The following is a 144,179-nucleotide window of genomic DNA, read 5'->3' on the forward strand; positions in this document are numbered from 1 at the left end:
ATCATTCAAACTTCAAAGATAAAAGTTCATCATTTATGTAATGCTCCCTGTTGTTAGTGTGTTTTAGGTCAGTGTGTTATGAGTGACAATGTATGCTTTCTGAGTGAGAATTGTTGCCAGTGTTATGGTCGAACGTGCTTATTTTGAGACATGTATGAAGTGTTTTGGTGGTTTGAGTGAGTTTTGGAGGTGAGATTAACTGTTTGGCCAAGATGCATGTTGGTAATGCAGACTGTATGAAGAGTTTTGAAAAAGTGGCTTCAGTATTGACCAATGCTTGTTAGCAATTGAAAAAAACTGTAGTATGCTTTTCCACGCCAATTTTGAATAATGCCAGTGTGCCTTTTGCTGCTAAATTGACATATCAATGTTAGCCTTGCTTTTTGGCATGAACCTGTTTGCTGATCCTGATATGTGAACTTGCCATCATAAATATTTATACTTTTTATATTTTTATAATTAGCATTTTAGCTTTTGAAGTCAATTTCCCGTTATTACCAGTTGGGTAACATTGAGTGGGCGCGTTTTGAATGAAGCACAGACTAGCACTTGAATTTTGACTGCATTATTATTTTTGGATACAGTACTGAGGCTCAGTATTACCAGTGAATGATAGCTCACCATCTGACTTTGTTGACGGTAGACATCTGTTGATTGGGAGTGAAATCTTTATGAGGATCAGTTTAGCAGGACCTTACTGAACAAGTACAACTTCGAAATTCAACTCTGTTAGGAGTTTGGATGTTGAAAAGATATCTTACTTTGGCAAAGTTTTACTTTTACGTCGTTCCTAAGGCCCCTGAGTATTCAAACAGAAGTGGAGTGAGAGGGAGGTGGACGAAAGAATAGATAAGACAGTCTGACAGAAGCAGGGGGGTAAAACAGGTACAGGAAAACAGCGAGATGGAGACAGAGAAGGGGAAAGAGAGAACGATGAGTCCATCCATTGGGTCTGTGTGTGGGCTTGCTAACCCGGACTGTGCCATTGTTGCTGAGGTCTGGTAAACACTGACCTGCTGGGAGGTAATCCAGACAGCCTACCCTCCTGTCTGCAATTTCATTCCCTCTCAGCTGGACTGAGGCCTTTCCACACACACACACACACACACACTTTAAACACAGATCCATTGATTCAATTATATTTACACATAATTCAAATATTGACCTTCAACATGTTTTAAGGACATTTAAGGTTAAAAAAAAACATTGTCTCTGCCACACAGCCTTGGTACATGCAACACAGTCACAACTCACATACTGTATGTATAAGTGTCCAAAACACACAGATAAGACATCCGACTGTCAAACTCTGAATCCCACTTTGCAGTGATCAGCCTTGAACCTTTGCAGATGTATTGACTGTATAGATAAAGCATTATGGAAGTGATTGATGACACAGCAGGCGTTGGACACCACTGCCAATGCATTGAACCTCAATGTAATGGTAGGTTCAGGCTCACTAGGTGGAGTCGAACTAGAAACACAATTTCTCATGCTGTAGGTGGTTTTGTCCATGTCGGTCTGTGTGTGCAAGTGTGCGTATGCATGTGTGCTTAAGTGTGTGTGTGTGTGTGTGTGTGTTTTGTGTAAAGATGTGTTTTTCTCATCCCACCCAGGGTGTGTGAGTCTCGGAGTGTCCAAACGCAGTCCCCACGAGGTCAGTGGCTGCTGCGATAATGCTAAACTGATGCCAGCTGTCAATAGCCATTCACCAGGAGAAAAGTGCCTCGCCTGTTCAGTAAATTACACAGTGCGACGTGAGCTGTGAGGTTCAAAACAACCTGACCCCAGTGTTGTTGGGAGAAACAATAGAACAATGACTGCAATCAGCTTTTCCAACAGCCATCTGTGTCATGCCGTCGACTACAAAACACCTTTCCATTACTCCAGGGCTGCAAATATTAGCTCACCATGCCATTGACTCCAAAGTGAGATGGAGAGGTTATTGTAATGGCACATTAGATTCCCACTGACCCTTTGTTGTCTGGCTTTTTGTTTTGCTGACCTTGACGTAGGTGGCTTTTTTGAATGCTATAAAGATCCCACTTTTTTTTTTTAGCAAATGAGCATAATTTGTGTCATTCTGTTGCTGATCCCAGTATTTTTACCTCCACCAAGGAGGTTATGTTTTCGGTGCCGTTTGTTTGTTTGTCTGTTTGTTTGTCTGTTAGCAGGATTACAGAAAATCTACTGGCCCGATTTTCATGGAACTTTTTGGAAGGGTGTAACATGGGCCAAGGAAGAACCCATTAAATTTTGGAGCGGATCCGGATCCGACTCACGAACAAGCAATAATAGCGCAAACCTTGGCGGAGGTCTGCGCTCTCCGAGTGCCCTTCTAGTTTAATTGTGTTTTTGTGTATGTTTGAGACAAAGGTATTGTTTTATGTTTTTTGTTTTACATTTTTTCCTTGACTCTGGTCCCCATCACGGCTTCTGCAAGCATTCGCGGGAGCAGTATGAAAAACTATCCATCATGCATAAGAACATGCAAAAGCTCTACGAGAACCTGGGCAGCTTCTACGCCTTTGACCCCCACTCAGTCAGCGTGGAGGACTTCTTCGGAGACCTGGCCAGCTTCCGCACCCTCTTCATGGTGAGTACATACATATATAATATCCATGCATAAGAATACTACGGAGCCCCGGAGGTGAAATGGCACTGTTTAATTTAGTAATGATAATAGTAAACTTTGTTTCTGATAGAAAATATTGAAAGACCATTTTACAAATCCTATTCTTGAGTGCTGCAAAAGCTCTAACAAGTTCATCTTCTTATCCTTTTTTCAATTCCCGCAACATAAGGATCTGCTAGATCTCATTCTCACAGGAACAAAATTTGTGGTCACGAGATAGATCTCGTTCCTACAAGATACAAGATAACCATTTCACCTCGGGGGCTCCATAATACTCATGTTCACCCCCTCCCCCCCAAAATGTACACACACACACAGCAGTCACCACCCACACAGACGTACACTTACACACACACATGCTTGTGCACAAACACACACTCTTTCATGAATGTATAAAAGCATTGTTTTTAAGACGGATCAGGTAAATGCAGCAGCAAATAAGTGTGTTATGGTGGTATGATGTAGCGTGTACAGACAGAGGCTCACATCTCATCTCCCCTACCTCCATGTGTGTCCATATGGAAAATGAAGATAGCACTGTGGCATTTATCGGAGTATACACTGAGATCAGACGCTTAAACCTATGTAACTTTGCCTTTTTAAGAGTAGACACTCATATGAACTTTTTTTCAACCCATCAGCGCTGATAAAGAAACTTCCTAGACAGACTTGGGAGCTGAAGGAATAAGACGAGGTTCTAAAACAGATTAGAATACATAATTTGAAAGCTGATGCTGAATGCTGAGAATAGGAATGTATAATGTAAGTGTCTCACTGATAAAAGAGACTTGGGGAAGCCTCTTAACCTGTTAAACAGAGTTTCATTAGCTTGCAGCTGCTTGTGGTTGTGTGTGTGGGGTGTGTGTGTGTGTGTGTGTGTGTGTGTGTCTGTGTGTGTGCGTGCGTGCGTGCGTGCGTGCTGTCACCACAGGGCATTGCAGATTTTGCTGGGGTTTAGGTAGGTGGAGGGTGGGGTAAGTCTGGAGAGGATGAAATTGCATTCTGCTTTCCACAAGTGAGTTTGAAAATTATGCTGTGTATGACTTGCAAATGTTTTCTGTAGAGTTAGTAGTGTTTTCAATCATTTCTGTAAAAGCATAATCATAGCAAATGTTTTGTTTGTAAGAATATAAGAATATATGCACACTATATATATGAACACTTTCTATGAAGTACATGTATATAGAACATTATAACTGAAGCTATAACACATTATAAACATGTTTATAGTGTGTGTATGACACTATATAAGCACCTATACTGACAGATTTTACTGGAGGGACGCTACACTGAGATCCCAGGCATTATCACCCAGAAAATCAATGCATATGAGCAATGTAATGCATGCACCAGTGATATATAGCCTACAAGATTAGTCAACTGCTACTTTTCCCTCACTCCAATTCTGCCAGAGTGAAACAAGTAAAAGTGATTTCTGCTTGTAGAATATTATGTTTAGAACACTGGGCCTGTTTTCACAGAGAATCTCAAAGTAGGATATCTGATCTATTCTTACATGAGACTCCTTGGTTATCTTTCTTATTCTATATCAAAAAGAAAGCTGTTCACAGATCTACCCTACTTTTTTAAGAGGCTTTATGAATATTGCCTTTTTCTTTTTACTTTTTATACCACATCACTATGAATTTTACAAGTAAACAGATAAACTCATCCTACTGACCTCTGTTTCTGGAAATTCACTATTTCTCTGAATACTTTGTGTTGAAGTGAATCTACCAGTTCAATGCTACTTTTCCCCATGAATTCACTAGCACCAATTGGGCCATGCACTGATGTTTATGGAAACACACACACACACACACACACACACACCCCTCTGTTACTTTCTATCTGCTCAATGCAAGGCTATCCAGTTATTGACTTATGCAAGTATATATGAGAGAGAGAGAAAGAGAGAGGGGATATATGATATTGCATTGCAGAGGGACAGGATCAACTTGCATTTCCTTACATTTCCAAATTGTTTGTGGTGGTCGGTGCGTCCCTTTCATATCGTCAGGCTGAGGGAAGGCACTGCCTGGCAGCTGGCTATAATTATTTGAGTTGCATAAAAAGCCTCCACGCTATGTTTGGGACTGTTCTCATTGCTCAATTTTTTACATTAAATGAAAGTTCAATTTTTGGGAGCATTCTCTCACTATCATAGTAAATTACCTAGGTTTGGAAATGCTTTGAGTAGATCACTTTACTTAAAACAGACAAAAAATGGTTTATAATGCTTTATAATACACTAAAAGCACGCATCTCGCTTTGCATAAAGCAAACAAAAAAAAAAACATGAATTGCTGGTCATAAAGCTCTAAAATGCACTACAAACATGAGTCAAAATGCCCTATAAGTCCAAGGTGTGTTGTACGAGTTCTCTAACAGGGGGATATATAAAACATCATAAACATATTCTATAAGGGATTGTAAGCAAATCATTTGTAAAACATTAGAAATTAGCTTTACGACGGCTTCTAAATCACTATATGTGCTTATAGTGTCATAATAATTAACATGTTTATGGTGTGATATAGCTACACTTATAACGTCCTATAAATGTGTACGTCATAGAAAGTGTTATCAAATGTATTTTTAGAATGCAATCTAGATCTTGGCTGGATTCAAATTAATTGTCCAAAGCACAATTTCCATAGAAATAAATATACACAGGTGAGAAGGCTTTATGGTAAGCATAGAATATGAATATGAAGTCACTTCAGAAAAAAAGTAGAATTTAAAAAAGTCTGCCTATTTTTTTATCCTCACAGGAAATACAGTTGCCATAGACGGCAAATAAAACACTTAGGGCACAGCAGTTTAGTTTTTAAATGGGCGGGTTTTATGGTGAGGCAAACACCGATTCAGCCCAGAACAAAGCAAGAGTTCCCACCTCCTGGGTACAGAAGTCTGTTAAACATTTATTCAAGTGTCTCTCCTTCTCTACCTTCTACAGTCTATCCATCCCTCCCGGCACCGCCCAGAAATTCAGTGTGTCAGGATGATGACATGGTGTCCAGAAGGCATGCTCTCAGTCTTCACAACCCATTAATGTGAATGGCAAGGTCCCCTTGTCTGAATCCTCCTCCTCTCTCTAGTCAGATCCCCATCCGATCCCAACTTTTCATTCCCGCTGATCAAAGTGCAGCAGCACACGACACTGCGCTCCCTCAAGGATTCCAGAGTTGCATATCTCTAAAAGAGGCATCCACCCTAGAAAATAAATTATTCTCTCAAGCAAATAGCTGCATATGAATATTTTATTACTGATTTAAACTTTCCTGCCATGGATAAGGGGAGGGTAGTGTGTGGGATAAAGGGTTGGGATATGGTTGAAGTAGGGAGGGTTTATAAGTTAATGCATTAATATAAAAACAATCCTTCAATCACCATATTCTTCAGATATTGTTTCTATTTTTTTTGGGTACCTCACAGCTCTGCTGACAGAAGGGCTAATGCAATCTGCTGGCAGAGCACTAGGGAATCAATGCTTGTTTCTTCTTGCATGTTGTTTTTATTTTCTTACCCCAATAAAACAACTGAGCTAGCTCCATTGCAGCATAACAAGAGCATCCTCCTTAGCTTGCCTTGTCAGCGGTGGATTTTTGGGGGAGATGTGTGCTAGCTACTTATCCTTGCCAGAGTAAACCTGCATTAACCATCACTGTTTTTACATGATATTCCAGCCACTAAATGGCAAACCAAATGAATACTATGACTCCTAGTCAATTGATAATTAAGAAAAAAGAGGCTGAATTTAACTTCTCAATTTGGCTGTGCGCCTCAGACATTTGTTTCAACGTCGAGGCTTTGAGTTGTTTGACTTAGGCAAAACATCTATCCACTGACTCTACCCTGTGTTGCATTGCCCTATGTAATGCATTCACAGCACAAAGCATCTGCAATATTAAAGAATTCCATTGCAATACATTCGCCCTAAATTGCTTTTACTAAAAAGCTAAGGCTTAATGCACCCGACCGACATGAGGCATTTGAGTAAACGCATTGACAGACAGTCCTCACAGAATGGAATGTAACTGATAAGAGAATCCATTAACTCTATTTTCCTTCTCTTTCGGTCTCTCTCTCTTTCTCTCTCTCTTTCTGCCCCATTCTCTTTTTCTATGGCCAGTGAAATATTATTTGATTTCAGCACATGGAGTCAGTATGCGAAGAGTCCAACAATTTGTTAATTTAATGCTGCTACCATATTCAGAAATATGAGTGTGAGTGAAATGCAATCGCAGGGTCTGTATGTGTAATCCTGACCAGGAGCATGGGGGATGAGGATCTTTCCATTAATGAGTTATCAAAGCGCAGCAGATGGGCTGGGATGAGCTAACAGTCTTCCTTGTTAATTGAGTGACTTTCTAATAAGACCAAAAGACCCAGGCCGGGTTCGCAAAGTAGCAAGATAGAGCATCTAAGAGATCAGTATGATGATGAGTTTGTGTGTATGTGTGTGTGTGTGTGTGTGTGTGTGTGTGTGCGTGTGCGCGTGCATCCACTTTTGAGCCCATTTGATTTTTCCAAAGCTTGCTAATTCCTTCACAATATGACAACGTATTATAATATTGCTGATCATGGGGAAGATGATGCTTTGACTGTGCCATTTTCCACCACTTTCTCGGTGAATCATTTTCCTGTTTCCTCAGTATTTTTACTTACACTAGCATGATCCAGTCATTAAAATCATTGGACCAGATTTTGGAGGTCACCTCTCAATATGGGAATCACTCTGTACCACAGACCAGAAGTCCCACAATCTGTAACCTATAACTTCTTGAAGCCATTTCCCCCACATGCTGGCACACAGTGTAACAGATGGCTAATAAACACATTTGCTGCTTAAAGCCCAGGCGCTGTAGTGTTTGTAAAATTCAAATGAGATATAGCAGTGACTGTCTCTGTGTGAGATCACTGGTGCAACTGAGCAGTTGGAAATACTCATTGCTCCCTCATCGGACTGGCAAACATGTATGCATGGGAGGGGAGCCATGCTCTGGGAGATGTATTGTGTTGTGCAGGGTCAGGGAAGAACAGCAAACACAATTCATGAATTATTGAAAGAACAGACCTGGAAAAGTAAAAAGCAGCCTGGCCCTTGTTGGTAGATGGGACCCGTGGGTTGCACAACATTCAGTTTTCCAGCCAGGTAAGGATAGAGGAGTGCTCATAAGCCCCCATCTCAAACACACTGGAGGCCATGAGTATGAGATACGCTCAGTTTGTCTCATGGCTCCTGTGAGCCTGGAAGAGACAACTTGCTGATCCTGTAGTGTTGTTGACATATTGCATTAGGTGCTAGAGTGTAATGCAAAAACATACATTTTGCTATCTCACACATTATCGTCACACTTTTCTTTTTTTTTTAAGAATTTAGCCAAACCGTCATCTTACACACAGTGCAATTATGAATTAATTGTAAATTTGCATATACCCTTGAGAGACATACGTATATATACCTGTATTGTGCAGGGATCCAGTGTTACATTGTTGACCTTTTGGTGTCAAGATGGTAGTTTTGCTGCTAAAAGACTTTTTATTTTTATTAATTGTCTATAGTGTTGGTTTGAAGTGCTGTGCTACTCGTCTGACTTAAATCTTTTAAATATATATTTTGCTTATTACCATTATCTTTTACTTTTATTCTCCTTGTTATAAACCGGTGTGTAAATGTCTTCATCTATCTGGCTTTGAACACCCCTCCCAGAGTCCTTCTAATTAACAAAAAGACTTTTATGTCTTTACTTAAAGGCTTTTTTCCTCCTATAATCTGCCTTCTTAATGACTTTGGATTATTTAGTTTGCAAACACAATTATCTTCCCCAATTTGCCTTAGCGTATCGATTGGCGGCCATCACTAAAAACCAAACAAATTGGTTCTCAATCTTTTCCTGTGAATGGCCTTTTTCCTTCCTTCCTCCCCAATTTTCCTCCACTTTAAAGGAAAAAAAATCAGCCTTCATATATCAGACTTTAAAACTGTGTGACCAAAAAGCATATTTAACAGAATTTATTTGTTTCAAATATAATATTTTTAACGTGTCTTCCGGTGCCAAATGATGTCACATGATGTCTCAAGGCCTTTCGATCACAGGATTCAATTCCCCCCACTTATGCTGGAACCAAGATGGGTTACATGGTGTTCTATTGCATCTGTAGGTGGGGTCAAACATGTATCATAGTTTTTTTTTTGTTTTTTTTTTACTTAAAAATAAAATCCAATCTGTATGATAATTGCTACATTTTCTAACATATTACAAAAAGCTCAATTAAAAATTTGAATTTATTTTAGGTTGTTTTCACACAGAAATTATAGATCTCAACATCTGGAACTGTAATTATAGTGATCATCTACACCCAGGGACAGATGATGTTTGATTTTGAAGGCAAAAATCAACCTGGTTTCAAGGCCGCCATAAATCATAGTGTGAATATTTGCACTTGCATAACGCATGCAGTATGAGATGAGATGCAGGATTTCTTTTTTTTTTTCAAACCATTCTCAGAGAACCTTGTTGGTGTTCTTGTCCTTGAGGGGAACAAGTTTTATTGTCTTGCTCGTCTGCTTTGGACGAGGTTGAAATCTGGTTCTCTTCTGAAGATTATTTTGGAAAAATTGTTTATCTCTTGTATTCCCTCCTACGACATAAAGTGGCACCACGAAACGAGACCTGATACAGTCAGATGTTGCCAAAGGCAAAATAGGGAGTGTCAAAGAGAATGGTAGAAAAAAAGAGAACACTGAAAACATATTTGTTGCTATGGTAATTAGTGGTGCCGTATGTTTGATCAGGGCAAGATAATTATGTTGCGTAATCATGTTTACAGTCAGAATTGCTTGTTTGTTTAAAGTAAGTTTTGCCGGCAGGATTTTATTTGTAATGTGCATAATTTATCTTCCAATTTAAGCTCTAGATATCCAGCAATACTGTGATATTATTTCCAAAATGAATTGAATCCTGTCAGTGGATGATGGCAAAAATCAGTTTGATTTGTACTGCCAATGCTGCTTAGCACTTAAACAATAAGTGAAAATGCATAAGTTAACGGCTTCATTGTCGAATATAGGGCACAGCTCTCATCCACTCTAATTCAAACAGCCCGTCATTATGGAAAGCAGCAAAGTGCACACAGTCAATAGCTTGTATAGAGCTTTACAATGAGCTGTATCATGAGCACAACCTTGATATGGCAATAAAAGATGGGTTGATGTGTGTGTGTTCACTGGCTGGTTGTGGCCTACAGAAAGAAAATATCTCTTCATACTTTCACATGGGCACACACACAAATACCCACACTTTCTGTCTCACTCTCCCCTTTCTCTTTTTCTTCTCTTGTTGTCTCTCTCTATCACCCTCTTGATCTCTGCCTCACGACCCACCTCTGCCTTTTGCCATTTCTCTCTCTCTCTCTCTCTCTCTCTCTCTCTCTCTCTCTCTCTCTCTCTCGCTCTGTCTCCCTCCCCCTCTGTCATTGCCCTTGTCATCCAAGAAGGAGACAGTGGCAATGAGGGCTTGTGTCCTTGGATGTGAAGCATGGCTCCACTATTGACTGGCATGATGAGCTGCTCTTTCCTTGCTCCTTCCCCACAATCCCTGTAATCCCTTTGTCTTAGCAGCCAACACGACACACACGTCAGGACCACAGGGGCATTCGATGGGGGGCCTACTGTCGCCACTTATTATATCAGAGCACAGGCAGGGCCATGCCTTCACTTACTGACACACACACACATACAAACACACGCACATACACATATACATAAGCAGAAGCACATACAACACCGATTAGAAAAAACACACAGATGTCCATGCATGCCAGCATAGGCACAAACTTATGTGCATTGATACACGTATAAAGATGCACACAAACACACTTGCAGATACACACCTACACACTTATGCACAAACACCTAAGATGGGTGCTGTTAAAGGCTGCACCGCAGGCCTGGGGTGAGAGAACCTTTTGTTGGCTCCGAAACTCACGTGGCTGCATCTTACTCTCTCCTGGCGCAAGAACAAACTGACACATTTTGTGAGAGCTGAATCCGTACCGTTGATTATCTCTCTTTCTCTGACACCTTCCTGACATTTCAGCCAGTGAGGAGGGCAGAGGATGATGTCTATCTCTCCCTCCTCAGAGACTGGCACACTGCTGCCGCATCCGCCTTTTCTCATGCTATATGGCTTGCTGCAGCGGATTGTGTGACAGTCGTCTAGTCGTTTTATTTATGTATAATGTGCCATATTGATGTATTATTGACAGTGAATGAACAAAATGTGCAAGGCAGCACAGCAGCATTACAGAAAAATTAGCATGTAAGAAGGTATTTAATAAAAAAGCCTTTACACAAGGCATGATATATTGTTTATTCCACTAGCTTAGCTCTAGCTATCAAACCATGCTCTGAATAAAAATTTGCTGATGGCTTGCTTCTCCTGAACGCTATGCAGTTGTGAAGACACTGAAAGAGTGGTGACAGCAGGAGCTAGATTCTGATTTTCTGTGTGTGTGTCTCTATGTGTGTGTGTGCGTGCGTGTGTGTGTGTGTGTGTGCGTGCGTGTGTGTGTGTGTGTGTGTGTGTGTGCCTCATCAGGAAGCGGTGAAGGAGAACCACAAGAAGAGGGAGATGGAGGAGAAGATCAAGAGAGCCAAGCTGGCGAAGGAGAAAGCAGAGCGCGAGAAGCAGGAGCGCCAGCAGAAGAAGAAGCAGCTGATTGACATGAACAAAGGTATGCCACTTCTCCCTCTGCCACCACAGAGATAGAGAAGGGGAGGCAGGTGGGGAGTTAGGAGGAGGAGAACAGGAGGGTGGAAAGGGGGCTTCATGGAATTGTGCTTCACACAGATTTGAACTCTGAAGGAGGATGATAATGTGTGTGTGTGTGGAGGAAGAAGAGGAGGGGGGGAGGTGTCATCTTTTCAGCTGTGAAAGAATCTCACACTTACTCCCATGGCCGATATAATGCTTCCAAACAACAGGCAGATTATACTACTTTTAGCATGTATTTCAGTCTTTTTTTTGTGTTACATCCACTCACATAGAGACAGAAACATTCCCCTAGCAACAATATTCACATGCATTAGTAAAAGTTCAATGGATTTTAAAGATGTTGAAGTGGTAGGAAGGCTATTACTCAGTAGTAGTATCAGTGCTAGGAAGGTAACTGTAAAGAAACGCAAGGACTTTGTTTGAGCCCCTCATAATAGAACTGGCATATAGCTGGCAGGGGCACAGAAGATCAGAAGAAGAAGTAGGTCACATGTAAAGATAGGAATCTTTAAAAACAGGCTGATAATGGATTGGTAGATCACTCTACTCTCCTAACAGGATAATGCTGCTCTTATTAATTTTTCATTGGTCATGTGCAAGTAAAGCAACAGTGAATTTATAGGTTTTCAACTTCTGAGACTGCTGTTCTGTTTTTTTAATTTTTTTTATTGTTTTTAATTGTTTGAGTAACTGTATTCTCCTCCAGCGATGCCAGTAAAACAGTATTGATCATTTTAAGCTGCAGTTATTCAAACATGAAAAATTAGAGCTATAGAGCTAGACTGCTGGCTGTGTCTAGTTAGGCCAATGACATTGAGAAGGAATTTCAAGCCTGAAGGGGCTTTGGAAGCAGTCAGTGTGGTCTTTTTGTCCATTTTTTGACAAACAGTCTGGGATTTCCACAGTTCACCAGCTTCTAAATGTCAGCACTAGCCAAGGACCTCTCTGTAGCTCCGCCACATTGGGAAATGTGACAAGACACTCTTCAGTACGCCACAAACTCTCCAAGATAATTGATGCATTCTAGTTTTTTTTCCCTTCTTTTTTTTTTTTTTTTTTTTTTTTTCCTGAGCAGTGACCTCTTTGAAAGCTTCACTTTTAATAATCCAGCATGGCTGAGCTGAAGAAGGCTGTCTCCCCTTCCTTCTCATTGTGACTAACCAGATGGAGAGGGGTAGAGAAGTAGGTATGATATTAAATATTTCTGCCAGAGCAGATTTTGATCTCGGTTTCTGAATGCCATAATATGCTTTGCATGAATAAAACATGAGGATGACATGGGCAAGGTTGCCTGCAGCCTAGGAGATAGTAGGGATTGTCCTCCACACCATCACCTCGCTTGCTGGACTGTTCCGACCACAGTGACCAGTAGTGAAATATGCACAATTTTAAGTTCAATATGAGTTGAACCTATTTTTTTTTTCACCTGCATTGACTGCTTATTTTCATCAAACCTTGAATAGTTCCTTTTTTGTGCTCTAACTTGTCTCTTGGTGAAATGTAATCAGAGAAAAAACAAACGGATGTAAAGCTGTTGAAATGGGTCCTGTGGATGGAAAGCTGAACTTCAGCCAGAAGCAGGTTGGAGGTTAGAGAAGCTTGGCATTATCTCTCTTGTGTTCACTCTCGGCTTTCCTCTAAGCTCATTGGTTGGAACACACCAACCAGGATATCCAGTGTTTTCTTGTTGCACATGTTTCTTTTCTCTGTGCTTCTACTCCTCTCCAATTGACAGCCTTGGGTGAGAGTCTTGGCTTTCCTTTCTCATAACCAACAGGGATCATTGACAGCGCTGTTGAAAAATTCTATATGTACTTCAGATATTTGAGGAGTTAGTTATTTGAGGAGACTTCTCACATCAATATTTCATGGTTAGTCTCAGCCGTGTTTTCTGTGAAGGTTGATGAAAATAAGACAGTGTACGGCACGAAGAGCCTTGTTTCATTCTTCTTACAATTAATTAATGATATCCAACCATTTTCCACATGAATTTTGCAGTTGAAAAGCTGAAAGGAATTGAAATGCTGAAATAGATTTCCAGGTTTTATATACCTATTTTTTTGTCTTTATTGTTTTAATTGTAAGCTAGGCCTCACACCTAATCTGAGGAGAATTAGACTGATGACCTCAATAGAGCAGTTTTTGTGTTGACAAATCCATTATCATTGACAGATGGAGTAAACATATGGACATTATATTGTGAGAAGCATGTACATGTCAATATCTTTTATGTATATCTGTTTTATGGATTTACTGCCTAAAAGACAGCTTGATGGATCATACTATTGTATTTAATGCAATTTCAAGAGGCTATTTTTGTGAAGGGATAGATTTTATGTCATTTCACAAATTGCGACCTAATCCTCTTCGCTTGCAAATGATTAACAATGAAATGCATATTTAATGAGAGTTTAATTCATTTAGCTTTTACCAGGATGGCGTTAGGGTGGGGGAGGGGGGAACAGACAAATGTGTTCAGGAAACTGCTAAAAAAATGTCATATTTCCCATTTCCCAGTTGATCAAACTTGAGAATATGCCCTCTGCAAGTTCAGTGACGTGCGCTTCCTCAATGAGCATGATTGATGTATGAGACAAGCGCAGAGCTAAATCTGTTTTCTTTGTGAAGTATTAGAAATACTAATGTGGGAAATTGCTTATGAAATCATTACCCGGTTCCCCCCATTTGTTTTAATTTGCTCTAAGTGGATTTCCATATTCACTTGAACTGACCAGATGTTCAACATTCTCTAAATTGCTTTACTTCGCTGAAAGTAACTGTTGAACACTGTAGAACAAACCCTACACCCAAACTAATGTTTCTGTCTCTAATAGGGGAAGATGTTTCATCACACCAGGGTATTTTTCATTGCAACATATGAAACAATGTCACATGCAGCATGCCCAATGTGTCAAGAGGTTGAGCATGGTAGAGCATCTGGACTTTCTCTCAGGCATTTGTGAGGAGTAGCGCGCCCCTGTAGCCGCCCACTCGGCTGGCATCACCAGGGTCAGTGCCCCCGTCTGGGGCAAGTGTCCGCACCCACACGTCAACTGCGTACCCCAGTCAAATCCACTAAGCTTTGAACAGAGCCGGAAAACGCACATGCCGCTTTGAGCGCGATGCAACATGGCATAAGGCACATAGGAGTAAATAAACAACCAGGAAAAAAGTCATTTGAACATGTTTTTTAGACCAGGCATTTCTCCCAGGTAGCATAGAGAGATGCTGTAAAACTTTGTGTTTTACTTGTTCACTGTCAACTTTTCTTTGAGTTTTATATACAGTAGGTTTTCAGTATGTGAATAATTGTTGTAGTAGTTTGCATTGTGAAACAATACCCTATACCAGGTGAATTTCTGAATAACACACCATTTTCTCTGACCAACCCTAGGAATTATCTAGGTTTAGAGGTCTGTTGGTTGCTGCTTTCACAGCTACTGTTTTTGGGTTTGTCCTATTGTCTGTTGTCTGACGTGACTACCCACATTAAATTTAATCCAACTGGATCAATGTGGTGTCAGACATTTGCGTTTATTTTAACTAAGGCCACAAAAGAGAATTACTTGATTTGAAAACAAACACAAACTTTTTTCAAAATCAATAACTCAAATTTTCTCAGACGGTTCTATTAAAACGTTCACAAACACACGCGGAGGCTCCACAGATGCTGTTTCTATGATTCACTTTTACCTGCAAGTGATCATTCTTCACCGAATGAATTAGAACCCATTCAGCCGTTTCAATCCATTTTTGCAACAGCTTGCAGACACTAGCAGAATGCAGGCCTATACATCGCCTTGCTCTGTGGGAATATTACAGATAGTGAAAAAGAGATTTTTCTTTAGGTGTGCTTATATAAATGGTGGAACGTGCATCATAATCTCCTTAAATATAGTTGTTTTTGTTGAAGTCAAAAGTAAGATGAGCCACCACTTTTTACACCACATGCTTTCTTACCATGCTTAAACATGATTGAGCCCATTAGTACAAAGCGTGGTTGTGATCATCCTTATCTTTTCAAAGTGACACAGCCATAGGTCTTCAACTAAATGGATTTACAATAATTCAAGGAAGTCTTTTGAAGGAGAGTAAAAAATGTTTCTGTGCAGGTTATCCTTGAAACTGATTCTGTAATTTATTTTTCATTTCCTATACACTTTAAGATTACAGCGTGTCTTCCTTTCCAAATGCATCTTCTTCTTTTTTTGCTGCTGATAGCCATCTAGCATTTCCCCACTCAGCAAGGCCTAGTAGAATGAGGTCTCCATGCCTCTATGATTTTCTACAAAGAGCAGTCAGCATGTTGACAATGATGGGCCTCCAACTTATATTTTTGCATCCTCCTTGTCAGCCTTTCACACTTAAGGTTGAACTAGTGTATATTTACATGTATACAAGTAAATGGACCCCTCTCAGAAAAGCATACAATCCATTAAATAGTAAAATAAGAGGCTTTAGCTGTATTTCACTTCTTGTAATACTGTGTTCTTATTTCTTACATGTTAGCACTCTTCATATATATCAACTTCACTCCACATGCTAATTGAGAATGACTGCTGTTCTTAAATGCAGATTGTGCAAATTCAAGTGCATATTAGCATGGCACGCTAAAAGAAAGAGATGTTTCTGTGCAGCTGGCCGACTGGCCGTGGCTCGCGGAGCCCTGTCAGGAATGACAGCGGAGGAGATGTGGATTGATGGCTTTGTGAGACAGTGACAGCTGCCGTTAGGCCGGTGCATACCTGCGCCGCGGCCATGCCAGCTAGGTGATCATAGAGAAGCGTTGACAGGCGGCTGTGCGGTGGAAAGGTCGGCTCTCTAAGTTTGCACAGTGTCCCCACAGCACAGCAGACACGGCAAACAATATCAGCAAGGGAGATAGCTTGTAGAGACGTCGAGGTCGGAAACCCAGATAGATAAAAGAAAATGGTTCTGACAGAGATTCTGCCTACTCCCGAGCTTAGCTTGGGAAATGAAGCCAGCATTAGGAAGCTAAAGCTGACCTTTATGTTTGATATAGAATGTGACGAGCAAGGACGGACCTTTCCAGAATGTAATTATGATATATGGTACGGTGCTCCTCAATTCGCTGCCTGTTTATTCCTTGAAGTGTCATTTCTTTGTCACTAAGGCACTGATGGCTTCCATGTCTGTTCATAGATTTGTAGCTTTTGATGAGGATCTTTCAGCACATCTGCATACGTATGTTCCATGTCACTTAAGCAGCATTTATTTTATTTTTTTTTGTCATGCCATGCTGTAAGGAAATTGCTTTTTTTTTCCTTTGTTGCACTACAGCTGGGTGGATCCTGGGTGCAGGAAGTGCAAGGCATGCTCTGAAATTCCATGGTGAATTCTATCATTACCTTGAAAGACAGAAACAAGGGCACCAGGCTTATCTGCTGTAGTACATCAACTCTAATAAATAACAGCATATTAGATTGCGCTATATCTCCTCTCAAAATCTGAATCTGCCTCAAGGCGATGATGGCACACAGAATATGACTGACTACATCTCAGCTCAGGCCTCTGAGAGCGAGCAGTGTGTAGAGACAAAGAGAGAGAGAGAGAGAGAGAGAGAGAGCATCCATACACAATTCACATGCAAGGATTAAATCTATCAGATTCACTGTGAAATGACTTTTTTGTCAGGGAAGGTGATACAATACAATATTCTGTCATCCTCCCAGATTATACCATTTCCAATACATTTTCATAAATAATTGTCAGCACAATGTGGAAAAAGAGGAAGCCTTTTATTATTCTATGATAAATATTTCATTGGCAATTAAAGACAACCCCAGGGAATAGTCGCTCCCACATTTTTTTTGTCTTTGTCTGCATTATGCATCAAATTGTCAAGCTGAATATGTTTTCTTATTTTGTGGCGACCTGTTTAGTATCGAGATAGAGACAAAGACACTAATTAGAATACAACTAAAAGTTCTAATCACTTTGAGTCTGTTTAACTTAATTTGGTTGCCTTACGCTAAGGTCAGAGCCAAGGGAGGGAGACATGCATCCGATCTCTCTCTCTCACTCTCTTGTTCTCTCTCTCCCTCTCCCTCCCTCTCTCTCTCTCTCTCTTTCTCTATCTCTCTCTCTCTCTCGCTCTCGCTCTCGCTCTCTCACACACACACAGACTCACTAGGACGCACTCTACTCCACACCCCTCCCTGTACCTTCTCTCCCTTTCATAAATTTTCTGCCTCTCGGTGAACTCAGCTCAGGCTCAGTTGAATCTGATTAATTTGTGGGTGGTCCAAGTGTCTGATCACTTCCCCTCCCAGATCTGGACCTCACCAGTCACTTTACAGTCAATCAAACATAATTACCCTCACTACAAAGACCATCAAATCCCATTGTCAAATCCATTTAGCTTCCCTAGACAGCACAGCCGTTGACTCCCACAAACAGCCCATATGGGGTTTGGTTGAGATGTTATCTTGATCTGGATTTTGGAACTCAGCATCCGCTATCTAAACGTGCCACTCTTCAGAGAAATAGGACAGGAGGATCAGGCTGTCCTGGATGCATGAGGCACATAATATATATGGGGTCATCTCAATATATTCCAGCATGGCAAAGCCTCTTTGACATCTCTCCTATCTCATCAACCTGCTTCAGCTGAGTGGCCCTGGTATGAACAGTCAAATGGCTGTCTACTCTGCTTCAAAGATAGGCTCCCCTGCCCCCATTGGCTCCCTGACATGTTGACCCCATGTGGTCCCCAGAAAGTGTGTCAGCTCAACATCTGTTAGTGCTGGGCAGGAGATCTCCCCGGTGTGTCGATGGTGTTACTGGGCAAACTAGCCAAATGTAGTGGCTAGATGGTGATAGCAATATGGGTGCCTGCAGGCAGTAGAAGTAAATGATAGAAGAGGAAGTAAAGTCTGGTGACTGCCGTGTTATAAGCTTCTCTCTTCCCCCTTCCCATCTCCCAACCTCCCCTCCCCACTGCTTCTCACTCGGGGCCTGGCAGCATCCATCCAGATGGAGGGTTTATTTTTGTTTTTGTTTGTTTACTTATTCATGCATCCAGCTATTCGGGGCATCGCTGGGGCTTTCGTCTCCAACACAGAATGCAAATCGCCACGGCGGCTAATCCACTTTCATCTCTCCCTCGTCGACGTCCGACTTCTCTCTACGCTCCCCTTAGTCTCTCGCACTCACGCCATCTCTCTCTGTCTTTCAAGATATGGGATCAGGTCTACAGTGGCCGTGCCAGCCTTGTCCCAAAACTTGTCCCTACTTCATGCATGCCAAAGACAATCCACCTTCTCTGCCTTCATGACACACTCTCCTCTCTGTCCACTGTCTCCCTCCCCTTACTCCCCTGACCCCCTGGCGCCACACTGGGGCTCGTAGAAAGAGGAGAGGAGTGGCTGCACTGCCATTCCCCTTGGAATGGGGGGATGTGGGAGCATCCCTAATTGAATAAAGGAGGACATGAGTGGGTTTGCCCATCAAGTTGTTACAGTAAAACAGTCCGGAATAATCAACAGGCGGATCCGTCTTCTTTATTGGGCATCTTCTCCTTCCATTTCCTTTTTTTTTATTCTCTCTATTCCACTCAAGAGGACTACTTTGCCAAATGTGGAATTGTACTTTCATGTGCATCCCAAACAGTCACAAGTAAACATAAACACACACACACAGACACACAAACACACACACACATAAATTAGAGACTTGGGCCTGTCTGGAAAGTTTCTCAGGTCATTGTGTCAGAGCTTTTGTCAGGGTTGGCTGGCTGGACTGCAGGGCGATGGGGAAAGAGGAGAGAGAGGGGAAGAGGGGAGAGGGGGAAACAAAGGAGAGGCATCTAACAGGTGCATGGCTGCTGTCCTTCGGGCACTTGTGTTCTCTGTGCTCTCTGTGGCAGTAATGCTCTCTGTCTGCCCGGGCCTCAGGAGCTGCTGGGACTGCGGGGGGTGGAGGGGGGGGAGCCTAGCCAGGACTAGTCTCAGTGCCAGACAGTTAAAGCGTAAACAGCAGAGCAACAAGAGGAGGGGGGCGTTGAGTAATGCAGGTGCTTGTGTATATGTCTAGGTGGCTGTGCCTGAATTCAGGTGTGAAAGCAACAGAAAGCCAGGTGTATGCAAGTGAGGGAGTATGAGAGAGAGGGAGAGAAGAGATTAAAAGAGAGACTGGTTGTTGCCTCTCCACCTGGCCATAAAGCAGCCCCCCCTCCCTCCACAGAGGCCTTTGTTTCACGGCTAATGCACCAGGTTAATTGCACAGGTGACTTTCTGTGGGGGAACAGATGGACTCAAATGTGTTCAAAAACAATCCGCAGCGGCAAAAAAAGCTTGGAACTTGTTTTTCTTCTGCTCTCTTCATTCTTCCTTTTCTCTCCCTTCCTCTCTACTGGAGTCATGGAGGGTGACAGGGGTGAGGTTAAAGTCTTGCAGTACTCCTCTCTCACAGTGGTTTCAATTCATCAAGCACAGGGCCTGGAAGCTCTCATTAGATCTCATTACAGTGCAAATTAGAGTCGGGGATCGGCTACTGGAAGGCTAGTGGATAATAGACATCTCTCCAATGCCTGATTTCTCTCTTGTCAAACACTTTAATTTGGTAAGGGAGGAGAATGCTATGCTTACGTGACATTATAGAGAATATGTAGCAGTGATGGATTAAAACCTGTGTATGACTATGATAAATTGCATCATGTTTTTGTGGTTATTGATGCTGTTATATATTTTGCATGCTATTTCAGATTTTGCAGTTAACTAGCTCTGTTGCTATCAGTTTTATTCTTGGCACATATGATGCCATAATTTACCACTATATTACAGACACACACACACACACACACACACACACACACACACACACACACACACGCCAGACGGAACCTTTTTAGAATTCTATGAATTCTTTGTCTCTCTTTCCCCCCAAGAATTGTTCAGGCTGCATGTGAGCCATCAGAAATTGAGTTCTCAATCGATCCACTGTGTTTTTTCTCCCCAGCACAACATGGAGGAGATGACAGATAGCAAATTGAATTTATGAACAGGCTTTGTTGACACTGCTGCATAATTATAGGAATGCCATGCCTTTGGTGTTTAAAGAGGGAGCACGGTGTTGCATTCAAATAGATACAAGGCTTTCTGCATGGATGACTGAATGAAAAGCTATGTCACTTTTTTATGTGACAGCTATTCTTTTACTTTACAACCACTTACATATTTTGAATGTTGTAGATGACTGAATTGAAAAGGCAGAAACATACAAATGAGATGTCATCTTTTACATGATATAAGGTTAATTCTTTGATTCCTAATTGGTCTTTGACTGAGGAATGAGAGATTGTATGGAGGCTATTGTGATGCATTGGTTGTCCGAAAGGCTTGGCTAGATTCCTATGTCTCCTCTAACTGATCTTGCCCTGAGCACCAATGAGCATAGGTCACACTGCTGACACTAGTTGGAGTGTACACACACACTCTCTCTCTGTTTTTGTTGAGTTTAAATTCACTTCACTTGTCATTCCAGACTTGTGTCCTGTTAATTTGGATTAGGCATAGTGAGCCAATACACTCGCAAACATATAACACACATTTGTATCAATAAAAAGGCGTAGGCAGGTTTTTAGTGTGGGTGCGTGCGTGTGCTTGCATACTGCACTGTATGTTGTAGAAATAATTAAATGTCACAGGGCTCAGGCCGTCAAGTATCTGGGAGGGAGCTTTACGACCTCGTGCCTCGCTTCACTAGTCCCTCTCAATGACCCACTCCTCCAGATGCACCACTGCACGCTCAGAATCCCTCTTCACTTTCTTCCCTCCTTCCTTCCCTGTTCTCTCCTTCACTCCTCTCCCTCTCACTCCATCTCACCGCAGTCCGCCTCCTCCCTCACTCTATCCTTTCCTGCTTCCTTCCCCAGGAGTGACACTTATCTTTGCCCATTCTTTTCTTTTCCATCCCTGCCCCTTCCTCTCCTCTCTTTGCTCCCTCGCTACCGGTGACTCTTGACTTTGTGGTCTGCTCCTGGGGTTTGCGGATGATACGCCGCAGCCCCTACACTCCACTGTTAGGTACTGTTTTTTAGGAGAAGCTAATCTGATGTGTGAAGTTTTTTTGCCAATCCTGCTGAGAGCACATCGGCCTTGTTATCCCTCCTAATTAGAAAATGTGATAGTGCTGCTTGTAAATATATTACAGACTGAGCCAACCCCCAGGGCTCACTGTTACATTTGGCAGAGCCTCAGGGTCCAGGTACCACCTGATATTCAGGAAAAGGAGTGGGGAATGGGGGATGAGATGGATGAAGGGATCAAAGTGAAGATATGGAACAGGTACACCACCTCTCTCTTGGAGGTAGAGTTTCACAGAGCCTTATTTCTCTTCTTAAAGGTTTAACTGTTTAAGAAAGTACCTAAAAGTGCAAAAGCCCCAACCATGTTCCACTCTTCCACAAGCTTTAATAAGATCATTAAAGGACCCCAGGGCTGTCTGTTGAGGTGCCCGCCAAGGTGTTTCATCACTGGAAGGGTTTGTCAATGTCTCGGGTCTTAGCCCATCTTAACCCATTTAGAAAGCAATTTCCTGTGAGCAGGGGGGATCTTTCCTCTCGAGAAAGATCTTTGGGCATAAAAGGTTAGCTTTTCTGTAATTCCCCAGCACGCAATCTACCACTGCTGCTAATGAGAAGCGGATGAATATTTGCCCTAGGTTTAACAGCTCAAAATAAGACAAGAGTGAACTGCGGGAACAAGGCAGAAAACCTTTCTCTAAAGTGGGCAATGTTAAGGTAATGAGGAAAGTTTGCTGTAAGGATTACAGAAATAATATATACTGAATTTGAGTCTACTCAAATAATGTTTTCTATTTTCTCGCTAAACATTCATTTAGCCATGTCTGTGCAGATGTGTTGAATATGTTGCACAGTTGTTAGACACTAAAAGGTCTAACTACTGAAGCCTCATCTCCGAGGCCGTGTTGTGAGCAGAGGTGTGGCCTGTTTGAGTTTAAGCTGGGCCCAATAGGACATAGTTAATGGAGCACTGGTAGGTGACTGGGGAGTATGTTTCCCATTTTAGTCATTTTGCTTCTTTGTGTCTGCAGTCCTCCCCCTGAACCCCAGTCTAGGAAGGCTCCCAAGTCCTGGTCATTACAAATGATGAATTGTGCTACAGTTAAGCTAGAAGTAGGACAAATTGATCAAAGTGTCAGGTGCCCCCTGTGATGTCTAGGTCTCCATGAAGAAGGCAGTGAAGAAGGAGCTGTCAAAAAGTTTCTTGTGCCAAGGTGGCGGTAGATAAATGTTTACCTGCCACTTAACACTTTGTGCCTTCTGTCAGGCTCACAATATGTCCTTGGTAGCCTACATATGAAGAAGTGGCTAATGATCTTGGGAGTTGATACTGTTATAGTAGCTGCTAGCTGTTCACCATCCTGTTCTTCAGGTCCAAAGCAGGCGAAACCCATGCCCCCCTTTAAACCAATGAGCTTGCTATCAGAGGTGTAGTGCTGCAATTTGAGATAAGCACTACTTGGCTCAGCTTTGGTTTTGTTCTGATAAAGCTGGTCTAATTAAGCTTGATTTAATCGGGATTGCTTTTAAGCACAGCACACAGCCGGAACAGATACTTTGATTTCAAAGTAGCCCTTGGGAAGGACTTGAGGAAGAAAGAGAAGGAATGAGATACAGTTTCAAGTGCAAAATTAGTGTGAGTACGAGTGAAGAGTTGCTTTTTTAATTTGCATAAGACGTGTTTCTATTCTTAGTTGTACCGTCTTTCTTTGCATAAACTATCGCAGGTTGGGTGGCTTGTTGCTTGAGGAGAGGGGAAAAACACAAGCAGCGCTGACTTTCCGTGGTAATGGCAAAATATGTGGCATTTCTTCAAATTAATTGTGCAGTAGTGTCAACGTGTTGCGTTCATAAATTCAATTTGCCTGACTGTCATGTCTCTTTGAGCACATGCAAGAAACAAAAGATTGATCACCCCGCTCTCTGGGAAAGTGCTGTGTGGTGAAAGCAGCAGTTGTCTCCAGTAATTTCCAGACGTTTCCCTCAGCCATAGCTGTAAGCAGAATGGGGGAAAAAGATGCCTGGACTATGATGGTAAACATGGGGGAAGAGCTAGTTCACTCATGTATGCGAAAGGATTGATGGCCAAATCTGCAGCTCCACAATAAGTCACCCTAATGATCCTAGTTTAAAATAATGTCTGTTCTGGACCACAATGATAAAAAGGGTGCCCCTCTGACTCATTAGTATTGAGGTGTAAAGATAGATGACCTAGATATAAGACCTAAGCTTATTTTTGAACCCCTTTTCCATCGAGCGATATGCTGCATGCGCACAGTGTGGGCCCAACTTGTAGTGCTATTGGCCTCAGTACTTTTAGTGCCTCCTCCCTGTCTCCTCGACCATGCGGACTGCCTCCAGTTCTCTGGTTTCATGGATCCACACGACAGCTGGAATGGTGGGCTGGGGGAATGTTTTTCGAAGGCCGGTCCCGGTGTCATTGACGGAACAATGATAGAGCGCCCGGGTATTGAGCGGCTCCACACTAAATCTTTGTAAAGAGCACTTAGCTCCCCTGCGTTAGCCACAGAAAGAATATCTGTCAATGGCCATCAGTGGATGCTTTCATCCTGGGGCTCCTCTGCCTGTATTAGTTGCTAAGCTCTCAGTGTATTTTTCCTCCTTCCCAGCTGTTCACTGAAGAAAAGGGAGGGCCTGAATGACAGGTCTCTGCCTTAATGCTGATGCACTCTTTAATAGGCTTGTCTATATTGTGAGTCTCATTCAGAATCTGGGCTCCGTCTTTGCGGTGATGTAAGGTCATTGTTAAAATGCATGTGCAGACAGAGGGCATCCATTGCCTCCAGACAAATACCCTAAAGTTAGACCTTGAAGCAGTCATGTACAAGTGCATGTGTGTTTGTGTATTTGTGTTTATGTCTATGTGTATATCTGTACATATATTATGTTGTATAGCTCAATATGTTATGTTTGCATTGATTTACACAGTGTCCTGTAAACCTATCCCTCCTTGTTTCCTTTTCTCCTACAGAGGGAGATGAAACTGGTGTGATGGACAGCCTGATGGAGGCTCTACAGTCAGGAGCAGCCTTCCGCGATCGGCGAAAACGGACCCCACGCAACGGTAAGAGAGTGAGAACCCCATCCCTCTGTCCTGATGTTTCATTTCCACCTTCTGTCACTCTCACCTGGCCGCAGAAAACCTGCCTCCTTCATGTTGTCCCCCTTGATGTGTTTATGTACATTGCTTCACATGTAACATGATGTAATCACACACAGTCATGACTGCTCTCCATCATATGAAAGGAGCATTGCTCTCTTGCTTGCACTTAATTGCTTGTTGTGACGATTCATGACCGATACACACACAAACAAAAACACACACATGAACACATGCACACACACAAGCACACACGTACACACACTGTCATATCGAACAGGCACACACATGTGGCCTAGTGCAGTTCATTAGCAATTCATTGTCCCTTTGCCATTCATAAAGCACTGATTACAATATGGCCATGCTGGCTGCGGTAGGACTGAGGCTGATTTAGCGTAATCCCAATGTTAACATATTCCATTCTGCCATGATGAATGCCCCGTACCCAGGGGAGTACCACCTGGTAGGGGTGCCAGGGTCAATTGATATGCAAGTCAGAGTATTGCAGAAGAGCCACAGGTGCTGCCATCTAGAAAAAAGAGTGAAAAAATCAGACCAGTGGCTGGAGTGCATGATTCTGCTATAGATAACGCACCAAGAAGCAAGGCTAAGCAGTGGGAAAAAAGCATGCATGTTCAAGCCAGAGCAAGGAGATTCCTATCCAAACCATGTATTTTTAGATTGTTGGTGAACCATGTGTATATCTATAGATTTTATGGTTATATTACCCTGTGGAAAGAGGCTCTTCACTCTTTGCCTAACTAATGCAGCTTGGTTTGATTTGCTGTATTTACACTGTTAAAGTGCTGTGAGTTGTGGCAGGAATCCAGGAACTGTAGAGTGTTGAAATATGGACTTATGTAGGCATTCGTTGTTTGCCCTAGCAACACATATGGTAAAATTGGATCGATACAGAGAAGAGTAGCATGAGAGGTCCTCTCCTGTCTGGCTGTTGGGTTTGGATTTGGCAGTGGAGAGGTAACTGCTTGGCCAGGTGGGGAGACACGGCCAGGACATATCAGTCAGGCCCTTTCCCACCCTGCCTGGGTCACTGAGGGCTTCCTCTCCTGCCAGGCTTTGCCCAATGCTCATTTTTATGTTCATGATATCATTTGTCAAGCAACCTCATGCGGGATGGGCAACTTATGTGGCATGACACAAAAATAAAAGTTAATTCATTCGCAAAGTATTTACCAATGCTAGTGTGAAACTACCTACATAGTACCTGTGTTACTGTGACTTACTGATCTCTCATCCAGGGTCTACCACCAGTCATCTTTAATGACAAAGTAAGTGTGTGTGTGTGTGTGTGGTGTGTGTGTGTGTGTGTGTATGTGTGTGTGTGTGTGTGTGTGTGTGTGTGTGTGTGTGTGTGTGTGAGAGAGAGAGAGAGTGAGAGAGAGAGAGAGAGAGATCCTGGCTTGGATAAAGATCCAGAGATTTTATTCTTATATTTACATAAAAAAAATGCACCTATTCTCCTTCGCTATTATTATTGGTAATATTGTTCAAGTTATTATACAGTATTATATATTGAAGTTTGAAGAACAAAAGACCTTTCCAAGTAATTTAAGATTTTAAATAATTTTTAAAATAATGTAATTTTTGAATTTACTTACAAAGCAGATGTATAGTGTTTTAGAATGCAACACAACATACACACGCGCGCACGCACACACACACACACACTGTAGTATGCTTACACATAACACACATTTATACTCTTACTTGCTGTCTTGTTTTGCCTTGAATTTGTATATGTCTCAACAACTATAATGTGGCTCCCCAACACATTTGAAGAGACTCCCGCACACTGTCTATACTTGCAATTAAAACATTTATTTAAAAAATAGCAACATTTCGGTACTGAGACCTTCATCAGGCAAAAAATGGCACTGACATAAAAAAATAATGCAAATAGTGCCTTTTTACATTTAATATTTATTGATGTGTGTATGTGGCTGTGTGTGAATGTGTGTGGGTGCCCTAGGAAGCCTGATGGTGCCCAAGTTCACAGAGGTTTTGTGCCAACACTTTGGGAGTGGTTAATTCGTGCCAAATATCTGAAATGTCTCATCTATGATGCCTTTCTCTCTTTTTTTCCTTTTCCTCCATCCCTCCCTTCTTTTTTTTTTGTTTTGTCCACTCCATCATTGTTGCAGGTGATCAAAGCCCCTCCAGTCCAGCCTCTCGGTGGCCGGGTGCTAACCATGGTAACAGAACGCTAGGTGTGTGTATTTAACTCCCTTTCTAACCCAGCCCCAGCACCACCCTGCCTCCTCCTGCACCCCTCCTGGCTGCATAACTCACACGTCCTTCCACTCAGAACACTCAAGCTGAGCTGCTCTACCACACACAGAGTCCTGTGCTGAGTTGCTGCATTTGACTTTAGCAAGGGATAAAGATGCTTAAAGGTATATCTCAGTTTGTCCTAGATTTATGTAAAATAGCACCCCCTACAGGCATGAGATGGATGACGTATCTGAATCAAAACAAACAGACGAAACCTGCCTCCATCCCCTCCCGTTCCAAACCGCACTGCATGCACGCCCCCTCACTGAGGAAAACAAATGGAATCAATTGTCAAACGGTTCAACACTGATTGTGATAACTTCATGGCTGGGGATCAGTGTGTGTTACACTTTAAGGCTTGTGAGCTATGGATTATTATCATTAAGGTTAATGATTTTGCTATGGCACATCAAAATAGACTGTGTTGACCAATCATTGATTTGTGTTACCAAGGCTTTTGCCAAAAGACCAGATGCTCAAGGTAAATAGAGCTGAGGGGTTATCTCTCTCCTGTGCGCTGTGTTAGGTAGCTCTGCTCTCTGTACAGAACAGAATACAGACGACAACATAAAACTACACCAGATCTAAGTCCACTATTCATAACTAATGGCTAAACTTAGCCACGGTTGGCATAACAGATGAACAGCTTCTAACTTAGTAGCTTAGTAGCATCCTGCAACTAGCATTAGCCCAGTTATCTCTGTATATAATGGAAACACATTACAAACCAACTGGGCTTTGCCTTTATCAGGCTCAGCCCTGCATAGCTTGGCATGGCCTGGTTCTGAGTAATGCAAATTAGGTATTGGATCTAGTTAGTAGGGCTAGACTAGTTTCCCCAATAGAAATAGTCCAGATAACAAACATTAGATAAAGCAAATTGCACTTACCTGTCTAGGAGACAAACAGCCATCAGTCTTAATTCCTTTGGTCTGTCTCAGGTTCTTCTTTCCATTAATACCCAAGCAATACCAGTATTTATTCTGGTTTTTGACCATCAAATTTGACTGTCAAAGGCAATTTGGGTGAGTTTATGACTGGCTGGCTGACACTGGCTGCTTCTGCACAAGTGTTTGCACAACTTAACCTAACCCTTCCTTGGGAGAGGCAGAGCCTGCATGGTTATAAAGGGTGGTGAAGGGCTCTAGCTATAGGGGAGGAGCCTATTTATGGCCTGTAAAAAATCCCTCCATATATCTTATAGAAACAACTAGGCTAGGCTATGTTACAGTGAAAATCTTACATAGATTACCTTTAAATCTCAATATGCTGCAGTGCATTACTGTTGAAATTGGTCTAATAGGAAGTTTTCGATTCACTCAGCATCATCTCTGTGGCGTGGAGCAGCTCCAGGAATCATCTATCTGTCGACCTTACTGTAGGCCTTTGCTGATAGAGCATGACATCACTTCCTGTCTTCTGGCCATGTGTTGGAAGTGTTCTGCTAGAGAGGTCTGCAGACCTTTACCCTTCGGCCACGCACAATGTTTCTGTGTATTCCACGCTCGTTCTCCCTTTCCAGCCCTACAGTATATGTCTGGTAAATGTCAGACTGATGTGCAACAGCACCCCAGAAATACCCCCTTCTAATGGATTCTTGCTTTTTGTGCCCTGGCCTACTTTGAGGCAACTTTGGCTGAAATTGATTTATCTGGCCGCCTCAACAGATCGCATCTGTGTGTTGCAACAGTGTCTGTCCGCCCTCACTTTTTGTCTGTATTTATGTGTGTTGTATGTCTGGAAATGTGATAGTGTGTTTATAGGTGAGTTTGTGAGCATTTACTGTGTGATTGAATTGCAGTGTTTGACCTAGCAACATTGGTGGTATTTTGTTTTCATTATAAATATTTGAAAGCACTTAGTGTACTTACAAACGAGAGAGATCAAATTCCGAAGTTCACTTTACTCTTGAGAAGAATTTGTCAATAACAAGCCGTAAACAAACATATTTATCATATATATATATATATACCATCATTCCACTATGCATTCATTCTGTATGGTGTGATATGCTTGGAAACGATAGGTTTGAGACTGTGCATTGTGAGTTCATATACAGAATGTTTTTGATTGTATGAATGTGTTGTGCTTCATATCGAATGTGCTGTATGTGGTTGACCTATTATCCTATGCTTATGAGACAATGAAGAATGCTATGGATCTAATGGTGGCACCTCAACCGTCTCACACTCTTCCCTACATGGCATTGTTCATCAGAGTCTTCCTAGTGCGCATGGTGTTTTTCCAATGCACAGCTGCAGTCTGCACTGAGAAAACATTACTATACTACCAGAATGCATTATGCACTGAATGCTCTCTGTTTTTTGATGTGGAGCCCTGTACTGTGGTTTGATAAACAGCTGCATGGATTCTCTACTCTGAGGTGATGAGAGGGGAAAATCCTCTTGACATGCCGGCTCTATGGATTTTTTTCTAAATAGAATCTGGAAATGAGTTCAGCCGCTATGCAGCATTGGGGGAATTTGTCTCACCTCGTGAAAGGGCTCAAACGCAAATCTTTATGCACACTCTGAGGGAAAAATAAAAAATGTATAGTTTGTGAAAAGAAACAATTAAGTTTCCCAATGACAGATGATTTGGTGATAAAAGGCATCTCAGAATCACTGAAAGCTGTCTTTTGGATGTTAGTATTTTGTGAATGGTGGGGATTGCCAACTTTTGAGTGTCAATTTTTAGAGAATGATGGTGTAATTTCTAGGTCAGGGCAATGGCGCTAATGTTAATGCACTTTTCTCTCTGTGCTTTCTTTTGTTTTTGCTTATATTTGATTGCCTTCTGACTCAGGGACTGACAAAATTTCACCCCCTGAGTTTCCTGGTAGAGAAGGTTCTCTAAGCAGTTATATCACACAGTGTGCCGAATCTATTCACGCCTGCTTGTCATGTCTGTTGTAATCTCACGCTTTAAAGCTTGATTAACCTCCTGTCATCCTCAAACGAGTAGCGCGTACCAGAGAGAGTCTCTCAGAGTCACACAAGCATCTCTGCTTATGTCGGAGTGGTTCATTTAAACCCAGCACGCCGTTCTTTGTCGTCCTTTAGGTTAAACTATACTCCAACACACTTCCTCAAGCATCAGGCAGAGTACAATTCTAGGTGCCGCCAATCACAATTACATCCAATTCCAGAAGCATTTCCTATTTCCTTGTCTCCACTTTGTGTAAGATGGAAACCTAACCCAGGAGGCCATAGCCATGTGTTATGCAATTACACCAGCCAGTCCTAATTCAACAGACAGAAACTGGATGGATTGATAGGGACCAGTGGAGCCAGGCTTCTGTTGCGGGTTCACTCTCATTGCTGGAAGACAATATACAGTATTTTGTACTTTGAATCAAATTGGTTTGATGGGATACATTACAAGGACCGGTTTTCCAGAGGCAGTGTGTATTTCAAAATTGAGCCTCAGTTGAATGAGGGCTAAAACAGCATATGAGTTTACCTACCCCTCCCCCACCCCCTATTCCCTTTCTGGTGCGATAGTTACCTGGGTATCTGGCAGGAGATTGGTGGGTAGAGAGCAGGAGCCTCTCATACATCCTGGCTCATCGATTTTCGGTCAGGGATGAAAGCCACAGACTCAGTGGGTCTTTCATACTGGGGGGCATCCCAAAAGACACATCAATCAGATTTCAAAGAGAACCAAGCCAATCTTATTTATTTACTGCCTTTTTCAAAGTCATTAAGATCCCAAACCAGGGCCTCTCTCCTTTCCTCCCTCTGCCCCACTCTACTGCTTCACCTTCACAGGTCAGTCCATCAAAAGTTCCCCCCCTCTGTTCTATATTGCAAGTCTCTTAAGGACCTCTTTGACATTGACCAGAGAGGTATCATCTTACCACCATTAAAAAAATAAAGATGCAGTGATATAATGCTTGTCAGGATTACGGAATTCCAGCCCAACTGTCTAATCCCCCGAAGCCTAGCAGTTAATTCAGCCAGTCAGGCCAGAGAGTGGGCCCCCTGTATGTTTAATGAAGATTAAATTACCTATTTTCTCTCATGAAATTTTTAAGGCAGAAAGGGGATGAATCTGCAAAGAGGCAAATGAAACGGCCACTGTGAAGTGGCATAAAGAGGAGAGGCCAGCAAAGATAAAGCATTTTTCCCCTCATTCTCTTGTTATCTCCCCCGCCCTCAATCTTGACATAAATGATCTTTTAATACCTTAACTTATTATCTCTCTGTTTGTTATCCGTGTGACCCTGGCGAAGACAGCCATGTTATGTTCAGCCTGGGAGCTGTCTCCTTATCTCGCCTCTGATCTGGGAGGGGGGATCGCACATTTGTTTCTTAAATTATATCACAGGAAGTGATAGTGATCGTAATTCCCTTAGCAATTAATTTGCTCACACATATGTTGTATCCATCGCTTTATCTCCCTCTTGTTGTCTGTCTACCGCTCTGGCTATTGTTCTCATTGACTGTGTCACATGCACACTCGCATGCAGCCACTTACTCAGAGACATACACACACACATACGCCCAAGCTTGTCACACATCAGATAGGCACTGTTGCTATAGCATGTTTCTCACTTGAGGGCTGAAGCCCTTTGACTCTACAGGCTCCTGGCTTCTACTTCAGGGTGTTGATAGATGTTATTCATCGTGGCGGCCCCAGGGTGCTCCTACAGGAAGTGGAGCTAACGTGATTTGGGGCGAGGAGACCCAGAGGGTGTTGGTGCCTCTAGCTATGGCTCGCATGGCTTAGTAGATGTGAGATATCAATAGAGTGGATGGGAGCAAAGCTCTGTAGAGACGCGCTGCTTGAAACCTATCACCTGCTTCTCATAGATAAGGATATTTATCAACAGCCAAAGGAAAAGGCAGATGGGATGGAACTGAGGCATGGTCAGCCACTCCATTTAAGGTTTGATGTCCCAGGGCATAGTCAAAGCCATTGTCCCTCCCATTGACCCGAAAGACCTTTCTCCGGACCTGATCATTTTTCATCCCCAGTAGAAAACCCATCATGGAAATATAGATGAAGATTTTATGTACCGTTTGAGTACCCTTGGCGCATAACCGATCCGTCGCTTGACTCTGCCAAGAGAGGACAGTAAAGTAAGTGAAGTGTGACATGGAGCCATTTTGAGAGGATAAATCAAATCTCAATAAAAGGCAATCTCTCTCTGAGTGGACACCAGGGGTCTCTCGCCCCTGCCCCCGCTGTTAACCCCTTGCTGTTTAATTTATACGCCATCTACTTTGGGTGTAGGATATCAACAGGGTGCTCTTTCAATGCCCTCTTGGTGCCACTGCCTTGCTCTCATGCCCTTTTACAAGTCCCTCTATGAGTGGACTTGCCACGCTGAGCCCAACTCCCTATGGTACCACTGACTTTTTTCAGAGATGAAGTCAATGACCTAGTTGTATAATGGACTCAGAGCTCTCGACGCCTATGTCCAATATTGTCCCACTCTGTGGGTACAGTGCCTCATTGATGTGAACAGTACTCAGCCCCCCCGCCTAGTGGACCATCAACGAACAACTGCAGAGCAAAACTCACTACTAACTTCTTATCTTCAATAATATCCTAGAGCTTTTGCAGTGGTCCTATTTTTTTCTTATCCACTCTCCAAACACTATTGGCTTTCAAGTATGTGGGCAGTTATGAAAGGTCACCCTAAGTGTAAATTGTCAATACTGGATCAATTTTGGAGGGCAAATATTCTTCGGAGGCCCTGTAATGGAAGGTTTTATCTTATTTTTACCCAGGGCACATTCACCCAATAAGATTGATATCGTTCATTGTTTGATGAATTCCTAATAGACCTATAACTCGCAGAGCTTAAAGACAAAGGAATGCCTTTGAAAGCCAAATATGAGGGAGGCAGTCGAACCATCCCCCAGGCTGAAAAATTGCCCTCATAATATTCCAATGGAATTTCACCTCAGCTATCACGCTTAGCACTGAAGGATGGGTAACTTGCGTCGGTTGAATTAAACCTTATTTATCGCTCATTAGGCGTACAGCGGGGCCAACTGATGATCAGCCACAGAATAAATAACGCACGGTGGAATAGGATGGTGTTATGTGTTCCATTGACAATGAGAAGCAGTGCCAGAATCAAATGCTTCTTCCCCTCTATCATGCTCTTGTTTTTTCCCCTCATTAAATGAGATGAGGTGGCTATTACTACAGTATGAAGAAATTGTGTCCAGGCTGCTGTTTGCATTTGGAGTGTGGGCCACTATCTACAATCTGTCAGCCACGATGATGTGGAATTAATATTTTAGTTTCCCATTTGGCAAGGTTGATATGTGTAATAAGGAGGCATGGGGAAAGAGAGGCAGACCAGGCAATGAGTGATAAGGGTAATTCCCCAGAAATATAGATAAAGAGAGAGCGTGTGTATGGAGAGAAGGTTTCAATGATGCCATTTCAATTAAGAACTCAACCCTGTATTCAACATGTGTTAAATGTTCCATTCTCAGTATGTAAGGAATCAATAAATGTAATGTTTAGAACAATATTAGTTTACAGAAACGGCAGTATATTTGAGGCTCTCCGCATCCTGGAGAAGCTGGATCTTGCAACATTGCTTTCCTGATTTTTTTGTTTTTTTCCACACCTAGTAGTGTTGCAGACTAGGTGATTAAGACATGTTTTCACAAAGTGTTAATTAACTAATATCCCACATTTCTGAGGTGCAACAATATTGAGATAGGGTTGTTCGTTTTTTGAGTGTGCTAATTTTGAGATGACCTGCAAGGCAAACACAATACAGCATTTTTAGATCTAATTGTATTATACACCATTTTCCCCAGTCTAATCAATAATCTGAATCTGGCAGCAAGGCAGTCAAAGTAAGAATCACTTCTGGAAGTATTCACCACCTCTCTTTGCAGTGTTTGTTGTGCTTTAAAAAGGTTGAGCAAATGCACAAATATTTGTGCATTCTTTCACTTTGAGAAAATGGAACTTTGAGGAGTTGAAGTATTTTTCCCGCAGAAAATTAAGGCTGAATAGGATAGATTCATAAAATATGTCATATGCAGTAAATATGTATATTCATTGCCTTGGAGCCTGAAGTGAAAACATATTAAACCAGACTTCTTTCACTCTCGTTTTGAGATAGTAAGCAGCAAAATCAAGGTAAAAACAAAAGGCTGCTCATTTCCGATTTATTAAACAAGGAAAACTAAATCACCTTGGTTGCATTAGTGTGCACACCTTTCAATATGTTTTGCTATTTTGATAACAGCAGTAAGTCTCTTTGAACATTATATTTCATTGAAACATTTAAATTATAAAGGATGTGCATACTTTAGCAACCATGGTGTTTTAGTTTAGTTTGGTTTCCGTGACGCGATGTGGTAAACCATCCATATGTCATTCCAAATAAAAAGCAAATCCATTGCTGCTCTGATGAGTGATGGACATTACTGTATTTGTATGAACATCAGGCGAATCCCAAGTGTCAGGAGAACAATGACTTCATCCCAATCCACATTTAAGGATAAACGCAGATTTGGTCAGTTTGTTGGGTTTTTCTTTTGTTTTTTAGTGTTGTGACTGCACCCCTATCATTCATTTAACTTATAACAGAGATAATGAATAATATAAGAAGTTAGTCAAGGTCACAACGGGAGTTTGTGTGTGTGTGTGTGTGTGCGTGTGTTAATCTGGCAGAGCTGGGGGTGAAATGTAGGAGGTCCTGTCATGTTGTCCTGTAAAGGCCTTACAACATGGCCAAGCCAGACGCAGGGAGGAAAGGGAGCACAAAGTAGTTTATAGAGAGAGAGAACGAAGTTGGGAGAGACTATCCAAGTGCTTCACGTCATCAAGGACAAAAAGAAATGGAAGTTGCTCCCTTGTGTCCCATTGGGTAGAGAGAAAATTGGGTAAGTGACAGAGAGAGAAGGTAGAGGAGAGGTGCACGCAACCCAATGAAATTAAGTGAATGACAGACGGACGCAAAGATGAGAAAAAAAGAGTTAAAGAGGGCAAGGGGGACTGGGGAGGGCTAAATGAAGGTAAAAGGAGAAAACCACAGTGATGCCCTCCCCTCCCCTCCCATACACACACACACACACACACTCTCTCTCTCTAAGGGGAATTGGCCATGCAATCAGCAAGAATCTTCCCTACACTCAGGCACTCCCCCTCCAGTCAAGCGTGATTGTGCTTGACACGGTTCCATCACTAATGCTGACTGATGCCCATTTGCTAGGCTCTTCACATTTATTTATTTATCTGTTTATTTGCGTCAAGTTTATTTATTGATGGGACGGCAAATTCCCATTTGCTCATATGGGGTAAAAAGAAACGGAAGGCTATAAGGGTGTGCAACATTTACACGTGAATGAACAAGGGATGGAAGGACAGAGTTCACCTTTTTTATTTAGATTCCAGCAGCTGAAATAGCTATTCCTTTCTGGTAATGGAAAAGTGATATGGCCCATTTAGTTACTTAGCGCTAATCCCACTGGTTTAGCTGCTCCCCTATTTTTTTCATTTCCCTTTTTATCTCTTTTTCTTCTTATTCGTTCTTTTGACTTCTATTTGGTTAGTGTCTGATGGGAGAATTTGAGTGGATTCAGATTTCTCCCATGCCTGTATGAGTTTCCCTGCACTTAAGCATCACTCACGGCCACATTAACTGCGCACAGCAAGTAGCTGTTGTAGTCAACCACAAAATGCCCATGAGGATTTTAAATGCACGCTCTGTTTAATGCCCAGTGTTCACGTACCTCCTCTTTTTTTGGGGGGGTAAATCAAATGAATGTTAAAATATTTGGAATATGGTCTTCTGTCTGTTATGTTTTACGTACTTTCTGTTTGTAGCTTTAACTAAGATGTCCTCTTGCTTGTGATTGCTCCATAGAATGATGCAATTAGTGCGTAATGAGTGTAACTCTAATTGTTGTTTATTCTCACAATGACATATTTGCTGTTGTAAGCTACTGGGGGAACGGCCATGCTTAATTACCCACGAGTGTACAATTTGAGGTCATTAGCCTTCAAAGCCAATATCCCCGGCCAGAGGTCTGCCAGAGGACCTCTGCTGCACTCTTGTAATGGTACAATGAATGCCCAGCTGAAAACTGTTGATGGATTACTATTTCACCATCCTAAACTTCAGTTTGCTGTCCACATGATCCCGTCAAGGAGTTTCTAAAAATCTCATGTATAGTAGCTGTCTTTATCCTCTGATTTTGTAGCGGAGGTGAATCTCAGGTGGACTCAGGTTAAAATGTAAATGTAGATTCAGATCTAAGGGGGATAATGAGTAAATTATAAAGACAGGTTGAGGGAACACAAGGGGTGAGGAGCTTCTCTTGGGAGGAATTTGAGGGAGGGGACCAGTTATCTGATTTGAGGCTGAGAGAACATTTCTCAACAACACTTTGTATACACTTTATGAGAGGGAGTGAAAGAGAGAGAGCAACAGGAAGACAGACAGAGAGAATTATTGCCTGTGCACCTGTGCATCTAACAGCAATTGTGTGCTTCTATCGGGGGCTGAAGAGGAAGGAAATCAGCTACAACTCTACACAGATTTTACCAGAAGCCCAAAATGGTGTGAAGAGCAACCAAGCTCCCACTTCACCAGGAGCTGATTGGCATCTGGGCTCTTATCGAGACAGGGATCCTCCCCAACTGAGTCTGTGAGTTTATTTGAATTCATCCGAAACCGTTTCACTGTGCTGAGAAGGGGAAAAATAAACAAGAAGAAAACAGAACAGCTTGGTATTCATGAATTCCATAAATTACAATGTTACTCCCCTAAGAGATGACTAATATGTCAGGTTTAAAAATAGACAGTTTGCCACAGTACAGACCCTCTGCCTCCAGTGGATGAGGATTAAGCAGATGGAAGTTAAGGGGTAGGGATTTGTGATTAGGAGTGTGTATGTTTGCGTGTGTGTGTGTGTGTGTGTGTGTGTGTGTGTGTGTGTGCGTGCGTGTGGTACATGCGTGTATGTCCATGTTTCACTGCAATTATGTGTGACCTGTCTCTGCTTGTATACATGCACAGATAGATGTGCCTGTATCATGCATATCATTCTGCTCTATGGTTGATTGTTGATCAGTTAAAGTTAGTGAGGCTCATTCTCTGTAAAGTCCTTTGAGACATGCATGTGATAAAGGGCTATATATACAAACAAACTTGAACTTGCATGAAGGTGTGCATGTACGTATACACTACCAGTCAAAAGTTTGGACACGCACATTTTATTTTTATTTGTACTATTTTTCACATTTTAGAATAATAGTAAAAACATCAAAACTATGAAATAACACAAATGGAATTATGCAGCGACCAAAAATGTGTTAAACAAATCAAAACTATCTTATATTTTAGATTCTTTAAAGGAGCCACTCTTTGTCTTGATGTAGAGGCAAAGGCTTTGGACAGAAATTCATGCATATGCATCAACTTCCATATTTATATTTGTATGAAAAACTAATTTCAAGCATTTAAACATAAGCCTTTACATCAAAATGGCTGTAAGGTAATGAAAAACATAGTACATTCAATCAGGTGTGTCCAAACTTTTGACTGGTAGTGTGTTTGTGTGTGTGTGCGCGCATTTGTAAATTGACCAGGGGTCCCATGTAAAGTCCATAAACAATGCTGTGGGGTGTGGTGGCAGGACGAGGGCCTGAGCAGCAGCCTGGCCAGGACGGTATAGGGGTCATACATTAGTGGAAAGCCAGTGGAGTTTGCTGAGTAACATCTCCACCCCGAGGGCATTGCCAGCTAAGTAAAGGATGAGGCTGCACACTGCATTACCTCAACTATTATGTTTTTTCCTCCCACTCCAGATGAGTTCTTTCCAGTAGCTCAGGTCACTGTTGCCCAGGGGCGGATTATGGCAGATGGGAACTGTGATGTTCCCTAAGATTCCTGAAGAGTGACGGAGGGAATGTGTGTGTCTGTGTGTGCACATGTACGTTTATTCTTTGTCAAGTGTGTGTTTGTGCATGTATGTGTATGTTGTTTTTTTGTTTTTTTTTGTGAGTTGTGCAGTTATGGGTGCGTTTACTGAAGCTTAGCGTTCCTCGGTGGGCCTGTGGTTGACATGGTCTGTATGTCGCAGCATGATTCACACAGGGGAGCTTTATAAGGAGACCATGAGGTCAGCATGAAGCTAAAGCAACAGACATGCGGTCTAAATCATAGTCCACTCTGACTAACTATAGGACACATGAATGTCCGTGCGCACATGCACACATACGAATAAATATACTGCATTTACTATACATAGCATTCCATCATTGTAAATATTCAGCAACCATACATTATGATTAGTGAGAAAGCATGTAAAATCACTCATGGCCTGCATTATTAAAGTCTCTTACATGCTAGGGCTCTTTCCTCACTCTTGACACCATCATTAATATGTTTACAATGGTGGTAACGGTCTGTCTGAGAAATTGATTTTTCTTTTGCCAATTGTAAAAGTTTTATGACAGTCGATACGGCTGAAGAAGCAGCCCTTTCATTATTTTACTGGATCTGCTGCTAGCTGAATGGATGGTTCCTGCTTATAAACCTTGAATAATTGAATAGGGGAATCAGTCAATGAGAGAGAGAGGCACAAGGTCTTGATGGCTTGATGGCCAAGATGACAGGCATCTGAGACAAAAAGACAGCAGACTGATTAGCCAATGTGTCATATTGCTCCCTCACTGTCTGCACGTTATGCTCTCATCTCTCTCGCGCTCTATTCCTTGCTCTTCCTCTTCCTTACTCTCTATCACTTTCCTCCCTTGCTTTTTCTCTCCCTTTTCCTTCTCTCTTTCTCTCTCGCTCTCACCTTTGCTGCTTCACTCTCATACTACACCTATTTCTCCCTTATCAACCTCAGTTTGCCCCAGTCCTCACTTTTTCCCCTTTTCCACCTTTATGCCCTGTTTTCTTTACTTGCTTTATTTTTTCCTCACATCCTGTCTCCATCCATCCCAGTGACCCTGTGTCACTCCAGGCAGAATTATTACTCTTGGATGGAACATCGTCTCAGTGGCGCCGTACTCTACTCTCTCCGCCCGCATTATCCATTTATGGAGTATCCCCTTTTGTGGTGAGCCATCTTCCTATAGCCACTAATGATATGAGCCTTGGCGACCCTGTGCATTTGCACTGTAATATAAGACATTCTCATTAGTCCAAGGATTGTGCTCTCTCATGTCCATTACATTAATTGCTACACATCTCTGCCTGCCATACCCCACTGTATTCTGTTACATTGCTGGCATTCTCTGTCCTGCATCATCTAACTGTGCCACTCAATCACTTAGCCCAGGAAGGTGAGAAAGGTAATGGAAAATAGCTATATTGAGAATTGGCTAAGGTGTTTTTCTCATAAAAAAAATTTGAAGGAGATAATCTAACCAGTTTGTGTTTTGTTGTTTGAGTGGATGCCAATGAATGAAAAAATGTTTTCAGATCAAATAAATTGAAGCCAAGTGCCCTTCCACCCCGCACCATCTCTCTGTTGTCAGTCATCTCTCCTCATAATAGGGAAGCAGGCCGCTACTATAATTGCTTTGATGGTCCAGCCTGAACAAATCACTTCTGGGCATAAAGAGAGGCCTTGGAGATGGCAGCCAGAGAGAAAAGGTGGGAATGAATTAAAGCACTTTGCGTTCCTCTGGGGCATGTGGCCCAGATTTTTCTTCAAAGAAAAAATATAGGGAAAGGAGGAAGGAGTATGGGGATGGGGGGTGCCTCTTTGGTCCTGGAATAAATGTAGCAATAAAAGCAATAATACACATCCAGCCTCCATCATGCCAAAATGGAGAGCTTTTTCAGGGAAGAGACAATGGCACTGACATAGTTAACTGGCAGATGGAGAAAGGAGGATTTCACTGGAAGTAATCTGATTTTGAACGGGGCTCCAGTCTATGGGAGTACTTCTGGTCAGGCCTTTTGTGAGGGAACAAAAGTTTGGCCCTTTGGAAGGAAAGCTTTGAATGTTTCGGCTGAGCTGGGTGAATGGGCCATGTGGATGTCCCAAGGCCTCACTGCTAAGGACCGCCACAGGCCGGCCTTAGACAGGGTATAGCCAAGCTCCATTCAGCTTCCTTTGGACCTGACAGTGTCAAAGTCAGCTCCCCATTTTCCTCCCTGTCCTCTTTTATGTTCTTCAACCTTGAACCAATCAGATGGGTTTTACTTTTTTTACTTTTATTTGTCAGTTATATTATTGCCATGGTACACACTCTAACCGATTCTGAATAGTGTGCCAAGGCTGGTAATGAGAGTCATCTGGAGAAACCCAGTGAATGACCTGCTGTAAACCAGAGATATTACTCCACAACTATTCAGCTCTAGCATACACTCTACAAAGAAAGTGTAGTCATATGTACCCAGAGTTATGGTCTGTGTAGAACAGCAGCCGTGCAGATACAAGACAAACCAATGTGTGTGTGTGTGACCAATGACTGACTGAAGTGCACACAATACTCTTTCTTATTTTTTATTATTCTATTTTGAAGCCGGGGGGGGTGGAGTCGGATAGATGGCTGGTGTAGCTGGTGGGTGGGTGAGGAGAACCTGCTGTTTTCTATAAAAGTTCAATTACTACTACTTGGTGCACAGAGCAACTTGTCAACAGTACTGACTGTGGCACAAAGCAATGGGGCCATCTGACTCACCCTCCCCCAACTCCCCGAAACCTCCAGGGTCACAGGCCCCCAAAACAAGGCTCTATGGATGTCTAGAACTCCATTCTTTCCCAAAGGCCTGGACTTTTTTCCCAGGCAGGGGAAGGCACGCCCTTCGTTAGTTCCACCCCCATCCCACTGCCCTTCTTTAAGTCACCCCACCTACCCAGTCTCCCTCCCCCAACTCCTTGCTCTCCAACCAAATCTTTGACCCCCTTTTTGGAGAGCATGGCTTTTGTGTGTGGCTGACAGCCCATTACAATTCTTTGGAATTGCAGGTGCAGCCCTTTTTGCAAAAGGGAAATGGAATCATTGGTCCACATAAATGCAGAAAGTTCATCGCATCAAGCAGATAACACATATAAGTTGGACTCTATGGGGAGGACGTCGATGAGGATTAATTCATAGATATTGAATTGTAAGAAAATCTTGTCTGTCAAATATTTGTGTGTGTCAGCTGCCAAAAAGTACCATTAAAAAAACAAAGATGATGAAAGTGGTATATTTTCTCAAGAAGAAAGTTTTGACAGAAGTCAACATCAAGGGCCTATTCTCTCTTTTCATGAATGTCTTTTATGTCTGTCTTGACTATCACTTTCCACATCTGCCTATAAGGATGAGTGGTGGTTATAATTGCTTTTTATATAATCATTTTGCCGCTTTATTGTCGACAAGAGCACAGTTTTCCTTGTCAACTTAAGTTAAGCACATTCATCTTACGCACTTATTTGAAGAGTATTCCTTAAGAAAAAATAGGTTGAATACATCCACATGCAACAAAGACCAACCATTATCAGTGCCGACTAGCTAATTAAGGAGTCTTTCTGACTTGTTACTTGCCAAGGAGTGTGCACTGGGTCCGTAGCCATGTAGCCAACCATGTGTTTCTGGGAACTGTCTAAGGCATTACTTCTGCCCTCCCTCCATCCATAATTAACCCCCTCTTTCATAATTCAAATGTGTTCTTCACCGTTTGGTGATATGACATTATTTTGCGGTGGCTAAACAGACGTTGTGACGCTCCCAGTGCATGGGCATGTGTGTGTGTCTGCATGACACACTTTTGACTGTTGAGGCTCCACCCCTGCCACAAGAAAGTGGAAGACAAAGGTGTCACGTCCCTCCTTTGTTATTTTAGTACTGTATGGTGTTATGGTATATCAGCTTGTCCCATTAGTTAGAGGGTGTGATTTTTAGCCTCATTGGCCTGATTGTTTCAGATGATAGATGCTATGTGACATCCCGCGGGTTATATCTGTACAAGTATGACATTATCAAGCAATAAGCCGTGCTTCACATCTAGTGCTTAAATAGTAATTTACAGAGTCCAATGTTTCTAATAATATCACATATATGATGCATGCTTACAAGTAAACACCTAAACAAATGTGCATAAACACACTTTTTACATATTTGGTAATGTACCAAAATGATATCGCAGGCTTCAGTACAGACAATCACTCGATAAAGACATACTATAACTAATGATTCATTACAATCAGCAGAGAAAGAATATATGTATTGCATTGCTTGAGGGTACTGATTATTTATTTACCTTTTGGAGCTTTAAATTGAGCTTTAAATGAAATTAAGTTAATACATAGTTTAAATTGTTAAGCATGTGCACTAAAGAGAACTACACATAAGCTTTATGTTGATGGAGAGGAACTGATAGCCTGCATTTCTCAGCTGGTCAGAGGCAATGAGTCTGCCTTTCTTAGGGTAGGAGAGTGCAGAAGACAGAGCCAGAAAAACAAGACAATGAGAGAGAGAGAAAGAGAGTAGGCGTCCCGTTGCCAAAGCATCACTCAATAATGTGTCCAGTCCTGAAGGATGTGACATATTTCTCCAGTCTTTGTTGGCTGTTTTAATCAGCTTACATATGTCCTGGATGAAAATTGAATTTGTCTGGATGAGAGAAAGATACTGTTGGCTCTACGATTGCCTTGATTGTGTGTGTGTGTGTGTGTGTGTGTGTGTGTGTGTGTGTGTGTGTGTGTGTGTGTGTGTGTGTGTGTGTGTGCGCGCGTGCGTGTGCATGTGTGCGCGTGTCTGTTTCTGTTTCTGTACGTTTACTTGTGTGTCAGTGTGTTTGCCGGTGTTTGTGTTTGCTGGTGCATGTGTATGTGCGTGCCTGCATGCACGTTGTCCGCACTACAGCCAGCCGGTTCATAACAGCAATGGAGTGTGTTTCTCCCATACATCATTGTCAATGCAGCTCACCTCTGCAGTGCCAGCTTATTTAATGGCCAAGACCTAGACTCAGAGTGCACAAAAGACCCCCACTCCCTTCCTCTACCCATTTGCCCTCTGGCATTTGGAAGTGTGTTTGTGTTGAAGGTTACATGTGTGGAACAGAGGATGTATTTTTTGCGTTTGTGTGTCTCTGTATGTGTGTATGTGTGTGAAGATAAATGCTTGCTTGTTCATTTTTGGGTCTGTGAATGCAATGTTGAGAGAAGGGGTGTAGAGTGTTGTTAAATTATATAGAATGTCAGTTTACATATGGAAGCACCCCACTTGTCACTCACCCTCTCACACATCTCTTGCTGTACATTGCTATACTGTGCCATTGCCACTGCTCAAGATTGCATCCAGCCTCATCTTGGGTTTAAGACAACTACTATATATGAAGGCACACTCCATCAATCTGTCCGTCTACTGGGGGTTGCAAACAGCCTGTCTGGCACAGCTAGACTTTTCTCAGAGGAGTTCATTCCTCAACAGATCGCCACTTTATGGATAGCATCTTTTTTATTATTTTGAGCCAGTGCAATCTTTTTCTGCAGCCATGATTGATCACAAATATCACACAGGATGTTCCTGACTTGCAGCAGAGATTTTAAATGGGAAAGTCTTGGGGGTTTGAACTGCAGAGAATACTGGAGTGTGTCAAACATTCTCTGGAAAGCAAAGCTAAGCTTATTCACTCTTTTTTTTTTTTTTACAAAGCACTCTTGTCCTGTCCTTTGTTTACAGAACTAGGGCAAGTCAAGAAGAAAAAAGGGTAGCACAAGATACAGTAGGGATACAGACATTCAGTTAAAAACTAGCTGTTTTGGGAGCATAGAAAACAGCGTTTATCACAAAACAAAATGTTTTAATACTCTCTGCAGCTACACCATGTCCAGAAGTATGGCACATGCAAGTAGCAACATAACGTGTGGAGGATGATGCTAGTATTGTAGGCTCCATCCTGGTACCCATCAGCACAACCCCTGGAGTAGGTCACAGTTGCTCGCAAATAACTCAATGCAGCGCCTACTCTTTTTAGGTCAATTCATTTGCATGGGGGGTGGTGTTTTTGGGGAGAAGGGTATAAAGCATTCTTGATTCAGATGCAAATGGGCCAGTTATCAGCAGCCAGGACCTGATGAATAATGGGATGTACAAAACGCACGGCCCCACAAAAGGAAATGAAAGAGCGCCTCTTTTCTGCTCCACTGATTTCATTATAGACACTATTATTGGCTTAGAATGGCAACATCTATTATCTAGAGTCAGAATATGGCCATTTTTTGCATGTGGACAGACTTTTATTAATGTCAAAGCTCATCAAATAAGTATTGCCACCCCAGATAGGGCAACAGTCTCCTTGCGTAGAGTGAGTGCCCTCATGCATACATGACAGGGGTCAGAGATACAGAAACTGTTCATGCCTTTTCAGCTTTGAATGGAACTCTCCACTGATGACAATCACAACTGTGCTGTTGTATTTTTTTTTATTTTATTTATTTATTTTTTTGTTTACCTCCGTCCACCTTTTTGTGAAGAATCAACTTGCAGTACCAGCATCTGGTTGTAACAACAGTCTATGGTTCTCCAACATGGCCACCGAGGTCTCCCTGAGTAGAGTGGCCTTCTTCTCAGAATGTTCTTTCTTCGTCCCTCAATGTCTTGTTATTGTGCAGCAACTGTATGAAGAGCATTTTGGCTTGTCTCTTCGGCTGCTGAAAACACATCTTACGTGTTCATTACATTCAGTGTTCAATAGGTATACCCTGTTGGAAGTGAAATGTTGTAGCTGCCACATTGAATTGCCCCTGAACTGCCTATAATGTCGGGACAAAAAAAACTCTGAAAAGTAGATCATTTGGAGTTGAGGAACTAAGAATAGAGGAGAGCCTGTGGCAGAGGGCAGAGGGAACAAGAGAAGGCAGAAGGAAATGCTGTGAATAAGACTCACTGACAATGTGGTATTACTGTATCTAACCTCTTGGGATGTGTCATGTGTTTCTTTACTTCAGCTAATGCTACCGTCTGAATTCCCCACGGAGTTCTCATACATTTTCATCATGTTCTCATTTTTGGGCATTTTCTAGTGAGTAACCACAAAATAGGTGCAGTTGTTTACTGAATGTTGAAGAATGCTGTGCATCTGTTTAGTATGTTTTAGTTTAATAGTGTGTCACACCATAGCTCATATTAATTGGTATGTGAGAAAAGATTAACATATGTTTATAGTGTCTGTTCCTTGCTATGATAGAATATGTTATTATATTCCAACTGATGTTACTGAAATAGAAATTATTATTTTTTTTTAAATCTGTGCGCTTCAGGAATGGTACCCACATGCCTTTTAAATGATCACCATAACACCAGCATAACTTAATGGGGAAATAGGTAAGGTTTTTACTACCCAATAGCACAAAATGCTTATAATGTATCTGCAGGGGATTAATAGGGTTGTTAACCAATACTAACGACTCAAGTTACTTCGCCAGGTGCTGAGACTTCTGGCTTTCATAACTCACTTCCCGGCCCAAAACCTCCCCACCCATTTGAATTTCAAGATGCTCCCAATCCTTCCCCTTTTTTACATTATTTTTCAGGGCGAGTACACATACAAAATGATACTGGTGTTACGGAAAAACCCTACAAATTCTTCTTTTGGGTCCTGGGCTGACAATTTCTAAAAACCCTTGTTCTAGATAACAGACAAAAGGTAAATCTAGGACAGCATTGCCTTCCCGTATCCCAAATGACTGTCTTGCTACCCAAAGCACTTGATTACAATACACCTCCAATCTAATCCTAAATTACCCCACAACGATTGCTATCTGTCTTGCAAAAATTGAGTAAGCTGGCAAGGTGGCAGAGGAACAAAGTGGATAACAATATCTTTGCCAGCCACGGCGTAGGGCAGACACTTTTATCAGCGGGTCCCTGCATGTTGTGAAGTTAAGCAAATTGGTTCTGCTTTCAATGAAGTGTAGTGTACTTTGGTACCTTATAAAGGGTTTACGACGCCTCTTGGCAGCCGAGTAGAAACATTCTTTTCTTCACAAAAATATCTGGCTTTGGTTAGATTATGTCTGTTTCTATTCCCGTGCTTGGTGTGTTTGGGCTCAATTCGCCAGGCCCTTCACCTCTCACAGCTTAGCCTTAATCTGCATTTAACCGAGGCCCGGAAAAGACAGGAGTGATTATCACCACGTTCTATGCTCAGAAGTCTTTATTTAATAATTTGTTTTAATGTGTTCTCCTCTTTTTAGTATGTCATTTAGGTGACAGAGTCAGAGGTTAGTTTTTCTGGGGGGTTTTTTCTTAAGAGGATAAACAAATACTCCGAGACTCGGAGACAACAGCTAATTTTAGTATTTGAGAATTCCCCTATTGTGTTGTATCCAAGGGGTTTTCACAGTAGAGTTGCAGTCACAATTGGTTGGGGTTTTAGGTCAAGAGTTGATGTAAATGTCTTAGAGTAGCCAGAAAGTTCGGTACGCTTGTATATGTTAAATTAACTGATCAAACTTTATCATTCTAAGCAGGCAAATCATTCACTGGTGCATGTATCACAATGCAATTTCTGCTCTCTGTGACATATTTTTTTTTCTTTCTTTATTCTATATTCTGTATTCTTCTTTCTAAATTTTCCAGCTCTTAGATTAATTACATTCCTCGTAGTGGTCCCGTTCTCCTCACTTCCTCTTTCATTTACTGTCACATTCTGGAAACCTGCAGGCACACTCTCACTCACACGCACACGCACAGACACACACTCGCACACTCACATGCACATAGACACATACCATCTCCTCTCCCCCTCTGGCCCCGTATGTAGTCCCAGTGATTGGATGAATAAGTTGTGCCATCCCATATGGTGGGCTGTCCCGCTGTATCTGATCAGAGCAGTGAATGAAGGAGCCCACGAGTCACCACCGGTTTGTTCTGCCGCACTTGTCACGCTCCGCTGTCGCATACTTCCCTCTCTCCCTCCGTCCATCCTGCCAGCCAACAGACGCCATGCCTTTTTAACTCTCTCACCCTGTCGTTCACTGTCTCCCTCTCTCATACACATTGCAAGCTCACTCTCTCGCGTGTCCCCACATGCTTGTCCTTCTTTTTTTCTCTCTCTCTCTTTCCGTCGCGCTCCCTATCTCTCTTTTCTTCCTCCCTCTCTACCTCCCCAGATGAGGTAAAGTCAGAATCCGAGCCCTGTTCACTGACAGCCTAAACGTCACTGTGTTCCCCCAGCTCCGTACTTCCTTCACAGTCACTGCCAACATCATTGTCATTTATAAACATTTTATAGCAGCTCTGTAGGGTAATGGCTAATTTCTCCCACCACACAGCTCTTCATTAAAAGTTGATTTTCTGTCAAAATGTGTCCCGATCAAATTAGCTGTAGCTACTTGGACGACTTTGGTTTACCTCGGCATGTGTGCCTAAGTCGCTCTGTTGTATCCACAGTGTGCAAGTTCTATTTTTAATCAGCAAAGATGTTCTTGTATTTGCTTGAAAGGAGCTAGTTTGATTTTATCTACTTTACATCTCTGTCTCCGTCTTCGGTATTTATCACTGTATGTCTGTGCATCCTGATCTTGTACTCTTGTACCTGTCTTGTGTCTTTTATTTGTTCTAATGCAGCTGCACACACACAAAATTGCACGCATTCACACAGACTTCCATTCCCAGGCGGAAATGATTGATGGCAGAGGGATAAGGTGCAAGGAAGCCTAGTGAGATTCATCAATTTGGTCTAGAGTGTGTGTGATGGTCAGCGACAGGAGGCCAGTGCTCAAGCTACTTAGATGCTGGTTGTGTTGTTCAATATTGGGAAAATCAATGCATATCCAACAGGTTCATTGGTCCACACATGCTCATATGAGCACCGGGGGTAAAAATAACCCCTCATTTCAAGAGTTCTGACTTCTATTCACTCCTGTTTCCCAATAACACGAAAAAGCCTTTTCATGTTTGGCTATTTCTTCCCTTCCTCGATGTCTCCACCCTCCCTCCTCTTCCTAACATTCTCTAGTTTTCTTGCTTTTATTTATGTTCCTTTCTTCTTCAGTATTATTTTTCTGAAAGGGAAAATCAATACACTCTCTTTTTCAGCTGTGAGACTGGTAAACACTGGCAATAAGTGTGGAGTGGTATTCCTGTTCAAATTCCCAGCCTTGCTTCTTTTTTTTTTCTCATCTGAGTTAGTGTAAGTGTGTGTGCACACGCTATATGTCTAATTATCTACTTTTGTCATGTCACCACAAAGGAGTCGGTAGGTCCTGGAGTGGCTAACACAGATGTCAGGAGCTAATCATCGTCATGGAGTGGCAGCACTAGCGATAGTGTTAGCGGTGTCTGAATTACTGCTCTCAGAGGTGGTGGCTGCCTCACCATCATTAGCACTGCCATTACATAGATTGGTGAAGGAGGGGTGCCGAGGCCCTGGCAGGAGACCAGCCGAGTGTTCCTCAGGCTGGCAAGGTTATCCAGGGTGTGCAGTCTGCCTCCACCACCCATCCCCCTCGTCCCCCTCCTTCTCCTCCAAGACTTGGCTTCAGCCAGCAGAAAAGCTTGAGGTTAGTTGTGTGTGTGTGTGTGTGTGTGTGTGTGTGTGAGGGGAGGTCGGAGTTATTAGTCCAAAATCTCGCCTAGGGCGCCAAATGCCAGCCCTGGAGGCAGTGAGCAGTCATTCTAGTAAGACTGCTGTCGCTTCTATCAAGCTACTCAACCTTTCATGAATGAAGAGTGACCCATTCGTCCTGTCTTCTGTTACATGACTGTACACTCACGCAGTCCCTAGAGGTCTAATGTTACACCCTCACCCTATAGCGTTACATGGTTAACGTAGGTGAAGGGACTCTTAATTGATGCTGACGCCTACCTACTATGGTATACATGACTCCTCTCAAAAGCATTGCATCTAAGTACAGTTCAGAGTGAATGCTTTAAATTTGTGTGTGCCTGTGTGAGAGTGAGAGAGAGAATAAGGCATGGCTCTCTATGGAGTAGATGACAGCATGGATATGGGAATTAGCCAGCGCAAATCCATGCAAAGCTACATCAAGAACGGGGGCTGGAGTGGATAAGGTTCACCTTGCCAACAACATGACATTTTCCACCAGTAATAATGCAGGCTTTAATTCGGCTCTGAGGAGCATCTGGTGCAGATTGGACATAGTTGCTCTTTAGCGTCAATCCATGAATGATACGCCTTCTATTTATATCTCACTCCACTGTGATAATAGTGCCTAGTCAGTTGATGCGATGGACCTTTATTTAAATAAGATGCACAGTATGTGGATTTGCCTTAGAAGTGTGTGACAAGAATAGCCAAGGGAGGCAGGGAAGGAGTCTATGTGTGTGCATGCACGTCTGGGTGTGTGTGTACGTTTTTGCACACATGCATGCATATGTGCATGCACCTGACTTTGTTTGTGTCCATATGTATGTGTGCATACATGTGTATGTGTCTGTGCATGTGTGTGCGTGTGACGCCCGGTTGTGTGTCGTCGGGGGCCACTGAGGAGGAGCATGTTAACCAGAGGAGCAGCCGGTCCACCAGATGTTCCTATTCCCACTAGACTTGTCACAAGTGGACCTTTACTTCTCTTCCTGCAGTACACACATGCACATGCACACACACACACACACACACACACACACACACACACACACACACACACACACACACACAGACTTGCTGCAGGAGACTATGGTATGTGAACAGTAACACTGTATGGAAGCTAGTGGTAGTGCTGTTACCATTGTAGATTTGCATAGATATTGTACAATGAGAATCTTCTTCAAATGGAGTAGTGAATAACCTGTAAACCCATCTGTCTTCAATGATAAAAATGTTTCCCACCACAAGTATTTCCGATAGTGTCCTTACAATATCTCAAGCTTTTCCTCGCAGTGCTCAAGTGTCTGTTGTAAATGTGAGGCTGAGTATTCTCAAACTCACAAAGCATTCAGCGCATTCTCAAAATCTCTGAGGCATTAACCATGTTCTTTGTGTGAAACGGTCTCTCACTAAGCTGAGCACACAGATCAGCACGTCTTTGGCCACTCTTCCCAATTCCAGTGGTTTATTTACTCCCCTGTGCTTGTGCTAGTAGACTCATTTTCATCTTCATATACTATGGTTGGGTGCCTGTCATGGTGCCATGATCCCAGGTAGAGGATGTGACCAGTTGGAAATGTCATGAGAAAGGTCGAGACCATCACTGCAGCCCAATTCAGCAGGCTGATTTATGAGGTTCTAGAATGAAAGATAGTGAGGGGCTAGTGGAACTAGCAGGCCCCTATAGGCACCCCAAAGGTCACCTAACTTCATTTCAATTAGGCCTAGGGGAGGCCAGGTAAATGGCTTGCTGGTAGCAACTTATTTGAGTGTGGAGACAGTGGATTTACTTGTAATGACGTTATGTTTATGGGGATTAAGATAAGGCTAATCAGTGGAACAGAATGGCTATGTTAACATAATATTGATTGTATAGATTAAGAAAGAGAGGCCCAATGAAATCCTCATTCTGATACCAAGGTGAATTCCATAGCGTGGCACGAATACTGTATATTTCTTATTATTTACAGAGGAAAAATGCAAGTCTCAGTGCCTCCTCCACTCACTATCAATCACATTGAATTGCGCCTGCATTCAATCCCATCAATTCACGTCTCACTGCCTTCTGTTTGACACAAGCTAAACAAACGTTCTGATTAGCCAACAAATCTCTGGAGATGGTGACATTTTAAAGAACAAATGGCTTGACATTTTAAATATATAAGGTGAAGTTTAACCCCACACCCAGCTCTCCTCATCCCACACCTCCCCAGCCTTACATATGCGTCAAACAGCAACCCACACAAGTGTTCAAAATGAGTCACAAATTGCCAGCAAATGATTTCCTGCTCAGAGGGAATAACAGGGTCCCCGCTCTGCCTTTGATTCAGGCTCTTTTTGTGTCCTTTTGTTTACCCATGCTGTCTAGCAGCCGCTCTGCTGGAATCCCTATTGATAGCTCCCTGACTGGGGGGCTGGGTTGCGACGCAGCGCTGAGGGGGTAGTGTGTGCCGTTTGTGGTTGTGTAGCATATGAACATGTGAGAGTGGATCTGTGTGCCATTTGCTGTATATCGTAATGGGTATTTATGTTAGTTTTTGTGCTTTTATTGTATCTGTCATCGTGTGCCGTGTGAGACAATGTTGTGTCTCCACACATGCCATTGAGTTACCTGGTGTGTGTGTGTGTGTGTGTGTGTGTGTGTGTGTGTGTGTGTGTGTCTGTGTGCGTGCGTGCAGGCATGTGTTTGTGTGTGTCGGGAGGGTGATGTGGCATAGAGGTCACTTCTGTCAGATCCAATGTCCAGGCCCATGCTGTGATGTGAAGGGCACTGTCAAGAGACGGCCACGAGGCAGCACAGGTACAGCTGCCCTCAGTGCTCTTTTCCCCTGTTACGCACACACACATACACACACACACACGCATACACACACACACACACACACACACACACACACACACACACACACACACATTGGCTGGGATACCCAGACAAACACACCCATACTCCCTGTAAACTGACACACTGTGGTGGAAAGCCCCCCAGGGTGAAAGCCCCAGGATTGTGCAGGCTCTTCAAAACAAACGCTACCGCCTACTTGTTGACTATCTGATAGCTGGTGACTAGCTATGTGATGCTTCTTGGAACTGGGAAAATAGAAACTCATGTTTACAGCCACATATCAAGTTTTGGGAAAGTTGAGGTTTAGAGCTTTAGCTGTCAGAAAAAATCACAACAAATGGGCTCTGCAAATTGCAGTTGTCTGACAGACTTGAATTTTGTCAAAATAGATATTGATAGGGTAAAAAAAATTGCAGAGTTACATGAAACGTACAAGTTGTCATATCATTGTCAGACTGTAAATGGCAACTCAAAACATAAGCTGTTAAATGGTCTGCAAGAGTTTCTATCACTCCAGGCAGCCAAAAAAGCAATTTCAATGTCCAAAACTAACCATTTTGAGGTTTAATTTATGGGTAGATGGAAAAAGAATTCAGTTATATATATACTTGTAAGATAAGATTTATGACTTAGAAAGTAAAGATACACACAATAAACTCTCATCTCTTTCTCAAATCCATCAGTGCTCAGAGGCCATTTAAGAAACCTGATTTGGCCTCATCTGCTTCCAAAAAAACCCTGTGTCTTTCTCTCTTTAAGACTGCTCGCTCCACCTCTATCATATTGCAGAATCTCACTGAAACTCTTCCCTTTCTCCAGGAGTAAATTATATAGTCAGATGTTCAATCAGCCTGTTTAAGTGTGTGAGAAGAAAGCATTAGCAAGGTCATGGAGGGATTAATTCAGTGGAATAGAGGAGGAAGAATGAACAGTAAATTCAGCCAGCGTATAATACAGCCCACAGTTGAACATGTAAGACATGCTTGTGTCCTCCTGGATGTGCTGGTGTTGATGGACAGGAGACGGGGTGTGTGTGTGTGTGTGTGTGTGTATGTGTGTGTCATGGTGTGTGTGTCTATGCATCTGTCTCTCTCTTTGTGTCTCTTTGCCATTCTCTTTCTGTGGCTGCTCTCAGGCTATCCCCCTCCAGTGTACACTATGTCCACACAGGGGGAGGGCAGCTCTGAAACTTTAATGCTAATTGATCCCAGTGAAGGAGTGTGGACACAGGTGTGTTGCCGCAGGCCCTGGCTCTGACATAGACAGACAAGGGATTCTGGGTAACAGTGGGGCTACTGGGGCCACAGCACAAAGTGCCACTAGCCGGGGCACCACTGACCTAGTTCTTTTCTAATCAGCACAGGTTTGATGTGCCCAGGTTGCGCACGCACGTGCATGCTTGTGTGTGTGTGTGTGTGTGTGTGATGTGCACATCAGTCAGAGAGAGAAAGAGTATAAGAGAAAGTAGCAAAGAACTCACAGTTTAATGCACCTCTGTGTGTGTGTGTGTGTGTGTGTGTGTGCGTGTGTGTGTGTGTGTGTGCGTGTGCATGTGTGTGCGTGCAACTACAAGTTTGAGTTGTATATGTGTGTTAGTTTTTGAACAAGTATGGTAATTGTGAGCTTTTGAGCCTCGGGAAAACCCACATCCAAATCGGACTCAAGCTGCTGTGTAACTCCCAGATTTATCACTCTGAGTTTGCAGTCTTGATTGTGTGGGTGCGGGTGGGTGGATGCATGTACAGTATCTGTGCTTGTGTGTTGGTCTGGATGGAAAAGAGACTTAGTACTGCCAACAAGCAGGTGTGGGGATTAGGTGTGATCCCTTCTCATATTCTCAGTAGTATATCTTATTTGATGGCTTTTCTGCCATGTAAATCTCATCAAAAACTAGCTAACAATAGCACCACGTTAACAGACGCCCAAGCATCTGGCGAGCCATCCACTCTGAATGTTCAAACTGCTGTGAACAACCTGTCTCCAGGAAGAGAGAAAATAAGTGGGAAGGAAAAAGAAACTTGAGGAGTTTGTGTGTGTTTGTGTGTGCGTGTCTGTGTCTGTGCAAGAGAGAGAGAGAGAGAGAGAGAGAGAGAGAGAGAGATGGAAAGCGAATGTTGATAGCCTCATAAATCATGGAACAGATAGTGCTGTATCTTAACCAGTGTTGAGCCAGGTGACGACATGATGATCTGAATGTGCCTCTACCTCTGTTGTCTCACCTACCTCCATTGACTTTGTTCCCTCGATTCAGCTCACAGATAGAGAAAGATAAAGAGAGAGAGAGAGAGACAGAGGGAGAGAGAGAGGAGAGAGAGAACTTTGGCCGGTACAACGCCCCATTAAAGTGTGATGAGTGGCCTCAGTGAGAGCTCTGTGTACAGCACTTTATTCAGGAATGATCACTTATTTATAGGCGTTGGAATCGTGTTGTTTGCTTGTTTTATTGAAAACCTTGCGGGTAAAGTGGTGGCGGGCCGCCTGGCATGTGAGCGCCACATCTCTGGAGGGCATCCCTGCAGAAAAATCTTCCTCCTTGATGAATAAGTGAAGGGGACAGATTAATTTTTCATTCACACGAAATCCATTGTCGCTTGAGATGTCTGGTCTGAGGGCATGTGTCGTCAACCCGCATGCGGTTGCAAACAACCTAACCTTCCTCAGGTGCTACCACCATACATATAAGCACACATATTCACAAATTCACACAGACATGCAGAAACCCACCCACACACTATTCCAGTTGTGGATACCGTGGAGCTGTGATAGACAGTGACTGTCAGACATAGTTAAGGAAGATGAATGCATATGCATTTACTTTACCAGAGAACTGCAACTGAGCTTATCACTCATGGCACAGACGCATCTACAACCATGTTTGGGAAGGTGAATAAATTACCATCTGTCTATCAAAGTTTTTTTCACCTTTTGCTGTAAAATAAAATCAAATTTCTTGAGAGTAGCATCATAACAAAAACTTTAAAGGAAACATTGACAGGATTTTGATGAATGTCGATGAATTTCAAGGAAATTTTGAGGAATTTAAGTTATGCTATATGTAAGGGTTATAGGGAATTACATTACTGTTGCTTTTTGAGAGAATGTGTGTATATGTTCCGACTCTACTACCTTTACTGTAACTCCAAACCAAAGCCAAAACTCACATTGACAGCCACGCTGGTGGTGCACAAGCAAAACATGAAGGTAGCAAAGTGTGGCCCATCACTGGAAGGGTTGTGGTATTTTGTGTACATGAGGGAGCATCTCTCAGTATGAATGATTTATAGCGAGAGAGAAAGAAAAAAAGTCTGTCTGGAAGCCCCCCCCCCCCCTCGCCTCCCTCCCACCCATGTGAACAGAGGGGAGCATCTTATCTTCGCATGGCCAAATGGGTCTGATGGTGATGGCGTTGAGGAAAGAGGATGGGTGCTCGCTCGCTAAGCCCTCTATGATCTCCACCACCACTCTTTTCAGCGCTCTGGGACACATCAAAAGAGGGATTAATAAATAAATAACAGACAACACCATGTTTTATTTACTTTGGTAAGGCATCAGTGGTGAGGGGTCCAAGAGAGTTCTGAGATTGGATGGGGGTTTGGGTTGTTGGTGGTGAACTTGAAGAAGCTGGATAGACTAACCAGCTGCAGATTCTTTGAGCAAAACTGTTTAACTGTTTGTCTGCAATATGTTAATTACTCTGAATGTTGATCACACAGAGTCAAATAGATTATATAATGAGCGTGTGTACTATAGTACAGCATGTTTACAGTGAGAAAGAGATGCGATGAGGAAGAGATCCCACTCTTTACTTGCTGCACTATGCAACTCACTCACTGCTGCACTGCTACTGCTTTACTACTACTCTACCAATGAAAAGAAGAAATTATTTTTTTTATGTTTTTTAGCCTTTTTAGCCATCAACAGGCACAATGAATGATTCCGCTGACAGATGATGGAATGTTTTATCTACACCTATTCTATTCTACTTCACAATATTTGAAAAGGAGATGTTTGGTGGCAGACAGCGATGTTACCCCTGCATGGGTACTGGGATTGATACACAGACTGTAAATTATTGGTCCAAGAGGCACCTCAGGCTACTTCTTTGTAAATACTATTTATCCGGCGTTGACATAAATCTAACAATATTCCTGGAGATGGGGCTTTAGCCATGTTTTTTCTACTGTTTTTGTTTACACTGAGGAAGTTGCAGTGCTTCTTTAACATGGCACCAACAGATGTTTATTTCCATAACCCCCTTCTTGAGGTGAATGCAAGCTGTTTTTATAGGCTGGCTTGTTTTATAAGTATCAAAACTGTCACTATGATGCTGAGATTCCACTTGTCAGGTATTATCTCCACATCTCAAATGGATTAGTGTGTGTGTGTGTGTGTGTGTGTGTCCTCGCGCCACTGTGTGCATGCTCACGTCGGTGTGTGCGCGTGTGTGTAATTGTGCGCACATGTGCTGCCAAACTTATTTGTGTTTCTGAGGATATGTTTCTGAGCATTATGCACCTGTGAGCGTGTGTGTGTGTTTGTGTGTCATCTTGAGTGCACTGTGAAGGTGTCATTGTGGAGCGTAGCCCCTGTAAGCTGTCAGACAGTGAGAGATGCTGCACCTCTAAAGGGCATGCTTTCTGGGCCTCTCCTGTCTATTATAAGCCCTGCAACACTCATCAGGGCTGTTGCAGTGCACCCCCATGTCCCTCAAGGAACCGCAGAGAGAAGCCACCTTTCTAACTAGGAGAGCCCTTGCTTCTAAACTTCACATACCCTTGTCTTCCGTTTTGACATGATAAACGCAAGCGGCAGTAATGAGGCGTCGGGTTGTCAGGGCATCCATTTTGTTTTGCACAAATCTGAGTAGAAGCAAAGAATCCTAGCCCTTCCTCCATTTTGAGACACATAGCACCTTCTCCCTCCAGCTCCAGCTCCTTGCTGAGGCCAGGGGTTAACACCTCATAATGGCATCCTCACTTCACCTTGTGATTTATTCTCAATAAATTAGACCCCCCCACCCCCAACCCCATGTCACGTCCTCTGCGCATATGCATATGTGTCAGTTTTCCCTCAGTCGGAGGTGGGGGGGCTTATCGGAAATGATTTATTGGACACGCCTCCGCTTTGATAACACTCAGACGTGATGACACTGCGGAAGGTAGCGGCTAGCAGCTAAGATAGACTGTAGTGGGGCTAGCCAAAGATTGAGATGTGTCCCTATCTCACCATCTGTAACAGTCACGCCAGGCATCGTCGGAAACAGATCGCCTTGATACCAGCCACATCAAATCTCCAGTTTGCCAAGCAAATAGAATAAAACAATCTATCGATCTTGCCCCGCCTCCCTGTGTATCAACACAATCCATCTGTGTTTATCAGGCTATCTGGCTTCCTATCTTTTGTTGTCTGCAGGCGAGCATTCTTTTCTTTTCTTCTTTTATTTTCTTCCTTCCTCCTCCCGCATTTGTTTGGTGATCCATCAGCCTATTTACCTTATCATGCTGCCAAACCATCCATTTACGCTCCCATCTGTCTGTCAAACTATATCTTAGCTTCCATTTGTCTAACTATCTCTCCGTCTACTCATTCGCCTGTCAATCATCTGGGGTGCCTTGGCTGGCACAGGTTCCAGGCTCTCTGGCTGACGCTGTCTCTGACCTCCTCGACTCAGCAGACCGCAGGATAAAGTAATTAGACTCCTATCACCTCGTCAAAAGTTTCACACTGTATGTGGATATAATTAACTACCATGTAATTACAGTAGTAAAGTTATGTTGACACGTAGATAAATATATGGGAAGGGATAATGGATTATTTATAGTGGAAGGATGACCCATTTTGATATATGGAATGGTGTTTGCTGAATTTGTTTCAGTGGACATGCAAAATGTAGATAGAACACCTGCTGTTTAGACTACATCCTATGATAGAGCTCATACAAAATATGTTTATGCAAAATGTTATCTGTGATCTAGATAGCTCCTACCACAGCATCCAAGCTGAAGCAGGTCAGTGCCTTGGCTCGGTCCAGTCCAGATCAAGCCTCAATGGAGCGAGCCAGACACTGATGTCCATGTAGTCAGGGGGTCGGGCCTCCCGCAGAGGCCCAATCAGTCTTGTAGGATCAGCGGCTGGCCCCCCTCAGGCGCCTGTGTGCCTTGGCCTGATGGATTACTCGCTCTCCTGGCTCTCCTGCCTCTACCACAGGCCCCATCTGTGTTCACCCTGGCTCCAGTCTGCCTTGTGGTCACAGTCTTAGGCTGCTGATGAAGCCCCCCCATACTCCAGCCTACTGTACTGTGGTATCACCATTAGCCTCCAAGCATAGTATATATTTCAGTGTTGTTAGCTTATATACACCAGCATTGTAAGCAAAACAAGGCGTTAATGTCAGAGTGCAGCAGGAAATGCTCCTGATGACTCCACTGTTGTGACTAAGCAATGTCTAAGTGTAGCAGGTAAACTTGAACAGTAGGCAAACAGGTGGGCAGGGCTTTATAGTTTCAGGAGTTTACGCACTCTTGAGGATATATTTTTTTCCTTCATGGTTATATTTGAGTTGAAGCCTGCTTCCTGAAACTTGACTGCTGAGAGGACGATCATGAATGGGAGTTATGCCTCAGGCACTGATCGATCGCAGAAGTGTTTTCATCTAACTCTTCATTGGGGTTGTGTGTGCCTCCGCTGCATTCCAGTATGCCAAGAGGCATTGTTCTGTGGCTGAGGAATCTAGTCCAGGGGAGATATTAAGGGGATTTTTGAAACTGAGGGCCCCAATGAGAAATCAGTGCTACCAGTAGTCTGTCAAGCTTGTTGTTTTCAATCAAAAATCAAACAAATGTAAGCCAAGCTTTAGAGGAGAAGGAGAAAGTTGGATTATTTTTCTTTTGAGATTACCACACAGATATAGATTCACACAGTGCAAACAGTATACACACACACACACACACACACACACACACACACACACACAAAAAACCTCTTTTCTTCTCCCCTGCTGTTTTGTCCCTGGTAGAAACCTGTCAAAGCTTCCCCACTGAGGAGATAAACTAGTACTTTTCTTCCCTCTAAAAATAAGCATTTGTTTATGGACATGTGTAGTGATTTCCTGCTCTCCTCCAACATATTCTGTGCCAAGCTGTCAGGAGACATTACTCTCAGACCAAGCTCCCTTTTCAATGGGGTGGTCGGAGGGGGGTTGGGTTGGGGGGGGGGGGCATGTTTTACAATGAGAGTGTGTGTGTAGGAACATGAGAGAGAGAAAGAGATGACATGTATGTACAGTATGTTTTGAAACTGTGTTAGGGGCTGACATCAGAGTACTGAGGAGAGAGATGTAATGGGGGTGGGTGGAAATGAGGAGAAAAAGCAAAATAAGCGAGGAAAGCACGGCCAGTAGCAAAAAAATCTGTCGTGATGCCAGTGTTTTTTTGTGAGGGTATACGGCCCACTTTTTTGTTGAAGGGAGCCTGGAACCTAAATGGAGTCCTTGGAGGGGGATTTGTGACTGGAGTTTGGGGGAAAGAATGGCTATATCACTATCTGGGTCACTCACCGGTATTACCAAGCATGCACATCACAGGACCCATTGAGATAGAGAGGGGTGATAGAGGCATGGAAAGATTAACCACATCCGTGCACTGTCAAAATCCATTCCTCGTGTTATGACCTCCCTGCTCTCTGTTCGGCTATCCTTGTTACTGTTTATCTCAACAGACTGTCAGATTAGACTCACTTTGGCTCCAAATTCTGTATACAAACTGTCATGTGGGAATGCAAACTTGTATACATGCATGCCAAACCTGAATACTATCTGAATTAGTGTCCATTTCAAATTGAAATACAACGTTAGTGGTTAGGTTGCTTCCTCGTGGTGGCCTTGGTGTTTTGAGTTTGACAAGTGTCCTGCCTTTAAATATTGATACTAATGTCAATAATAGCAAGGGAATAAGATTAAATAAATAAAAGGAGAAGAGAGTGAGAGAAAAATATGGAGAGAAAAAGAGAGACGAGGGAGCCAGAGAAAAAGAAAGAGAGCCAGAGAGAAAGACAGTGTGAGAGAGAGAGAGTGAGACAGAAAGAGAGAGAAGGAGGAATTTCAGCATCTTGCCTCAGCATGTTTATCCAGGCCTGTCTTAAGCGTTTCCCTCTGTCATGCCATTCTGATCCCCTCTGCCTGCCATGGCATTCTGAGAAAACACACCAAAACACATCACGCACCAGATTGCAGCCCCCTCGCCCTCAGATCTCCTGACTTTCGTGCACTCCTCTCATTTAGATGACACTACTAATCCACACTAAAATACTTACTTCTAGGCTCATTTTGTTGTTTGATGGTGTATTTTTCTTATTTTTGCTGATAACTGGCCGAAAGTATCACATTGAGATATTTCCAATGGTGTTTGAAAGCAGAAAATTGTTCCTGTAAACATCAGGTTTTGGAGTCAGTCCCTCACAATCAAAGAGCAACAGACTTCTTCTAGAGTCGACATTTTGCACCAATATTCAACTATCATACAGGCAGAAATGCATCGTAGAAGAGGCAGTGGGACCAATTTCTCCTCAGACAGTAGCCCCAGTAGACCAAAATGCAACGCAGCCACAAGACATGTTGCATTTTGAGTGAGAGGTGCAGCCAGGATCATAGACATGCCCCAGTATTCACAAACTAGTTGGCTAGCTAGCTATATTTATATGCCCATACACCTGCCTTTGATTGAAAGCTCATGCCCCTTCTCTGGGGATTGTTGAAGACATTCTGGGAAATATAGGAAATCAGTTACTGAAGTAGAAGTAGATGAGGCACGTTGAAGGAAAGTGGGTACACCAAAACAGTAAATTACAACACTTCATCACAAAATAACTCCTGGAATGCATTGAACATCACAGATTGATGATACTGTATGTATGTATATATATAGTGTAAGAGTATCCAAGGGATTTTTCCTTTACGACCACATCCATACAGCTTGTGTACACTGTACAAGATGTTATATAACGCATCAACCCAAACAGTGAAAAGCTCTGTGTAAGTCCTCAAGTTTTGTTCAACAAAATTAGATTTTTTCCTGTTTGTTTGTGTGTGTATGTGTGTGTGTTTGTATGAATGTATATGAGTGTGGATGTCATAATTCAGTTATACACTACTTTAACACTAATCTAAGTTATTTTCCTTGTGAATGGAATTGCAAGGCATAGATAAATCAGTAGTGACGGCAATACTACATTTGCTAGTAGTGATACTCATATAATCTTCTCTCATTAGTGTGAGACAGTGATTGATCTTGTAACATTTAATGCAGGAGCTGAGAGAAAGCAGTCGGTGCTTTTAATCCTTTAATCTTCGACAATGCATTGGTGTGTATACATTTCAGATGCTTGTTATAAATCAACCAGGGTCTAGTTAGATCAGATTGCAAAGGGTCACTGACACCCTTTCTTCTTTGACCTGCCACCCTTGTCTCACCACCACCACCACCACCCCCAATCCTCCACCTCGCTTTTTTTCCCCGGCTCTCCAGAACTGAACTCATCTTTTTCTCAGTCGCGCTGTTTTTTTTTCCTCCTCCTGCTCCTTGTTCGGGGTGATTACTCTTACCCTTGAACGAGGGGCTGTGTTTGCCACGACTGTAGTTTTGCGCTACCCGGCCCATAACTTTCAGTTGGAAGAAATAGCTTCTCTACCTCTGCATCCCATTTATACACCGTATCTTGTTTCTGTGTAGGGAGTTCCATTACTCTGTAGCTTGGAGCCTGGCAGAGGGAAAGAGGGAAGGGAGGCGGAGGAGGAGATGAAAAGAGGTGATAGAAGGTCTCTCTCTGTTGCGGCTGTTGCTGTTGCTAGCGCTGCAGACGCTCTCCCCTGTTAGACAGTGAGGGCAAACACAACATGCTGATGCGCAGCGAGCAGAGATTTAATCACCTTTATTGTGTTTTATCTCATCAAAATTTGAAGTGCAGAGCGAGTGGCAGAGAGAGAATTAGACGGAGTGAGCGACCTGTCAGAGAAGCCGTGCCATTGCTCACTTGTTTGAGCACAAGGAGGAGTGAACGCACGATTTAGAAAGATGTCGTATGTGCAGCCCCAGTCCTGCCATATCATGCATCCTCTGTGCATTCTGTGGCTATTGACACAGGTGATTGGTGGTGATTGGTGATTATGTGAACTGGGCCTTGATGAATGTGAATGCCATGTTTAGATGTTGGCCCAGTGTCGGATGCTACCCAGACGATATTTAACTAACATAGCGTAATCCCTCCAACAGTCTTCCTGTTTATACTGGCCAATGAGAGGGAATTCCTCAAAGGATCCAGTGCTGAAAGCTTTTGATGGATGAATGGTAGCTTTCTCTTTCATTCGGATCACAAGGCCCGATGATGATGTAATTCCATGTAATTAGCCATAGATGACAGTAACACAAAAGTCATTATGATGTTTAATCTCTTTTGGGGAATGCACCAGGGACACTATGGCCCTATCGCTCCATCATAACATGGAATGACATTTCACTCGAGGCCTTCCAAACAATCAGGAGAAGGTTGGGGTTGACTGTGCCGGCTTAAGGCCCCCGCTTTAGCTGTTTAGTAATCTTTGCGACCTCTCCTCCTATTACCCTTGTCTTATTCAGAGCCTCTCCCTCGTGGCAGGGATCATCATGATATACATTCGGGGATATGCTGTTTGTGTGTGTGTGTGTGTGCGCGTGCGTGAGTGTGTGTGAGCAATGGAGAGCGCATGCGTGTGTGTGTGTCATTTCTCTCAGTACATTGCTTGAACACTCAAGCAACAGTGTGTGTGTGTGTGTGTGTGTGTGAATGTGTGTGCAGCTACTCCCCCCACCTTCACCGCCCGCCACCCTCACCTAAATCCCTGGTGCGTTTAGAAACACTTGAGAAACAATGCCAGTTAGCATTTAATTAAGTTCTGGAGTGTTAACATCTCCCTGCTGTAACATGGAATACCTGCTCTTCTTTTGTCAATTTCTTCTCCTGTTCTTGTGCTCCTCTGTGCCGCCTACTGTAACTCGGAAAGATGTCGCCTCTGGGAGAAGCAGGTAAAGAAGCCATCAAAACCAATGCCAGTAGAAAGAGTTGTAATCAGTGCTGGAAACACCCTAGAATTTAGAATTTGACTTTAGTGTGGATCTCTGCTTTCTCTCCCCTCTCTCTCTCTCTCTCTCTCTCTCTCTCTCTCTCTCTCTCTCTCTCTCTCTCTCTTTCTCTTCCTGTGTGTGTGTGTGTGTGTGTGTGTGAAGCATTCAATTCAGTAGTGGCTAGCAGTAATGCTTCTCTCCCAGTAGAAATGGTTGCTGTTTGTTCAATTGTTGTGATAGATTGATGTGGGGTGGGAAAAGATGGGCTTTTATGCACCTGAAGGTAGGAACAGAAAAGTCTTTATGAGAAGCAAATGGCTCAGCGTTCAAGGATCCTCTCTTTTGCTGGACATTTTTTTTCTCTCTTTTTGCCAGGTCTTTGACGAAAGCTTTCCCATGTATTCAGCCTGTTAAGCAAGATGCAATTACCCCCAAAATGGCAGTTTTTCATCTGTCGTTCCACAAAAGATGCCCAGTATTTGCCGAATAGCATTGTTCCTTTAGAGTTTCAACAAGTGGTCACACTAATGGCTTGCACTGTTTTCAATTTATACAGCATTCAAAATGGCCACAACTTCAAATCACAAAGCAAACAACAGCGTGCTGGCTAGTCCACACAGATGCCAAAGGGATTCAATGCCAAAAATCTTCATTTTTATAGATCTGTTTGTTTTTTTTAGCGTGTTTCTGTGTGTCTTTTATGATTTTGTTCATCCCTCGATTCCTATACAGCCTTTGTGGTCAACGCCAGTATTTCTCCTCTTTTCTTTTATCTCTATTCCCTCTTTCTTTCCATCCTATTTGCAGTAATATGCAGCCCAAACTGACCCCATATAAAAGACAGAAGGTCTGCATTCTCCAAACTCTGGCTTTTCATGCTCTTCTGATGGACTGGGGGTTAGAGAGGACTGCTTGTCCAGAAATTAGGTCACAGCAATTGGGCCTGCAAATGATTGGCAGGAATAGGACATGGATGTTTTGACACCCCTACGTTTCTTTTTTTTTCTTTTTTTTTTTCAATTCTATCCTTTGTTTCTTTTTTTCTCTTTTGTGTACCATGGTTGCTCGTTTTGAAAGGAGAGAAGGTGTGCAGGCCCTGCCCACAGTGTGGAGCACAGCCAGTGGATGGAAAATACAGTGCATGTATAAGTACTGATGATGCAGAGCCATTTTTGGAGACGCTGCCAGAACATGTCAGGTTCATACAGTGGTATGAACAGATCACCTACATGAACCCATGTTAAACAAAAAGAAGCAGGGAATACAGTACCTTTCTACAGGATCTGCAATATCTTGATCTGTTTTGCTTTCTCTCTTTCTGTCTTTCTGCTCCTTCCCTCCCTCTTCCTCCCTCTCTCCTCCTGTGCACCATCTGCATGATGCTTTGCATCCAATCTGAGGAAAGAGTGCTCTCTGTTCTCCACTGCGGTGGGAGTCCTTGTGGAGTGTGTGTACAAGCCTGTGTGTGTGTGTGTGTATGAGTGTGCGTGTGTGTGTGTTCATAGCCATCACAGTCACTCTCAGCTCATTACCTGACATGATGGATGGAGCTGGTGCCATTAAACAACGCCCAGCCCAGGACGCCTGGCACCCTACAGCTGGCACTGAGTAATGGGCATGGTGGTGGCGCCACGCTTGGAAATACCAGGGAGTCCTGTGTGGGTGTGCCTGCAGTCATCTCCATGGCTATGCTTCCTGGTTCTGTCCAACCCCACCTGCCACCTGGCTGCCCGGCAGATGCCATGGGCATTTCTAGGCAGGCATGGTTGGATAGCATGGGAGGAAGTGTTTGTATGACTCTGTCATAGAATTGGCATCAGAGCAAATCCAAAGTGTTACTGGACTTGCAGACTGACCATAAAGCCAAAGTAAAACATTCAGTGACACCAACCATCAAGGTGTATGGTTATAGGTTTATAGCAGCCACTTTTAACTTTTGGATTTTAATTTTTGGATGTGAGCGAAGTGAGTGGATTTTTATTTTCCAGCAAAGAAGTTCAGGATCCTAACGTTTCACCCTATATAATTTCACACACAATCGTTCTGAAGCAGTCCAAAAATACTGTATCACCCCCCACCATCCCCTCCCTGCAAACCCCCCCCCCCCCCCCAGCACACACACACACACACACACACACACACACATTAACTTTCTTTGAGCGTTTGTTCACTGTGTACTATGTGCGCATATACTCATTCATTATTCCGCTGTGTTCCCTTGTGTTTAGGCCTGCTTTGTGTGTGTGTCTGTGTGTGTGTGTGTGTGTGTGTGTGTGTGTGCGTGCGTGCGTGCATTTAGATTGTCCTCTCCGCATATGCTGTCTCTGATGTGAGAATAGGTTGAGGGGCTCTTGAGTGGGAGCCCGGATCAGGAGCTCAATGGAGTTACTATGACACCAGACACAAGCACCTCCACTCCAGCAGTTTCTTCTGTTTCTCCACCCTCCCCTGCTGCTCTCCCCTCAATCAGCCCAGATTTGCTTCATGTTGTTTCTCCTCTTCTCTCCCTCCCTTTTCCCTGCCTCCCTCAGTTTCTCTATACACTCTTTCATTTAGTTGAGCTTCTGTTTGCCACTGTGGATCAATTTAACAACACGTTCTTGTTCTTTCTTACTCTCTCTCACTGCTTCTTTTCATTCTTTTTTTTTTTTTTTCATTTTTGAACAGACAACCGCCGTGCAGTCCTGGAAAGGTCTCGGTCACGCCACAACGCAAATCCCCAAGCTCGATGATCGCCCGCGCCTACCATAAGACGCTAGATAAGTGCCAAAGAGGCCTGCGAGGTGGAGACCTGGAAGACATCTAAAGGAGGGACAGTCCACTCCTCAGTGTGGCGCACACAAACACACACATACACACACACAAAAGCACTCATACACATGCACACGCACACACACACACCACAAGGTTTTTGGAACAAAAAGGCCTAATAAAGCCACACAGAACAGAGGAGAGGAATCTACTACAGTACATCACACACAGGACATTTATTGGTCATGCTGTTTGTCTGACGCCTTACATATTTATTCATTACTTGCTCACCGCTCTACATGTTCATGTCCTGTCTACAGATGGGGTTGAAAAGGAGGAGGGGAAAAAATATATTTTTCACATTTTTTATGTTTTTTGCTGTTTAAACTGAAAATCCAATTAGTTTCTTGCAATATATCTGCCACAAGCCTTCTAATACAATCCCTTTTTATTGATAAAAATACTACATACCACATGCGGTTTTGTTTGAAAATGAAAATGAAACATGCGTAGTGTTGTAGAAAATAGACATTCCGCCGAGAGGGACTGCACCATTATGTATGCTTATCAGCCAGAAGAATTTTACTAACTAATCATACAGTACATGTAACACAGGGGCAGCAGGCCGGCTGTCCTTCAACTGGAGGATGTGGAGGACGTCGTCATTCATACACCCTGCTGACGTGTCCTTGAGCAAGTCACTGAATTGAGCAGCTCCAGAGACACTGAATTTCCATTCGGGCATCAATGAAATATCATATTATTTTGTATTACTATTATTATTGCCAATCCTTTTCTTGAACCAACATCCACACAATTTCTGTCACCATAGATGTAGTATATGTACCATAAAACAAGTCCAGATTAATCATTTCATTACATTACATATCCCACAATGCCACAAGAGCTGCACCCTGTCTATGCGAATACTTGATAGGATGTGACTCATGGATCTGGAGAGTATGTGACTGTAATCTCTGTCTTGACAAGATACATTTTATTTATTGTTCTGTCTTGCTAATGCCTTAGGGTGCTGAGATATGTCCCAAGGTCTCCTTTGCTGCTCATATGAGAAGCCGACATACTGTATTTCTAAATGCATATACGGTACTTGCCTGCAATTTCAGCTAGCAGCAGCGGGCATCAGAGTAATTAGAGTTAACGTCAAGCTGAGAACTTTCCAGAGGTCACTCATTTTCCATTTTGAACCATTTTACATTCAGATTATACAAAGACATTACAACGGATTTAATTTGAATCTGTTTCTATCTATATATTTCCTTTTTAGACGAAGGCGCTATGAAAGGCCCCATTTCTTGATGGAACCTTTGGGGTTATAGCTAAGTGTTTCACAGCTGTTTGACTAACACTTTACTTCTCACCTGCTCAGGCTTTCACCAATAAAATAAACGCACAGGGGTTAGGGGTCAAGCACAAAATAATAGAAACTACGCTGTAAGCTTTGTGCCTGTATACAGACCCATTGTCAAACAGTTTTTTCCTCTTCACGTTCAGTATTTATTCATATATTCATGCCTAGGGCAGGCTTGTCCCCTCAATGCCTAAGCAGTAAGCAGATGCTACAAAAAACAACCATTTCATCCACATGGAGAGTGGGTATAGCCAGTGGAAATAGACTGAGGGGCAAAGTAGACAAGATGGTGGCTGTCTTAGCAAGTGAGTCTCCACACACCCTCCAATTCCCCACTGCTAATGGCATAAGTGACCCTTTTACCATAACGTGATTTGCTTCAGTAATACCATAACTCTGCTCTAGGCTCTCTCTGTGTGTGTGTGTGTGTGTGTGTGTGTGTGTGTGTGTGTGTGTGTGTGTGTGTGTGTGTGTGTGTGTGTGTGTGTGTGTGTGTGTGTGTGTGTGTGTGTGTGTGTGTGTGTGTGTGTGTGCGTGTGCCAAGCCAACCCAATAATCGGAACAGGAACCCAGGCAAAATAGGATTCAGTGTGCTTGACTCTTGGGCTGAATAGATCGAGAGTTTTCATTTAAACAATCTGCCACTGCTGCTTGTGATGTGTCTGTTTCCCGATGCCTCTTCTCCTAGCCCGCATGCTTCTAAAAATGCAATTTTACACATCATCTCGGCTCAAGGTGCATCCATAATGCCCTGAGAAGTCTGCATATTCAGGAAGACAATAATTCTAGTCTGAATATATGGTTCAAACAGTCACACAGAGAAAGCATACAGAACGAGGTTTTCGCATTAGGGATTCTCCATAGATCGGGCTTTTAAGAATCTGTTGTACACACGAGAGATGGCTCCAGGATATCCGGTGCTGCCAAAGGCGATGATTTGCTTTTGTAATTGCAACTTGCCCTTTGTCCTCTGCGCCATCACACACACAAGAAGCAACGGATAAGATACAATATAAAAATTTTCTGAATACCAATACTCCATCAAACAAACGGCCAGAAGCTCTACTGTGACATCTGGTTTGTTATTTTCACCTTCTGATTGGATGCTCCACATGCAGCCGGGGTAAGAGATGAATCGTGGTTCCTGGTTGACTTTATTACAGTATCTATTTCTCTTTGAATAATTCGACTGACAATTTGTTGCTTCATTATTATTTAATCTAGTGAGGGGTTTTTTTGATGTGCCAAGTTTTTATGAAAAACACAAAACTGTTACCAAACAGCGACTGGATCCTCTGTTTTTTCGTTTTGTATATCAAAGGGAGTACATATCTCTTTTTAGTCAAATCAAACTATGAGTTAAAATTGTACAGAAGTAAAATCTTGATTTCTACGTGTTAGCCATTGTTTAAAAAAGTCATTGATCCAATTAAGGACATTCATAAAGAATAGGAGATTGTGATGTGATTCTAAATGATAGTCATATGACGTTTATCACAAAATTCTCAGACAGCTTTTGTAATATGTAATTCATTTGGTGTCAAATAATTTTTGTAATGATTTCATTGTAGAATGAAATCAGGAGCTAAAAGCTACAGTGTCAGCCATTGTAGAAGTTCCAAGTCATGCATGTGTCCTGCATCTATCCTGCATTATCACTGTAGCAGCTACTACCGCCCATTCCTTTTTGAGCGATGCAAAGTCTAATTGAATAGAAATAATGCATTGCAAAACGTGTAGCAAATGGCCATTCGCTTGACCAAACGGCTGAAAAGTGATCAGAATTCAAATAATTTGTCTTCATGAAAGAAGCTACAGTGCAGCAACCTTACTGGAGTGAGAGAAACTTCTACGATGGCTACATCTTTGCATTGTCCCCATAAGTGATTGTTGTATTTCCCCCGTCTTTTAGGGTAATCAAAAAAAATGTGTGTTTATACAGAGACTAGCAGGAGAGTCTCAGGTGAAAGACCTGTGAACTGTTCCTCCATTTTAGTGTGAAACAGGCCTCTGTGTTTGGGCCTATCCATCCCATTGTCTTTTAGCTAGTAACTAATAAACCAATTATATGACTTGTGCTCATGGTAATTGTGAGAATGAGGAGGCAGGGGTATGAAAAACTGTATCAAAAACTGTAAAGGTGTTGATGGTGATTGGTGGCTAGCTCTTTAATTAAAACAAAATTGCAATGGAACTTCACACTCACTGACGGTGCACTTTACCTCACTATATACTCTGCCAAGACAGAGAAAGAATTGTTTAATTTGAGTTGTTTAATTATGACATTGCCACTAACAGAGTGAATTATTTGCAGAGTGCTATCTTTTGGTAAATAGTTCCCAGCTGCCACATATCCAATTCTTTCCCAATTTGTTAGTACTTACTATTGTGATTTGTGGAAGACCAATTGTTGTTGAATAAACAAGCGATGCTCATAATTGTTGACAAACTCTGTCCAACCATGAGGTTTAAGCTGCCATAGCCCTGCCTACCTTCCTTGTTGTCATTGAGTATGTTTTATTGTCTTAAGAAACATTTATATTTTTAACATCTTTAAGTTTATTTTTATCCTTAAGAAAATGAAAAAAACAAAATGGTTATGCACACTGTCCCTGCATAGAATATGTAATGGAATATCATACTAAATAATAACCACTTTGTTATATAAACTGATTTCTGAAAGATATGTCCTGCATTTTTGTCTTTTTGCATTTACTTATTCACGTGTCAGAGGTATAAAAATCATTCTTTATCTACCTTTGTTTACTATGCTATTCTTTTTTATCTTCACCTGGGGAGGGAATAGTGCTCTATTATTTTGTCAAATACTCAGGTATAAAATTACATCCCCAGTTTACTGTCTGGCAGGACAGAAGATACCTGCCCCACGCTGACTTATGGACAGGGATTGCAGAGAGCTCCAGGTGTTAGCACATGATGGATGGGACAGCTCCTACCTATAAAAGCAACATATTTGGACCTTGGTGTCCCCACTCCTTTATCTTGCACAGTGTCAAAGGCAAAGTGATAATGCTGTCATGTCCAACAGTAGCTTAGGGAAATTAGCATCAAATCAGGAAGGATCCAGATTTTTTTTTTTTTTTTTTTTTGTAATAATTTTTTCACAATCCAAATTTTCTATCTAAACCTAAGTTAGGTGGGGGTGGATTTTTTGCCCAGAGTGATAGGGAAGGATTTCATATGATAACCATTTAAGACCATTTTTGTGAATTTTGTTTTAAAAACCAACCACTATGTTTCCATTGGGTTGAAATAATAATAGTAATAATAATAATAAAACTTGAAAACTTGTCTTATTTTATTGTAGCATAATAAGAATACATGGGAGAACTGATGCTTTCTGATTCTGTGTACATTGTGTGTGTGTTTGTTTGTGTGTGTGCCTGCCTATGTGAGATGTATTGACTCTCCTGTTCCCAGACCCATGTGTTCCTCCCGGCCTGGCTGTCTGCGTCCCAGGAGTGTGTGTCAAATGGCAAGGCAGAGCTGTTCCTGTCCCGGCCCCTTAGCGTTACACCCCCCCCCCCCCCCCCCTTCCCTCCCCTCCAACGGCGTGTTCTCCCTGCGCGTGCCATGTCCCACTTCCCCGCTACAGCATGACATCATAAAATAAGGGTTGACACGGGGAAGTAACCCCTGGCCACAAGGGCCTCTCTTGCTCTCTCCCTGCACACATGCACACACACACAAACACACACACACAGAGACACACAGAGAGACACACAGACCTCCATTCTGCGAATCCTGGGACTGATCTTCTCTGAGTCTCTTCTCCTCCCAGTGTGCAGCCAGACAGATGGAGATTCATCTCTCAACAAGCTGTGATCTGTGTTTAGAGATGTGTGCTGCAGAACACAAATCTAATTAGGTTTATTGTTGATCTTGGGAGGTTAATTTGTACTTGGCTGCAAGTAAACATGCTGAAAGAGGCCAACCTAGTTCCTTACAAGGCACCGGCATTGCAGCTATAAAGAAGGGCACCTTTTTTATCTTCTTGACTTTCCAGGTGATTCAGAAAGATTATACCTCCATGCTATATTTGTCTGGTCTGGTGTAATTGCGCTTTGCACTGAGGGTGAGAGATCTGTCTTGGTTGGGGTGGTGGAACTAGGAATGAGATATGGAAAGTGTGTTTTTATAATGAGCTTAGAGGTACAGTTGTGTGTACGTGGCTGGTATTACTTTTTTATTTATTTATTTATTTTATCCTATTTTATTTTTACACCCCCCAGGTAAGTAGCCTTGTCAGAGTCTGAGAGATGAGCCAAGCCCACACACAAGTTATTTTCTTTTCACACAACCCCCACCTCATCCCCACTCTCCACCTCTCTTTCTTCACGCTATACACAGTCGTGTTTCTAATGCGCAGGCTGACAGATCAGTTGTCAACAGAAGTACATAATTATGTCGCATTCTGCATTTCCACCTACTTGAGGATACGCAAACATTATGGAGATGAGACAAAGCAGAGAGTAACGATTCCCTCCTTACCTGAGCTAATTCTGTCTGAGGCGAATCTCATTCGAGCAGCACTTGGCGCTTAAATACAAGGGTTTGATAAATGCATGTGTGTGTTTAGGGCAAATGAGCGTCTCGATAAATCTGTCTGTGAAAGAATTTTCTTGTCTAATGCTCTGCAGGTGTGTGTTCCATAAACAGCTCAATGTCATCTGTATTAAAGTATGTCAAATAATGTGGTCATCTACTGCAATGCAAAAGCATAGTCATACATTAATGTTTTCGAGGAAAATGCCTACACTGAGTTGAAGTACTGTATTCTGCCCCTCTTACCTAGTATACTATAGACATTGTCTGTGTGACATGAACGGTGTATTTCCCCTACTCACCTCACTCAAGATCCAGCATGTCTCTTGTGTATGAATGTCTCCAGCCCTGGGCCGGATTATCCATCTATGGGGGGGGGGGGTCACCACACATTCAAACCACAATTATACCTTTATAAGCTTTGTCATATTTACCTCTGCCAAGGAGGTTATTTTTTCGGTGCCATCTATTTGTTTGTTTGTTTGTTTGTCTGTTAGCAGGATTACGGAAAAACTACTGGCCCGATTTTCATGAAACTTTGTGGAAGGGTGTAACATGGGCCAAGGAAGAACCCATTACATTTTGGAGCAGATCCGGATCCAACTCATGAACAAGCAATAATAGCAGGAACCTTGGCGGAGGTCTGCGCTCTCCGAGTGCCCTTCTAGTTTCTTTATATATTAGGCCTACTCTCTGGAGGGAATGCATATGTGGCCAAAATAAACCTTTGATACTAAAAAAAGAATATGCATAAAGAGAAAGAATCGTGATTGGTGTGTAGGTGAACTACATCAAAATAACCGGCACAGTTCAGTCTGAGCCACGGAGCTGACAGGTTGTGTTGTGAAATCACCAGCAAGGTCTGTGTAATGATGTTTTTTTTATTTTTTGTATTATGATTTTTTTTGTTGTCATGCTCTGTCTTCATTCAGGCCTTTGAAAATTTATGGTGGAAACAGTAATTTGGTAATTGGTAATTTGTTGGTTAGTACATTGTCTTACATTTGTCTGCAGTATGTGTGTTGAGCCTGTATTGTTTAAGTTAATGTAAATTTATGATCTTTATTGGCATAGTAAATTTCACATTTTTGCATGTCAAGTGGACGGAGGGGGGCACTTCAAGTGACATCACCCTAGGGCACCACACTGTGTTAATCCGGGCCTGCTCATCCCGCTATTACATACCTCATGTATGACTCACAGACACTCGAACATCCTTCACACCAGACATTCAAACCAACATCGATCCACCCTGTTTTACTCTTTCACCCCTGGAGTCACAGGAACTCTCAATGCCCCGATCACCCCTACTGGAATATTACTACTTCCACTAGATCAATAAGCTTTTTTCAGTACATGAAATTTTCAAATGGCCCAGGAGATGCTTCTCTAGCATCAGTATACTTAAAGTGTTAGCTAGTAATACTTATTTTTGCGTTGGGATAAGTGTGAAAACGTTTCCCATACTGCTATTTGACATTGGGTGATGGAGATATTAACCTCACCCAGGAAAAAACATCATGATAGATGCATGTCAGAGTTTGTGCTTTGGCAAGGATCAAATTCAGTATATTAGTAATATACTATATCACGCTTAGTACATTTAGTACTATTGCATCCAGCGTGGCAATTCTGTGAATATAGTTTTAGGATACACAGCACCCACTGTTCCTTCTTACATCTCCCTCTCTCTATCCTACCTCACCCCACCCATATCCAGGAGACATGGCTCCCAGCTGGGGAGGGTCAGCTCAGAGGAGACTTCAACCTGTCAGAAGAAATTCACATCTAGCCCCTCATGCCTCTCTTCACCATCTAGCCCTCCGTCTCTCTCACATCTCCCTTGCTCCCTCCCTGGCACCCATCACTCCTCCTCTCCTCTCCTCTCCTACCCTCCTCCTCTTGCCATTTGATTCAGATCACTGAGTCAGCCTCCGTCTCCTTTGTCTGAGGCTCCATTTTGCCTGGCAGATGGACAGGAGGAGAGGAGATGGGCTCAAATTTAGGGGAATGTGCATGTGTGTTTGTGAGATGGAGGGAGCAAAAAGAAAGGGAGGAGGAGAGAGACTGAAACTTTTCTGGGAGGTAAAATGTCAAACTGCAATGAAGTGAGGAGACTTTTATCTGTCAAATGCGTGTGAGGTCTTGCCTTTCAGGGTACTGAGTGACAAGGCTGCAGTTAAAAGAGAGTTGAGATGAGAAAGTGAGGGCGACAGAATGAGTTTACCTCTCATTCAGTTAACTTCTCATAGCAGCCTTATGTGTATGTGCCCTATTTTACCTAAGCCAACGCATGATCTCAAAGTTCCACTTCCATTTTTTTTTTTTGCTTCCACAGTCTCAAAATGTCAAAAATTAATCATCCAAAAAGAGTATGACAACACGAGCTTTCGCCTCAACAACAGTCAACATTGGCATAATGAATAAACAAATTTGTTGTTTTATTCTGGTTCCACGCATGATGATGATTTTAAGTCTTACAATATGGCCCAAATAGTACTTACAAATGGCTGACTCACTGTATACTCACTGACATGCCCTACATTGCTCTACCACTCTAAGCTCATGCTCTTAGCCCATGGCAATGCCTGCACACACAGCGCAGATGCAGGCCCAAGAATAGAGGAGGGATTGATGGATGTAGAAAGGGAGGAAGGGAGCTTGGTAATTGAGTAAGTGCCCTTCTGGATGTGGAAGCCTGAATAAAAAGAGTTTTTTTTTATAAAAGCCTTTCTTAGGATCATTTCACTCAAAAGTACATAAAAGCTCTTTCAAAGTTTCTCTGTGTTCTTTGCCCTCAACTGCAATAGTCCCTGCGGAGAATGCAGAAACACACAAACACTCACGCACTCTGAAAGACGAGGATAAAAGGGCCCCGCAAATACAAACTCACGCGTGCACGCACACACACACACACACACAAGTACACATGGCAGGCTATAAACATTAATAAAAAATAGAGGGCAGTCCATTCAGGCTGCCTATCAGGTTTTTTTTTTTTAGCCCTAGCATCTTAACCCCAGATTATTAATAATGCTCTAGTTGAAACACAACAGAACTCATTTTACACTGAAAGGTTCAAAGTGTGCGAGCAAGCAAACATACAAGCAAAACAGGCTTTATCTTTGTCTCCCACAGCAGCCAATAATGACCCGCTAGCTAGTGGAGTGGCTATCGGAGATAAAGGGGAGAGGAGACCCATTACTTCACTCAGGAGAGACTTGTGTCACTCAACTGTGGAGGAAAGGAGTGTGTGGGGAAGGCAGGAGATAGTGCGGATGGATTGAAGCTGCTGTAACCTGGAGACAAACCCAAATTTACATTAGAAGATGTTATAATACACAGAACTGCAAAGTCAGTATTGTGCCTGCTGAACACAAGAGAAGTCTATCTTTTTTTAGCTTTACTGTTTCATCTTTACACTTAATTCCAAACGCACCATGCCAACCTTGCATACTTCTGAATGAGCCCGGGTGTCTGTGTTGACCTGCTTATTTCCGACACTCGACTCGCTCACTCGTTCACGTAGCGAGCGCCGTATCTGAGTCACGCGGCCACACAGTTGCTCAGACCCCCACTGCTACCACCCTAGCCTGGGTAAATATGCACACAGTGTGTCGGCACACAGGTGACACTGCCAACACATTTCCCCCTGACACAGAGACAATGTATGACAACACTTCCACCCCTCTCGCCCTCTTCCTCCGCGCCCGTCCGTGTGCCAGGCAGCCGTTGTGGCACGCTGCCTGCACATGCCCACTCACCTGCCTGCACTCGCATGCCAGCACTGGGTTTGTCAGTTTCACCGCACAATGCCATGTGTTCAGCTAGCTACAGCGATGTGTCCTTCTGGGGAGCGGAGGGAGTAGCACAAGGTGACTGTTGATATTAGGATGTAGCATTTGCTACGCTGGGGCGCCTCCCTCATTGGTATTTCATGTAGAGCGCCGACGCATTCGTCACGTTTCATAAACTTCCTTATTATTCACTGGTGGGGAGTAATTTTGCCCTGCCGCTCGCAGTTGTGAAAGTGAGATAGAAAGAGAGGGAGGGATGACACTCTGAAATCCCTCTAATAATCTTCTTCTCTCTTCCTCATACATGAACTTGTTTATCACAGGAGCAGGTGGTTGAGTGGCACTCACCTCCCTCTACAGTCCAGACACACACGCACACAAACACACACACACACACACACACACACGCTCAATTCTGTGAGTCCTAGGAGTGATCATCTGTGAATCCCCACCCAGTTGCAGTCTCTCTATCCAGGGTCTGAGGGTAATCAGCAGGCATTCTGGAGGTTAGGCAAACAGAATTGCCAGAGAAGTGACACATACAGTCAGGGCTAAAGGAAGCATGGACTTGTGGGGGGAAAAAATCATCAGTGGGTCCATGAACCAAGCAGCATCCTGCAGGTCCCATGGTGCTCTGGAAGCCACAAGGAGCCAAGGATTTGCTACTGCTGGTGTTGATGGCGCAGATGAATTGCTTAAGTGCACAGCATATGCAGCAGGCAGCTCTCTCCACACACGTCCTTGTATATCTTTGTTTAGTCGCGGACCGTGCCCATAAAGCCCAGCATAGCAGTGAGGGTTTTACGCCGAGCAGGTGGCCATGTTGTACTGGGCCAAAAAGCATAAAAAACAGCCTGCCCCTGGCAGCTGCCTGGCCATAAAACACATTTATACCATGATGTCCGTGCTTGTCCCTAAAGTGCGCTTCAGGCCATAGGGCCAGGAAAGTGGTGCCTGGTATACCAGATAAATTCTAAGTCAACTGCTAAGCAAAATAACAACAAACTTTGACCTTTGTAATATAAGAGGCTTTTTTACTGTGATGGCCATGGCACTACCTCTTAGAATCCGCCACTTGCGTATCACATGTGTTCCTGCTTGATTTTTGATGGAATAGCATTAAGTATAAAACGAAGGTAGGAGTACTTTTTTATTATTCTCTGCCATGGATCAGCGGAGGAAAATTGTTGCTGTTGCTGCAGCTGTTTATCTATGGAGATACCGCAGTGTTTGCAGCGATTATTAGCTTCTCCTCCATGATGAGAATGTGGAACTAGGAAATAATATTTGGCAAGGGGGAGAATTTAACAACTTTTACCACTGTGGCACCTGCTTGCCCCGCTCAGCCAGCTATCGTGCTCTGCGCAAGCAGTTAGCTGCTTCTCACTGAAAACGAACAGAGGTGGTGTGGCTGCCCAGCGAAATTGCTTGCAGTGTGGCTTCATTGTAAGAACTGAAGCTGTAAAAGATAATTCAGTCTACACTGCATATAGCACCATACGGTAAAATTTAACAGTGTACAGTCAGAAAAGTACTCCTAAAACTTTCTGTGTGACTTCTTTCTTACCCCTCCGCTATTTTCAGAGTTTGTTTTCATTCCTGGACTCTAGTCCTCCTCCATTTCTTACTCCATTCTAAAGTAAAGTGCCAGTGAAGTTGTCCCTAAGGTGGTGGATGCGCTGGAGCATAAAGTGTGCCACAAGGTGGACTGGCGTATTAATGGAGTCCGGCGAGAGCAGCTGACCTGTGAAGCAGTACGGTCAGCTGCTAGGTGAGCGCACCGCCACCATAAATCCAGAACAGGCATCCCCACTCTCTCTCTCTCTCTCCCCCTCTCTCTCTCTCCATCTCTCTCTCTCTCTCTCTCTCTCTCTCTCTCTCTCTCTCTCTCTCTCTCTCTCTTCTCGGTCACACCCATCAGCCACCACTTCCTCCCTACTCTGCTGCACCCCTTCCACTGCTAATGGAATGTCAAATCAAGCCTTGTTACCAAGGGGTGACAGAGTGGTCAATAAGGTTTGGATGTTCCATCTAGTTAAGGTCGTAACCGCCACTGTTTGCGCTCTCGTTTCGGCCCATAACAAATAAACAATAATTTACCGTTTTAAGGATCACAGTCATGGTCCCAGGCTGAGTCAAGGATGCTGTTGGGTTGGATTTATGACCAACGGGAAGCTGGTGACCAATGTTATAGCCCTCTGGGATGCTATGATCTGTCTGTGCCCTGGATTTGTGGCCCTGTGAGTTTTTAACCTTTGTGCAGCCATGTTTGAGCTGATTTAGAATATGCCTGTTTAAAAATGCTGTATGCAGTGAAATATCTGGGTAAATCAGAAGATTCTGGATTTTTAACGTATATTAGATTTGGCAGGGCTAACTGAACGGTTTGTTAACAGACAGGCATTTAGCTGAATATTTGTGGAATACCAGTCCCTCTGCAGTAACATAGCAACCGCTTGTATAAAGGCAAAGTGAATACACTGATCAGACAGAAAATGGGTATAAATACGTCTTTATAGTTCTGTCACAATTTATTTCTGACTGACAGTCTTAGGTCACCTCCATACATGTTATGTATCAGTCCCTGTGCCCATGTCTAAACCCACCTTGCAGAATTTGCTTTCAATAATGTATAAAAGAGGGCACAGGCTTTGCATGTATTGTCAGTACGAGGACATGATCCTTGACATCTGGAGCCCGCGCAGGGCTGATGCTGAATGATAATAGCCTCTCCCCTTTTGATGAATTATTAAATTCAAATTGTTTTGCAAACAAAACATATTTGTTAACACAATGAAATCTGGGGTGAAAGCTGGAGCTTTATCAATATTTAATTTTTGCTGTAGACAACAATATAGCCTTTGGCCAGTTTCTGGTACATAATTAATGAAAGGGCAACAGAACTAACAATACATATAAAACAACCTCTGCTGTCATATCAGTGCAGGTTTTAACATTACAAACAACATTTGCTACTTTGATATCTTGGAACACTGACTTTTTTCTTCTGTAGACACATGTTGATGCTTTATGATTCATATAAAACATACACGTTTGAAATTACCATTACAGAATTCAGGAAAAATACATTAGTGCTCCACTGAGGAATTAATATTCATGCCCCCATCTTCATCATTCACTCTAAACCTTCTATTGATCTCACCATATTTAGGCATTTTGATTGATCGGACGTCAATGTCAAACTGCAATTATGGCGATATGGCTGTGATTGGGCTGATTAATATTTGATTTCCTGTTGAAAGGTTGCCCCCCCCCTCTCCTTTTCTCTCTGTCTCTCCTCCTCTCTCTGGCATTAGAGCAAGAGAATGGTAAGTCGGCACAGTGAATATCAAGTGGCTGATTGGAGCTGTCACAGTGGACCCCAGTGGACCCTGGTTGCCAGATGTGCTTGTCCGTCGGTGTCAGCAGCAGGATTTGTCTCTTGGGTTTGCCAGGGTTTGTCGGGGTGGACAGACGGTGCGGAGGAGGTTGCAGAGCGAAGTGCTATCCCTCACTAGGGCCTGCCACTCATACTATGTCTTTTTCTCTATTCGTCACTGTCAGTAGACTGCTGATGCTGGTATGTGATGACTATACCTATCCTAAGGTGCCATCTCTGCCAGCCCAGGGGGCACTGGGTGCATTCACATGGCAGAAGTTCCACCTGAAATAAATCTCTCATAACACAAGCCTTTGACTGACGTTCCTTGACAGTTTTATTTTGTAATGATACTGCAAACATTTGGCTCGAATTGCCATGAAAAACACAACTTGTCCCTCCTGTGTATATCCCCAAGGATCACTCAGATCGATAAATGCATACACCACAGGAATTAAAGGAAGGACGTTTTTTGTGCTATTGATTGTGTTTGTTGTAGAGTGCTATTCAAATGCGGCACACCGAGAGACATACATAATAAGACCCAGCCTTGTGGGGGTTGAAGGTCAGGGCCCCTAAGCCATTCTCATCTTCACTGTGTCCTGTAATGCTGCTGCACCTGTGGGTAATGAAAGCTATGCCGTTCTGGTGTGAAGAAAAAATGAGTTTGTTGCTGCATTTGAGGGGCACCTTCCTGCATTTGGTTGCTGTGTCTCAGACCTTGGAGAGCTCATTTAAACCCACCTCCTTTGTTTCCAGCAGTGCCGCACTGGAGCACTGAGTTGGCGCTTGTTGCCATGGAGGACACAAGAAAGTGACGTGCTTGTGGAGACAGGATATGGAGAGGGGATGTGTGTGTGTGTGCATGTGTGGGGTTTATGTGTGTGTCTGTGTGTGTGTGTACACGTTCCTGCGTAGGTGTTAAGTGTTTGTGCTATATGTTAATTCATGTATGCACCAAGGTTTGTGAATTGTGTATGTTTGTATGTGTGTGTGTATGTGTGTACGTGTGTGTGTGTGTGTGTGTGGGTGTGTGCGCATGTCCATGGATGTGTGTTTTGAGGCAGCCAGCAGAGCAGGGGGAACATCTGCACGCAGTGGCACAGGCCTTCTGCCTTTACACACGGCTCCTGCCGAGCAACGCTTCACGGCCTAGCAGGCTGTGACCTCCCAGAGGCTCCAGGGGAGCTCTTCCTCTTAAAAGCCAGCTGTGCCTCATACTTTCTGCCCGCCAAATATTCCACAGTCCAGCTGTTCACCTGAGAAGCATGGAGTAGAGCCCTCTCACTTCCTGCCTTTTATATTTTTGGAGAGCCATTGTGCAGTGTTAAGAGAGCATGGAGCACAGCACCTGTGATGCCTTTGTTGTAACTGCCAAAACAAGGAAGTTGGCCTCTTTGGTTTTGTTTTGTCTTTGTTTTGGGGTTTTTTCCCCTTTCAGAAATCTGTAGTATAACATCAAATGTAACGTCACTCTTATCAGCCCTTTTGATAAGGCACCAGGTATGGTATGTTTTCTTATTTCTGCTGAGTGCTTTACTCTTTGTACCAGTGCGTGACACTAGTGTAATGTTTGAATGTTCTCACTGTCTTTAGGATTCATTTTTCACGAGAGAAGGTTGAGCCCACCTCTCATTGCTCTTCATCTGATTTCTTTTAAATGTCATTCTATTTTCGTTTAAGATTCAAATAGGCATACATTATCTTTGAAAAAAAAAAAAAGGTTTCCTTAATCTTAATCAGGTAGATACATAAATGAGTGTGTGTGTGTGTGTGGTGGAGAGAGTGAGCAAACTGTATAATGTCTGCTAGGTTCAGAGCGTGCCAGGTAGCTCCTTGATGTTCTTCACAGAGCCACATTAAAGGGCCTACTTGGAGCAACAACATTTAGCCATGGATAACAAAATGAAACTGAGCCTCAAGAGTTTCAAGAGTACTTCAGTCAGAACCAAAGGTGGCCTTTACTGAAGGATCCCTTGTTATTATTGAATTGTCTTCACTGAATCAACTGGTTTGTATCCTTCGATCTCATTTGCATTAGTGTCAGACTTTGGTGAATGGAGCTAATTTTCATGATTGATTGTATGTTGTTTTTCAACCACCTGGGGTCTGCATGATATGGTCATTTCAGGGTAAGTGGTGTCTACTAAATAATCCATGAAGGGTTTTAATGATGCCAATCATTTTAATGATGTCAATAAATATTATGAATAAGCCATATTTGTTGTTGAAAAATATTTCAAAAGCAGTGTTGATTGACACCTATTTATCGATGTGTTTTTGGTGTGTACAGGGTGAAATTTGGGTTTTCTGAAGAGACTAATAAGTACCTCATCAAAGTTATGGCTATAATGAATAGCTGTAATGAATATATCCACGGTTCCCTGTTGGAAGGGAAGAAGGCACAACATATGCAGCTATGGGATCTTGAAGAATTTGCAGATATGTGTCAAGTTTTCTTCCAAACGTGGCCATATGGCAATAAGCAGTTTATATGTCAGGCATGAAACACACTCGGGATTGTGGGGCACAGTAAAAAATTAGCTGTAACAAGGTGCTGCTATAGGTCTGTATGTGAGGGGAAGTGCATTAGAACTGAGGAATAAGCACATGTACATGTCAAATATATATCCACAGGAGAGCACTTACTGGTCCAGTGGGCATAATTGTAGAGCGATACACACTGAGCCTGCAACATAGATCCACTAGCTGTATAGAAAGTACCTCCTGGATTTACTGCAAAGGAACCGCATTCATATACGTAAAAAAAAAAGGCTTAAAAACTCATTAACCACTTCTATACATGAGCGTTAAGAGTTCTTACATCCCTTCCACCTGTCACTGTATGTCAGCAAAGTGCTTTTTCTCATTACAGACTGAGCTGAGAGATGCACTTATATGACTGATCAATCACACAGACCTTGAAAAGGAAGAGTGGAGTGTGAGTTGGTAGCCACAGAAGACAAAAAATAGCAACCATCTGTGTTGGTACCCTTCTCACAATCCTCTGCTTGTTTTCATGTAACACACATCACACAGGAAAAAACATAAATACAACTAAGGTCAAACATGCTGTCATGCTACATGCACCAACAACCATAAACTGCCACCTGGAAATGGATGACTCCCTGACTCTGATCAGCTTATTAAGATGGAGCGCTGTGCTTAAATGCTCTATCAGAAATTAAGCGATGTAATGAAGCAAGACTGTGAGGTTAGCAGTTAACCAACCAGTCAGCTTGACAGTGACACCCCGCCTTCATCTCAGGCCGAAAGGAAAATGAATGGGGTGACCAGCGCATGTGAGAGACTCACCATCACTGCCCAGGTTCACCATGAGATGGTAAGTGAAGAGTCCCCACCTCACCATGATTGATGACTACCATGGCAATGATATATGACCCCCCACCCCAACCCGGTCCTATAATTTATGAGCAAGCTCATTTAATTTGTCTGTGGCGTAATTTGGGCCCATGCGTATGACGTATGAATCACAATGAGCAATTGATGGCTAATACTCTTTTCACCGGCAGTGGCTGACTGAGGCTAACATGTCCTTTGGCACAGACACCTTCAATGTCATCTGTCCAATCTACATGACTAGACAATTAAGCTAACAAGTAAAAATGGCACCTCCCCAATACAATTTTAATGAGCGTCATGTTGAGTGGAGGATTCTGGTCACAAGGAACTGTTAATGGGCTGCTTCTGATTCCCAACACTGAGGCAGCAATGGTAAATGCACTTTAACTAAGGGCTTACCAGTCTGTAATTGTGGGGCGACCAGGCCTAATTGTGTTCCTTTGGTGCCAGTCAAGGTTTTTGCTGCGAATTTATAAGTTGTGCCCACTTCCACAGTACTGTCTTATATTCATTGAAGCGTTTGCTGTTAGCATAGAAGGCACATTGTGTTTTATTTTTTATGTATTTTTTTTTTTTTTCATTTCTGCCACCAACCACACAATGCAAGGGTTTAAGCAGTCCAGGTGTGGGTGTCTCTAGCTTTGGATTCACAGGCAGTATGCGTTTTCCTTAATAACCTCAATGTCTCCGCCATAGTAAGCTGGGGGCTTTGCATTGTTGCTAGTCTTGGAAGTTGGTGAGGCTGCCATTGTATGTAAAGGCTCACTAATAGACCCCAGTGGGGCGTCATTCCTATTCCACTCATGATGAAGACATTCTCTCTCTCTCTCTCTCTCTCCCTCTCTCTCTCTCTCTCTCTCACTCATTTCCTTCTATCTCTTTCTCTCGCTATTTTTCTCTTGGCTCTACTCTGCTCTGCCTGTGGGCCTGTGAAATGTCTCCGTCTGAGGAGAAGGCCCCCTTGTCCCTCTGGAAGCCATTAGAGAACCTTTATGAATATGTGCTGAAAGGGCGCTTTTTTCAGGGGTGGGGACTGGGTGGGTGGGTAGTTGAGGAGGAATTATGTACAATGCTACCATTTGCCTTGGATGCTCTTGTGAACCACACAAGAATTTTGAATTTTTTTGTATCCTTTTGCAGCACTGTTTTTTTTGTTGTTGTTGTTGTTGTTTTCTGTCATTGTGCCACTCTTACTCCTCTTGAGTTGCTGCAGCTATTGTGTGATGGTTGCATAGAAATATTTTTCTGTACAGGTGAAGCTCTTGAATATATTGTACAGTTTGCTGGTCTCCACAGACAATGTTTTTCCTTTTCACACTTTTCCCAAGATCTCCTTTTCCTATCTATTTTTTGCTGCTTTTACTACTCACTTTTCATTTGCAGATGGCTGTAAGTGTCGTAACTTGGGGGCACAAACACAGAGAGTGCATTGTGTTGTTAGTACTGCTCAGTAAAAGTGCATTTTTGAAAGGGGGGAGATGCAACAGGGCTCAATCTTCTCGGCTTTTAACGCATTCTGTCCCCATGAAATAAATATCACATATTTTAAAAGCTTGCATGCAAAACTGCGCCATGGTTAAATATTCACGATGCTCTTGAAGAGATAGTGGCCAGGATGCACCGAGTGCACCACTTTACTTGTGGCATCTATCCCTAAATCTGATTGGTTTGACTATGTACACTGCCTGGTAAGCCTGCGGCAGTTTGTGTCTGTACATGAACGGGGGCGCTTTTAGCTAGATCAACCCAGCGTCTGTTTTTCTCCGCTTCTAGTTGATCTGTACTCGGTGGTAACGGGATCGCATCCTGATGAGTAGTGAACACTCCGGGTTTAAGATAGAGAGAGCTTTAAAGAGAGAATGAGTGGGGGAAAGAGAGAGAGAGAGAGAAAGGGGAGAAAGAGAGGGAAAGATCTGCCCCTGCTTCTCTAGCTCATTAATTGTGGAGGGGGCAACTGTTTTGAGTCCTACCTGATGGTTTGCGCTGCAGGCTTGCCAGGGTCAGGAGAGAGCTCCAGTGCTCATGAATCATGCTGCTGGGACTAAGGGCCCAGCTGAGGCCCACAGGAGGGGGCCGAGCACGGCCACATAGGCCCGGTCCACAGCACAGAGGTGCTTTGGAGGTCCTGCGGGCTCAAACAATCAATCAGGACCCATTCTATCATAATTACACCCAGGGAGTCATGGTGCTATGCTGTCCGCACACCTCACATGCCCCTATCTTCCATCCCTCCCTTCACCTCTTTTGTCAAGTGGTTAGTCTGACTCTCTGTTCTATCCCCTTCATCCCCTCCATCATCATCTTCCCTCCTCTATCTTGTTTTCCCCATCCTCCATTCTTGCCCTTCTCTGTGGTCCTCCGTTTACCCTCCATTTTGATCTCGCAGACAGTATCCTCCGCTACTAGGTGCAGACTTTGCACACACATATGCACACACGCACAGACACACGCACACACACACACACACACCATTGTTTCCTGTTGCAGATTGCGGGGAGAGAGGATAGATGGGAGGTGCACTGATGCTGTGTGTGGGGGAGGGAGAGGGGTATGTAGGGCACAGTGTGTGGATAAAGTAATGATTTCTCCTTCACACCTCCCCTGCTAATTAGTGCAGGCTGCCTGCTGCCTTGCAGGGGGCGGTGTCTAGGGAGCCCTGCTATTTGTCTTGAAGAATTACCGACAAGGACTCCACGTCGCTCCTTAATCCCACAGATGCTGGACGGAATTCAGCGCTTGTCTGGCTGCAGCCGCCTGTCAATTCGATTTAATGATTGTAATGATAATTGTTAGCTTTCCCTCCTCGCTGCAGCCACGCGACAGGGGGCTGGAGTGGCGAGAGCTGCAGCCCACTTAGGAATCTCTCAATTCAGGCTATTTATGTGTCTCCATGCTGCAGCGTCCTCCACACAGATGTGTCCACCATATTCCCCCCATCATCTCTTATTTAATCCCCCTACCTGTGTCTCTGCATTCTTCCATCGGTCCCTGCTCTTCCCCATACATTTGGGGATTTTTTTCAGCATAGCGGTGACACCACCATTTAGACCTTTGTCAAGAAGCAGGACTGATAGCAACAGCCTGTAAATATGACATACATTTCATTGGGTAGAAATCTGTCTATTATCCTTAGCAATATCTTGAGCCAGCACAGGCCAAGCTGAAGTCCAAAAGTGGTTGTTTTCAGATGTTATGATTTATTTATTTATTTATTTATTTATTTTTCTGATGTCAGATCTGCAATAATGAAACAGTAGAGGAACCCAAGAGAAATAGTGTAGATTCGGGATGGTGTGCTGTTGGAGTACAGAAAAACTGAGGTGAGTATATAGCATCGTAAAGATATGTGTGATTGGTGTTTGTGTTGGAATACCATTAACATTACTTTAGCCTGAGGTGGATCTCATCTGCATAGCAGCTGCATCTGACAAGACTGCCATGACACGACAAAGAAGCAAGTCATCAATGTCAGCCGGAAGAAAAAAGAAGTGTTGTGTTTCCCTGGAAGTAGTACTCAATAACGATGTCCATTTCCCGGCATTCTGTACCTTTCCCTACTGGGCTGATAAGATAAGATGAAACTTTAATGATCCCTATGGGTACATTGGGCCATTGCATCAGCAAAGAGTAATAGCATACAGCAAAGAAAAATATAAATAAGAATAGAGCTAATAGAGGTTATATAAGCATAAGACAGTTGTGTACGTGTGAATGAAAGTATGAAAAAATATGGGTTACAGCATTAATAGTGTGCCAAATAGCAGCAGTAGTAACAGTAGAACTGAGACAAAGAAAAAAAAATGAAAGAAAAATATGTATAACATGAGAATATACCAAAAAATGTCAAGTACTGTATGTGCAGTATGAAGTGGAAAACTGTAAAAGTAGAATATGAAGAAAAACAATCTGTGAAACTACTCACCATGTGAATGACTCATGTTATATATACTATTTGAATATATTATGAATATTCTGAGTGGGCTAGGCTACTAAAATACACCCTCAAAATGCGACTGAGTATGATGATTATACTTTGATTTGGAAAGTGGATTTTTGCCACCATCGCTTACTGCCGTAGCAATCAGAAGGCGTGCGCTGCTTGGCTTCACTGAAAATGAGCGGGAAGAAGTGAGTGAGGTTGTCTCATTAAGTACGTGCTATTGGTGACTTGAAAATGATTCATACAGAAAGATTTTTTCATACCTACTGCTAATATGTACTAATTGGAGAATGTATCAACATATGAACACATGAGAAAAGCAAATACCATATAGATTAGACCAGAGCATACTCAGAACGGGTGCTGGCTTCTTGATGTTTAAACTGATTGGATAATAAGTAACAAATGAAAGGGCAGAAGGATAATTTGAATGAAGTAACCAAAGAAGCCTAGCCTTAACTGATTAGGTGGGAAGTAATGAATGAAAGGGTAGAAGAGAAAGATTTACGAATTAAGTAGTCTCCCTGATTGAACTTAACGCCTAATTTGTGAATCAGTTCATCTCGTTCACACGACTATCGTGAATCGCCCCATTACCGTGCCGTGCCATGCTTTGTTCCAAACAAAGGAAGAAAATTACCCTCCCTCTTTCCGAAACTCGCACTTACCAGGCTGGAAGTACACGGTCTGGCTCTGTGTCCTGCTCACCTTGGCATAGCGGTCTGCCATTCACCATGTCCCCCCTCTGTAATGCAGCGGTAAGGAGGCAGTGTGTAAATGCCTCTGTACCCGTGCCACATACAACGGATGGCACAGGACTGGGCTAAGAGGCTTTGCCAAAGCTGTGGCCTACCAGTCTCACAGGTGTTAATGTGTGCTCTGTCTGCCACTCTCAGTGAGAACATTGGGCACCAGACTTACTACCACCGGCCCAGTGTCTGGCACAAGAGTCACCACCTCCAGCCCACTCTACCCCCTTTTTTCCCCCTCTCACTGTTGTATTTAGGTGATGTGAGAGGTGTGCTTATCTCCATAACAAACATGGCAGGAGAGGTTGGTGGCATTCATCGTTGTGCCACGCTGAGTGAGTCTGAAGAGTAAGTCTGATGCTATGCAATGAGGGACCAGTGTCAATACTCTGGTTTTCATAATGCTAGCTCAGACTGAGAAGAGAAGAAAAGGGAACAGAACAGAAAAGAAGAGAGAAGGGAGCGGAGCGGAGCAGAGAGGAGAGGAGATTTGTTCCTGTGCCCATGGTAACAGAACAGTGAACAATTCCTGAGAGATCAACTGTGAAGAGGAGAGAGGGGCGGGAAGGATTGATGGTCACACTGGGTTTTGTGAAGTTTTTGAGTATGGCTTTGATAGGGACATCCGAACATGGAGCATAATCTTCATTTCTCTCTGGTCATATAACCCATCTCCCTTGCACAGAGAGGGGGGTGACACAACCAAGACCCTGGATTGCTGGTACAACTCTTTTTCTTTTTTATTGGTCCCTGAACTTCCTCTATTTAATCGCTGAAACAGATATACGTCATCGACCAGCTCTTTTTTTGTGTCCTACTCGCGTACCACCACTTGCTGTTTCTGTCTCTTTCTCTCCATCAGAGTGCAGATTGCTTGTGGGCTTTTTTCTTCTTTGTGAAGAGATGCTTGTAAACACTATTCAGAATGCTAGCATCCTCTGGGCCACAAGCTTGCCTTGTGCACATTATATGATTTTGAAGGAGAAGTGAAAGGGCCCTGGTCTAGTGTATGAGAAACACATGGTAAAAGGCTAGGCTTTCTGCTTTGGGATGATACACAGACCAAAGATACAGGTTGTTCTTTTTTGCTTTTTAATTTATTCTCCCTTCTCTCAGAGCTCACACCATTACAGACTCTCAAAAAACAGCTTTCCCTTTTTTCTGAAGCCATTGGCCGAGGGAATTGCATCACACTTGCAACATGCCGAGCTATGAACGGAATGTCCAGTGTTGTATAATTTACTCTTATTCATGGCAATATTGTGGGAAAACAAAACAGAAATGAGGCAATAAGTCATGGTCTACACATTTCATTAATTAATTTTTCTTAAGACAAAATATGGAAATGGTATGGTCATTGTAGATGTATTCTGTTATGTGAATAAACTGACACTAATGTGAATCCAAATTCTTATAAAGCATATTCACATGTATATAGGACTACATATGAGCATATTATACTATATCCAAATTTATCTACACACTACATTGCAGGACATGTTAGGATGCTTATTTGAATGCTGTTAAGTTCCTCAGCTGTGTTGCCTATGGATGCTGGGCTTTAAGTGGGAAGAGCAAAATCCCTCCTGTGTCTTAGTGGAATTGTGGGCCTGGGCAGGCTGGATTCCAGCTCAATAGAAGCTGTAATTAGTTGTAATTTACGGGGCAACTCCTCCCCAGCGACCCCGCTGTGCAGAATCCCCTGGCCACTTGGAAAGATCATGTTTTCTTGCACAGTGCATGGCACTCAAATGAACCACAACACTGCCATAATGGCTTGCTCCCCACTGATTTGCCCACCTTGTGCAAGGTAGCTGAAAGTCACTTCCTGTGATGCTCAGTGGAGCGTACACACTCCTATTTCCATCTATTAAGATGTGAAGGAGGAAGGGTGCCCAAAGCCACCAATAAACATTAATAATGGAAGCAATTGGAAACATTGGTCAAGTTGGAGGTAATGCGGGGTTATTAGAGCTTGATGTGCTCGCACCATCAGCGGCTGCAACTGACAGACAATGTGTTTTTTAGATCTAATGATGCATTTGCATGTAATTCTCTGTGCTTGTTATTGTTCTGAAATCAGTCCAGATGCAATTTGAGTGCATCAATTTAGAGTCCAATGTTACTCAAGCAACTAATGGACTCTCAGGCAAAATGAAAATAGCTTCCTAATGATCTGAGTAAGCTTGATGGGTGAATCTAAATTGATTAGTGTGCTAACATGAATGTAATGTGGGATTAGCCTTTGAAAAGTGTGATCATGTTTTGCTGGCACTTGCTAACCTTATCACATCCTAGCATTTTTAGCCACTGACTGATAGCTATCGATTTGTACTGAATGTACAGAACATTTTCTCTCTTTCAAGATAATGATGTTCTGTAGCTTTTACTTTTAGATGCTTTTCCTGAAAATACTCGTTACCGTGGCCTTAATGAACTCAGGATGCTACGTAAATCAGATATCAGAAGGATAACATTCCTCAGTAAGTAATGTTCTTCTCACCTAGCCAAATGATCTTCAGGAGAGGCAAAAGTAGCATGCATTTTGGCTCTGCATACATATTCAATCCACCTGGTCAGAGGGTATTGAACGGCTGTCCTACATCCTTGGCCTCAGCATCACAGTGACTCCATCTTTATGTCTGCTTGGCGACCTCTCAGCTATTAATATCAACCCACACTACAAGAACCTCCTGCTTATCTTACTAACAATTGCTATCAATTGAACATTGGCTTAACCTGTTAACATATTGTCAAACATGGAGAAACTCATTGCCGCATTGAAAGACAACACAAACACATACTTGGCTTCCATTTATCAACTTTTTGTCTGAGAGCTTATTGTTTTTCTCTTGCCATTTCATTATATAACCACCTCAGCTCTTAAATGTTCATCTTTCTGACTCTAAACAAACCTATGCCTCAACCTGATGCTCTGATTTGTGCCTCCCTGCCAATATGTTGTTCCAAATTGTGCTTTGGATTTAGTAAACTACATTTTCAGCAAAGTTTCCTCAACATGCCACCCTTCCTGCCAGGGCAAGTCATTCTCGTTTTACTCCTAAAAAAAAGTTATGTAACAATAACACAATGTATTGTCACCACCAACTAATTCATAAGTGTAGGAAAAATGTCACTTAAAATGTGAGGCAAATAACAAATGTCATTTTTCAACAAATCCAACATCTTTTGCTACAAATGTTTTTATTTCAACTCCCTTTTGCAAGTGAATAGACTGAACATTGTGAGGTTTTTCACTTTAAGTCCTCCCCATCGATGGAAGTACATAGTACAACAGGGGAACAGATAATATTATTGTAAAATTGTTTATCTTCTCATGGCAATTCATTTCAGTAATTTATCCCATCTCATTTAAAGTTAAATATAGTTTTGACAGTGCACATTATTTGCATATTATTTGCACATTATTTGTGTATTATTTGAGTTGTTTACTAAAACCATTATATATTCCTCATAAAAAAAAACATTATTGAATATAGCAAGACAAGCCTAGCAAGTATCTTTCATTGGTAACACTTTATAATAACCATCATTAATAAATGGTAAATTGATAGTTAATTAAACTTTAGTTAATAGTTATTTTACTGTTAACAAACAATGAAATGATCATTAATAATGTTTACTAATTATTAGTAATGCTATAATTTATGTTATTTTATCATTCGTTTGTGTAATATAAAACCATTTGTTTATAAATTATATATTGTATCATAGCTTTTTACCCTTTTTACCGTCTCTTATCAGCTATGATACAATATATCATTTATAAACAAATGATTTTATATTACACAAACTAATGATAAAATAACATAAATTATAGCATTACTAATAATTAGTAAACATTATTAATGATCATTTCATTGTTTGTTAACAGTAAAATAACTATTAACTAAAGTTTAATTAACTATCAATTTACCATTTATTAATGATGGTTATTATAAAGTGTTACCCTTTCATCTAACCTTTGAACAACCCCAGGACCGTACAGCCTTTCTCCTTTGCTCCTCACTCAGCCATTCTTCAGCACTGATGTTGGTCTGGATGGTTTGTCCCTGAGTTGTCACCAGAGAGGATAGGATATGGGGGCGGTAGGGAGGGATTGGAAGGAGGAAGGAGAAGACAGTCTGACCCAGATGTTTCACGAAGGCCTCATGTTGGGCAGAAGGGGCCGAGGGACACTTGAACACTGGGATGAGCTGGCAGCTGGAACAGAGAATGACAAGCGCCCATTACCCCGCCCTGCATCCTCTCCCCCCACGCCGACTCATCCTCCACTCTGCTCTCGACCCTTTACAGCAGCTCACCTCAGTGAGGATGAATAATGAATGTGACTAGACGCGTGGGTCAGAGGTGACGTGTCTGTGAGGGAGCAAATTCCTCCTTGATTAGTACATAAAAAGCCAGGCCCATCTGCCTCGACTCTGGGATTTGACAGGGGTCTGGCCAGGAATGCCAGGAGCCCAGTGAGCGCTGGGCAGGGGGGTGTGTGTGTGTTTGTGTGTGTGTGTTGGGTGGGTGGGGAGAGGCGGAGTGGGGGGGTTAGTTCTTTGCACCAAGCAAGGAGAGACCCACAGTGGGGGCGCTCACTTTCTCATCACCTCACATCACACAGACTCTGCAGCATTGTAATGTGCAAAACTTGAACTTGCCTTTAGGTATGTTAGCCTCAGTGCAGTGTATACAAATCAAGCTACCAGCCATTAAATGGCAAGAACAGCACTAACTGTTTTGTATTAGCTCATAAAACTTTGCTAAGTGATGGAAATTGTTTTAGGCTATCAATGCAAAGGAATACATCTAGTTTATGAGCTACTCATTAATATTTGAGCACAGATGTATAATATTTCCATTCTTCAAGGACAGAGTTGAAAAACTCTCTTTTTGTTCTCTCAGTGTTACATTAGAGTAAGTATTACAGTTATACAGAACTTGCTCTGTTTCACCTTTCTGTCCTGAGTATGAGCATAGAGGTTGCATTCTCTCAGCCCATTGCACCTGTCCAGAGTGGTTGAGCTTATACCAGGCCAATAAGGAGAAAACTGACCACAGAGTGCCTACAATTTTTCGAATCACCCACACAAAGGTCCTTCAGGCAGTCCAAGGCCACCTACACCACCAGCAAGAATCCCTTGACAGTAACCCTGATCTCCCATGGGGGGCATCATTGATCTTATTAGTCTTTATAGAAGGATTAACAGTGGGAGCTTCCCTGTAGAGTTGCCCACTCATTTACACCAGCGACCTGGGGCATGGGGAGGTAAATTACCATACTGTAGAGATAACCGTATCCCACAGTAACAATGCAATATAAACAGGGCCTAAATGAGGCAAGAGATAAGCAAACATGTTGGGAGAGGAAAACACGGGGCAGGTTCACCTCGAGTGGAGAGAAAGAACATACCCTTCGGCAGCGGCTATAATTAATATGCTAAATTGAATTGCAATAATCGACTAGGGGACTGGCCTTGTGCTCTAGAGGTAGGATGATTAAAATGTTAGGCTCCAGTGAAGGGGTGATTGGGACCCTGGTGAATTAAGGATTGGATTTGATGGGAGACAATGCGCCCTCTATTTTTCATTAATTAGCCTCAGATCCATAAAACCCGTGAAAGACTTCAATTGTGTATTACTCCAGACTCTCCATATTACATCCATTCATTAGATCTCAATGGCCTCCCCCAAAGCATTATAGCACGCACATATGAGAATAAAAGAGTGAATGAAAGATTGAGTAGACTACCTTAATGTCACTGGGTCCCATTATTATGATGGGGGGAGTTTATGAAAAATGTGGAGGTCCTTTGTCAAATGTCAAAAGGATAGATGTTACATGGGGCAACATGCGACACAATGCACATTTGTGTGGAATGGCAACTCACAATAAGCTTCTATTTAGCAAAAATTTTGCAAATAAGTTTTTTTTTTTTTTTAAGTGTTTACATTTTTTTTTTTTTAAGTGTTTGGCAGTGCAGACTGACACATGCACACACAGCAAACATGTGCTCTATAGACATTCATCACCATGAGCTCTTGCAGGTGCAAAACATTTCCAAACCACCAATTTTGAACTGTCACTCTACAGTTTCCACAAGGCATTCTTGCATCTTTCCATGAGTGGTTTCTCCAAACACAAACTCAAAGCAGGCTTTTAAAGCTCAATGATCTTCTTAGAGTAAATGGTGTGTAATTGCTCACACAGGTGTACACAAAGACTCTCTCATAGTCTTAGATATCCTGCTTTAATTATAACTCATGAAAACAAGTTGTATTTTTACCCCAACCACAAAACTAGATATTCCTAATTCACTGGAGTGCTCCTTCTGATATTTCGAATAGTTAGTGCAGACTGCACATGTAAGGAATCAGCTTTTAAATGAATAAAAAGACTGAGTGCACTGTTGTAGCTGTCTCTAGATGTAACCCTCTATAGGCACCCAACACGATCTGTGATTAAAATCTCCTTTGACATTTCTCTATTGCAATGCCTTTGCATTGCTCCAACTCAAACCTGTTTTGTTTTTCCCCGACAGCCAAAAAGCCAAGCCAGAGGATTTACCACATTTTGTTTTGATGTGTAAATTTCCTTAAGAAGATTACAAAAAAGCAAGTGTTTTCATATTTCCTGTTTGCAGCTAATGTCTATGTGTGTATGTGTATGTGTGTATGGAATCTGTGTGTCTGTGTGTATATGTACATGCCTTAGAGAGAGCAGGAGAGGGGTGCATGGTTGTGTAATGAAACCCATAATTACAGAGTGAGAGACTGGGTATTGTGTCATCCGCTCATGCGATTGACAAGTCCCTTTCAGTCAGGAGTGCTGTTCTCTGTCAAGGGTCTGTTTTTTTTTTTCTTTCTTTTTTTCCAAAGGCCATGTACCTTCTGCTGCTGCATGAGAACACAAAGGCATCAGTATCCTGGCTAGAGAGTGTGCTTGGTGATAATGGATGATTTGCATTTAACTGTTGGAAATGACAGGCTCCCTTATACTACAGTAGAGCCCCAGGCCTAATTTACATTGTGTCCTTATTAGAAATGGTGCCATATTGATTTGTTAAGGAACAGACATTGAGAGAGAATACCACTCAGTCTTGACATTTATCTGTATTGATATGGTTGTGATATGTTGGCCAGTTTACAGGTGTATTGTGACAAAATAAACAGGCTGCTTTTGTGTTCTACGTTGCTGAGTATGCCACCAAAGAATGAGCGTTCTCGTGAATGAAGGCAAGCTTCTGTGGATGGATGTCTTTATGTCTGTATGTTTATGTCAGGAGCAGATTGAATTGGAAAGTGAACAAACACTTCTTCCTCCATAGAAATGATGAAATTGTGTTCTAAATGTCACATCTACTTTCCCATTCTTCTTTCTCGAGAATAGACTCTGCGTGTTAGGTGTCATTCATGTAGTAGCGTCTTCAAGAATCCATTCTGACACCTGTGACTTTCTCTACTCCACAAACTCTTCATCTCTATGTAATAATTCTGAAAAAAACCCCAAGTGTACCATGAACACCATATTGCACAAACTAGTTTTTTGTCCTTCAGCACAGCTCCTCCCAATGAATAGTGCAAGCAATTTTGTTGAACATGGCTTTTCCTCTGACTATTCTTCCAGAACAAAAGTTCCAGACAAGAGAATCTAGAATGTCACATATCAGGTCAGTGCTTCTGGGTGTGTGATTCCTCAGATATTACACAATCTTAATTCCTCCTTACATGCCACTGGAGAATAGCAGGAGCAATGGCTGCCCATAATTGAGCCATATTGTTGCTGGGGTTAAGATTCTCCTGGGACATGGGCAGAAGATGGAGGAAAACACAAGGCTGACCCCTGGGACAGAGAGGCACAATCTGCTGTACATCCCTCATGTTCATACCCTCCCTTCTCCATTCTCCCTTTCTCTACCTCTCTCTGCCACACCATCTCACTCCCACATTCCCTCTGCTTCCTCTACTGGTCATTCGCTCTTCTCTGCCTGGTTGTGGCACACTTAGATGGTGTTAACCCATTGTAAAATGTGCCAGGTCTGGGCTAGCATCAGTTCTGCTCCCTGATGAGTGATTAAACACATATGGAGCATATCGGCAGTCCCAATGAGGCCATGCCAGCCAGCCCAGGGATATGTGCTCATTCTCAATTGCCGGGCCTCATCTGCCACCTGCACCTTTTTTAAAATGAATTTGTCACATATCTGAGGCCAGAAAACTGCCCGGCTGAGTGCCATCTCCATCTGAGCTCAATGGTTTGAACACTATCAGAAGGGACGTGTCAAAATTGGGACAATTTGAACTGCATGTGAACTGCCGCACTATGTGTTATTGCTTGTTTTTTGTGACAGGAAGACAAGCCCTCAAGCAATGAGATTTTTTTCTGCTTCACAAGTGTTATCCTGGTGATTTCTCTTTCACACCAGAGATGATTGGAAGTGTTAACCATGTTTCCTGTGTATGACATGTCCCTCTGTCATGTCCTCTTGTCGACGGAATGTTACAGCAAATTAATTCCCCCGGGACCCAAAGTCAGATCTCAGTTCCATTCACTTTTTTTTCCCCTCTCACTAAAGTTCAAGCACTGTAATATCTAAGGTCAGAGGAGAAATGGCTGGTCGATTAATACTGAAAACCTCTACAGGAGTTTAGATGGAAGAGAGAGTGGTGGGGGCGAAGGCTGTGGTGTAACAGAAATTCCCATAGGAATTGCAATTTACCACAGCATTCCCTGGCCCTTCACAGATTAATAACTCAATAGATTACCTGCTGCACTTTCCAAGGACATTAAACTAAGTTCTCCTCGGAATCGATGGGAGAAGGCTTTTTGGCTATCAACACTGCTCAATACTGTACACTTCATTTCCCACACCATGAGGCCCATACACTTAATTATACCTCATTGCGTGGCATAGGATTAATTCCAATTTGCTAGGGTTATGTAAGGGTAATTGTCGATGAGAGGCAGACAGGGGTGCTTCACTGAAAAGCAGAAATGTCAGATCAGAAAGTGAGCACACCTGGAAGCCAGATTGTAAAACTCAATAACGTAATCCAAACTGACATTTATAAGTTTCATTAGATGACTCACTCAAAAATGCATTTCTACACATGTATTTCATTAGAATAAAAAACATCCTAAATAGAGGCCTTGAGAAAAGGGCACTTGTATTTCAGACAGGTTGCAGGTAGGGGGGAGTTATCGGTGCCCACTTGCCTTGTGAAGGGCATGGAAGGTCTTTTTCAAGTGTGACACTCATTGCTGCAGCCTATTTACCCACGCCCGTGCTTTTATTTATCGCACGGTTCCACACCGTGAATTATCTAATGTCTTATGGACTGTAAATTTCCCTAATGCAGTTCTGTGCCCTTCCTCCCCACCTACCTACAAACATAAGCATGTGCACACACAAACACACACTACACTACACTACACATATACACAATCATAATACCCCTGAAGTCACCCTTTGGAGGACTACTCCCTCGACTTTATTGAGTATCAAGGAAACAAAATGCCCGCATTTGTTTGTGAGGGGGAAGTGATGAAAGCATCTGCCGTAAGAACCCCTGCTGTCCTTTTGAGGCCCTTGTGAGAGCAGTAAAGCTGCTGTCACCGATCAATCAGTGAGAGTACCACAGCATTGTTTACTAGCTCAGCTCATTAAGCAATGTAGCAGAACATGCTAACTTAATTTAAAGTGAGATTTATTGGGGCCTGGGCAGGGGAGAACCATTGTCCCGCAGCTCAACCCTGTGCCATTGTGGATCTGGGTTGCTAAATTACAACTAAGAGCCACTGATAAATTGTCCTGTTCTCATCTAACCTACTTACCGGTTTCCAGATAGACAATAATGAAGAATCATTTGACACTGAGCTGGAGCACACTAAAGTTATTTGCTATCACCCTATCCAGCCTGACTATTGGCAAGATAAAACACAGTAGCGAAGTTACCTGTGGGAGTAAATTGGTAACATGTCGAGACCTACTCTCATTAACTAGGCTAGGCAGAATAATAGGTGGAATTACATTAGAAACCTCACTTTACAGTAAGCTGGGGAGGGGAGATGTAGACAACCCAGATCAAAATGAATTGTTTGTGCCTTTTACTTCTTAAAAAATAAAGTTTATTCATTAAAGTCAGTGGTTCTTCAGAGTGAAGAACCATTTCTGGTTCCACAAATAATTTTTCAGACCAAAGTTCTTTAAAAAAAAATATTAGCTGCATTTGCAATTGCAATATATACAATGGTGGGAATTGGTTATTTTTCCCATCCCTAACCCCTCATCCACCATCCAATAACTAAGAATTAAGAACCTTTTAATATCCCAAAGAATCATATATGTTTTTTGGGGATATTAAACTGTTCTTGAAAGGTTCTTTGTGGAACCAGAAGTGGTTCTTTTATGGCATTAGTCTGAAGAACCATTTTCGGTTCCAGTTCACACCTTTATTTTTCTGTGTGGAGTTGAAGAACACAATTGGCAATCAAACACATATTTGTTATTTCACAACAATGGAAAGCCTTCAGTTTTTTAACTGCTTCATTAGTTTGTGCATTTTTGAAGGCGTATAAAAAAAACAGAAAACACACACAGGTTGCTGACAACTCAACTCCCAACAGTCACACACTCCCACAAACCTGCGGAACTGACGCTAACACACTGACAGGCTTCCCACTGAGGATGAGGCCACGCTGAAGCCCAGTGATCAGGCTCCCTGCTGAGGTGCTTTGGGCTTCCTCCCAGGAACCAGGTCCAGGGGCATCTCGCTAGCGAGTGCCTTTGGGGAGTAGTCACACTTTTAAAAGACGGAAATTAAGTGGAAAAATGTCTGCTCACTCACTGATGTAATTATCTGTCCTGGATTAACATCTGTTCGCCAGCTCGAGTGCCAAGTCCACTTCAACATGTGCCAGTACCTCGTGGCAGCGCCGGGTGTGTGTACCTGTGTCTATTTCCAAACGCTGTGTATCTTGGCACCAGTCGCGGCAACTTTTCACTCTGACATCCTCCACCCATTCAACATCTGCGTATTTATGGGAACATCTTGGCTGCAGTCATTGAGAATACCAACTTTTTGACATCACCTAATCAGTTTTTCCAGTTCAACCATGCCACCATAGCCTGTTTTCTCAGAGGCAAATTATTGTACAAGTTATTTTATTGTGCGAATTTTATATTGTATAAATTTAAATTACATAGAACTGTATTATGTTGCATAGATTATTTAAGTTTTTATATGGTTTGATCATATTACCATATTTTTATTCAGTCTAGTGGCCCATATTGCTTTAGCATTTTCTGCCTACTCTCCTGTTATTATAAAATTAATCCAAGCAGGAACAAGTCCTTAGATTATCCTTTCCTGGTGGTGGTGAGCCTCTAGAAAGCCCATTAGCATGCTTCATTTATCTATATCATGCGTGTCAAAGTGAGTGTCAGGGTGGGCGTTCACCTAGCGGCTTATTCCCACCTTAACAACTCTGTTGTAACAGAGCTCAGGTGGCCTGTGTGTACTATAGCACCTGCTTAAAATTCAGCCTGCAAACCTGGGCTAATCCATTATGCATTGGCATTGTTATGCTCCCTCTTACTTTCCCCCCTTATTAGAAGGGCTAACTTTCACTGGAGCTGCTCTCAGTGTGTGGAGCTAAATGAAGGATTCCAGCATTTGAATTGTGGTTATTGACATGCAATAACCAAAGGATTACACCTGTCTTACTGTGGAAATGTCACCCAATATAAGCAGCAGGAATGTATTTGGGTGACCCTTGGGTATACATCGTGACTATTCCCAAGAATGTTATGCCCACTGGGAGCACATTATAATTGAACTATACAATGGGAAGGAGAATCTGCATCCCCTCTTGTTAACTGGGCCCTAATTATCTTTACTCTTTAGTTATTGGAGCAGAGGGGATAGAGTACTGTGTCCTCTCTATTAGACCAACTGTCTGGGGAGTTTTAGCTATAGGTTAATGAACTGCAGAATATCCAACAGAATGCAATCAAAGCTCAGCCATTATAACCAAGGATATGATGTTTCTGAGCATGTGCATCAGGGCCAGGGAAAGTCAGCTCTCAGGGGAGCCTCCCCCTGTTGTTTCAGAAATGTGTAATTAGCAACAATGCCATGGTGGTTTTCTCCTATCGAATGCTCAATATTTCAAATCATCTGCCCTTCTTGCCATGCAAATGGCTCTGGCTGGGGGATATCATCAAGCACTCTCATTACGATGCATGACATGTTGTACAGAGCTCAGTTAGTATAAGATTTGCTTAGCCTTTGGCTTGTCAAATGATTCTATAATTGATTAGATTAATACTGATCAGTGCTAACATGGAGCGCAGGGTGGACTGATGTCAGCGTAGAGCAGATAATTGGATATAGTGAGTTACTGTGAATGGATTATCAGTGAGTAAATGGATTCAAATATGTTATTGAAGTAATAGAACAGTCAGGCATGCCGGTTGTCTGAAGGAAATAACCATTGATTTTCTCAGAGCTGCGATGGGTCATTATGCGAACGGTATTTAGAATACCTCTTCGGATATGATGCATACAACAATGCCCATTAGAGTGTTAATATCTATTCTTCCTTCCCATTACCTGTAATGGAAAACAAGATATCACAATTATATGACCTCATACATTCCTTATGTCCCACCTCTCTGAATAGTATGAAATCTCTTTGGGAGGAAGACCATCCCAGAGGAGTTAATGGAGGACATTTTGCATTGGGTACATTCCTCATCCATTTGTGCCCGGCATGGCCTGACCCAGTTTAAAGTTGTTCACCGCACCCACTGGACTAAAGTGAGGCTTCCTAAAATCTTTGACGGCGTTGACCCAATCTGTGACAGATGCTGCCAAGCTCCTGCTGCTCTCATGCACATGTTTTGGTCATGCCCTTCCTTGTATTATTATTGGTCTGAGGTCATCGATACAATATCTGAGTTAGTCAATATACCATTTCAGCCCTCTGCCATCGCAGCACCTTTTGGTATTCTTCCCTCCGCCCTTATGCTCCCAAAGTGCTAAACGTCTAATCCTGTTGGGATGGAAGTCTCATGCGGCTCCTTCACACTCTTTTTGGATAAAAAAGGCCTTTCAGTTTGCAAAATTAGAAAAGATGAGATGTGTTTTAAGGGGGAAATTTTACAAAATATGGTATTCTTTGCTTGTGATTATGCTGAGAAGCTGCAGTTGTCCTGGAAATCAGTGAAGTGCATTGTCACGCTCTAACTGGGTCTATTTGTCTGTCTTGCCATGTGTTTATCAGATGCTGGATCCATAGTATGCACTCACTTGTATATATACATATATGTATATTGGGTTTTTTTGTGGATATATTTTGTTCCTTTTTTTCTTTTCTTCCTTTTCTCCTTGTCTCTATGTATCTTTATTTTTGAATGTTGTTATTCCACTCCTTCTCTTCCTGTTTTTGATGTACTAATGAATATGTGGTCATTGCCAATGCGTACATTCATATCCTCTGTTATTGGCTTTGAAAACTCAATAAACAACACTTTGATGATGATGATGATGTTTATTGGTCCGAGCAGGAAATGTAACTTGTACATCATCGACATCTGGCAAAGTGATGACAGTACAGACAATATAACAGACGAGAACGGCAGTACATCACAACACAATAGTGAGCAGCAACATATAAGTCATCACACAAAGATTCACTGGGACGATTTGTTCAGCAGCTATATGGTTTTTGGTATAAAGGTCATGTTTGCACTTGTTGTTCTGTATAGTTGGGGTCTGAATCTGCTTCTCTCTTGGAAGAAGAGTGTTAATAGTATTATTTATGGGAGTTTAGTGTGTATGAATTGAACACAGATGCTGCATCAGACAATAACTAACATCTAACATCTAACTCTAACATCTAAATAGTCCTGAATATGTTCTGGACTATTTAGATGTTATTTAGATTTTGCTCTGAATATGTTCTGTTCAGGTCTTAATCACTGAGGATGCATTTTGCTTTTATATAACACCTTCTTTATGAAGCCACTCTCATAGTTGTTGAGAAAAACTGTGTTTGGACAGTAGAAAGTCAATGCGTATTCAAACAGGGTTGAGACCTTGGTCACTGAAGGCCAACTTAGTAACGGCAGATGCTTAAACTACTATGCCACAGTTCAATGTGCATGTGACAAAGGTCGATAACCGGATTTAAACCCATGTGCCACAAGCACACAGCACACTCTACTCTGCCAAGTCACAGGATGCCTCAAAGCACAATCTTTTTTTACAGTGTATATAAGACCAAGTTCCATGAGAGTACCATGCATTAGTAATGCCTATAAAGGATCTGTATAATTTCCTATGTAAGAGCGAGCCCAGTACTTCTGTTGTTTTCACTGCTTTTGTTCATCAGGCTGAATCTCTGAGGACATAGTGCTATCTTACAGCCGTCTCCTCTCCAGCTGGTCCACAGGTGGCTAAACACACTTCACTCTCATTTGTCTGGCCTGCCTGTTCAATATTAGCCTTCTCTCTCTCCTCGGAACGGCCCCTGATATTGTTATGAGAGTGGAGAACAGAAGCAAGAGGAGTGAAAAGGCATTTGGCTGGCATTTCCCACCCTGGCTAAATCCAGCTCCTGTTGCCTGGGCCAGACTGTTTCTTTTCTGTTTGAGCATTGATGATGACACTGTTCCAGGTCTCCACCTGTGTTTTCCTCCTCTGATCAGCGTGGTGGCCATGCTGGGAAGGGATAAGCAACAGCAGGATGCTCTCATCTTTCCGTAGTCTTTCCACACTGATAAGCACCGAGAGATTATCAGGATTGTAAGGTGTTAGAATTGCAATCTTTTATGCTTGACCTGAGATCGATGTACGTATGCCTGTTTGATTTTGGTACTTCAACCTTGGCCGTGTATACGCTTCATTTTTGCATCAGTAACCCTTTACTTTACAAGTCACTTATTTCTTGGTAATGATTTCCAGGAAATTTATCTAGAAATTTCCTCAAAATACGCATGAAATTCTTAGTAATAAACCTGAAAGATGAAGTTGCATCAACAGTGATAGCCTCATTCTGTGTTGCTCATCACGCATCCTCCTTGGATAGTTCAAGGCTTAATAAGGTGGTACCTGTGGTTTGGCAATGCAATATAAGATAAATTCATATTAACCCAGCACAACAGCACTCATCATTTAAACTTTCATTTATACACTCGGTACAATGGCCACAGTATAGACTATCTTGTGTTGGATTAGTAAAAAAAAAAAAAAAAAGAAAAAAGAAAAAGGAAATGGTAGTATTTTTTTGTTTTTTTCTAACGTCAATTTGCACATGTGCACAAACTTCTTGTCCTAATCATTCTCTGTGTGAGGAATGTCTGTCAGGTCTAGGGATGTAACGGTACACCGTTTTAAGGTATACCGCGGTATCAAGCAACCACGGTTCTGAACTGTAAGCCTTTCCCTGTAATACCGTGCCCACGGTATAAATTTATGTTGTGCAATGCGCATATGCATGGTGCCACACACCACTACAATGGAGGGTTACCTATCCACAGCACCGCTCATGACAGCCAGGGGAAAAAATGAAACATCACACTTCAAGTTACTAGCAAAATTGAATTGCAACAGTGAACTTTGTAATTTAATATACATTATTAAACTGCACTAGATTACAACATTGTTGCGTGTATTTTCCGTCTTTAATGCAAAATAACAAATAAGTTCATAATGGAGGACCCTTGAGTAAACATTCTCAAACAACACGTTACAATGCTAATGCATGAGAGTTTCAGACACAGACACACACACGCACAGGCACACACACATGTTTCAGTTCAATAAAGCAACATTTTTCTTCAAAGCAAAATACTTCTTTGTTTGTTTTTTCGATGGGCCATAGTACGTTTAATTAAAAGGGGAAAAAAATTAATACCGTGAAATACTGTATACCGTAGTATTTTGGTAGATACCGTCCGTACTGTGAAATTTCATACAGTTACATCCCTAGTCAGGTCATCAGCTATCACTCTACATAAGCCTGTCTGACAATGTCACAAATATCAAATTAATTCTGGCAGTCTTTTTCAATAATTTAACACTATCATACCATAGGTAGTTATGAAAATTCAACAAAATGAAAAAAGAGATGAGTGAGCATTGATTTTTGGAAATATTATTTTAATTGAAAAGAACAGTGATTATGGCTCATTAGGAAAAACAATTGAAAGACTCTCTATGTAAAGGGAACAATCAATTTTCGTTGTCAATGAGGAATGTATTAATAAATGCGGCTGTTGTTGCTTAGATGAAGCTTATAATTAGAGCCTATACATGAAAAAAATGAGCCTGCATACAGGAATATAAAGCTCAACTTGTAATTCACATGTGGACATGTGAACAGGTCAGGCTGCCATTGGATGGAGGTTACATTAAGAAAAAAAAAATTAATATAAAAAAAAAACTACGAAAATGTCAAAATGAGATAGCTTTTGGCTTGCAGTAATCACTGGTTTCAATGATAAGTGTCACTGCACTAAACTTGGAAATGTTAAACTAACTTGAGCCAGTTCTTTCTTGTAATGCCCTAGTGAAAGACTTTGAAATCTAAATTCTTTCCTGTGTACTGTACTTCAATAACTTGTGTCAGACTGTGCTGCTTTTTCATTCAGTCAAGGACATTCAGCACAATAGTAGTCTATCTTCAGCTTTCATTTGTAATACAACTCGTTTTGTGATCATCATCTTTTTCATTGATTTTCAAAGATGTTATCCAGTGTCTATCCATATAAAAATGTCTTTTACTTATGTACCTAATTATAATGGCTGTTTAATGGAAAAGCAGCTAAAATACAAGCAAAGGTTCTTAAAGGCAGGCAGTAAATCTACTGTTAGTTAAGCATGAGTGCATCTCAAATAAAATATCCTGTATTTATAGATAGTTTTCTTCTCAAATCTGCTGAGTTTGCAAGTTGCATGGACAACCAAGCTGTGTTTTTGCAACTGTTAGCTAACTCACTTGCTGCTTTACTAGCTAAGAGCAATCATTTACAAAATATGCCAAACACAGCAATGCAGTTTTCCAAGCCTTCAATCAGCAAATGGCGACATTGCAGGAAACAAAATGCACATGCAAGATCAGAGACACCCATGACTTCACTTGCCAATATATTATTAGATGACATGGGCACAGAGAGTGAAGCAGCATTAACTGTTACGACACACTGTCCATTTGACAGTGAGACCTTCTAGAAGAACCAGCCTCTTTCAGCTTTTCTCTTGGTTTTCAGACAGCACAGAGAAGACGTTCGGTAAGGAGAGGACAGAGAAGGAATAGCATTATACAACCTTTATACAATATGGTTCATTATGGCATGAACCTTCTGCAAGTGCATGAATAGTGGAATTTGTTTGTGCACTTTTCAAGCCAAATCATCTTTGTCCTTGTGTAATTTCCTGCCATTCACATGCTTCCAAAAGAAGTCCAATTCAAGATATTATGATTTGAAAATTCAACTGATTAAGAATTAGAAATTTTATTTTAGAGTAGGCTGTTCACACCAACGTCTCGCTCTGTCATCTATCTATATATGTGCTTTTGTGTGTAGTTACACTATGTAAATTACACTTTTCAATGCAGCAACATCACTGATACACACAATTCAGAGAAGACAGGGAGTGGTAGGTTTCTGGACTGGTCCATGGTTCAGAGGAAGGCACAGAGAGAACTCAGTGTTGTAGATGGGCGAATGGATAGATGAGAGGATGCAGAAATAGATGGAGGCATGGCATGCTCTCCTTTGCAGTGCCTGGTCCAAATAATGGGGAGGGCCAGCTGGGGCTTTTGGCAAACATATTTAGGACCTAGTGACAGACCCTAAGCCCCTGAACTAATCCTGTTGCAGGTGATTATGTGGAGAGAATTTGAGAAATAGGCAGAAGACTACACCCCCTTTTCCTTTCCCCTGCTCCTTGTATATTGCTGTGGAGGCTTTTTGTCTGGAGGAACCTGTATAGCTGCATAGTGGAACCTCTGGAGTGATCAGTCAGTCCAACTGACTTTATTCAACAGCATTCAACAGAAAAATACATAATACTGTGCATACAATTGTACTCTACAAGGTTTTTCGTATGTCTGAATTATTGAGAAACCAGGTCAACACTTGGATTTTAGAATGATCATTCAATTTTTTTCAAGGATACTTAATCAATAGGCTACACCTTAGTAACATGGTCGTGTTCATGGCCAAATCATGACGATGGCATTCTGCTTTCCTCCGGATGCACGTTGATGCCTAACATTGAAGAAAAATAGTCAGTGCTTTCTCTCAAAGTCCAACCTTAACATTAAATTTACCATTCAATGTCTCACCTTGAGACAGAAGAAGACAGGAAGCATTAAATGCACAACGTTTTTAATTGCCCACACACACTGAAATCATCACGTGGCACGTCAAACCACCTTGACTTGTCTGTTCCAACCTTGGGTCAACCTTGGAGCATCAAAAGAGAACCAACAGAGCTGCTTTTTAAGAGCTGTCTGGAGCTGTAGTACGTTTTGGCCTATTTGGGGGCAAAATGACTTAAAATTGTAATATGGTGACTACAAACTAAGCAGTTTAATTTACATTAATTTAGATAGTAGCATACAAATGTGCAGATGTATGGACAAAATATGAGCACTCTATTGGCAAGCTTGGCTACTAGTGTGTCTCTAAATATAAGAAGCAGGGTGAGGATTGCAGTACAGATCATGGCCACCTTAAAGAAAATGTGAAGCCCATCACAATGGAGAAATGCAGGTGCTAGTACTGATTCCTCAAATCTTCTACCTGCACTGAACCATACAAGCGTCAAACACAGAATGTCATCTTTGCTACCTTCGTGTACAATATCATATGACTATATGACATTTCAATAGAGTGTAAACCTATGATTAAGCCATTTTCAGTGTCAAACTATAGAAAGTTTGGGATGGCAATTATCAGCAATTATCAGAAACTATGGAATTAGTACAGAGTTCTTATTTGTGTGGGTTGCAATACCTTTCAACAAAATCAAGGTAGGCCATTTAAGCCCCAGGGGGCCCTAAAATTACTTCTTTTCAGGTTACTTGAAGATATTTAAAGGCAAATGACAAAATGCTGTTTTTGCTATCATGCTTTCTCTTCTTCTCTCTGTTGCTAGTTGAGTGGCAGGTACAGCCTGTGACAAACAGGGCACGTAGCATGCTCTAAATCTGTCAGGGCTGATTGTACTGGCCTCTTTTGACTAACGGCAACGTATAAAAAAACCCATCCAGACCAATGGAAAGAACGCCAGCATACTCCCAGTGGATGATGAGATTATGAGCCAAAATGCGAAATTCAATCTTCCTGGCCTCCCACAGTTCAAAGGGCCACATGGGCTGGTCTTTCCTTCTCTCTTTTTCACAGGACTATAGGATAACCCTGTCCATGGGATCCAATGACCTTCCATACTATAAACTGTGATCCTGTGGTTGACTGAATGTGCATATAGACACCGGTATCCAATAAATCCAAATTATACCTTTAAGTCATCAATTTCTGTTATAACAGTTGAACTTAAATTACATTCTGTGCACAGAGGGTTAATAATGTATGTATGTGTATGTATGTGCATGTGTTTTAGTGCGTGTGTTTGAGTGTACGCAGCCTAATAGTGATGGTATATAAAGTTGCAAATGGGATGGACTCATCATCATTACCGATGCATGCTATGTCCTTCAGCAGCATTTGTCAAAGCTTAATTTTCTCTCAGTGACAGCTGAACAAAGTGATTGTGGGTGATTAACGCCGTTTATTATGTAAGTTTTTTTCATTTTATTTTACCAGCAGCTTTGTGCCAGATTGGCTCTCCCATGCTTTGTTCTGATTACACATTACTCAATAATATATTATGTTCATACGTATCCTCAAACAGTATTAATGTTCTCCATCTTTCTCAGGCACCTTTCTCAGGCAAGTTTTTCTTACACTTGGATAATAACTTCTCTCATAAATTACAGATCATGCTTTGATTGTTGATACTCAAATTTAGGTAAAGGTCCCCACCAAAATATATATTAACAATAAAAATCTATAAAAAAACATTTAATTGCATAAACGATGCTGAACAAAGAGGATATTAGTATGAAAGGCTTTATATGAGTCAGTGCCAGCTTTCAATCAACAAATGATAAAATTGTGGTAATTTTGGCAAAATAGTAAATGTGCTTATAATTTCCCCTAATGTACACACCCTAACAAATACAGTACATGCCACCCTTGAGGATTATAAACACACATAATAAAGATAAGCCAAAATTGCTGGAGGCAATTGCTCATATAATTATTACCATTACAGTTGCAAAGCTATATAAAGTCCTCCATGGATTGTTGTGTGGTGTAAATTTCAGTTATGTTGACTGTAACTGCTTCACATATCACTCACCTAGATCATGCAACTCAATGTATATGAATGTGTTTCACTTGTTTTCATTTCAGCTTCCTTAAATGTTTTCATGCCAAGCTTTAGTCTTCGTTTAGTTATCTATTTTAACCTTGCTTCTTTGCCCTGCAGTGTATCTTGTGTTATAAAACAACAGTGTGTCATCATGATCCAAAAAGTTTGCCCTGTATGTGTATTTGTGTGCCTATTTATATTTTTAGCCAGCAAGGTTAACGCATCGGTCAGCAACAAGCATTGGCTCAGATTACCTGTCACACACTGTACTTCCCATGTGGAATATTTCTAAAGCACTGTTAAAACCTGTAATGCCATTTCTACATGTCATCTGTGTTATTCTAGAGGACCACTTATATAGAATACAGGATGTCTGTAATTTTCACAATTACTGCTCCTAAATCCAGATGAAAAACATCATGATGTCAACTTCGATTTATATTTGTATACACTGGTTGGGCAATCTGCTGGCCGCCAAAAAACGGAATGAATTATGGAGATGTCAAGTTGAATTGGATTGCTATTATCAGATGACCTCTGTGTTAGCTGGTAATTTTTTACTTGTAAATGTTACAGACATGGCAGATTCATACTGGACCAAAATTATGAATGCCATTGTTAACAATTACAAATACAAGACCTCCATGTAAAACAGAATCCAGTTAAAATAGAATTTTATTTAGGCTCCTGATGGAATATACTTGGTCACACTAGACCCTTAGACAGCTCGCTATCATGCCGTCTTGAAGCATCTCCACCAGCTACACTTACTAACAAGCTAGATGTCACTCCACTCAGCAAAATAATCTCCTCCAGACTACGGCTGACCAAAACTCACCGCCATAGTATTTTACTCTGTGTGCTACCCAGAGGGTTCAGCAACACAACTGGCTGACTTACAATAATTTGACGCTTTTCTTTTATCTTCCTTTTGTCTTGTCTGCCATCTGAAACCACTCTCAAATCACGTTTTCCTCTGATTCAAATGAACTGGAGGGCATTAAAGAAATCTAATGGGATTTACGCATGCACCCAATAAGATTTGACCGGAAATGCTGCATGGTGCATAGTGCCGGCCTGGAGGAGTGAATGACATTATCTAAAGGGCTGTTGTGCATTATGAACACAATCCATTAAATGTGCCGTCTATTTTGTTGACATTTATTGTTTTAGTTGGCTTTCCAATCCAACTTTTTATTTGGTCATGTTCAGACTATGTTTTGCCCCTATTTTCTGCTTCACTGGGCATTGCAAGTAGTGTGAGTAGGTTTCTGCTTTCCACTGATATGATAGGCACATGGAGACATTGATCATGATGGATGAGATTGTCTCCCACTCCACCCCTGGTATTTGATGCCTCTTAGGGAGGAGGAAGGCACTACAGTTCCACAGAGTGAGTGGGAAATGTAAGACAAGTGGCATCTAATAGACACACAGGGCCTCTCATAACGAGACAAAGTGGGAAATGCAGGGATTTATATAAAAAGGATTAGTCTTGGCTGGTAATACATTTGGTCATTTTGCTTCATGAGGAGCCTGAAATTAAAGCTACATATGGCATCTCATGGATTCAAAATTCTTTTCGGGGCTTTTCTTTCAGTCTCTGCCTCTCTATCTCTCTCTGTCTGTCTGTCTCTCCCAGAGCCAGAGGGTCAGTGATTAAATGATGTATTCTGTGGGATGCATCAGCCAGGTGGAGTGTACGACACATCTGTTGTGTTAGTCTTCCAGGCACGGCCTTCACCTACCCATGGCAAGCCTCTGGTGCAGGAATGGTCTCAGCTGCTGTGTTCCCATTTATTTATTGTCATCTATTGGACATGTATTTGTACAGTTTTCCACAAAACACAAACTGGTTTAATTGCTACAACGGCCACTAGCTTTCCAGACCCCCTACTCTGACATCCATCCAAGATAATGTCCTCCACTACTGTTGGGCTTTGTGCACATTTTGTACAGGTTTTAAAGCAATACGTTATTGGAGCATATTTACTTTACAGCATGCGTACCGTGGCATGAGTTAATGAACTGCCAATATTAGTTGTCCTATATATATTTGCAGCAATTCCACTTTTTACATTTATTTTGGTAATACAATCATTAAAGGCATATTTCCAACATTAAGTACAGCAATATGAAGCAGGTAATATAATTTGCATCGTTACTGTCAGGGAGACTTTTTGCTTTGATCAATAGAAAGACCTGGGAAAACACGCATGTAATTTGTGATAAGTTGCAACCCATTTGTATCTGTGAAACCAAATACAAAAGTCTAAAACAGCTTATTGGTTACTAACAATGCATCCTGCCCCCTTCACATAATTGTTGGCTGTTATTTTTTTTTTTCATACAGCACTAAGATGTTGTGCTTATAGTCATAATTCAAGCAATTTAGCAACCAATTAGGAAGAGGACAGGGGCATAAATGACATCTAAACAACTCAAAACTGTCCTAAGTCCAACAAGTCGACACTCATGCCAACGCAACTTTGGGATCAACAGATATAAATGATTTAAATCTCAGTGCAACTTGGGGATCAATAGATATAGATGATCAAAATAAAGCCCATCAGGAAAGGGCGAGGGGCTTAAATCGTATCGATTGAATAGGAAACTCTCTCTCGAGTCTGATGAACCATCACTCATGTCAATGTGACTTTGGGCTCAATAGATGTAGATGATGAAAAGCAACACAAATTTTGTTCAAATTTTTGGGACGGACTGAAGTTTAATGAAAAAATAGCAAATTGTGAAAGAAGGAGGGGCTTAAATAACATCACTAATCCATAGGAAACTCTCTCCTGATTTTGATGACTCACCCATGTCAATGCAACTTTGGGATCAATAGATATTGTCGATAAAAAAACCCATAGACAATCAGGAAAGGAGAAGGGGCTTTGACGACATCACCAATTGATAAGACACCCTCTCGAGTCCAATGAGACATCACACAAGCTGTCACTCATGTACATGCTACTTTGCGATCAACAGATACAGACAATCATATATCTCAATGCAACTTCAGGATCAATACAACCAATCGGGAAAGGGGGAGGGGCTTAAATGACATAATCAATCCATAGGTAACTCTCCCCTGAGTCTGACAAGCCATCACTCATGTCAGTGCGAGTTTGGGATCAATAGATATAGATGATGAAAACCAGACAAACAGACGAGCTATAAGCTGCTGGTTGCAGCTAATAAAAAGCTGCACATGGATCCTATGGATCCTTGGAGCAGACAATGTAGGAGGGTGACTGCACATGAGGTATAGCCAGACAACTCTGTGTATTCAAAATGCAAACGTCCTATCAAACAGAACATCATTTAACAGGTTTTGTTTGGGTTCGGAACATTTCTTATGATTGTAACTATTCGCAAGGCCAAAACCATAGCATGCTCATTATCAGACAGTTCAACCACAGTAATGTTGTCAGGGAGGCAGGCAACACACAAACTGAGTGTTGTTATAAATGTATCATTGTTGCTTACTGAATTCAAAACTTTTTACACATTTTCTGTATTATTATTATGTAGGTATGTACCAAACCTCTCAGATTTATATATTCTTTAAGAGGCAAATTTGGAATGTTTCGTGCAGTGTACACAAGTGACCTTCTTCTTCTAAGCAAGCATAATCCAAGTGTTAAGTTTGTGACTAAATTCACATTGACGGTCTGTTGGAGGAAAATATCACACATTGTGCGATATGGATACGGATCTTTGAAATCCAAGGCAGTGTTTAATCATTGAAAGCCACCTCATGAAAACAGACAACACCACACAAGCCTACAGTAGACATGTTGTACTAATGAATGATTTGAGGCTCCCTTTGGGCCATTTGGCAGAAACATTTAAAAATTGCCATCATTATTGTGCCAAAATTCTCCTGGACAAGCTTATGGGTCTTTATGAGAAACTTTTTCCTATGATGAGATGGATATATACAGTATATATGTGTGGGAAAAAAACATGACAGTAGCTCAAACAAGACAATATGCTTGTTCAAAGTTCTTAGTTAATTTTATAGTAACCCCTCAGGCAATCAGCATGCTATTGTAAATGCTGGCTCTTAATGTCAAATCACATCATTTACCCAGACTGTCATGCACAGAGCAGTGTAGCACATGATATGAGTTCATAGGCTTACATAAATGTAGGGTCAATTTAATTTACAATAATAATTCTCCATGTTCTATATTTTGTACCTTGTTTTGATCTGATTTCCCAGCTTCTATTGGATGCTATGCTTTTTTTTATTGAGTTCAGTTAGTTTGTCTGCTTCCACCTTCACAGTCTGAACATATACTGCTTCACTTGAACTCTCGCAGACTGACACTGCCCTGACAGTTTTGTTAGGAGACCTTTGATTTACAGTGCAGCACGCATCCTTTCAAGCTCTTTTTACGGTTTGGGAGCATGCATGTCAGCGGGTGTTTTTATTCATCATGTTTTTTCACTGTCAAGGCTTGCCATATAAGATTGAAACATGGAGAGATTCCCCATTATCACATATATCCATGTTTATGGAGATGCTGAAGGGTGGATGATTTATCTTCTACTTACTATTTCTCAGACAAACATTTCCATATAAAGTTGATGCATGTTGATTGAAGAGAATATAGAGGACAACAGATAGCACTGCATGTCTCTCTCAGTCTCAGATAATGGCTGCGTATGGAGGTAATATTTCAATATCTATCTATGGTAGCTCTTAAGCCCTTTTTATCACGTGTTATCAAAAAACCTTACTTAAAATATAACCTTGTTAATCCAAACCTCCTGAGAATGGGTCATACAACCAGTTGAAATGTTTGGATCAGTAAATGTAACAATTTTATACTATTAATGCATTAATTTTGCATCACTGCATAACTTGAGTGGTCAGAAATTTTGAGATAAATAATGCTCTAAAGCATATCAAGATACACCCACAAATAATAATTTAAAGGTCACCAATCTAATGGGGCAAAATGCAGCTAACTCACATGGAGGAATTTATAAAATATACTATTGTCAAATCAATTGTAATAATGCTATCTGATTTTTTTATTTTTTATTGCTATATATGTCATTATTTTTTCCTCCCCACTGCTTTTGATATGTAACTTACCAGGCTGAAGGAAGAGTTTTCTTGGAATTTGTGGGAAATTGCGCTGGAGAGCTCTCAAATTGGACCACATGAAAGCACAAAGCAGATCTTTGTAGCTACTGTACCTTCTATAAAAGTTATTTTTTAAAGCCCTAGAGTGTGTCATCACAGCTAATTTCAGAGCAATATTTTAATGAGAAAATCCTACAAATACTGCAGCTTTTTTATAGTATAAAATTGTACCATTTCTAAATACTATATATGCAAGTTACCAAAAGGCATTTCTTTTTGCCTGTGGGTATAACCTACAATTTTTGTTCATGTCTCCAGAACTGGCAACATAATGGCGGAGATGCTCCCTGTTTCAGCTCTGTGTATCTCTAAGCATGCAGCTGCCGCCGCCCTGCGAGCTCCAAATAATCCCACATTCTGGCAGAGCACTATAGCCTAAAATAATGGGCGGCACATTATCTTAGCTAACAACATATTTCCTTGTCGAGGGCAATTTGGCAATAGGCTTGATGTTTAAGGCCTCATAATCATTGGAAGAGCGTCGGCTAAACACCCCTTCACGAATTTGCACACGTACACACACACACACACACACACACACATACTGTGTGTTCTCTGATTGATTAGCACAGTGGCATTGGTACAATAGCTTGGAGGGGGTGCGATCCTTAAATAGAAGGTTTGAAGCAAGAGCAAGGCGAGCCAAGAATTCTGATCAGCTGCAAGAAGAGAAAACTGCTCTGGATGTTTTTCCAAGTACCAACACACAATCCTGAAAAATTGAAAAATAGAACTTCAGCTTAAAAAAAATAATGTGGGAAATAATGGGATATCCAATGTCCAAATGTGACTTTTACATTTACTTGGTCAATAACACAGAATACTTGTAGAATGGGCAATCATATTCATTATTGTAACAGGGATTAGATTGTACTCATTCACTAAAACACTCTTTATCTATACTGTATGTTTGCAGGAGGAAAACCCTTCCCCTTCCCAGTACACCAGAATTGTCTAAGGAGGATGTCACACATAACTTTAAATGACAGGTGGCATCATCTTGTTTCCAAACCAAAGATTTGTCACAAGTTCCATCCCTGCCTTTTCCAGCCATCCGCCTAATCCACCTTCACCATCCTTGTCAGTTGAGAATAAAGAAGCTTGAATAAATCAAATAGGCATTATTCTAAAAACACTGCGGGAACGTGGCCTTTGCTCCCAAAGTCATGCAATCTCCCTTATCTAATTAGTATGTGGCATAATTTGACATAGATTGTGTATTCCAAAATCTGGATTGTGCAATACATTCCTTGAACAAAGTGCAAGACGACTGATGTACGATTTCTCAGGAAACTGCTTGGACAAGTGGAAAATCACATCTCTTCTCCAAGCGGCTCGCTCTCCTCCCCTCAGTCATCCACCATTAGGCTTGCACAGTAGCAAAACCTGTTGGCAGTCTAAGCCATGCTGCTACCTGCTGAAATGTAACTAAGACAAAGCTCCTTTATCTGCCCTGCTAGTCTGCTGTCCTCAGCACACAATTTACAATTCAGTCATTTAACAGATGCTCTTATCCAGACAGAGACGTAATAAGTGCATTCAAATATGGAGGTGGCCAGGACGGCCTCATAATTCCAGTGTGTCCTCCTAACTTTGTCAGATGTGAAGGACGTCGGGCGCTGGTGCTGGAGGTCACAGGAGACCTGTCTGGATGGCAGACTGGAGAGATGACTTACTTTATGACTCCCCCTTCGGATTTCTCTCTCTCTCTCTCTCTCTCTCTCTCTCTCTCTCTCTCTCTCTCTGGATTTCTCATTTCCCGTGTTTTTTTTCTACCTGCATGCCACATTACATTTTGAAGGTGAATCCCATAAATACTGAAATTACTTCGGAGGATAAATTACTCAGGAGGGCATTTTTTTTTTTAGCCTGATTATCTTTGCGTGGAGTCCCTAGCTTCATTTTGCATCAGCAATGTCTAGCAGTAGAAATCCTTATAGCAACGTTACACATACTGACAAAGCCAAAAGTCTATTTCCCTTAAAGAAATGATGGAGTGAAACAAAGGACAAATGAAAGGATGGAGAATTGTGCTGATTTACTTAATCCCCCAGAAATGTACAGTATATCATTTCCAGATTTGTTCCCCACGTCTCAAATTTCTCATTCCGTCTCAATTTTTATCTATGAAAACAGGCTTGGGAAATTAATCTCCTGAAGACTCCTGACAGGGTCATGTCCAGGCCCACAGACATTCTCAGCAGGTGCTCTCTCTGTGCCTGTGTGTGTGAGCATGTGCGTGTATCAGTGTGTGCATGTGTGTGTGTTATTGACACACGCACACTGGTCGTCACTATTGCATTTTACAGTTAAGCGGCGTGTTCCAATTCATTCTTTGGTTTTCTAGCTTCCTGGTAGAAGTTACATTAATGACTGTAGAAAAATTGGCCAAAATGAATGCAGCGATGTGGTAAATGCAACATTATGTTAATTAGAAGATATAATCAATATGTTAACCAGTCAACTCGCAGTGATTTTCCTAATGTACTCTAAAAGCGGGTATACAGTACATGATCACCAGCAAAATGGCTTTGCACTGGCTGAGCCATGGTGCCAGCCTCACAGTCAGTGCTACCTTTGGTGTTTCCGAATTATTTGAACTTTGACCCACTTTTCAGCTGACCTTGCAATAGCTTTATGCATGTATTGCTGTATAAACTGAATAATTGCTGGATAATTATCATATGTACTGGACTTAACAAGAGCAGTTGCCAAGGCTATATTTTGACTGAAGCTGGGGCACATTGCAAATGTAAAACAGTCTGTGACTGGTGGCTTAGAAGACACAATTTGGCATCACCAAATATTTTTATATCCCCTGCCTTCCTGCTTCCGTGATGACATAGGCCTATCAATAAGTCTACCTACGCCCCACTTCATGGTGTGCTTGCCATGTGTGGGCGCCTTAAGAACATCACAGGAATAATTCCAAAGTCTATTTCCTTCAAGAATCAGCTTGAATGTTTTCATCCGCCATGTGACATTGATGAGCGTGCCTGCCTTAGCCTACACATACCTGTTCAAGTTGTCTTAGTTAAGCAAACTAAGCTAGGATTTTCCCAGGATGGCCACCACCTGAAACATCACTTGGTATAGAGTATTTTGAGCCCTGTTCAAGGCAACTTATTAAGCCTGTCTATATTTGCAGAGACAGCAGCATATAAGTTAACATGAACAGAGGAATTCCCCTGTCAAACCTCAGCAGGCCTAGTCTCTAACCTCTATTTGCATTATAGAACGATTGAGATGTGTTTGTCTGCACAATTTCTTAATTTGTGCAAACACACATGCCCAAAAGTTAAAAGATTGTGCATACATTTGAAGATCATGTATCTATTTAGTTTGATAAAATATAATACATGCTATATATAGATATATTAATCAAGTTTTACCTCAGGCAAAAAAATGAGTTATCAAGGCATTTCTGCTTGTGATGCAAGCTGTTATTGTTGGTAAGAAACAACTGACAAGGATTTTGATGGGCTATAGTGGGCTTTGCCATTGTCAATATACAGATCTGAGAGACGTTATAGGCTTTATAGTCAATCAGTTGCAAGGATTTACATCGGTCAACATTTACAGCTCACCAACATCACATCTCAGAAAAGGCGCTGGTGAGGTTGCGCTGGCTCTATTATTTTTATTGCATGCACACATTTTCTATCTATTTGCACAGTTTTTATGCAACTCAAGCGCACATTAACAGCATGTTGTATGCACGACTTAATACTTCACTACCAAGAAATATATTTTTTGCCTACAATATGGCCACTCCCAGACCGCAGAAATCAGTTTCAACACATTAGAAAATTACTCTCTACAGATCATGTGTTTATTGAGCAGTATCTTACTAATAAAAACTAAATACAAGTTCTATTATAGTGAAAATTTAACATTAACTATGAATCTTAACATATTAGCTGTGAATTTTTGCCCCCACAATCAGGGGCGTCCTAGTGGGGGGAAAAGTGGGACTGACTACCCTGGGCCCCAATGCGGGGAGGCTCTTGAAAAACCTGGAATGAAAAGTTTGTTTTTGTTTGCAATTTTTTATTTCTAAGTAATTAGTGTCATAACTGAATTCAAATTGGCTGAATAAATTGGTTGAGAGACTGAACTTTGTATAAAAAAACTAAAAAAAAAATAGTGGAGGCTCTCTGAGGCCCCTCTCACCCCTTGCAAAAGGCGCAAAATGGTTTAGTCCGCCCCCGCAGTAGGATTCGAAAGGTAGGCACAACTAACACAGTTCAAGCTAATATCAGCAGTTGTTTAGATTGAAGGCAGTCAGCCAGGAATCTAGCTTGGAGCATATTTGCATTGTAGCCTATAACATAAATTAATCAGTATCATATGTAAATTAATCGGCATCATAGCTACAATGTCATGTGACATTATATCTATCAACATTAACTAGCAAAGCTTAACATCATGAAACACATGGCCCTTAGTTTCAGAAACAGCTACCTAGATTGGAGCAGCGGCAGGTTCCTCATCTGTTACTGAGGACTTGGGACAAGGTGAGCTCATCAAGTGGCTGCTAAAAGTTATTACAAGCAATCATTTGACATTAAGGTGTTGCAGACCTCGCGGTAAAGACAGTTCAACTTTGAAGCGATATTTAGCCCTTACCCAGTAAGCTAGCATGACATGTTTGGTATCAACGGATTCATTGCAATCTCAAGATTCAGCTGCTTTGCGCTAGCTTAAAAGCTGAACCCGCAACGGCCTTCAAAAGACAGTAATGTTAATGCCAGATGATCCACCATCATTTTCAGAGGGTTAAAAGTAGGCCAGGTAAACCAAGAACTGAGGAGGAGAATAATTCAAATTTTAAGATCATGGTGATCAATGAGGCAGAGTCTAATTAAAATATAACCTATGGTTCTATTTTTCACTTTTAGGTGGTTAAATTATGTTAGAAATAGGCCTACCAGTAGGCTGCAGTTTAATTTTTGGCCTATTCCTAGACAATTTCATTTAAAAGATATATATCAGCTTACCTTGTTTTTTCAATGTGTTACTGTTACTGGTGCATTCTGGTAAGATTTAATTATTTTCTTTATAAAAAACAAGATTTGATCTTCAAAAAAATCTTGTCATGTCTATGTCAATCCTGTATGCACAACTTTCTAACACTGTTTAAGAATGGTTTAAACTAATATCGGTATGATGCTTAGATTGGAGGCAGTCAACCAGGATAGCTTGGAGCATATATTTTTGCATAACATAAATAAATCAGCATCATAGCAACAATGTCACGTAACATTATCTATCAATATGTTACTGAGGACGTGAGACAAGGTGAGCTCATATACTGGCTACTAAAAGTTATTCCAAGCAATCATTTGTAGCAGACAGATTGCTACAGATTCATGAGTACAGTTGTTGATTCAATTATTTGTAAAAAAAAATTCAAAAGATGCGTGAGAGACATGGATCAAGAGAGGAAGGGGGCCCACAGAGACTGCTTATGTATAGGGCCCAGACTTTTGTGCTACACCCCTGCCCACAATCCTCTTTCCCTATTCAGAAAAAAACCTAATTGTATCTTTTCCTATCCATGTCAGGAAAAATCAAATTTATTGATTTATGTATGATGCTATTGGAAATACATCTCTTATATAGCAAAGGTATGCCTTTTTGGTCACAATTCATGACTCTGGTTTTTTAATGGGTAATGGCTGATATTTACACTTACACTACAAAACATTTTTATTTTGTATTATTTTTGAATGTGACCTTAGCATTCTACAATTCCACTGATAATTTTGCCATTGAAATAACTTGAAGAAACCAAAATATTAATTTTCTAAATATGCTATCATCTTCTGAGCAAATTTGTGGCAGTTGGGACACGCACAAGGGAACTCACAGCTGACGCCAACAGCCGACTCTTGCCTTGACAGTAAGCCAGCTGGTGTGTGCAATACTACAAACACTATCACTAATTAAATACTATGACAGCAAAATAGTAAAATTAAAGGTTTAAATAAAAGGCCTGGCCCTAAAACTCAGGAAAAAGCATCTTTATTCTAGCAAATAAATTCAAAAGTTGCTCTGGTTCTGCAATTTTTTCCGTACTGCTTAAAAGTTATATTTGAAGGTCATCTTACAATAAAAAAAAGTGTTCTGTCGTTGAAGTTTGTGTTTACTGGCATTTCTTAATTCTTCAGAATAATGGTCCTTTCACCATACAAGGCTTATTATATAACATCTCTAAATTTAATCAAGCCCATTTAAAAATTTGCATTTAAGACCAAGTGCTGTAAAATTAATTTAAATATGCATTAAAGTGATTCTTGTTCTTTGGATTTTACCAACATCAAAGCACACAATATATTTATTTGTATTAAAGTAAAATGACACAACAATGAACACACGAAAAAAGCACAAAAAAACGACTCACCCCAAAAAAAGAGACAAAAAATATTGGTTATTGTCTTGTTTTTTGTTTGTATTTTCTTTCTTTACAGCAGAGTGCCAGTACTTTGACGTCACTGGACTGACAGCACCTATCACTCGCCCAAACAAACAAACACGGTTTTCTCTACTGAGACTAGCGAAGCAACTACAAATAACGGAAACAGAAAAGAATTAAATTAATGTCTAAGAGCAACCACATCTAGAGGCGGTAATATCCACACTATATATTTGGTTCCCTAGGTGAGGTCATGAAAAGACCGCCTGAGACTGAACTCTTCTTGACCGAAGACTTGAGACTTGAGCTCAAAGATTTGAAACTTGACATGGACTTGGCATTAAGTGACTTCTGAGCATCTCTGATGCAATGCCAGTAAACTGCCCACAGCACGCTCATGTTTCCCAAGCCTGTGATCACTTTATACCAAAAAGATACCAAAGGGAAGAGAGAAGAAGAAGATCTAAGGTTGGTGAGTTCAGTTCTCTCGATGGAGCGCTCACTCGCTGCTGTTTAGGAGACAGTTTTGATTTCTGTGGCTAGAAAAGTGCACATACTCAACACCAGCAAATCATTTGGGCAAATAGGGCGAATCTGCAGGGTCTCAGTTAGTAAGGATGGGTCTCTATTGCAGCCCCGCTGAAAACGCCTGTATTATTAAAGAAAAATATTTCTTAGTGTAGCATTAAGTCACAGTTTTGTGAAAATAAATGCAAACCCTCTAAATTGCAACAATGTGTTTAGTGCTTGCATGCCAAAATGTCTTTTTCTCTAGTCATATGGTGAAAGTTTTTGAGTTAAAAAAGATCATTTTCTCCCACTTTAAATGCACACAGTGAGTCTGCCTGTGATTTTCACATTTCATGAATTGGGTTATTTATTTCACTGCGTTCTGTTTAATAGAGAGACCTTCCTATAACTGTAAGGTTCACCTGTTCGATTCCTGCAAGAGCCACATTGTGTCCATCCCTGTTGAATCTTCCTGTCCTTCAGACACTGAACTCGTCTCTGGTCCAGGGGCAGCGCTCCTGCCTGCCCTCCCCACCCTGATGCCTCTGGTGAAATATGTACATGGGTACATCTGTGTCTCAGTCACTTTGTGTAATATTTAAGTGCTCTAAGATTCCAAAAAATATTAAAGGGTCGTTAAATAATCTATGACCTTTATCAACCTCTCTTGGCGACCAGTAGGAATTGCAACAACATTGTTAGAACGTGTCTTCTCTTACAAAAGTCTCTGGCACAGCACCCACACCCCACCCCACCCCACCCCTCCCGCCCCCTTGAGTGAGGGTGTCCTGTAATTGACACAAACAATAAAGTCCCATTTTCACAATGGAGAGTAAGTAAGCTAGCTAATTACAGCAGAGCGCCAACAGGAACAACTCGCTTTTTTGGCACAAGGGACGCCTTGACATTGCAACCGGCGGGGAGACTTTGTTCTAAAACAGAGTATGGGCCAGAAAGTGAGTTTTGCAAGCCAAGAATCTCAGCACCTGCTGAAGTAACCTTTGAGTCGTTGGTATTGATCACCAAGCCTTCAATCCCTGCACAGATGTCATGGGTATTTTGTGCTATTGGGTGGTAAGACTTTTACTTATTGCCCCTTTAAACATTGTATCTGTTTTTCCTCACATTGCCATTGACATTACATATACTATAATAATAATTTTATAGCAATGAACATAAAAATTTGGTCAAAAATTACTCAGGTGATATCTTCAAAATATAGGTTTTTGAAATGAAGGTAAACATGGGGAACCAAATAATAATCCTAATCATAATCATAAGAACTTTATGTATATAGTACTTATTAAAAACAGAGTTACAAAGTGCTTTACAAAGACATCAGATTAACAATCAGAAAAACAACAAAGCAGTGTTCGCTCCCACTGTCAGTCAATCAAGACTTTTAGAGATTGTACAGTAGAAAGGAAATTGTTTCAGCCAATGCATTTCACAACTGCTGTTTGATTGGTTTTGGGCCAAATCCCCCTCACCCACCCCCGACACACACACACACACACACACACACACACCCACCAACAACCCCCCCCACACACACACACAGCCTCTCAACAGGCATGCCAGTACTGAGCGCTGCCCTCACCACACAGAGCAAGGGAGGGCCAGGCGGCTACCAGGGCGGAGGGGGCACAACCTGTCAGGAAACTCTGCTGCCAAGCCTGGAATGCCATTTGGAAGTAGCCTTGACTGAAAGTGACTTTCAAAGTTTATCTTAGCGATGCCATGACACTTACAGAGATGAACGGCCCACAAAAAGCATTTCATGATTTTTCAAATTTTTTGTCATATCCTCTGCAGATGTGAATTCCAAACTAAGTGTTTTGCAAGTGGTTACAACTCAAACTATGGATTACAAATAAATAAATAAATTAGTTGTTTGATGAACACAGTTAAAGTCTACTCAATTCATTTTGTGCTTAATAATGCTTGCTCCATCTGTGTCTCCGCGGACGTCCCCCACTACATCTACTGTTCATCAAATGTGCAAATTCCTGCTGTTGTGACATCTTTTTCTCTCTCTTTGTGGCCTCACCCAGAGAATGTGAGGAGAGCCTATCTGATTACAAATGTAATTGCACTGGACAGAAAACCATCACCAAGTCATCAATCAACCTCAATCCATGGGAGGTTTGATTGAATTTCATCATTTCCTTCAGTCTGAGAGGTTCTGGAGGTCGATAAGCCTGGTATTTGTGCCACAGCGTTAGTCAAATAAGTGGCAGGTGAAACAGGAGCATCCAGTAAAATTGTATCCTCTTTTATTTCCTCTGGTCTCTTTGTTTGCATTCTCCTCAAAATATAAACTGATCATATGAACCAGACTGCGCAGGTGGGCTTCTCCTGTTGTTCGTACTTTGAAAAAAAAAAAATTGAAAATACTTGCAAATCACATAACAGAAGTGAAGATTGGGAAATACAGAACTGAATAAAACAACTCTAAACTCTATATAATTGTGAAATATAAATCTCCACAGAATATAGTGTATCACAGATATGTTCTGAAGATTCATTCATCAACATGCAATATGGTGGCAAACACAAACAATGTCTACATGAAAGCACAGCACAATATATTTTCTCCTCATATCACAACCTGCAACTGACACTGAAATAAACACAAGCATTGTTTTTCATTCATAACTTGATTTACTTTTTAGATGAAAATGCTTTTTTTCTCCCACCTTTAATGTTCTCACCTTCTACTCACGCAGAATATATGTGTTGGTGAATATCACCTTAATATGTCAAATATCACCTTAATATGTCAAAGTTGCCTTTGCAATGTTGGCTGTCATCTATTTACTATACAGATAACCACACTACATCTCCTTATATAGGCACACAGATGAGGGAACCACAAAGTATAGTCTTTATATATAGTACATGCAATTGTGTCAAAATGATTCATTTTAGTAAAACAAGCTTCTGTGTGATTTCTTCTTTCCACTACCAACTTTGAAAATACACCCTGAGAGTGAGGTGTGGAAAGAGCAAGCTAAATACATATTAATAGAAACATAATCTCTTCTTTCATCTTTAATTTTTCACCGCCACATCAGACCAATGTAGCTCTCATCATCCTCTTAATTAGCTGTCATGATATGGCCGAGAGGAGTTCCAGAAAAGATGCTTCCCTTGACACAGGACAATAGAGAAGATGGGAGGAGGCTGGTTTCTAGGATATTTCTCCACTGTTTTTCTTTAGAGTCTCTTTTAAGGCCAGTGTCCTCTTGGGGGCTGGCTGTATCTATCTTACTAACTGGAAATGGAAGAGGAGAAAAGGTAAGGCTTCACCAGAGACACAATACATCACAGGTGACAGATGTCTGGCTGAGTCACAATGCCAACTGTCCCTTCTTCCTCAGTTATTAGTTGGCCCCGTTGCCATGCTCAAGCGTACAAGCAGATAAGGCTCAACTAAGTGCATTTTCTATCCTGTGATGAGATTCATTTCAAATGCTGGCAGATGCAATGTAAAGGAATCTCATGATGCTTTATAGCCCTACCACTGACAAAGCTGTAAATATGTCACATTTTGTATACATTCTGTACGTATGCAGAGCAATTAAGTATCTCTAGCTCTGTTTTTTCCCCCCTCTAGATTCAGATATGCACTTGTAATGCTGCACTTACCACTTTACAGGTTATTATCAGTTCCTATGCCGATATAACCCACAGCATGCAAGATATTGCTTTTTAAAGTTTCCAAATTAAATTTTTTAATATTAGCGCTCCCATCAGGCCGATTGGCGTCATATTGCAAAACAACGGGGTTTCAGTGAGGTTGGAACCCAATAATCCTATTGCTGTGTTCTCAGGACAATGGGAGATAATTAGGCAGGACAGCATCTATTGAGAAAAGTGCCACAAAGGGTGATACTTTAAGTACCCAATCATCAGTATTTGTACGCTCTCTAACGATGACATGTTCAGCTTTGATCAGAACACATAGCAGAAAGTTTATACTCTTGTGGCATTACAAAGGATGAATGAATAGTCTCGGCAAGTGTTTGATAAATATTCAGATTCTTTTCTTTTTTGTGTAGTAGGTAGTTGCTGATGTTCTGTGAAGGTGCTGGAGTTCACATGTCAGCAGAGTCTCCCTCCATTACTGCGTTCAGCCCAGTTTTTTCTGCCTCATTTACAGCCTGATTGGAGTTTGGGCTGCCAGCAGAGGCCAGGCTCCGATTCTCTTTCATAATGAATGAGTCTCATAATTAGTAAGAGGGATAACCTTTTTTATTGCACAAAGCATGGATATGTGTGGGTCTCCCTCTTTGTGATATTTGTACAGTGTGTGTGTGTGAGTGCTTGCGTGTCGGTTTTTGTGTCATTGCTAATTGCTGCTAATGAGATGTCTGGTAGACTGTGTGTCAGTGGACACAGCACATCTCTATATATCATCCTAAACTTCTCTTTTCAATGCATTTGGTCCATCAACATCCCCCTTTACACATGGGTAACCACTGCACTCTTGCAATGCGAGAAACACCCAGCCTTTTTTATTATTAGAACAGCCTCAATACCAGCTCTTTCTAAAGGTTAATTGCTACTGTCCATCTCTGGCTGATGAAGATTTTGCTGGGAGCGAAGGCATAACACTTAACACAGTACTGCTGCTGTGGTGCCACAGTGGAGTTCCTTTGTAGTGAAAGAAAAAAACCTTTTAGCCTTGTGCTGCAACACCTCATACTGAAGTTAAAGTCTCATTGCTGAGTTTATTACTCATTAGTGCCTGAGCTCAGGGAAGAGTTTGCTTGTTATGGCAATTGTTAATTGGGCAAAAGGCAAATAGCTAACCAGGCCTCTGATTGACAGGGAAGCATTCTTCTCTGTGTTCCCAATTAGCACTCAGCTGTAAAACAAATACTTTAAGTCATGTTTGTGATCTCATACTGGAGAGGCTTTTGATTTCAGAGAGAACATGATCTCTGTTATTAGCTCCCTGCATTTTGATCTGAAATTAGGTTCCATTTTTGTACAAAGCTTAGTATTATCATCAATATGTATTTCTAAATCAGAATTGTCTGTATTTGCACAGTACAGAGCGCATTTGAGGAGGGTGACACAATATGTGTTTAGTGAGGCATTACACTTGCAAGCAAAACTTACTATGTACGTGATACTGTGAACAAATAGCATAACTGAATATTTCTAAAAAACTCAAGAATATTCCACCCTAAAACTGACAGGGAGGACACAATTTAAAATGCGAATCCTAGAAGGTCAATGCTATCACAGGTTTGTGGGGCAGCCCCAGGGCTATTACCTTACAATCAGTGGTGTGATCCACTGGGGGAACCCACCTACCTCGAGGGGTCTGGGGGCAAGCTCCCCCAGCGGAAGTTTTTTTGAAAAATGCTGCATTTTTAGAGAGAATTTTAACTTGATTTGAAGGTTAAACACCCACGCCCCTAATAGTCTAAAATATCCTCAGAATTAAACAGACAGCTAGAACACTTGTATCCTGATGGTAACTGTTGCTGACAAGGGCGTTGATTTCATTTTAGAAGTGGTTAGTACATTTAAGGCAGGGGTCTGGGGTTCCTCCTCCAGACGTTTTTCGGCTCACTATATGCTTTTTCTTGTATTTTTACATTATTTTGCATCACTCGTGGCACCGCTAGTGTTGAAGATCTTTTTAGGGGCCCAGTTGATTTTACTGACGGACCCAATTTCTGATGGTGTTTCACCATTATTTATCCCCAAAAGCAAATTAGGCTGTATGACAAATACTGTGATAACTTCACAGGTATTAAGATAATTTGACCATAGACCTTACTGCCCCCAAACACAGAAACACTGCATATCACTACACTCTTACAAACTTGAATCTTAACTTAATAAAATGAAAGATCTTATAACAGCTCTGTATAATATTTAAGTGAGTTTTTAGGCAATGTATGAGCTGTGTTTAAAAGTTATCCTCATGAATTGTGTATCCAAATGTTCTTCAGCTATATCTCAAGCTAAATTGTAAAGAGTAGCCTATTGACGAGCCAAGCAATTTCACCTTTCTGTTGCTCATGCGGGTTTTTACTGCACACTGCATTGAACCCGTAGATGGCAGTGCTGCATATAATGCTGCTGCAGTTTTTTTGTGACCTTGTGTGCATGACTTATTCTCAATTTTGCACCATCCAACATTAGGATACATCACCACTTATGTATACAATCCCATATTTGTTGATCTGCTTTAATTCTTATAATTTGATAGAGGATTTCCATCACATGTAGCACTAACCGCTGCATATACATAAAATAAACACAAAAAAGGCTATAGTGAAGCCATGGGTAGTGTAGTAGTTATTTTACTAGCATTTTGTTTGTGATACTGGTATCACTAATATTTTCTGCCACTTCCCTCAAAACTGGCTCAACTTCATCCAGCTACAGGAAACATGACATGACAAAGAAGTCAGCTCTCAAAATATCATACATTTATTATACATGGCCTGGATGAATACTTGACTCTGATTGGCTGGAGGGAGTGTTAATTAGTTTCAGATAACCGTATGGCGACTACATATTAGTCCTTATCACTGTTCTAAATTAATGTACCACATTGAGACTTTCTTTTGAATTATATTATTGAATACGAGGGTACCAGTTAGGAGATGGGCATCACTTTTATATGAAGGCAGCAACAGCAGCTTTAGCTTTGTCTTAAGGAAATCCAGGAATACAATTATTTAGCTTTATTAACTTTCTTCATCATCTAATCACCTCAACTCTGCTGGTCTGTCTCCCCTGATCCTCCTGCCTCCATCTGAGTCTATCAGAATAGAGCAGTGCAAGCATTCATAAATTACAAGATTAATGGCTGTCTGTAAGCAACCTTTCAAATGACTGTATTCAGATTAACTCAAAGATAACATATGATACATCACTGCAATATATTTACATTACAGTTAATTAAAACAAAAGCAACATATAACATATTCCTTTATTCTCTTTGCCATGCTAGCTAACAAGCTAACTTTAGACTAATGCTAGTCTAGGACCCCCTCGAAACGAGATGGTTCATCTCAAGGGGTTTATCCTAATAAAATAAATGTGTATCATCATCATTTCATTACAAAGATGGATCATGTGTTAGCCAGTTCAGAAACTTGCCAAGGAAAACAACAATGACATGTCTGTCTGACTCCAAGTTAAATTCACTTGAACACATTGTTTTATGACTCACACTGGGTTGAAAACAAGACAGAATGTCTAGTTTCTTCTTTCCAACACTTTCAGAACACAACTTGGCAGCGCACAAGAGCCAAAAATCATTTATAGGCCTGAGCTGCCTTGGGTCTTCTTGCTTTTTGTTTTTTGTGTGATGTTGTTGTCAGCTTAGCCTAGATGCTGGGAAGTATTGGAAATTGTGAATGTACAATTGATATACTTGGGTTTGATACTTTAAGCTGTTATATTGGTTAGCTTCACAGACAGGTGGTGAGCTTGAAATCAACACTAAGCTAGTTTACACTTGTTGAGTATTATGAGTATTGCATGAATGCCTAATGAAATCTGACAAGAAGGATTAATGGGATATGTGCTACTAACTGTTGCAAAATTTTGTCCAGACATTATAAATGTGTTAACCAGACTTCACATAAAGAGAGTTACCAAAAGTTCCGTGAGGAAATCTGTAGCAGGAAGGTAGGAACAAACAAACAGTTCAGATGTATTATACGTGAAATGCCCAAAAGCAGGAAAGGGCATTTGAACAGGGGAAGCAGCTGCCAAATAGAAGGCAGCAGGAGCAGGAAAAAGGAGTGAAATGTGGAAATACACTAGGTATTCTCTGTCTCTCTCTCTCTCTCTCTCTCTCTATCTACCCTCCCTCTCTCTCTCTCTCTATCCCCCCTCTCTCTCTCTCTCTCTACTCCCCCTCTCTCTCTATCTACCCCCCCCCCCTCTCTCTCTCTCTATCTATCCCCCCTCTCTCTCTCTCTATCTACCCCCCCCCCCCCCCCCCCCCCCCCTCTCTCTCTCTCACTCTCTCTCTCTCTCTTCCTAAATGTGTAAATCAGAATTCTGAGACAGGCTAAAGATGTTTTAAGAAATTACTGCAACTGGTGGAAATTATCTAATTGTCATTCCTTACCATCAACATTTGGTTACAATTGGCCATTACTGCATCAGGATGCATGGGCTCTCAAAAGGAGTTCATTTTACTTTGATTTTAAAATTAATGTAATAACATTTGCATAACAAGGTACAGTCCAACACTGAGCTATATTTAATATCATGACACTGCTCACCATAACGACTTAATAATTTCCCTAATAGTTTATTAATAAGTTAGACTCTCATTCGCCAAATACAGTATTTATAAAATAAAATATTCAAAGGTTTAAGATCACTATGTTGTAAGAATAAAATATTCCTGTTTTCTAGTTAGAAGTAATTTCAAAGTGGGTCCGTAAAAATTATTTATAAGCTTTGTTCAGAGAAGAGTTAGGACATGGATAGAGACTGCATCCTAGATTTATAAAATGCTACTTATCCTGCTATAAATTAGAAACATTATTGTACTGTGCACTCGTGAAAAAGCTTAATATCCATACCCTGTCAACTCACAGTTAGCCATAAATGCTTGTTGAAATGCAACAATGCATTAATTATTAAAGAAGATACTGTATGTCAAATGGTAGGAAGTGATGGCGGGTGCAATAAAGAAAGATTTTGCAGTGTTCACATCATAAAGGCTAAAATAACCTTGAGATAACTATTAAATAAATTTTCTTGCCAAAGTTAATCAAAAATATGGACTTAATTCATTGTGCTGAAAGGCTTAGTTGAAAAACTATGTTACCTACTCTTCTTAACAGATGTTTAGGTCATGACTTAGTGCCTTTCACTCAGAGTGCGTTGACCTTGCAGTATCTTGCTTGGTATTAAGTTGTGGTTAATGTAGAAATAACTCTTCACTTCCTCCTCTTCACTTTTGAATTATACAGCATTTTGTGGAGATATCATTCATGTCCACTTGCTGTGTTGTAGTTCAATCGTTGCCAAATAATAAATTGGCCAATGACACTCTGAAGGAATTCTGAGAAATTGAACACTGTGCAATTACTCTTGGATGGCTTTTGGGCCAACCAGGCAGTTGATTCAATCACAGCCTTGTTAGGTTCATGTGAATATATATTCAGCCTAATTCAGAAAAGATATTTGATGTTCTGAATGCAGATATGGGAAAGACATTTCTAAATGGAAATTTTATTGAATGATTGATACAGTATATCCCCACTGGGATATTCAATCACATATTTTAGTTAACGAGAATGGACAGAGTGGGAATTGGATAGGTACAAGGGGAAGTCATGACAGCTATTTTTTATATGGAATAGCTACATTTATTTCATATCAAGACTGGTGTGCAAGCTTGTGCAAGTTAGGATATAAACTCCCTCTGCCGAAGTCGGATATTGTCTCCAACTTTAGCTCCATTATTACTGCACATCACAGTACTCAGAGTAGGCTGCCTGTGCTAGCCACACAGAAATTAACTCTAAATTGGTGCGATTTCTAGAAACACTGTATATTGTCACTGAGAAAGGAAGACGGTCATGGAAACAAAGAAAAACAATAGCTTTGCCATCTTTTTCTCCATCTAGTGTGTAAGACTATACCATCCAAAATGTTATGATTGGGATGCAGTCGCATAATATTTACAGTAATATGTTGTGCCAATCAAGTGCTGTGGTCTTAAAAGGGCTCGTGTCAGATCTTGATCCTCTCCGCCTACTTGTCAGTTCAACATCAGGAGAGCCAAGGTGAAATCATGCATCCATTTCTTTACTAATAAGCTGGAGGTGTTTTCATGAGGCACCCTCTGTTTTCATTAGTAAGGTCAGTGTGGATGGTCACTGGTTTGAATCTCACTCTCCCTCCAGAGGAATATAATCCAATTTACATTTCAATAAGCTTAGTAGAAAACACAACAACAAAATTACAGTCTTACAGAGAGACACAGAGACACTTCATATTACTGAGTTCATCAATAACATCACTGTTATGATTTTGTCACCTCCTATATAGTAGATTGATTGCCACTCTGATACCAGAGTGTCAAGAGGGTTCAAATTTTCTTTCAAACAGCCAGATTCTCTTCAGACCCTGCCAGTCACTCCTGACCCTACAGACCTTATATCTCTAAGGACAAAATGTCAACCGAACTAGAATTCAGATGCCAGCTTTACGGAAATGTAGTGCATATTTATTAATTTCCCAGAGACTTGTGTTACCAGTTTTATTAAGCTCTCATGGTAAGAAGAGTAGGTGTGTAGGTCAATGACACATCTTATACATTATTACACTCCTCACATGGCTCATAGAAGCAATTAGTTGGCAATAATGTAAGTAGGAGGCAACAATTTCTCACAGATGGAGAAAAACCTTATTTCCCCTGTACGGCACCTTCAAAAACTCTTGTACACTGATGGTTTATGGGCTGAATTAGTTAATAATACATATTTTATTATCTCGTTGCTCAGAAGAAAATGTAAGAATTAGTGATTAGGCATCATCTGAGCTCTTTTGTACTGCCTTAAATTGCCTTTCCTCTACAACATATCTGCTACAGCAGAACCCTCTTGGTGCATAGCTAGAGTGATCTAATGAACACATGGTGTCATGGACAGCACTCTTGAAATGGAGGCTTTGAAAGAAATACTAAAGCTAGCAATTCAAGCCAGTTGCAAAATGGGAGACCACTTGGTTGGATCATTCCAAAAGATTTCTGCTCTTTGAACAGTTTCTTTTGGACAGAAAATATTGGATTGGTTACTGATCTTAAGTAAGAATTAAAAAAAAAAAAAGTCCTTCAAATGCTTCTCAAAAATATGGCTGGTGTTTTGTTTGGTTAGAACTCAACTGGAGTTTGAAATGGCTTAATGACAATGACCCTTTAAGTGGAATAAACAGAAGCAAATTTACCATTTCTTTTGTCTGCATGTTTTCCCATGTGCCGAGTTACCATCTAATTAATCTCTTTGTTCACTGTCTCTGGTCTTTTGCCAGTCAAATCTATCCAACAAATTATGATGAATTCCATGCCACAAAAGCCTGTATTATGCATTTTACAGTGCAATAAGCACACCAGAGCTAGTATGTAACAAGTAAGGGTGCCATTTGTTTTTATTCAGAGGAGTAAGCGTAAAATAAATGAATAAATCCTAGCTACAATGTATGGCTTACTGTCTGTTATCTATGAATGAATTAGAATGAGGAATTGATGAAATGTTAATCTTTCCTTCTGCCTTTCAGAAATAAAGGCTGACCTGGATCAAAGATAGAAATTCCTATTAACTTCCACATCATAAATTTTGAAATAAAAAGTAAATTTGATCAGTGCTCAGATCGTGTTAAACCACTGAAATCTTTATGTCATCTATACTAAGCTGCAGTGTTCTTGATTCATGTGGTAGTACATATCACTGACAATTACAGGATCTAAATACATCTAAAAAAATGACGTCAATGCAAAAGTCCTAGGGTAATTCAGTATGCTGGTCTGGTTTTTAAGCATCAAGGAACATGTATTGGCTTCCATTCAGTATTGAAATCTTGAGTAAGAACTCAAATACTGAATAACCTGCTTTGTCCAGGTTAAACCAAGCCTGCTCTCCTGTCCAAAATCCTGTCTTTTGATGGCTGAGCTGATGTTTTGTTATCAAGCGATACCGAAACAGCCACAAATCATAAATCGCTTGATTTGTGACTTATGGTACAGTGTTTATCATCAAGGTAAAGAGATCATTGTCAAGACTGTCGTGGCCAGTAGATTATTACTTTAGGTAATAGGTTTACAGGCTGGAAACTTTGCCAAGGCCAATACCCCAGCCACCAATTATAACAATGCAACCCCTCAGACCTGGATCCTATGTGAATAACATCATACAAAGCCCTAGATGATGAAACCAGCTGTGCTGACAGATGTTCATGGGGAATCCTGTTTCTCATGGAGGGAGCTAGAGTATGGCATACCAGTGGGGATTTAGCGCCTAAAAGCTAGATCTGTCTTACTTGCATAGTAATAATAAATTATAGGAGCAGCCAAAGATGTGTTTGTCTTTGTGTGAGGATAATTAGTGTATCCTCCTGGCCAGCTCTTCCAAGTCTGACTTGTCTATCACACATTCAGGTACACATTTAATTCAAGGGGCCAATCAGTTCAATTAGATTAACTATGTGTTCAGGAGTTCCAGTCAAGTATGATGACATTTGTCCAGGTCCAGGCACGACTGTGAGCTGTATATTTAATTAAAGGGCACAAAGTGATTAAGATACCTTCCTCAGAGTGCTTTAAAGACAAAGAGCACAGACAATATAAGGGTGACACCCATGTAGGAATTGCTGCCACCCTGAACAGGAGGGGTCAATACATAGATCAGTAGTGTCTAAAGTAACAGGAGACCTACAAACACCTCAACAGATCAATGAGAGACAAAAGCTGTCATGGGCACCTGCAGAGTTTGTTTGACACCCTGACGCTTTCCCAGTGCAACTGTTTCTCAAGATGACATTTGTGTTTACCCCACCGCAATTTCTTGAGGTCTCTACTTCGGTAAATTCATGTATTATGTTGCTCTAAGAACAACTTGGACCTAAACAAGCTCAAAACAGCTCAGGTGAAGACCAACTTCTGGAGCAATGACTCATCTCCACCACTTTTAACAGTATGAGAGCATCTCTCATCACACCATAATGAAGAAAGCCAAACTGAACTTCCTTTGGCAGCTGAAACCGTGTTATGCCTCATATCTGATCCTGGTACAGATTTATAGATCCATCATCAAAACTATTCTAACTTTTACAGTCTGGCTCCACTTCTCGCTCTAAGGAAAAACTGCAGTATGGTATTTACACTGCTGAGAAGGTCACTGGCAGCCAATACGTCCTCCAAGTGAGGACGTATTCAGGAAAGACACCCACAGGACCCCTCTCACCTATGCATCTGCACCTGCTCTAAAACTGACCTTCATGAAAATGATATCCACCCAATAAAACCAGGAGCACCCACAGTCTCAAGGTCTTCTGCCTGAGAGCTGCACCTCTGTTCAACCAGCACTCCAAACTCACTTCTTCTTGATTAATCACACAACATTGCACTCTGTCTTCACTTTACAGTCTTTTGTACACCAACTGTCACCTGAATTCCCCTGAAGCGATAACTATTATGTATCTAGTAAATACTCAGCAATATTTTTTTTATGTAATTTATTAATAATATCAACAATGATGTATATAATTAGGGCCTATCATAACATATTGTTGTTATCGTGAAAACCTTGTAACTCCAATTTTGGCGTTTTTTATGTTCTGATTTCAGTTGAAGGATTATGGTTCTCTGTGGGTTGAGGAATTTTTATGACCCTTGTGCATATGAAAGTCTTTCAAACCCCAGTGGATAAACTAAAGACATGCATGGCGATCAAGCTAAAAACAAGGCTGTTCCTGGAAAGTTGGCATTTTTGAAATACGTTTTCTCCCAACAGCAACAATATCCAAAATGGCACAATGTAGGCAAATGCTGAAGTTGATACATATAATGCGTTTAAGATGATGATGTACATATGTGGTCTTCTTGCACAATAAAGTTTGGCTTGCTCTTTGTTATGTTGCTGGTTGGTATGTTTGTTCTTTGGTATAAATGCATTGTTGTGGTGTTACTTTAACCTAAGTACAAAAATTGAATGAAAGGTACTTGGTTAGTACAAAGTTGACTCAGATTCTGACTGTGATTTAGACTAGATCATAGGAAATCAGAATAGCTATGTCTGAGCTAAAAGGGTTAAGTCTATTCTTTACATCTGGCAGACAACACACACGTACCCAGACAGGCATCTACAGACAGGAGGCGGCTGAACAGAGGCTATTCCCAAGGTGTGTTGTTTACTCGAGGTTGAGCTGCAGCAGCTGAGCTTTGTTCATAAAATTACTCAAAATAGCCAATTATCCATCTTTGGCAGTGTATAGAACCATCCCCAAACCCCAGAGGATGCCTGTAGTCCTGACACTGACAGAAACAACTCATGTCACAAAGTCTAAATATAGTTTCTTCTTTTTTTGAATCCTTCTCTTTTCCTTCTTTCTTCCAGTGTTCTGTCTGATTTGGTCAATCTATCTGTCTTTCTGTCTGTCTGCCTCTACGTCTGTCTGTCTGTCTGTCTGTCTGTCTGTCTGCCTGCATGTCTCTCTCGAATCAAAGGCAACTGAGTAATGTATGAGCACTTGCTACAATAGAGGAAGAGGGTTACAGCATATAGAAATCCACATCATATATACACAATGCAACTTTTGATTTGTACATACAGTGACTAATTGCTATGATGAAAATACCTTGAAGTGGGATGAGCTTTCAGGTCTAATTATGTACTATCAGTGCTTTTGTGTGTTTAGTGTTTTTCAATTTGCACGACTAGGTGAAATATTTCATCATCTACCGTTGAAGGATGGCTGAGCCCTAGCAGGATCGAACATTGATCAAGATGCAAACATATGTATAGGTGCATGTGTTTGTGTTTGTGTGTTTGTTGCTGAGAGTGTGTGTGTCTGTGAGAGAGAGAGAGGGAGAGCATCTGCTTATGAATGTGTGTACATACGTGCATGTGCATATTATGTGCATGTACATGTCAGTGCATTGATATGAGCCCCCACCTATGCAGGTAGTCCCAACGAATGACAGTTCAGTTTAGAGATGAAATGTTATTACAGGCTGGTAATATGGTAATTACTTAAGTAAAGGGCGAGAAATGTAACAATAGTAGAGTCACACCTTTAATGAATATAATGAGAGTATAATGCAGTCAAAATGTGTTTATACCGAAATTCTCATAAACTATTATGATGACCGCATTAAAATGATTTACATTAATATTGTTTAACTGACACCTCAGAGAGTTTACTTGCCACATGCCATGGCCGGTAGTCATAATAGAATATAGAGGCCCTCGGTGTCTACGACTGCAACACAGCACTGCCAATACCGTATAGCATTTATTCTCATCTTTAATTGCTTAAATAATGGACATGCTCCAGCCTATCAGAATTACATGTTCACCCCAGGACAAAAGTCTTTATAAATGTTAGAATGAATTATATCATCCTCATAGACAGCGTGACTAAAGGTTCTACTGCACTGTACTTTGCTGTAATGCTTTAGCATATCTCCAAGCCTTTATTTTCACCCTTTATTGAATTTTAATGAATGGGACAATGGTTTCCAAGAATCTTGGGTCTCTAGGTCTCTGTTTGCATTTGATTATATTTCCTACACCCACTATAGGTCACGTTGTCTGATAATGTCTAATGAAAGTGAAGTAAGAAGTAGCAAAAACATATAAAAAGAAACTAACATTTCCTCCCTGTTTAAATGTCTTCATAGCACTCTAGAGAAAGATGTCAGATTTTGAGATGCTGAGGAGGTTTTCTTCTTGGATTGTGATTATTGCATGCAAGAGAAATAGCCTAAAAGGCATTTCTAATAGCAGTGGGTAATTTTCAAAGTGGTAAAAAAGGGCACTCACAATAGTCAAATGAAACATTTTTGTCATATCTAGCAAGCCATGAGAGAATAGCATGAATTCACCAAACTTCACTTCTAATGTGAAGTAAGGTGGCATTACAGTTTTCAGTCTACATATCAAGTAACTGTGATGGATGGCCCTGGAGAGGGAGGAGGGGGAATTAAGAGAAACAGAGACATACAGCATGTTGAAATTAAGATGAAAATTGGGACGAAAAAGCAGAAATGGGCTGGGTGGATTGGGCTTGGTGGTGGAAGAATTCCACTGGGCAACCTTCTAATTAGTTCTGCTACCCCGAGGCAGTGCATTGCCACTGGCCTCATAGCATACAGAGTTCCTGCAAGGCCCCCTAATAGAATGATTGACCGTTCTGGCAAAGAAACTGATGATAGCTATCATAAGCACAGCACTTGCATTTAATTACCCTGGGGTTTACAATGCATGATAAATACCCACATGCATAAGGATCGATAATTGGCATTCTCAGTTTGGAATATTAACTATCAGACTTTCTTGTGTGCTTTTGCATGAGTCACCCTCGCTAACCCACACTCTTCTTACATTTGGCTCCTCTCTCGCTAATTTGAAAACCTATCTTCCATCATGAATCAATCTGTCTTTTCACCTGGGTATTTCAGCGCACTCATCCCCCGTCTTACACATTCTGACACCCCATTGTACACAGTACTCTCTTAATAGAGGAAAACAACCACTGCAGCAAAAAGTGCAAAAGAGTTGGTAGATCAACAATATCACAGAAATGGACTGTTTCGAAGAATGCGGTCATTTTGTTTCACGAGCTTGTGAGTGATTATTTCATTTCACGTTAGAGATAGAGAACAGAAGTGAGACTACAACTAACTTCCTTTGTGCAGCTCCTTAATTGGCCAGCAAGGGAAATCAGCCATTGAAATGGTGTCACAGTGAATGTGTGCTGTCCCAATGAACGAGTGTTAAGGGGAACTTGTCAGGGGCCGGTATTAGCAACATGCTTAAGAAGATACTCCTTTTTATCCCACAGGAAAGACACAGAAATAAAGCAAATGGCAATCACAGCAAAGGCCAAAAACTACCATACCTTACCATACCTAACGTCTAATTATCACAGAATAAGCGTCAATATGGTGGGTGGTGAAAATGTCCCCTCTGCCATTGGTTTCTCTCCCTTGCCAGTCAATACCACAATACCAATATCTGAGCAGAAATAACCTAGGACAATCATTTGATCATAAACACAATCAGAGAGGCCAGCCTCAGTGTCACTTATCGTTAACGTGAAGTCTCACAAACGTGTGGTGAATGTCAAAGTAAGTTGCTTTAATTATCCAAATGGTGTGAATTCACCCGCAGTCACTCCAGACTGTTCCTCTCCTATGAGATGGCCTCATTAATTCAGATTATATTCACACCTCTCAGGGTTGTTGTTCACAGGTTTTCTTTATCTTTTTTCCCTCCTTTTTTTGCTTCTTTTTGACAGGATACACGAATGGACACGAAAACTCCAAAGGACTGAATGTGGAATTGTGCAGGGGGTGAAAATATTATCTTTTAATATATTGCTTGAGGTGTTCATTGTTGTTAGCTGGTCATATCACATTGAGTTGTTCACAGAGAGGGGAACAACAGCAAGTGACAATTACGTTCCCACAAATCAAACCATGGATGTCCTTGAGGTCCCAGATGTATATTACTGTGTAGGTTGCAAGATACACACTGATCATTTTCTGTGTTTCATGGCGCTTTGCTGTATAATGGTGATGGAAAATGCTGTCATACATGCTGTCTTAAAAGACAAAAATGTCAATATGGACCAATAAATACAATGATTAATTGCGATGGTGGATGTCAGTTACAGTCCAAATAATTGTCTTACGCCTTGTTTACGATTAAGTTACTCTGCGGGGAATTACAAGTTTGCTGTTCGCACCAACAAATCTTGCATACTTTGCCAAGGCTGGCTGCATTCCACATATGCAGGATTGCAGGACGGATTGTACTTGTCATGTCTATTTGTGTATGTTCCTCTGTGTTCCCACCATGATATCTTTGAAACCATTCAGGATAGAGCCATGAAACAAAAAGAATGCTTAGTGAGCTTTGGGAGAAAAGTGAATCCTTGACTTTGACCTAGGAGGGCTTAGGCTTCGGCAGGCACATGGGATGTTGCAGCCTCCCTGCCTTGGTTGTTATTGCACCTTAATCAAATCTAGATATCAAAGGCATACTGAGCAGGATTTTCCCCCTTGAAATAGCATAAACTCATCCAAAAATGATCCTACTCAATCATTACTTAAGGCCCATTGGTAGTCTGTGACAGTGTGTGTGTTTGCAGAGAGTCTGCCTTCTGCCTGGATTGCCTGAATGTTCGGGACGTTTCTGATGCCCAGAACGTCCCGAACATTCAGGCATCCAAAAGGTGTGTCCGGCTGCAACCAAAACCACTGCTAAATCGTTTTATGTTTAAAAGCCACGCCAGTTACGGTAGCGGTAACTAGTAAGAGCTAGTGTGCATCGTGAGCTGGCAGCTAGCTACCGTTAGCGTAGCTTTGTTGTAGTAGAAAAGCTGATAGCTAAGCTAGCCGGCACCTACATTTCCAGCAGAAAACAGACCAACTCTGCGTCGCTCTTCATCTCCATCCTCTCCTTCAATACTCTCCAACAGGTGAAAGCCAACAGATTCACTCCCGTTTTGAAACGAGCCTTGTCTGCTTAGCATTTTGCCTCGTTGTACTTTTTTACTGGTTTTTACCGTTCTGGCAACCGCAGGGGTCAACTTTGAAAGTTGTGTTTACAAGCCACAAGCAGCAAAATCGTACTCAGTATGCCTTTATGTACTATTTGGTCTACAATGTAAATGATGACGCACTACATTGTCAAGAGATGGTAAGTGTTACTTTGATCTCAGGATCATTGGTTTTGAATCCTCCCAGCTGATGTGAAAATATACACCATGACTGTGTTTTACCATTTGGAGAAAATTAGGATGATCATGTCCTAGATATTGTATAGATATGTATCTATGTAAATGTAAACGTATATATACTGTATATTTGGCCTCACAGCATATTTTTTTCTGTTGGTAGCCATTGACCTGATGCATACTTAAAATATTCTCTGTTTATTGAAATTCCATCCTGCATGGGAAACAAAGGCAGCTCACAGTTAGTAAAAGGCTGATATACTTGCGTCTTTCTTCTGAAACATTTTTTTATTGAATGTTTGAAATGCAGGAGGGAAAGACACACATGCACACACACACACACACGCATGCATGCACCCTCGCACACACACGCACGCGCGCTCCCACAGACACGCACGCGCATACACAAAGCTTTTAATGACACACCACATTGTAATTACAAATTGCTTACAGTAAGTTGAGATCAATGACTTGCTATTCCCTCATTGACGTTGGATAATTAAATGGTGGTGGTAGTTGGTGAGGGGAGATGTGGACCTGATTGTCCAGTAGTCTCTTACAATGAAGTGTTGATATATTCAGTGGGACATGACACAAGAAGGGAAATTGCTGAAGAAACCACCCTAATCAGCTCTGGCCACACTATCTAACTTTACTCTCATTAAAGTTGGCAAGTGACATTTAACTACTACACTAGGGACTTCACAATGCAAATAAATGGCGACTTCACTGTGAGAATTATAATGGCCTCCGTATTCTACTTTTAATGACCCAATCTAGTTTTCAAAGTCACCTCCTCAGGAATAGGTAGGCTTTGCAGCTCTTCTAGACCTTCTGATTGGCAAATAGACTGCAAACGATGTCAACTTGACTGTAGAGGGAGTCTCATCAGCGAGGGGAGGGGAGGCTAAAAGCTCAATCACTTTCTTTAACTCTTCTCCACTTTCCCCACTTCCAAACTGGCTTTAAGAAGGCCCATTTGGGTATTTTCATGCTACATTTCTTACAGGGGTCCCTCTAATCCCCAGGCTCACCTAATGAGGAGGTAATGAAAAGTTAATCCACATAGCTCAACTCCACCTAGCCTTTGGCTAATGCTGCTTTTAACTCCAGCTCTCATTAACTTTTAAAACATGGGCCATTAACAACAGGTTGGTAGGCTACCCATCGGCTGACCTCCCAAGCACTCTGCCATCCAACCACTCGCTGCCTCTGCAATTTAAAACATAATAAGGTGGGTGAGAGAAATTCTTGGTACACACTGACCCCTAATTAGGATACAGTCTGGATTTTCTGGAGCTCAGCTGTCACAGTATTGATTTCACTTCAGGTTTCTCTCTCTCAAGGGGCGGCCAGGTTGGGCACCAAACTTGGGCACTGATGGCTCTGAGTTTTTTTTAAATTGTTGTTAAGGATTTATGCGGGCATAGTTTGATTACATAGAGAGAGCCTGTTCAAAAGTTGTTGTTTTTTTCATTTTTCTTTTCACCCCATCCATTTTGTGTGGTAATAAAGATGCAGGTTTGTTTCCATTCTTTTTATTTTTTCAGAGTAGCTAAACATATTGATTTGTTGTGTATGCATTCTGTTTTCATTAAAGGAATTATGAATAATTTAAGAGGATGATTAAAAATTAATCACAACCAACATTTTAAGCTTTAGGGGGGAGCTCTAGTTATTTCAGAGAGACAGGCATTCACTGCCACCTCTCCCCTAAATTCAATGCTGTCTCCAATAAGAAATGCCACCGTTGTCTCCCTGCCTATATGACAGCAGTGGGTCATAAAACATGTCTGACTGAACCAACGATAAATAGTGATTTGATTACAAATGGTTAATGCAAGGGCAAACAAGTGCGTAAATTGTGCATTCCTGCAGCTTTCTTGACAGCTCTCAACTGATTACCAATTCATCATTTTTGTGCTGCGGTGACACATAGTTCTACAGCACTGTTGCTCTGGAGAATGAGAATGAGGTTAATGAATGTGGATGAGGCTAATTCCTCTGTCCTTGCCAGACCACAGGCCTATAAAATACCCATATATACAGGCCTGCATGGATGAGATGGTTTGTAGCAAAATGGAAATATTCATAGCACCCCTGGGACAGCCAGGCAGAATAAAAGCACATGCTGCTGTCTTCTTTCAGAGTCATCGAGATAATATCTCTCATATGTCGAAGGACACGTCAGTACAGCTCCATGCACCTCTTGTATGTATTGTCTTATATTTGTGTGACAGGGAAGCGGCACAACCTGTAGATGCCTATCAAAGATTATACTTTATAGCTGCAATAACAACTTTGAGCAAGCAAGAACACAAGTGTTATCACAAATGTCAATCCTAGACAAGCCCTGCTAAATGGGGCATGGATTTATGTAAGGAGTTCTGTTGCAAAGCTTAGGTGTGTGGGTGCAGAGTACAGCACAAAGTCCACAGGCTGTTGTGTGGTAAAATTGTAATCCAATGCAGATCAGATAGGCAACGTCTAGCAAGGTGTCTGTCACCACTTTTATCTGGTCTTTTGGGATCCTCTCCTGCCTGGGCTTGGCCAACACCTGGGCTTACCTCTGCATGTCTTACAATGTGTGCCAATCACATAGACTGGCCTCTTTGCCGTTCTTTAGGTGTTATCTCTCTGTCTCTCTCTGTCTCTCTGTGTCTCTGTCTCTCTCTCTCTCTCTCTCTCTCCCTCTCTCTCTCTCTCTCTCACACACACACACACATTCTCTCATTCAGCATTCAATCATCATATAATTTGACACGTCATATGCAACCTAGATAAGAAATGGGGACAAGAATTTTTTAACAGGAAATTAGCTCTCTGTTCATCACTAGATTCATTTTCAGAACTATACATTTATACATTTCTCTTTTTTTCATAGGTTTCAAATGGTTATGGCACAGTCTAAGCGCAGGTATGGCGCTAAATCTATCAGCTAAAATAGGCCTAAGGTGGCAAAAGACAGCTTTAATTCCTGATATCTCCAAGCTGCTGCAGAAAGAAAAATCACTTACTGAAACACTGCAGTTCAGCCCACTTCCACCCCCGAAGAATTGTCTTCCTTTCTCCTCAGGGGGCTGCCGATTATCTGTTGTCACACTCAACTACAGTATTCCAGTCCCTGTTACAGTGTAGACACCCGTTGGGAGGGGGGTAGATAGTATTTGATGCGTTCTCTCATGATTTAAGACAGATTCAGCGACTAATTTATGGGCTTGCTTTGTAATTGCACGGGCATGCTTTCGCATACGAAATCCACCAGTGAGTAATAGCTGGTGTGCAGTGCCACGTTGCTAGTGCCAGACAGTCAATTTTACATAGTTAGAAATCAATTTATGAGCCTTTACCTTGACTGTGTGTATGATGATGACTCTTGTGTGCCTAGAGGATGATTTTAACTCAATATATCAACCCATCCTAATGAGAACAACATAGTCATTTTGACACTTATGTATTTTTAAACAGCAAAATTTAATTTTAATTGGCTAGGCGCTACAGTTACACTTTATATTAAGTTGTTAATTACAATGATTAATTGGAATCATTAATCATTAATTGTAACCATTAATCATGATGTAATGAAAGTCGATACTTATCTCTTGCCTAACCTAACCTAACCTAACCTTGTGTGTTGGAGTGTTGATTACACACTAGTGACTACGCTTGATATAATCAAGCATAATCAAGCATGTACTACTCACATTTACTAAAAACTCCTGCTTTGAACTGTAGACTGTACACAACACTGTTAGTGTTCTGTTCTGTAATCAGTAATTAAATAATCATTAAAATAGTAAGAAACTTTCTTTAAATTAGTATAACAGTGTTCAATGATATAGTCTGTGCTAATAATCTAAGATTTCTCTTATTCTTAGCTGAATCTCTGAAGGGAAAGTGCAAGGAGTTAGCCTGTGAATCAAGATCTGCTGATTCTCAATTTCACACTTATGAAATTAGCAGAGCCTTGAGAGACCAAGGAGACATGATTCAGCAGAAGTTGTCTTTGACGATGGGGAAAGAGCTTGGACGTCGACCAAAATCTCTACAGCAGCTTGCAAAATGTGAACCACATTTGAACCAAGTCATGAAACCAAACGATAATATATCATTAGGAGCCATATGCAAAAGGCAAGTTTGCGTTGATCCATGAAGAGTTAGCATGACTTAGTCAGAATAGCCTGAAAAGTAAGCAATGAAAAGTAAGGAATGTACACCAGCAAAGGCTCAGCCAACCCTAAAGCAAAGTCTCTATTATTTCATCACTAGGGAAGGAGGGAGGAAGCAATCAGTGCTAGGTTGCAAGACAACAGTGGTTGCTATGCATACAACAAACATGGGGCAAGTCTTCAGATTGTTTAATAATGTGGCTAAACGATGTAGAGGTTAGAGGCCATGAACATTTCCCAACCATCTGTCTTTGCAGTAACCAAGGTGCTGCTGAGTGAAGAGGTCTCATTGGAGGAACATGGTCTCTATGGTTAGTGCGCTGGCCAAGGGGAGGGAATTACCAAAGGGCTAATAGAGAGAAGCCTGCCTCACACTCCATGATTAATTAATTATCATTTTCTGCTTGATGGCTCTCTGAGGGCCATGGTGCTTTGCTGCTGATGCACTGTCAGCATTTGAGGCTTATTACTGTGCCAAGCCATGTAAACCATATAGTACACTCTTCCAGTTACTTTACAAATTACAGACTCCTAATTTCATACTGAAATGTAATTGGCAGATTCATTACATTGTATATTAAGACAATTTAATAGAAACATATGCAATTACAGTGATCGTGGACATGCTATGGCGGGCTGGTTATTTAATGAGAATAGTTTAGTACTTAAGTTCCAGTTGATAGTTTAGAGTTTCCACATATGGATTTCATCTTTCATTTATTGTTCATGTCCTGACAGAGTGTCTCTAAAGGCAGTGCTTAAGATTGTTCCCATCACTGTGCTTTGAGTGGAGCAATTAATTTAGTGAAAAATAATTTGAGGCAGAATAGATAAAACATCAACTGGGATTTAACTTTCAAAACTGTAATTAAAAAAAAAAAAAAAAAAAAAAGGGAAAAAACAACAATAGAGATGAACATGGTTTATGCCTTGAATCTTCTGTCATATTTGCATGGCACAATTTGGGCCTTTCTGGAGAGCATTTGGTTTTGAATAAATAATCACTTCAGATTCTGTTGATATTTTGAATAAACGGACTTACAGACATTGACTGTTCTTGCACCCCAGCAACTGTTAATCCTTTGATATTTCCAAAATAAATATCAAATACTGGACATGGCGATTTGGTTAAGTCAAACTTGTTTATGGTTTCATGCGATATTGGTCTGCACACATTTCACTGTTACAGAGAAGTCATATGAAGTCCTCACTGAGCCCTTGGCACGGCTAATAGACCAGATTAAATATTGGAAAACTTTCTAGTGCCCAGATTGAAAGCTGTGCATGCATTCGTTCATTCATCCCTGTTGGGGGCACTTTGGCACAGAAAAGCCATTCTTCTAACAGCCTAATTTGGGTCATTTCACTGGACCAGTCATCTAAACAAGCTAACAGGCCCGCTGAGGTCTGGACAGAGCAGCTTCACTATTACACATAGTAGAAAACCTTCCTCAAACAGAATATCTGTGGCATATCTACCCACATACCTTGCTGTTGTTGTTTTTGATGACACAGTGATGTATGTGCTTTACGAGTAGTGTGGGTAATTTTGAAAATAATTTGTATGAGCCAGATCTAAGGGTCTAAGGTGATTAGGGACAGAAATCATTTTGTATAACATTTTAGTTAAGCATAAGGACAATGACAGTGAAATATCAAATATGAATGTGAGCAGACACACCAACAACGCATATGGTGCTGTAGAATAAGAGAAGGTAAAGGAAGCTGGCATGTATCTTCAGCTTTAGAGAAGCAAGACAGCAGGTAAAGCTGTTCTAATTGCCTGCTGAATGGGAAAAAAGTGCTGTAATGACTGCAATATAATCACCTGCTGACATAAGCAAAGAGTGAGAGGGTGAAAATACAGTTGGGTTGTATTAAGAACTCCAATCTCATAGGATATGAGGCATATGAAGAGGTAGGCATTTTGCACTGCTGGAGGACTATTGAAAGCAGCATGTCTTCAAGCACCAGATTACTTTTACGTTGCTATACGCTCACATAATTGGCAATTTCTCAACACTGTGAAATCCCACCATGACTCACAATGATAAAGAGAATCAACAATGTTTATAATTGTGAGAGAAATAAAGGACAGATGCATTAAAATATGTGCCTCACGGTAGACTGAGGCACAGCATGTTGCAGAACTATTTAGACAGATTTTCATGCTTCTGCGTTGCTTTTGGCAAGCCAAGGCATGATGCAGCAAAATGCAAATAAGCGAGTAAATTACTGTAAATATATGTTTAATATAATAAAGTTATTCATTCCATCACCATTCCATTATTTTTGCAAAAATAAGCCAGAAATCAGCTAGATAATAGCTAGATGTAAAAGCAGCAATAAATATGCATAAAAAAAAACTGTCACCCCTTTTCTTAATATCAATTCCTGATATTCAAAGAGTAACCCTGTGACTAACCACATCATTGATTCCATATTTCAGGAAGGAATAGCAAGTCAGGTTCTTTTCATATTTCAGCGCTGAGCTTCATCACAGGGTAGGCGTTGTATTCTGCATAAAACTAATGTGATGTCAATTAGCCATTAATAAAAATGTCTTGCCCTTTTCTGTAAATGTCTGATTTGACTCAGCGGTTAATATGCAAGGACCGTGTGCATGCACACAGGGAGGGTGTCGAGGAGCGTGGCTCGTTCTGCATGAAATTAACAACAAGCTAATGGCTGAGCTGGAGGGATACCACTCATGAAATTTGAGACTGCTCATTTTCTGAGTCATTCTGCTGCAATATCAGATTCCCTATACAA

The 144,179-nt window shown here is 41.5% G+C and overlaps 1 protein-coding gene across 3 annotated transcripts; it reads left to right on the plus strand.

The window, feature by feature from the left end:
• Positions 1–2,436: 2,436 nt before the first annotated feature.
• Positions 2,437–69,096, plus strand: LOC139662620 (protein diaphanous homolog 2-like). 3 transcript variants are annotated; one of them, XM_071541321.1, is made up of 5 exons: positions 2,437–2,596; positions 11,242–11,377; positions 24,456–24,548; positions 26,747–26,812; positions 64,972–69,096. In XM_071541321.1, the coding sequence occupies exons 1-5, from the start codon at positions 2,477–2,479 to the stop codon at positions 65,034–65,036; spliced, it is 480 nt and encodes a 159-aa protein (XP_071397422.1). In that variant the 5' UTR covers positions 2,437–2,476; the 3' UTR covers positions 65,037–69,096. The 3 variants fall into 3 exon arrangements, with proteins under 3 accessions (XP_071397422.1, XP_071397423.1, XP_071397424.1); XM_071541322.1 differs by lacking the exon at positions 26,747–26,812; XM_071541323.1 differs by lacking the exons at positions 26,747–26,812; positions 64,972–69,096 and adding an exon at positions 48,013–48,091.
• Positions 69,097–144,179: the final 75,083 nt, after the last annotated feature.

The sequence above is a fragment of the Centroberyx affinis genome, unplaced genomic scaffold (assembly GCF_046629955.1).
Source record: "Centroberyx affinis isolate AG114_WGS23_722 - 3 ecotype Tasmania unplaced genomic scaffold, CSIRO-AGI_Caff_v1 ptg003852l_1, whole genome shotgun sequence".
NCBI lineage: Eukaryota > Metazoa > Chordata > Actinopteri > Beryciformes > Berycidae > Centroberyx > Centroberyx affinis.

Bases quoted from the DNA above. Each gene is read 5' to 3' on its own strand.
- LOC139662620 (XM_071541321.1), top strand. From the start codon at position 2,477: ATGCATAAGAACATGCAAAAGCTCTACGAGAACCTGGGCAGCTTCTAC. The intron at 2,597-11,241 runs GTGAGTACATAC...GTGCCTCATCAG, and splicing joins GCTTCCGCACCCTCTTCATG to GAAGCGGTGAAGGAGAACCA. The intron at 26,813-64,971 runs GTGTGTGTATTT...ATTTTTGAACAG, and splicing joins CCATGGTAACAGAACGCTAG to ACAACCGCCGTGCAGTCCTG.